We start from the raw sequence: 114,568 nt of genomic DNA, 5'->3' as shown, positions 1-114,568 counted from the left end.
TGCATAAAGATATAGATGATCCTTAGCTAAATCAAACAACTTCCCCAGGGTTGTCATTAAAACATTAAAAAGTATGGGGGATGGGGAGACCCCTGGGGAACTCCAACCGGAGAGGTCCAGGGGACAGATTCTTGATCTCCTATATTGACCTGATAAACCCTCCTTCAAAGAGAACGATCAAACCACTAAAGGAACGTACTCATTACCCCAAAGCTATCTAAAACTCCTATCAAAATAGAGTGGTCCACCAGGTCAAATGCTGCAGATAAATCAAATTGCAGCAAAATGACCTGGTGGCCACAAGGCAATGTTGATCTAATTTGACCACCTGAAATTTGCTTTTCCTTACTAGACTGCTACAGGACTCACTAAATCCATCCACAATAATAGAATACAATTTTTAAAAAACTGAACCCTCAACTATCACAAGGAAAGTCATAGACTTTTAAAGAAACCTCTAAGGGGTTCACTATCACAGGCTTCTGCCAGGCTGTAAAAACAGTAGTGGGAAACAACTCCATGAACAGAGAGAAAAAACCACTACTGAAAAAAACTGCCACTGGCGCTTGGGGAATAAAGTGTGTGCTGCACTCAAAAAATAAATGCCACTTATCCCGTAGTTCCCATGAACAGAGCTGAAGCGAAGATTTAAACTGCTACTTAGCTTGAAGATGAAATCTGTAACTTCAATCCCATCACGACGCAATGTATCCAGAAATTCTAATTGTTTCCAAGCTCTAGTCCAACAAACCCTGACAAAGGGCCCCCTTGTTTCACATAGCTGCTTCAGGAGGAGGAACTGTAGTAGACAATGCGAGTGGCTCAAGATGGCAATGAGCCTACTTAACAAACGTTGACTCCCAGCATCCAATCAGCTAAGCTTGCAAATTTAAAGGTCCAGTATCCCCTAGGGAGAAATCAGTAGGCCTCAATAAAATGCGTCCCATTCTATAGGTCCATGAAGTCCAGTTGGACTTACTTTATTGAGTCTATAGATCCACCGTTGTTCACTTTGCCGAAGGAGTTTGGAAATGTTACATCCTACATTTATTGCAACTTGATCTATGCCCATACATTTAAAAGATCCTTAAATTGATGCTGGTGCTCCACACAGTGTTTCACCATGGGAGCTGCCAGCTGCTGAGTAGTAATGCAATGCTTATGTTCTGCCAATATAATTTTCAAAGCCTGTTTGATTTGTCTTATGTACAACAAACCACATGCACCACAAATCATGTAGATGACTCCTTTGGACTAGCATATTGAAGAACATCCTTTAGTAAAATGTCACCCCAGTTACATGGAAATTGACCTGCCTCCAAATGGTCTATTGTAGTATAGAGTCAGATTTTAAAAGATGGGATGGCAGCACTTAACACCGTTCTTGAAGAAATATCTAACTTACAACAGGATTTCGACAATTTATCATGACAATGACAAGGAAAACTCCTTCATACTTGGCATCATAAAAGTTGACCAGACTCAATCTGCTGGTACAACTACTTCTGCAGCATCTATATTTACTAACTGCAAAGAGACTTTAGAAAATAATGTTAATTGATTCAGGAGAAGCTTAATTTTCTCCTGAAAAAGTTTTGTGAAATCATTTGCTGTTGGGTCAAACAAAGGATCCAGTCGCAAGGCCGATGACAATTCTGGCTTATCTGAGTTAACAATTTGAAACAATTGTCTAGTATTTGAAGTTGCAGAAACAATTACGAGTCTCAATACTCACATTTTGCCTTTAAAATACTGGCCTTATAATTTCTTACCACTTTTCTCCATTCTGCTCTAACACACACATCCTGGGTTTTAGACCAGCAATGTTCCAATTGATGACACTGCTGTCTCAAATCTGAAAGGTTAGAGTTAAACCAGGGAGCATGCACCCTAGGAAATCGTACCTTCTCTGTGAGGGGGGCTATTTGATCAAGTACATCTAAAGCATGTTTCTTCCACCTGACAAAGGGCTGTTTATCATCTCCTCCAGTCTCCAAACTATAAGTAAGCTGACTCCAAAATAAACTGGAGTCAATCTTTCCCCTAGACCTAAAACATCTCCTACCCCCAGAGACTAATTTAGTCTGACTGTCCTCCAGGGGCGGATTGACAGTGATCTGGGCCTCCAAGTAGAAAGGGCCGTTGAGGGGCCTGCTGCCCCCACCTTTGTTTCCAGCATCTCCCTGCACGCCACCCCCCCCCCCCCCCGGGCCTAGCTTGAAGAGCCCTCGTGTCTAGTGTTCTCTTTGTGAGGCAGGAAAGAACCCCACTCTTACTTGCCCATTGCTGCTGCTCTACCTGGAGACGCCACTGCTTCTTCTCCGGTGTGCTATTGGGGCTCAGCAAACATGTTATATTTGGTAAAATTTGTTAGTATTTTTGTGAGCTGTATTTGGTATGTTTATGTGCTTTTCTATTACCATATTATTACAATTGTTTTATATCGATTTTATATGTACACCGCTTTTATGGTATGTCCTTGGGTGGTTAATCAAATAAATGTACCTCTGAACCTTTATTGATGGCTGCCAAGACTTCCTGTGGCACTCGCAGGTCTCTGCAGTCTCTCAGCAGCCATTTTGAAGATGTGTTGGTGCCGGATATAGCAACGCAGCGGGCAGGAAAGAGTGAGGTTCTATCTTGCCCCCAAAGAGGCCACTAGACCACCAGGGCCCTTTAAAGTAGGCCCAGGGAGGGCCCACTGAGGCTCAGGGGGCTGTATTATGCAGGGAAGGGGGGGGGGGAGAAGAGAGGCAATGGTCCTCCCAGCCCCTCTGGGCCCTCGGGCACTGCCTGGTTGCCTGTATGGGTCAGTCCACCCCGCTATCTGCTTTCCAAACAAGAATTCCAAATAATGGTCTGACCACACAATTTGAGACCAAACTGAGTTTGCAACAATTATCTAAACTTCCCCCCCATAAAAGCCAAAAAATCAAGTTGATGAATGTAATTGAGAAGCATTATAGAAAGTCAAACCCCCACATTTCCCCCTATAAAATAGGGGAAAAATCCCTGAATAGCACTTGTGAAGGTTCATGATGCCAGAACCTATAAGCTGGGGAGAATCAGAAAAAGGGACGGGGGACTTGATATACTGCCTTTCTGAGGTTTTTTTTTGCAACTACATTCAAAGCGGTTTACATATATTCAGGTACTTATTTTGTACCAGGGGCAATGGAGGGTTAACTGACTTGCCCAGAGTCACAAGGAGCTGCAGTGGGAATTGAACTCAGCTCCCCAGGATCAAAGTCCACTGCACTAACCACTAGGCTACTCCTCCACTATCTGGGAGTCAGATTGGGATCCTGGAAAACAAAATGTAATTTTCCTGCTGAAGCTGAGCCCTCAGAAATGTATTTGTTTATTTAAATAATTTATATTGTACCAGGGGCGTAGCTACGGGTGGGCCTGGCTGGGCCCAGGCCCACCCAATTTCAGCCCAGGTCCGCCCAGCGCCAGCCCCAGCTCCCATTGCCGGCCACTGCTGCTTTTCCTGTTGAGCAGCAGGGCCGGCGCTACAAAAAGAAGAAGCGCTAACGGCGCTAAGGACGAAAAATGTTTAAAAAAAAAAGCGCGGCAACGGCAGGCATGGTTTTGGCAGCCTTGAGGCATTGGCTGCTGGCTCGCAGGCTCCTCCCGTCTCCTACGTCACTGCCCCAGGGGGAGTAACGTAAGAGATGGGAGGAGCCTGCGAGCCAGCAGCCAATGCCTCAAGGCTGCCTAGACAGTGCCTGCCGGTGCCACACTTTTTTTTTTTAACATTTTTCGTCCTTAGTGCCATTAGCGCTTCTTCTTTTTGTAGCGCCGGCCCTGCTGCTCAACAGGAAAAGCAGCAGTGGCCGGCAATGGGAGCTGGCGCTGGCATGCAGGGCGGGCCTCGTCGAGGAAAAGAGAAAAGAGGGAAAACATGGAAGGATGGGGAGAAAAAGAGGGAAAACAGATGGAAGGATGGGGAGAAAAAGAGGGAAAACAGATGGAAGGATGGCAGAGAAAGAGGGAAACGGAAGGATGGCAGAGAATGAGGGAAAACATGGAAGGATGGGGAGAAAGAGGGAAAACATGGAAGGATGGGGAGAAAAGAGGGAAAACAGATGGAAGGATGGCAGAGAAAGAGGGAAACAGATGGAAGGATGGAAGAGAATGAGGGAAAACATGGAAGGATGGGGAGAAAGAGGGAAAACAGATGGAAGGATGGGGAGAAAAGATAGAAAACAGATGGAAGGATGGCAGAGAAAGAGGGAAAACAGATGGAAGGATGGGGAGAGAAAGAGGGAAAACGGATGGGATGGGGAGAGAGACTCTGGATGGAAGGATGGGGAGAGAAAGGGGAGAGACTGGAAGGATGTGGAGAGAGAAGGGACACTGAACAGAAAAGGGTAGAGTGATACAGAGACACTGGTTAGAAAGAGGGAGAGAGAGACATTAGATGGAAGGATCAGGAGAGAGGGTAGATGGATGGAAGGATGGGGAGAGAAAGAGGGAAGACACTGGATGGAAGGGTAGGGAGAAAGAGGTGACACTGGATGGAAGGATGCAGAAAGAAAGAGGGGAGACTACTGGAAGGATGGGGAGAGAGAGGGGAGACTGGAAGGATGGGGAGAGAAAGAAGAGAGCTGCTGGATGGAAAAGGAGAGTAGTGAAAGACTGGAGAATAAGATGAAGGGGCATGGGGAGAACAAGGGTGAGAAAAAGATGAAAAGCCATAAGTAGATGAAGGAAATTAAAGAATGGATAGTAAGAATGAATTAAATCAGGACAGAGAGAGAGAGGCAGAAAAATAATGAAGAAAGCAAAGAAAAAGGAGAGAAAAATGAGAAATGGCCAGGAAACCGTGGCAGAAGAGTTAAGCGAAAACGAAGGAAAGCAGAATCTAGAGACTGGGAGCAACACAATGAGAAAAAGTAAATGGCCATACAACAAAGGTAAAGAAAATAATTTTATTTTTAATTTAGGATAAAGTAATATGGTACCTGTGTTAATGAAGTTTCAGAGACCAATACTTACTTCCTTAGGTCAGGCGAGGATACCGTAACAGCATTATACTGACCTGAGGCAGGAGGTTTTGGCCTCTGAAAGCTCACTGAAAAGGGTGTTAGGCTATTAAATAAATTTTCTGAAATCTGATGCACTGAAAAGCAGCACTTTACCCTGTGTGACAAATGCATCTGATTAGCGTGACTAAATTTTGCTGGGGGAAGGGGGTAGAGAGAAAATTTTGTGCCCACCCACTTTGGGTTCAGACCCATCCAAAATTGGCAGTCTGGCTACGCCACTGTATTGTACACAAAGATTCTAGGCAGATTACAGAATAAACAGAGAGAAATAAAACAAATGAAATAAGCAGAGACCTGAAAGAACATGTATTCATTTGTGCAGCATCAAGGCACTAGAACCAGATGAAATTAATCCACTGATTATGATGTGAGCAAATTGGTTAGTGTTATGCTTGTCCAGAAACAAATTAAGGATGGAGATTCCTGAAAACTAGTGTAATGCTCCAGATAACAGAAATAAACAGGATCCAAAATATAAGCTAGGCAATTATAGAACACTTAGCCTAATATTGGTATTAAAAGCTACGAGAATGGTAAGGGATTTGCGTTACAAGACGTATGAGGAGAGACTTGATGACCTGAACATGTATACTCTGGAAGAAAGGAGAAACAGGGGTGATATGATACAGACATTCAAATATTTGAAAAGTATTAATCCGCAAATGAACCTTTTCCGGAGGTGCGAAGGCGGTAGAACGAGAGGACATGAAATGAGATTGAAGGGGGGCGGACTCAAGAAAAATGTCAGGAAGTATTTTTTCACGGAGAGAGTAGTGGATGCTTGGAATGCCCTCCCGCGGGAGGTGGTGGAAATGAAAACGGTAACAGAATTCAAACACGCATGGGATAAACATAAAGGAATCCTGTTCAGAAGGAATGGATCCTAAGGATCTTAGCCAAGATTGGGTGGCAGAGCCGGTGGCGGGAGGCGGGGATAGTGCTGGACAGACTTATATGGTCTGTGCCAGGGCTGGTGGTTGGAAGGCGGGGATAGTGCTGGGCAGACTTATACGGTCTGTGCCCTGAAGAGGACAGGTACAAATCAAAGTAGGGTATACACAAAAAGTAGCACATATGAGTTTATCTTCTTGGGCAGACTGGATGGACCATGCAGGTCTTTTTCTGCCATCATTTCATTTACTATGTCATAAAAAGCAGCTGGTTGCACTCTTGGAATACAGTGGAATAACTTGCAAGGATCAGTCGGGGTTCCAAAGCAGGTTCTGCTCCAGCACCTTTACAGATTTGTTTACACAATATTTATGTAAAATATTGTGATTTTATAGGCCGCTATTTGATTGATCATCATAGTGGAATACAGAACCAGTAATTTAGTACAAGGAAAAAATACAAAAAAAAAAAAAACACCAAACCAAAAGGGATAGAGAAAAGTGCACAGCGCAGCATAATATATATCAATAATACAACACATAACTTTGGGACATTTAACAACAAATATGAAAAAAATTAAAAATTAACAACACGACCAGGTTGTGGCTGGGGTCCTAAAAAGGTTATCCTGCTTGTGAAAAGGCTTGATTAAGAAGCCAAGTTTTCACTCCAGCTCTCGATTTCGTATAAGAACTCTAAGGGGTCCTTTTATCAAGCTGTGCTAAAAAGTGGCTGGCGCTGCAGATAGCACATTTATTTTATTTATTTATTGCATTTGTATCCCACATTTTCCCACCTATTTGCAGGCTCAATGTGGCTTACATAGTTTTGTTAACATTGTCATTCCAAGATATCAGATACAGTTAGTGTTGTGCAGAGATTAAGTAAGGGAAGAGAGAAGAAGGAAGGGAGTGATTAGGGTAGTTGTGGAAGGTGGGTTTGCTGCACGCTACATCCAGTTTACATACTTTACTCCATGCTCTTAATTTCTCCTCTACACTTCTTCCCTTGGTTCATTAATCTCATCCCATGGCTTTTCCTACCATCTCTATGCTGATGACTCCCAAATCTACCTTTCTACCCCTGATATCTCACCTTGCATCCAAACCAAAGTTTCAGCATGCTTGTCTGACATTGCTGTCTGGATGTCTCAACGCCACCTGAAATTAAATATGACCAAAACCGAGCTTCTCATTTCCCCCCCCAAACCCACCTCCTCGCTCCCCCCGTTTTCTATTTCTGTTGATGGCTCTCTCATTCTCCCTGTCTCCTCAGCTCGATACCTTGGGGTCATCTTTGACTCTTCTCTCTCCTTCTCTGCTTATATCCAGCAGGTTGCCAAGACCTGTCGTTTCTTTCTTTACAACATCCGTAAAATCCGCCCCTTTCTTTCCGAGCACTCTACCAAAACCCTCATCCACACCCTTGTCACCTCTCGTTTAGACTACTGCAATCTGCTTCTTGCTGGCCTCCCACTTAGTCACCTCTCCCCTCTCCAGTCGGTTGAAAACTCTGCTGCCCGTCTCGTCTTCCGCCAGGGTCGCTTTACTCATACTACCCCTCTCCTCAAGACCCTTCACTGGCTCCCTATCCGTTTTCGCATCCTGTTCAAACTTCTTCTACTAACCTATAAATGTACTCACTCTGCTGCTCCCCAGTATCTCTCCACACTCGTCCTTCCCTACACCCCTTCCCGTGCACTCCGCTCCATGGATAAATCCTTCTTATCTGTTCCCTTCTCCACTACTGCCAACTCCAGACTTCGCGCCTTCTGTCTCGCTGCACCCTACGCCTGGAATAAACTTCCTGAGCCCCTACATCTTGCCCCATCCTTGGCCACCTTTAAATCTAGACTGAAAGCCCACCTCTTTAACATTGCTTTTGACTCGTAACCACTCGCCTCCACCTACCCTCCTCTCTTCCTTCCCGTTCACATTAATTGATTTGATTTGCTTACTTTATTTATTTTTTGTCTATTAGATTGCAAGCTCTTTGAGCAGGGACTGTCTTTCTTCTATGTTTGTGCAGCGCTGCGTACGCCTTGTAGCGCTATAGAAATGCTAAATAGTAGTAGTAGTAGTAACATATATGCTGGGTTACCTGCTTCTGCTCTGAAACAATACTGCAGCGCATTTATTAGGGAACACTCATAAATGTAAACATATATCATTATATATACAATTTCACTGGTACCCATTCCTTATCGTATTAAGTTTAACTGCTTCCACATTCCCTCTCTGAGACTAAAGATTTCCAGCAGATTCAATCAGAGTCCAGAGCATAAACAGTGAGGGGTTTCTGACCAACAGTAGTGCAGATTACTTCTCCTCTGCTTAGGTGGGAAGAAGAAACTGTCACTTCTGCAACAACTTTACAAATAACGGACAGACACCATCTGCTGGCCAAACAAGGGAAATGCATATCATTAAAAATAGTTATACAATTTACAAGCAGGAAAATTCCCTGTTTTGCCACAGCATTCTATTCTAATGTGCCTTCTTATTTGAGCTCTTTAACTATTTCCTATGTCCGAAGTAGAACTTTGAGGTCAATATCACAACATAGATTAGTTATTCCTTCTATGTCCCAGACACATTGGACATCCATTCGTGACAGTGCTTTTTGGTTGACACCCACAATCTTCCTGAAAGTACAGGAGTTAGGTGACAGAATCATAGCATCTGATTTTTATTGTATTTTATTTTTTTGTGGTATGCTGCACACTTGGTTGGTTAGGTCTTTCCAATCTACAATGGGGTTCTTTTCTATTTTACATTTTATATGTATTTGTTTTTTTTAATTGTACACTGCTGTGATAGTTGCCAAGTGGTACATAAAGTTTTAATAAATTGTAAACTTGCTGATACTAAGAGAAAAAAAATCACTGTTTCAGGTCTCTAGAACCTAATAGCAGCATATCATTTCCCACATGTGAGTGGTCATTTGATGAAACCCTTGTTAGAGAGATGTAAAAAGCTCCTAGAACTTTCTAGAACAACACACCATGCATTTTCAAGACATCCAGCATCTGCATAATTATGTGGGACCACCTTAGTTTCACATAAAGATGCCAACTCCTTGGGGAAATGGATGGAACTGGTATCTTCCTGTCCTTGGGGATGGGTAAGATTTCTGTCCCCGTGCAACTCTCTATTGGAGACTACCTGTTACAGGTAAGTAAATCTGCTATCTCAGAGGGAAAAAAGGACAGCATTTCTCAAACATAGGAATTCCTAGCTGGAGGTTAGTTGACCATAAACAAGGAAAAATGGAAAACCAGTGCCAAAGGGCAACTTTTTTGTTTGTTTGTTTGTTTTAAGTTGAAACAAAGGCAACCTGGAAATAATTTTAAAACTTGACCCTATAGTGATGGAGCTGGATTCTAAATCTCAAAGACATTCTGCAGGACAGACTTTTCAACCCTACCATAGCATCTGGAATCCCTTTTCAACCAGTAATGGCATGGGTATAGGTAAACAGCATTGCAGATCTATCCTATGCAGGCTCACTTCAGATGGGCCACTAACACCACCATGCTCTGAAATATGACCCTTAAAATATCTTTTCAGGGTGAAGCCTGCCAGGGCATAAGGGAAAGAGATACAATCTATTAACCTATTAGATGGAGTGCTTGACTATGGCAGTCCCAGGTTAGGGCTTAAAAGAAGCAAAAATCTGTGTGGACTTTAAGGGCTTCAGTTTGCTCCAACTATAAAGCTAAGACTTGTGCAAGCCACGCTGTAGAACGTACATTCACCTTCATTAACATGTGGACTGGGGGGGAAATGTTGGAAGGACAATGACTAGTTAATGTGGAACTCCAACAGCACCTTAAAAATCCTGCATAGTGCAGACATATCACTGTAGACTACAGCTCACCAATTCTGTATGCAACAGCTGGGTGTCAACAACGTCACCAAACCCATATGAAGTGAACTTAAGGTTGTAAAGAGATGGGTTTACCTTCTTCACGGTAGTGATATATGCCAATTGCACTGACACTCTAACAAAGTTGACTTTCAAACTTGATTCTGATAGATGTGGAAAGGAGCAGTTTTTGTGTAGGACAGTAAAAGGGGATCTAGGGCCTTTCCATCACACCAAACCTTTTCTATATAAAACCAGGAGGCTTCCTAGTGGAGTCTCTCCTGGATTCCAGAGAATTTGAGTGATATCACTAGGCAGATTCAGTGAACTCAATGTTACCCTCGCAATGTTGAGGATAGGGACATGATGTGTAACAGAGTTCCCTGATTCTATTTAAGTAGGGTTAGAGAAAACCCTGCACATCTCACCTGAGATCAAATACCTGCAGATATGAAAGGCTGCGGGCATCAAAATCCATCTCATACACTGGCAAGACCTTAAAGAAGTTCTCTAGCAATACTCAATGTTAAGAAGGACCATTGTTTCTCTATCATTAATGAACCCTGCAGTACCCAGGGCAGCTCCAGGGCCCTTGGGGGTCAATGCCTCCTGCACATGGGCTGGACTTAGTCAAACCAAAGAACTCTTCTTTCTAATCTTTGAAGACACCTAGGCATCATCTTTTGACAGGTACTGTAGTTAATGATCTTGTATTCAAGTCCAAGGTACATCAGGCTTAGTTCATGGATATCAGTAATCATCCTGCTTCATTGACCACAATTGTTGAGAGAGAAAGAGATTTTCTTGGGTGGAGAGGAGGAAAGCTGAGGAGGTCCCAAAGTGAAAAAGTCCCTTTAAAGTATACCTTTTCCTAAACACAAAGGAATCCTGATTAGAAGGCATGGAACCAAACAAGCTTATAGCAACACCAGTAACTGGGATGCAAAGTCAGTGCTGGGAAGACTTCTACGGTCTGTGACCTGATCGTGGCTGGACAGATTTGGATGGGCTGGAGAGGAGCTTCAATGACAGCTTCAGTAGTTGGAGAGCAAGGCCAGTGCTGGGCAGACTTGAAAATGGCAAGGACAAATCAAGTTCAAGTATGTTACGATATGCATGAAATCCTGATTATTGGGCTCTATGGACAGAAGAAAACTGAGATGGCACTGAATGAACAAGAACACATAAATGGGAAAACCTATACAGGAGGTATGCCCTGCTTTAGAAACAGAACTTTATTCTCATAGTTTTCTACTAGGGCTCCTTCAGGTGACATCCCCCTTTTTTGAGGGCTGCTATTCTGCTTGTGTTCAGAGAAACTGGAAATGAGTCATCCATTCCAAGCAACAAAATCCAAAGGGTATGTTGGCAGGGATTAAACAATGGTAGAAGTAACATGGACATCATTCTACCGCTGCATACAGCGTTTGTCAGAACATATTTCAGATACAGGAAGTTCACGCAGTTATAACAGCAGCTGTTTCCTGAAGACAATGTCTTACTTCAAAACAGATTGTCCCATATCAGCAATGTAGCAAATGGGAGTTTGGTTCCAGAAACAAACATCTTATTTATGCATTTTCAAATCAGTTATTACACAGTGACAAGAAATAAGACTTTCAGAAATGAAATAATATAACCAAAAGAAAATACACTCAAAAGCCCAAACAAAACAATATAAAATTGATTATAACCACATCATAAGTGATAATAAATGGGAGATCCAAAATAGACAACTGGAGCCCTAAAAAGAATATAACTATACAGCACAGAAAGAAAAAAAAAAAAGGGGGGGGGGGGAAGATCATGTAACCCATGGTTTAAGAACGTGATAGAGTGGGCACCCAGGTATCAGGTCATTAGGGGAGTGACTGGAGGACCAGGAGTAGCGCAGAGGATATATAAGGGAAACCTTGTGGGTCTCTGGTTCTGCCTCTAGATAATGTAACCAACTCGTGGTGTGGGAGTTTGGGGTTACTGTTACTTCCCTTGCCAGATGACCTATTGAAAGAGAAGGGGAAGTCCTGTAGCATTGTAACTAGTGGATAGATTACCTGAACAGTAAGCTGTTATATTGCATCAACCAATTGAGGAGTCCGAACTTGGTGGATTGGGGAGTCCAGCCATAACCAGGGCTCGGGTGAGACTGCAGTCTACCCCTGGCTGATAGTGAGACATTTGGTGTGGCAGCCCGAAGGGAGTATGCAGTCACTGGAAGGCCAGGCTGGTTGGTATTAAAGTACATCAGGAGAGTGAAATCCGCTCTGGATTTTGATTGAGCTGTAGAACAGGCATATGTATTAGCCCAGATATGTACTATTGCTTATGATCATCCAGAGAGCAATATGAATTATAGTTGACTGTAAGAAGACCAATGGAAACCATCAGTTAAGAGTTAATAAATGTTCCAGTTCTTTTAAATCCACTGAGTGTCATGTGGTTCCTGAGTGGATGAGCTGACGAGACCAGAGTAAATGACAATAACATGCAGTGCCTCTTCAGTCCCTTCTAATGCAGGATAGCAGGACTGGGTTACATCACATATAGGGTTTCCTATTAAAATGACTGATCATAAAATCAAATCACCCCCTCAACTAATTCCAGCTTTCTCCCCCTCAGATGTGCCAGCAGCCAAATTCAATCTAAGAAAATTATTTGCATGATTAGGGTCATGGAATACATAATTGTAATTATTAAACGTTAAGCAACGAGGTGCGGAAATTGATTGAAGGTGGATCCAAGATGGCGACTTTGTGATTAATTGCACCAGATGCACTCAGATTTTTGGATCCAAACACTGCTGAGGAAGGCTCTTTTTTCACCATGAGCATGGGGAAAAGGAGAGGCAAGGTTTGGGAGAATCCCTCTACCCCCACCGGGACTCACCTTCTCCAGCAGACGACTTTGGACTGATTCGGAGTGACGCCTGGTCCCAGGCAAGCTTCGACTCCTGCTACCGGGGAAGGCACGTTGGGACTCGGCGCTGACCAACAGTGTAGGCGGAGTTTCTTTGAGCCCCCTCCAACGTGCAGCTCCTCCCCAACCAGGAAGAGACAGCAGAGAACTGAGTCCTGCAGCCCAGGCTCCGAGTCGAGACCTGAACGAGCAGGGAGGGAACCTGCTCATGCTGGGGGAGACACTGAGCATTAACAGGCTGGAGGAACGTGCAGCGAAAGTACTGCCCTCACAGATAGTGAGTACATTGGAACAGTCTGCTAATGCTTCTCTACCTGTTTTTTTCTACGGGGACAACGGTAAAACCAGCCGTAGTGACAACTGAGTCACTCTGGGACTTGACATTTAATATGCAGTCTTCTTTGCAAGCATTGGTAGTAAAAAATTAAAGTGAAATCAAGGCATTATCTGAAGCTGCTCTTACCCAGGCACAGGTTACTGCCAAGTCTCTGAAGTGAAACAATTAGATGATAGAATTCAAAAGTTGGAACTTTTAGGGCAAACCTCAATTAAGGAAAAGAATTTTACCTTCAGACGTTTAGAATATTTAGAAAATCAATCTAGAAGGCTTAATTTGAGGTTGACTACTTTTCCTAGATCACCCTTAATTACACCAATACAAATGGTTAAAAAACATCTGGTGGAAATATTAGGAATGTCAGAGGATTCATTACCTCCTATAATTCGGGCGCAGTACTTACAAAGTAATGTTAAGAAGTTATCTGGAAGTTTACAACCCCAAGGAGGAGAAGTTATGAACCTCACATCTTTTTTGGAATCCTTGTTAGAGGTAGTTACCCAGAGAACAACTTTGGTGGTTTCATTTGCCCTGGAGATGGATCGAGATGCAGTAATAAAACTTTCCTTTCATCATTTGGACTCTTTATTTTTGGGATCTAAAATTAGAATATATCTGCACTTGTCTAGAGAAACACAGAAAAGGCAAAAAGCCTTCTTGGCTTTACGCCCGAGGACTTTGGCGTTAGGTGCAAATTTTGTTCTTAAAATTTCTTGTATATGTCGAGTATTATTTCAATCTAAACAATTTTAATTTTTTGATCCCAAACAATTAGAAGAATTCTTGTTGTCCAAAGAAGAGGCAAATGTAATGGTCTAGTCATAGAGGGTACACTGTAATGTTAGCATGGAGCAGGCAACCTGGAAAGCCTTGGGAAGCATTAATTTAGTTAATATTAGTTAATTTACTAGATACAATTTATATGTATATGTATTCTTCCTTTCTTGGATCCAATTACCTAAAAGTATAGTGGACGATAATGTTTGACTAATTTTAGTTAATTTGTTTTGATTATTTCTTCTACGCTTTTTTTCCAAATTTCTTGTATTATCACTCAAAGAGATGTATAATATAAATTTTAATAAAGAAACTTTAAACAACATCTACAAGGAATTAAAAAAAAAACTGCTCCAATAGAGCAAAACTTTTGCTGCAAGGCCAAAATGTCCTCTTCATATCTTGTGTGGTTCTAGACCAGGGTTGACCAACCTTTTCCTATCGGGGGCCACATTTTACACTTTGTAACTTTCAGAGAGCCAAAACACACATATGTGCACATACGCACGCTCTCCTTCTGAAAATCATGTGCCCCCTGCCTTCACTTCTGTCTCTCTCATACGCAACACCTCCCCCACCCCCATCTTCACACATCTTTGGTTCATTTTTATATCAGTCGAGCATAAAGTAGCAGAGGTAGAAAAAGCTGGAAAAAAGTGAAGAGTCCTCTTTTGTTTTGTTGGAATCATCGTGCCTCACCTGGCTTCAGCTGCAAAGTCCTCCAGCGAGATCCCCGTTTCCCTGCCACGACTCCTCTGTGAACTTGAGCTGTGCAGCGCTGGAAGTTTGGGTTGGTTTTATGGTACTAAGTCTCACGAGACTTAAAACTGCAGGACCAGCCCAAACGTCTGGTGCCATGTGTCTCAAAGCTCGCAGTTAGAGGAGATGCAGCAGTGAAGAAGGAATCTTGTTGGAGGAACCTGTGTTTCTACTGAGCTTCTGTGGGCCAGAAAAATTAAGTTGGCAAGCCATGGGTTGGACAAGAAATTCTACACAAGTCTGGAAAAAACAAATCCTAGACCCTAGGAAATTAATCTCCTTATCACACTCACTCTGTGTCCTGAAAATGGCAGATACAAATCAAGGTAAGGTATACACAAGAAGTAGCACATTTGAGTTTATCTTGTTGGGCAGACTAGATGGACCGTGCAGGTCTTTTTCTGCTGTCATCTACTATGTTACTATGTATACAGTGGGGGAAATAAGTATTTGATCCCTTGCTGATTTTGTAAGTTTGCCCACTGACAAAGACATGAGCAGCCCATAATTGAAGGGTAGGTTATTGGTAACAGTGAGAGATAGCACATCACAAATTAAATCCGGAAAATCACATTGTGGAAAGTATATGAATTTATTTGCATTCTGCAGAGGGAAATAAGTATTTAATCCCTCTGGCAAACAAGACCTAATACTTGGTGGCAAAACCCTTGTTGGCAAGCACAGCGGTCAGACGTCTTCTGTAGTTGATGATGAGGTTTGCACACATGTCAGGAGGAATTTTGGTCCACTCCTCTTTGCAGATCATCTCTAAATCATTAAGAGTTCTGGGCTGTCGCTTGGCAACTCGCAGCTTCAGCTCCCTCCATAAGTTTTCAATGGGATTAAGGTCTGGTGACTGGCTAGGCCACTCCATGACCCTAATGTGCTTCTTCCTGAGCCACTCCTTTGTTGCCTTGGCTGTATGTTTTGGGTCATTGTCGTGCTGGAAGACCCAGCCACGACCCATTTTTAAGGCCCTGGCGGAGGGAAGGAGGTTGTCACTCAGAATTGTACGGTACATGGCCCCATCCATTCTCCCATTGATGCGGTGAAGTAGTCCTGTGCCCTTAGCAGAGAAACACCCCCAAAACATAACATTTCCACCTCCATGCTTGACAGTGGGGACGGTGTTCTTTGGGTCATAGGCAGCATTTCTCTTCCTCCAAACACGGCGAGTTGAGTTCATGCCAAAGAGCTCAATTTTTGTCTCATCTGACCACAGCACCTTCTCCCAATCACTCTCGGCATCATCCAGGTGTTCACTGGCAAACTTCAGACGGGCCGTCACATGTGCCTTCCGGAGCAGGGGGACCTTGCGGGCACTGCAGGATTGCAATCCGTTATGTCGTAATGTGTTACCAATGGTTTTCGTGGTGACAGTGGTCCCAGCTGCCTTGAGATCATTGACAAGTTCCCCCCTTGTAGTTGTAGGCTGATTTCTAACCTTCCTCATGATCAAGGATACCCCACGAGGTGAGATTTTGCGTGGAGCCCCAGATCTTTGTCGATTGACAGTCATTTTGTACTTCTTCCATTTTCTTACTATGGCACCAACAGTTGTCTCCTTCTCGCCCAGCGTCTTACTGATGGTTTTGTAGCCCATTCCAGCCTTGTGCAGGTGTATGATCTTGTCCCTGACATCCTTAGACAGCTCCTTGCTCTTGGCCATTTTGTAGAGGTTAGAGTCTGACTGATTCACTGAGTCTGTGGACAGGTGTCTTTCATACAGGTGACCATTGCCGACAGCTGTCTGTCATGCAGGTAACGAGTTGATTTGGAGCATCTACCTGGTCTGTAGGGGCCAGATCTCTTACTGGTTGGTGGGGGATCAAATACTTATTTCCCTCTGCAGAATGCAAATAAATTCATATACTTTCCACAATGTGATTTTCCGGATTTAATTTGTGATGTGCTATCTCTCACTGTTACCAATAACCTACCCTTCAATTATGGGCTGCTCATGTCTTTGTCAGTGGGCAAACTTACAAAATCAGCAAGGGATCAAATACTTATTTCCCCCACTGTATGTTATCACACTCACTCTCTCCCAATTTTCTTCATCCTCATTCACAGAGCTCTGTGAGTTTTCCATTTGCTCTTTTCCTCAAGGGGAACCTATTTCTCTTCTAACGTGAGCTGGCAACTAGAAGGCTTTAGCTATAGATGGAATAGCTTTCAATGGAATCTTAAGTATGTTGAAAAAGTTCATTGAGGACAACGAAGGTCTCTTAGGAAAGTTGAGGATTCTTAAATTTCAATGTCTGGTTTGGTTTTCTTGTCTGTTTTATGCTGAATATCTCCACTTTCTCCAATCAAAGGCTGTGTCACCCTCTGCACTGCATCACAGCCTTCAATTCATATCTCTGGTATGAGTTTCTAAAGAGGTTTCATGCTGGTTACCTGCCTCCAAACAATTTCTACACTGGCTGGCTTCTAAGACACGTTCAACCAACGTTCCTTCCTGGACATCCAAAGCATCCCAAAGGGCTTCAAACATGAAGACTGCAGGTTTATAATTAAATCCCTGTATTGCATACTGTAATAGTGCAGTCCGCCCTTACAGGCTCACCCATGGTGTCTACGGTGCAACAAAGTATTCCACCCTATACTAGGATAATTGCCCTTCCACCTCCGAAGTCCCACTGTACTGCTCATCTGATTCTGCTGTTCCCATCTTGGTGGGGATTCAGACAATACTGCCACTGCTTCAGTGCTTAAACTTCCCAACAAGGTGATTGTGTTGGACAGAGAAGTGTCCAGTCATCAGGACTCAAATTATGTCATTTCTCTAAGTGTAGGGGGGGGGGGGGGGGGGAACTCCAATTCCATACCCTGTTGCAGAGAATGGCTCATGAGTTACTCTTGCCACTCCACAAAAAGTCCATCATTTGGACAAGGTGCAGACCAGCAGAAGAAGTGGTAAGTTCTGAAGTGGCCCTTACATCTCCCCATCTCTGAACCAAGGTGAACTTCAGCTCAGCAGGACTGTGCTCTCTCTTAGCAGTCATCTTGGATTCACACTATCATACCAAGGGCTAAAATTTAAATAAATTATGTTTGGGGTTCTCCCTCTTTGAAAAGCCCTATCCAGGGCCATGCAGAATATCAACCCCAAATCAGCTGTTGCACCGAACAGGGAGAGAAGACAGGAAAGAAGCCAGTAGTGGTGGGAACTACTCCAGACCACAGCAGAGGAAGAAGCATTTTATTTTATCTGTTCTCTCCACCATAATCAATTGTTTGGGGGAGGGTTGAGAAGTGCTAAAGAGAGAGACAACAAACATGAACAGAAGTCCCAAGGTATGCATGGGGCTGAACCGGACTCCGAGATTAAGGGAGGAAGAAACAAAGGTAGCTGTGCTATCACTGGTAGTGATACTGGATCTAGGTGGAACACATAGGTACACAGAAGAAAAAGTGATAATTTTCAAAGAGTTCCAGAGGTGATCCAGGAAATCATAGATCGGTGAGCCTGACATTGGTGCCGCCGGGCAAAATGGTTGAGACTAATAAAGTCACAGCGAAGGAGACAAAATGGATGATGCCAAAAAACTTCTACTGGACTCAAAAAAGTTCACAGCAAAAGTTTATTGATAAAATCTGGACTCGACATGTTTTGGCCGCTCTGACCTGCCTCAGGAGTCCCTAAAACAATACATAAAATGTACATGATAAAGTCTTAAAACTATACATGACATATATATAATAAAATAATCAAACTAATAGCGAAAAACCAAAAACAAACATGCAAATTAGTATCATAAATTAATGCATATAAACCATATTACACATCCTAGATACAAGCTTATTGTCTTGAAACTGATAAAATATAAAAACAAGTACATATATAATCCTACAAAAATGATACAGGAATGACATTAACAATCTTTGATAAATATACAAAAGATAAACAATGAAATATAAAAAATAAATAATAAAAAGACAATAAAAAGGCAATTAAAAAACCTTGGGAATGTCATTATGTACAACAAATCCAAGAGTGATAACAGTTTGTATACAATTTTATGATCACACTTTTGTTTGAAATATACTGCTGTGTGTAATACAGATGTGGTATACAAACTGTTATCACTCTTGGATTTGTTATACATAATGACTTTCCCAAGGTTTTTTAATTGCCTTTTTATTGTCATTTTATTATTTATTTTTCCATTGTTTGTTTATCTTTTGTATATTTATCAAAGATTATGTTAATGTCATTCCTGTATCATTTTTGTAGGATTATATATGTATTAATTTTTGTAGGATTATATTGGGCTCATTTTCGACATAAATCGGAAGATGGACGTCCTTCTCACAGGGGCATCCAAATTGGTATAATTGAAAGCTGATTTTGGACGTCCCTGCTTTCCATCGCAGGGACGGCCAAAGTTTAAGGGGGCGTGTCGGAGGCATAGCGAAGGTGGGACTTGGGCGTGCCTAACATTAGGACATCCTTGACTCATAATCAAAAGAAACAAGGACGTCCCTGACGAACACTTGGATGACTTTACCTGGTCATGTTTTTCTTACAACCAAGGCATAAAAAGGTGCCCGAACTGATCAGATGACCACCGGAGAGAATTGGGGATGACCTCCCCTTACTCCCCCAGTGGTTACTAACCCCCTCCCACCACCAAAAAACATATTTCAAAATATTGATTGCCAGCCTCAGATGTCATACTTAGGTCCATGACAGCAGTATGCAGGTCCCTGGAGCAGTTTTAGTGGGCACAGTGCACTTCAGGCAGGCGGACCCATCCCCATCCTCCCTAACCTGTTACGTTTGTGAAGGAAACAGCGAGACCTCAAAATCCCACCACAAACCCACTGTACCCACATCTAGGTGCCCCCCTTCACCCGTAAGGGCTATTGTAGTGGTGTACAGTTGTGGGTAGTGGGTTTTGGGGGGGGGGGTGGAGGGGCTCAGCACACACAGTAAGGGAGCTATGTACCTGGGAGCAATTTATGAAGTCTACTGCAGTGCCCCCTAGGGTGCCCGGTTGGTGTCCTGGTATGTCAGGGGGACCAGTGCACTAGAAATGCTGGCTCCTCCCACGACCAAATGGCTTGCATTTGGTCATTTCTGAGATGGACATCCTTGGTTTCAATTATTGCTGAAAATCAGAAACGACCAAGGCTAAGGACGACCAAATTTAAGGATTTGGACTTCTCTGACCGTATTATCAAATCAAAAGATGAACGTTCATCTTGTTTCAAAAATATGGGTTTCACCGCCCCTGGATTGGGACATTCTGCGAGGACATCCCTTTCGATTATGCCCCTCCACATGTACTTGTTTTTATATTTTATCAAGTCAAGACAACAAGCTTGTGTCTAGGATGTGTAATATGGTTTATTTGCATTAATTTATGATACTAACTTGCATGTTTATTTTTGTTTTTTTGCTATTAAATTATTATATATATGTCATGTATAGTTTTATGACTTTGTCATGTACATTTTATGTATTGTTTTAGGGACTCCTGAGGCAGGTCAGAGCTGCCGAAACATGACTTGTGTCAAGTCCAGATTTTATCAATAAACTTTTGCTGTGAACTTTTTTGGCATCATCCATTTTGTCTCCTTCGCTGTGACTTTGCTCTTTGGCTTTCCCAGTGCGGAGGTTTGTTTTCTTCTGTGTTTGTCACTCAGAGACTAATAAAGAAAAAAATTACAAAGCATAGACAAAAGCATGGATTAATGAGACAAAGCCAACATGGATTCAGTCGGGGAAATCTTGCCTCACCACTCTACTACATTTCTTTGAAGGGGTGAATAAACCTGTAGATAAAGGTGAGCCAATTAATATGTATCTGGATTTTCAAAAGGCATTTGACAAAGTACCTCAAGAAAGACTCCTGTGGAAATTAGAGAGTCAAGGGATAGGCGGTAATGTCTGATTAAAAAATAGAAAACAGAGAGTAGGGTTAAATGGTCAGTATTCTCAATGGAGAAAGGTAGACAGTGAGGCTCCTCCTCCTCCTCCTACTATTTAGCATTTCTATAGCACTACAAAGCGTATGCAGCGCTGCACAAACATAGAAGACAGTCCCTGCTCAAAGAGCTTACAATCTAATAGACAAAAAATAACGTAATCAAATCAATTAATGTGTACAGGAAGGAGGAGAGGAGGGTAGTTGGAGGCGAGTGGTTACAAGTCAGGAGGCGAGTGGTTACAAGTCAAAAGCAAAGTTAAAGAGGGGTCTGTGCTGAGACTGATGCTTTTAAACATACTTATAAATGAGTCACTACCAAGGAAAAGTATCTAGGTGTCATCATTGATGATACATTGAAACCCTCTGCTTGGTGTGCAGTGGTGGCTAAGAAAGCAAATAGAATTTTAGGAATTATTAGGAAAGGAATGGAAAACAAAAAATGAGAATGTAATAATGCCTTTGTATCACTCCATGGTGCAACCGCACCTCAAAGAATGTGTGCAATTCTGGTCACCGCATCTCAAAAAAAGATATAATGGCATTAGAAAAGGTACAGAGAAAGGCAATGAAAATGATAAAGGGGATGGAACAACTTCCCTCTGTGGAAAGGCTAAAATGGCTAGGGCTCTTTGCTTCGAGAACAGACAGCTCAAGGGAGATACAATATAAAATACTGAATGGAGTAAAATGAGATGTGAATCGCTTGTTTACTCTTTCCAAAAATACTAGGATTAGGGGACACGCAATGAAGCTACTAAGTAGTAAACTTAAAACAAATCTGAGAAAATATTTCTTCATTCAATGAGTAATTAAACTCGGGAATTCATTGTCGCAGAATGTGGTGACAGCAGTTAGCTTAGCAGGGTTTTAAAAAGGTTTGGATAATTTCCTAACAGTCCATAAACCATTATTAAGATGGACTTGGGAAAATCATTGCTTATTTCTAGGATGAGCAACTGTAAAGCTTGTGCGACTCTATTACTACGACTCATATACACACCTCTGTGGTAGATAGAATTAGCTGGAGTAAACAACTGTTATGTTTTGAGAGGAAAATCTCATATATAGTTACTGGGTGCTCTTGTGCCATTTCACTCACCAACCGGTGAGGCCCCTTCTGTGACAATTTGTAACCATCAACAAAACACCATTCCTTCCTTCATGTACAACTGCTTCTTAAATCTTTTTTTTTTTTTACCTTTTTTTATTTAAGGTTGTTAAGATTCGTGGCATTAAGATTCTAAAGCATGGGGTGTGAAGATAGGAAAACACACTGCAAGGGTTCAGATAAGTGACCACCACAAGCCTGTCATTACTAGCACTGTTATGTTAGTAGATATGTGTGGAAAAACAGCAGTAGACAACCTTAAAGGAAAAAAAAAAGGTTAAAAAAAATAAAAGAAGGAAGGGGGTTTTCTCAGTTACAAACTGTCACAGAAGGGGCCTCACCTGTTGGTGAGTGAAATGACACAAGAGCACCCAGTGACTATATATGAGACTTTCCCTTCAAAACACAACAGTTGTTTACTCCAGATAATTCTATCTACCACAGAGGTGTGTATTTCTAGGATGAGCAGCATAATATTTTAGAATCTTGCCAGGTACTTGTGACCCAATTGGCCACTGTTGGAAACAGGATACAGGGCTTGATGGACCTTCGATCTGTCACGTCCCAGTACGGCAACGCTTAAGTCCTTATGATCATGGCACATTCTCCTGTTTTCCCCTCCATTCCCTGCTCTCAGCATAACAACACATTGAAAAACTGAAATATACAAGGTGGGATGACAGGTGCTTACATAGAAATTTAAGTCTGGATTATTGGAATATGTTCCCTAGATTGCTAAAGCATTTTGAGATCTGTAGACTTGCTAAGAGACCTATGTGGGCTAGATAAAGAGGTAAAGGAGGTGTGTAAGTATGTGGTACTGGTATAAAAGTAGACCCAGACTACTAGAGCACCCTTTAAAAGTCCAAACCCAGAGGCACACCATCAATTCCAGCACCCACATAAGGGGTAGGTAACCAAAGCAGCATGTGGTCTCCTCTACCCACCCCTACACAAAACCCAGGCAAACTAGCAGGAACTGTCAGTCTATAACATACCAATACCACAGGCAATCCCCAGACCCTTTAATGCCCATTTTATTTCATGGCTATAATTACAACTCATACTTGGTACATATAATTTATTTACAAGTTAACACAAATAATTCTTAAGTTTGAAATCTATAAGCCAAAGGCATAAATATTAGAAACCTCAGCAGTAGGATATTTTACAGTATAACAAAATGGCTGTAATAAAATTGCATATATTACATTATGTGTAGTGCTCAGTGGCTATAATAAAATTAATCGGGCAGATGGACTGACGTCTCTCTGCCGTGTGTTGTACAATAATCATTTATATAGGAATAAAACAAAGTGCATGCAGTTGTTTTTTTTTTTTTTTAACTCTAGTTAGGCTACACGGAACCCCTTCATGTCTGTTATTCACACTTATGTACACAAAGGCGCAATGGTCCCCATGGAAGAATCTCAAGATGATGTCTTTAGAGCTTGCAAACCAAGGTTGGGTAATACATACACACACAGACAAAAAAAACCACCTCTGTCTTGAGATCATTGTCAAAGCTAAAGAAAACCAACAGAAGATAAGCAGTGGATGGAACACAGCAGGTACAAGGTATAAACAGTTTTGGTACAAAGGAAGAACAATCGGATTTACCAATCAATTTTTGCCATGGACCTTTGGTAAACTCATGGTGGATTTTCCATAGATCCATGATGGCTTTTGCCACCATTAGCCTCAGTTCTTCAAAAAAAAAAAAAAAAAAAAAAAGGCAGTTATCCAACTTCAGAAACCTGTGAATTTTTCTTTCAGGTGCTGCAAATTATTTCACATGCTTGCTCTTAAAGAGGCTCACATGAACCTTTGTGATAGTCTCTAGGGAAAGTGAAACATTTCTTTTACTAAGGTTTACACCAAATGGCACACAGTACGTGAATGACAGTATTGCTGTGCTGGTATGTTCTTGCCTCATTGTGACCATTCCCAGTTACTCAACAAGGATAAAGCTATGACCTGTCTCAGAGACTACCACCACTAGGGCTGCTTAACCCTATAAAAATAATCCAGAGACAAATCAAGAGAACCAAAGTATATTGGGACAACCTTCATGGAAGGAAAGGAGGGGAGGGGGATTCAAATATATACACATTTTCATGGCAGGAACAATATTAATGAGACTCTGGGAAAGAGACCAGGGAATGAACAGACATGCCAAAGAGAGGATGACCTACCTAGTGTGCCCCTGTGAAGAAAAAAACAAAACACAACCCTGCCCCTCCAATATATTAAAGTGGAGAGGCCTCAATTGTGGTATAAGGTGCTTGAAGCACTGGATGATAACAATGGCCTTTCTACAGAAACACTGTTTTTAGGTAATTGTGTCTGCTTTGCTACAATAATGCACATGTGAATTTTGAACAGGGATAATTCTTCTTTTACTCATTTAAAATCAGAGCAGAAAAAGTAACAAAGTTAACTGTTACTGCTGTGCTCTGCAACATGCAACAAAGTATCCCACTGTCAGACAACAGACAAGACAACTTCATTTCTCATAAGCATCTTAGAAGTGGAAGGCTTTGGGGTGCAGAAACATGGCACCAGCACAGTTGGCAAAGGTGCCTCTGAAGTTGCAAACAGTGCTGGATCTTCCAGTACCCATGCTCATGCATTTAAGGCCTGCTGCATTGTGCCCTCAGACCTTGGAGGGGGCAGGATGCAGCATGGATTTAAATGCATGAGTGTGAATATTGAAAGGCCTGCTGCTATGAGCTGGGTTGCCAACTTGGTTCCAGTGGAAGCAGTAGAAGAGGGAGCGGAATGGAAGTAGGTGGTGGACACTTTTTTTTTTTTTGGGGGGGGGGGGGAAGGAGGGAGAAAGGAAAGAGATAGAGATGGAAGAATAGGGAAAAGGAGATGCTGAAGACCTGAATGGGGAGGGGTTAGGGATGAGAAGATGCTGGACTATAGGTACAGAAGGGCTGAAGGTTTGTCTAGGATGGCAAATATCCTTAGGGCCAGGTCTGCTTGTGACCACTAACTGATGACAGCTATCAGCTGCATCCATTTTTTAGATTTACAGTTTAGCCACTGTTTGATATCACTAAGGTTTGCTGTGCTAGTAGCCATTAGCATCACAGTATCATTGGTTACTTTTTAAACTGATGTCCCCAACAACCATTTCTAGCTAGACTTCATTTAGCAATGCTGCTGCTTGCAGGAATGTGGGACTGTCATCAACATGGAGAAACAGACTGAAAGGGGAATCTTCTCAAGGATTAAGCTGATCTGTTCTTAGCAGTCCATGAGAATTTATATTGCAAAGTGCTGCATTTAGATGCTGTCAGAAGCTTGTGACTTCTGACATTTAAGAGATGAAGCCAGTAAATTAAGAGACAGGCAAAAGGCAAGACAAGTTACTGAACTCTACAGTAGGTTCAAATTTTCCAATGTGAGAAAATATTTGGGGGGGGGGGGGGGGGAGGGGGAAAGGGAAGGAGGAAAAAATGTGTGTAACTTTCTTTAGTCCCCTTATTTTCTAACTCCTCCTACTCGCTTACCTATATGTTCCACCTTTGTTTTTACCCTGCGCTGTCTATTGAAATGTTTTATTGTATATTGTGTTGACATTGTAATGTAGAATACTATGCCATAGAAAGAGGCTCATTTTCAAAGTACTTAGACTCATAAAGTTCAATAGGTAACTATGGAAATTTGTAAATCTGCTTTGAAAATATGCCTCCACGTATTATATGAATATTTTTACTGCTGTAATTGTCTATTGCTTATATCTGATTTATTTTTTTATTGTACACTGCCTTGAGTGAACTCCTTCAAAAAAGATGGCAAATAAATCCTAATAAATAAATATAGACATTCATGAACAGCCTTTATCCCCCAGTGGGACAGCTTCAAAGAAAATCACTAGGCCAGAAGTTTGAGGTATATACACGAGTATAGGTGTAGAACATTTATTATCTTTCTAGGGTTCAACCTTTCACTTTTGCACACTTGCCATTGTGATCCCGAAAAGCAGGCCACAAAGAGAAAAAGAATGGTGCTGAGAATGAAGATTTTCTGATGAAATCTTTAAATGTGATGGCTCTCTTACAAGAGTAGCTAAGAATGAGGAAGGTATCTGTAAATCAGTTTTACACACGGAAAGCCTTTTAAAATTACCTCCCAAATGTGTGATGTTCTGAGAGAGAAAACAGGACTTGAAGTTTACTGTTCCCCCACCAGTAGGGTCTTATTACCACTCCCCCTCCCCCCCAATTAGGTAACTGTAATTCACACACTTTTTTCTTCATGAAAAGTATCTAAATTTTGTTTTTAAAAGCAATGGGACTATATATATTGTCATTACTGCAAACGATAAACTGGGTCACAATGTAAATCACCAGCAGGCCTCACTAATCACAAAGGGATATACATAACTACCAAAATGGGAGGGAAATAGCAGTTGCACTTTAATGTCACAAGTGTGGAATAGTGCAGTTGGGAATCAATAGACAGGTACAGTACACTATGAATAAGCCAATGTTTGCTAATATTAAATTCAGGATAAATTTACCCTCATGACTTAAATTCATGGACCCATTTTCTTATGTAATAATATTCTTCCTGCACACACAAGATCCCTGAAACAGAATGAGGAACATATCAAAAGCTGCGTGCTTCTGACTGGTTCATCTACAAGGACAATCCAAACTAAGGGTACCACTAGACCATCATCCTGTCTTCAACAGTGTCAAGCAATAGGTTCTTATGACTCTTCTCCAATTCCATGACAAACAGCCTTCGGTGACAAACCCTACTAAAGCTTAAAAAAATATATTATATAGAATATATAAGGTACATAAATGACTAAGTTTTGATTTTACAAAGCTTAAATATACACACCTAAAACTAGAATGTGAATGGCCTGGGCTTCTTTTGGGCAGGACTAAAAAATGAATAGTTATTTCCCATGTCAGAATAGGAAGAAACATGTATGTCCCAACAGATCGACGTTGGGATTAACTTGCTGCCTAGGAGGTCTAGGTTTCAGAAAAGTGCTCCAACTGAGCAGCATTCCCTACAGGGAATAAAGAAGGTCACCCTCTTAATACCCCAGTGCTTGATAGCCCCCCCCCCCCCCCCCCACAAGCCAAACCAGTAAGGGATACCAGGCTGTGAAAGCTTCAGGAAAAATAAATGCTTGTTTCTAAAATGGCTAGATGAAAGTGTCCAGGCACAAACATTTTGGGCTAGATTCTATATAGTGTGCCTCCATTTCCGTGCTGAAATCAAAGCGTATTCTATAAAGTATGCTTTAACTTAGATGTATGTTATAGAATACGCCGAGTGCTACTCCATACAATTAAATTGTCATGGTCAATTCTGCCAACTAAAATCTGGTGTAACTCTCGATGCCTAAATTAGGCGCAGAGCGGGTATATTCTATAACAACGTGCATAGATTTTAGAAACGCCCATGACCTGCCCATTCCACTCCCATAACCACACCCATTTTTCAACTATGCGACTTAAAATTTACGTGCACTATGTTACAGAATACACTTGGCGAGTTCTGTGCGTAAACCTTAATGCTGATAATTGCTTGTTAACATCCAACAAAGCTGATTAGCTATTTAACTAATTAAGTTACATGCACTGTTATAGAATACGCTTCAATTTCCACAAGCAAATTAAGGCACGATATATAGAATCCTGGGGTTTATGTTGCTATTTCACAACAAAAAAAAGACAAACATTTACGGTCTGTTGATATTTTAGACATTTAGATGTTCAAGCCACATGTAAATCAGCGTATACATGCCACTTTCTCCATATATTCTACAATAGGCTCTATGTTGACAGAATTCATTTTAAAATATTGGCAGAACTCGAGACATCCTAACCTGAACATCTCGATTCCGATTTGAACGTGCTAAAGTGCTGCTCCACACTATTATTTTCTCTTGGCCAGGTGCTTGAAATGTTCAAAGAACTCCAACAATTAACGAGACTAGATTGCCCTTTATAGAAACCATGCCGACCTCTTCCAGCATATTAAATTTACCTATATGACTAATGCCGGTCTTTCAATTCTCCAGGAAAAGGTAGATCCATTGGTCTATGGATCCTTGCGTCACTTCTGGAACCTTTTTTTACAGAGGTATTACATTGCCAACTCTTTAGTCCTATGGTAAGTACTTATTTGTAGCTTTGCAATTTCACAAAAAAGTTCCTTTCAAACTCTTGGGTGATGTCACTGGGACCTATGATTTGCTACTGGTTAATTTATCAACTTGTTTTAAAGCTGCATCTAATATTGTCTCAGTTTGAGCCTTGAAAAAAAATCCTGGTTAAAAAACAATCTGCCAGTTTGTCAGTCACACATGATAGTCAACACCAAAATAGTCAAGGCTGATGGCTGGCCTGCAACCACAGTTTGCCAAAGTCCATTTTCTCTTCTGTTGGTGTAAATTGCAGTGTTAAGCATGTGACTCAGCTATTATGAGATTCATAAGCAGCTGGTTTGTCAGATGTTATTACTATGTTATCTAAGCATTTCTTTTTCAGTAGCACTTTATGATCATAAAAAGAAGATTTAGGACATATGCCCTAGAAAATATTACAAAAAGAAAGCATTGGAATGTGTCCAAGGTGACTCCACCCAGATCCTTACCTGGATGATACCAACCTGTGATTTTACTGTTTTATCACAACAACCAGACAGCAATGATATTCAGGAAACCTGAATATCATTTATTCTCAGAATACCACTATTTAGACAACAGAATAAATAAGTCACCATATTACAGAAATTGAGAAATTAGATCTTACCTGCTAATATTTTTCCCCTTTAGTCCCACCAGATCAGTCCAGAACTTGTGGGTATTGCACACATTGGCCAGCAGGTGGAGACAGTAAAAATACAGAAGTGTGCTCTGCTTTATAAGGACACTGTGCAACTCCAGCACTTCAGTATTTAGATTAAAAAAAAAAAGGAAACCTTCTAAAACTCTAAATAATAAGGAACCTTCATGTCTTTGAACGCCACTAGAAGCATAACTGATACCAGAGGAAATCATGATGGAACTCATCAAGAAGAAGAATAATTTGAAGTCCGAGTACAGAAGATGAATTAAAGAAAAAAAAAAAAAATAGTAAATAGCCTTGTCTCTAAATAAGAGTGGGAACCTGGACTGAGCTGGTGAGACTAAAGGAAAGCAAATAGCCCTCTAATTTGTTTCACAGCAAAATATGGCTTGCATGGAGACAAAGTTTTTTGGTACGTAAGAAGAAAAGTTATTGCTCTGTGCCATGAGACCACTACAACAATGAGATACATTTACATATTCAGGATACTGCACATGTCCCAAGTTAAGACTGACTCTGAAGTGCTAGCAAGAAGATGAATCGATCAACAGCAGTAACCTCACTCATTTTCTGCTTTCAAGACAATTCTCCATGGTGTTTATTTTCAACAGATATAAAAATTATGGCAGGCCAAGAAAACACCACTTTTATCCAACTTCAAGCCAGGGCAGATGGTAGATGAAAATGATAGCTAAGCAGTTTGTGATAGTTTGCTACACTTCCAACTACAGCTATATTGCACCAAATGTAAGGAAAAAATGTTTCAGGCCCTGGCTGGATATGCAATATTCAGAAAGCCTGGATCATACATTGCACATGCCCCTAAAACAGTGGTTTCTCAACTTTTTTCTATTGTGACACACCTGATGGACAATATTCATACGTGTGATACACTGAACATTAAAATTCACAGCTGAACAAAAAAAAAAAAAATCCTAAATATTTCATTGTTGGCAGTAAATTTTGTATGAATTTGCATACCATTCAATCAGATATTAAAAAACTGTATGTAATACATCAGTCCCGGGTTTCTCGCCTGTCATGCAAAACACACACACACACATATATATATATATATATATATATATATATATATATATATATATATATATATATATATATTCAAATTCTGGTGTCACCTCAGTAATAAAAACATCAAATCCTTCCACTGCTAAATACTGAGTAGCAATATAAAACCCTGCAAATATGCAACTCAGAAACTATGTAACAAACATAACCTATGGACCGCAGACCTGCAACATTTCCATTTGGAGCTGGTGGCAGCAGTTACTATAGGGGAGGCACTAAGCTGCGTTCCTAGTGTGAAAAGTCGCCTCTGAGGCTTCTGTCCTTGTGATTCTACCACATATATGATTATACATATTAAGCATAATAATTGAAGCTTAGCACTGGGTTGGTTATGTTTATTGTCTAATTTCTATAGGTCATCTAAGTAGGAAAAGGGATGTTCAAGCCAGGACATTCACAATTTGCATACAAAAGGCTCGATATGTATTGTAGTGGGCACATTAAAAAAAAAGGATGTTCCTGTTGTTTTTTAAAGTCACTTAAAAAAAAAAAAAGGAGACTGGCATGACTTGGGACTTTGTATGCATAAAGTGCCTGCAATTATATGTATAAGTAGCAGATTTTGCTACCTTAATTTTACCCTTTATTTTAGTTTTACTTTGCTATTTTGTGTGTGTCAATGTTTGTCTACTTGTATGATTACTTCAAATGTTATCCATTAAGAAGTTTTCAACTGGTGGGGCTATAATTCTTATGCATAAATAAATACATGTGTACGTGCAAACATTTACAAGTGTTAACTGCTGAGTTATAGAAAACTGTACATTCAAGGGCAGGGGAAAAGGAAGAGGGGATTTGGATTTAGGTACCTCAAGGCGAGTTACATTCAGGTATAAGTAAGGTACTTTCCCATCCCCAGAGGGCTTACAATCTAAGGGTAAATATTCAGCATGGTTTCAGCGGGCAGTGCAGCTGAATATTGGCTCCGACTGTTATGGCACTGTCCAGCCATCCCAGAAGTTATACGGGCACTGTGATATTCTGTACTGGTGCTTGCATAGCTAACTGGGCAAGTAGGACGCGTCCTTATCTCTGCCCAGTTAGCTATGTGGGTACAGCACTGAATATCGGCCGCTGTACAACTGCTGGGTATCAGGAACAGCAGACAGGAAGCACCTGTACACAAAAGAAGCCAACAAAGAGTAGAGGGGTGGCCAATGCAGGAAACAGTACTTAAATGCCTGTACCCTGCAACAAAACAAAACCAAAGCTCGTAATGGACATATAATAACTCTTCCTCGCTACGATGCTCTTCCTCTCTACAATTCCCTAATGTGTCTGTACACACGAACCTTATTCTACCACAACATTACTGTATTTGTTCATACCGGAATTGGCGAACGCCTTTACGGTACTATGTAAGCCACATTGAGCCTGCAAATAGGTGGGAAAATGTGGGATACAAATGTAACAAATAAAATAAAAATAAAATATGCTTTATTAACCCTTTGAACAAAAGGATCCGGCATGGACTGTGTCGGGTCGTTTTGTCCAAAGGGTGAATAAAGCATCTTTTAAGTACTATTTCCTGCATTTGAGTATCTGTTGGCCATCCTCTACTCTTGTTTGTCAACTGCTGGGTATCGCCACTCAATGGGATATTCAAGGCTGGTGCCTGGACATAACTAGGCATTGAACATCCGATTCTAGTTAAGCTGGCTGTGGTCAGCGTTTAGAAAAACACTTGCAGGTTTATATTCAGCAGGTGGAGGTAAATTTATATCTGAGGCAATGGAGGGTTAAGTGACTTGCCCAAGATCACAGGGAGCCACAGTGGTATTTGAACTGAGATTCTCTGGTTCTCAGCTTGCTGCTCTAACCATTAGGATATTCTTTTACATCCAAGGGGAGCCAATTAAAGCCAAGCTTTAAGATTGTGAGGGGGGGGGGGGGGGGGGGTGTCAAGATGGCGGATTGACTGGAGGACGCCTTTCTAGCTCATGAACCTTTCCTTGGTGTAAATCTGCTTTTTGACTTTGAATTAAAATTCCGTATATCATAATGCCGCACATCAAACGGAAAGGAGCGGTTAAGAGCCTACCGGCAGTGGCTTTGGAAACCGCTCTGTTTCAGACGACACTCAATAGGTATGCCACCAGCACACCACGGTTAGCTGGCTCAAGTGTTCCCGCGGTGGGAGACGTAGGTGGAACGCCACTCTCACAGGGAAGTGTAACAACGCTATCATCGCCGGAAATTAATCCCCCGCCTTGCCCAGCAGGTCTCAGGAGTGAGCTAGACTCCCTGGTAGCGTCTGACGATGGCGCAAAAGGAGATCTTTCTGCCGGAGCTCTAACTGAAACGTTGGGAGAAAATATCAACATCGAGCTACAAGTGTAACCTTAGATACTATCTGGGCTGCGATACAAACACTTACATCTACAGTTGCTCCGATTGTGAGTAAATTAGATTCATTAACTACTGCTTTTGAGACTTTTAAGAACTCGGAAAAAATGAATACTGATGCCCAAACGGATATCTCTGATCTAAAAGTTAAAACTGATATGCATATGAAGGATAAATAGATGACACACCGAAAGATTGAACAATTCGAAAATTATAATAGGCGTTTGAATTTACGCCTTTTGAACTTTCCAAGATCTGTAGAACTAAATGTGATTGCAATGTTTAAAAAATACCTAGTTGATGTCCTTCAATATTCCTCAGACTTAATTCCCCCAGTTAGTAAAGCTTACTATTTGCCTGATCGAAAACATGGAGAAAGACTGAAGGAAGTTAAGGATTTACAAAATTTAACTGATTTCCTTGAACAATCTAACACTACAGTTATGGAAAGAAAAACTTTACTTGTCTTGATGGTGTTTGAACAAGATTTAAATTCGCTATTGAAAATATTCTTTAGAAATTCAACAAAATTGTTTCTTGGTGATAGAATTTGGATCTTTCCGGATGTGGTGAAAACCACTCAGGACAGACGTAAAGCTTTCTTGATGCTTAGAGACACGAAATTTGGGTGCTAGATTTCTTCTTTCATATCCCTGTAAATGTTTAGTAAATTACCTAGATAAAAAATATGTTTTCTTTGAACCTGAGCAGCTGAAAGAATTTTTGCAAATGAAAAAAGTTACTAGATAGTTTTCTGAGTATTAAGAAAATCAGGATTAATGGTTTAAAACGTGGAGTTCTCCAGGCCTTCTATGTTATTATTTTTCATTTTCCTTATATAATACCACCAATGCTACTTAACGCCCCTACTCTCTTTTTGACTAGGTGGTCTAAGAAAGAGAGTTAGATATTTTCCTACAAAATTTTGTGTATTTCTTATAAAAATACTTACTCTCTTCTTGAACAAGATGTAAATTGCTTGTACTTTAATTGTGAAATTTAAATAAAAAAATTAAAAAAAAAGCCAAGCTTCAAAACTCAATTTTTTTCTTTTACATTTTTGAGGTGGTTTTAAAGACTAGAGCAATAAGCATAATTGCCCTTCAATCACTTCTCCAAAGCCCAGGTCCAAACAACCAACCAGCTAAAGCTCATACATGACTTGGAGCAGGTGTAAATGCCACTGGGGAAAGCGGCAGTATATGTGTATTAGCCTTACAAAATAGGAAATAGACATGCACTTTTAGGATCTGATTTTATAAAAGGATGCCTGTGAAAAGTCTCAGAGGGTGTCTATTTTGTAAGGGCAATATAAAGAAGGTTCTCAGAACCAGCCCCAATACTGTGCAAATGCCAATGCACTAATTTACAGCAGAAACAAAACAGAGGACAACCCGTTTAGTATCCAAGCAGCAGTGCGTTTTTTCTAGTGTAAAAGGTGCCGGTACTCAAATGCCAGGCCACCCTTCAAGGGTGGGGAGATCACTGAGGAGAAATTCCCTATGGAACAAAACAGCAAAAGTAAAAAAAAAAAAAGTAGGGAAGGGACACAGGTCAACCAACCAATATAGTCCTAAAGTTGATTGCAGCAAAATATTGAAGTAGTATCAAAATACATGCAGACTCGACATGGCACCATGATTCGGCAACAAAATGCCTGCCTCAGACATCAATGTATCTGATGTATAATGACTGTATACTGTACGATCAGCAAAATAGCACTTTTGTGCGAGGCAGAAAATGCCACAGTATGCGCTTTGCATATGTGAAAGTACTATTTGAACTTTTAGCGTTTTGCTGATCGTACAATATATAGACATTATACATCAGATACATTGAATCCTGAGGCAGGCATTTTGTTGGCAAAACACAGTTCTATGTCCAGTCTGAATGTGTTTTTATATCTGTTCGATAAATCTGCAGCAATCAACTTTTAGACTACATTGTTTATTTGGTTGGCCTGTGTCCCTTCCCTACTTTTTTTTTTTTTTTTTTTTTTTAACTTTTGCTGCTTTGTTCCATAGGGAATTTTCCTTTTTTTTTTGTGTGTGTGTGTGTGTTGTTGCAAATTTCTCTCATACATATTAATTGTGGATACTCAGAGAGCTTAACTTGCTGTTAGGTTGCCTGACAGGTTTCGGAAGCCCTGAACTAGCCTAGGTGCTAACAGAGCTGAAACCCTTTCAAGTGCTGTTTCTCTTCTCTCTCTATGAGCGAAGTATTTCCTTAGGGACGTTTGCACTTTCAACCAGCCCAAGATTGCTTTCAAATCTGGACCTCCTGCGTAAAAGCACATCATGCTAATCGCTGGACCAACAGGCTGGTTCCCTAATGGACACCCTATTCCTGATCCTGTCAGTCTGAAATACTGCTTAAAGGGGTGCAAAAAATTGTTACAGACAAAAAATTGCAGGAAATGGTTTTTGTTCCTGATTAATACTTCCAAGTACCAGGCAGTTTTGAGTAGACACCCTTGAATTTGCTTAGGTAGGACGACTTTGGTCTTTAATGCTGTATGACCTTTTTCAGGTTAGTCCAAAATAGAGGAAAAATCCAACAGGGGAAACACAGGAAACCATTGATACCATACACGAACCACAGCAGTACAGTAAATATTACTTTATTGAAGGAAGACCCAATGCAGCCACATTTTGGATTCACTTTCTAAAGACTATTGAGTTTCTAGCTCTTAATTCTCGCTGGCAATTATCCAAAGGTTTTTTAATTACCTCACAAATGATTTGGTTTGTAAAAACAAGAATTCTGGATACAAATCCATGTCCTTGATGTAGGCATATGCCAAAACGTGGTCACATCAGCTGTTTCCTCAGTAAAGCAATTTTTACCATACTGCTGTGGTTTGTGTTTGCATCCAACTCTTTGTTTCCAAGTATTTTCAGAATAACGGACTGTCTCTGGTGTTAGTTCCTGCAACAACCTGCCACCACGGGGATAATTTACAGATGCCCTTCACGTGGCTCACTTATGCTACCACTTGAGCACAGAAATGTACAGAGTACTAGGACTTTTGCGGGTAAGTCGGCAGCAGACCGACTAAACATTGCTCTGTAAGTGGCACAGTGCGTAAAACACAAGGGAGGCGTACAGATGGGAGAGGCATAGGCGGGGGTGTCAGTTACGCATGCTCCTGCAGCATGTACTTGACCACAGTTACAAGCTGATGCTGGATTATGATAGTGTTTTATAACGGAATCTGGGCGCCCAGAGGCAGTATAGAAAAGTGCAGAGGTTTTCAACCCAGTCCTCAGGGAACACACAGCCAGTCAGGGTTTTCAGGATATCCCCTTTGAATTCAATGAGGACAGCCTGAAGACCCCGACTGGCTGGGTGTGCCCCGAGAACTGGGTTGAAAACTGCTAGAATAGGCTTTCAATGTACAGCATCAGGGTGCCTAAATTGAGACGCTCACCTATAGAACTGCCCTGTAAGTTTTGTCCTTCCTGGAAGTCTACTGGCGTCTGCTGGGCTTTATTTTTTTCACTGCTCTTTTGAACTCTATTCCTTATCGCTCCACTGCCTGGCTAGACCCTCTCACAACTGCAGTCTTGGGAACAAAGGTGGTAGTGAGGGGGTAGATGTAACAGGTAGAGCAGGGAACTTTGCAGTACTCATTAACTAAGCACCATTTCTATTTTTGCAGAGAGCGATAGACAGCAGGAGTCAAATCAAGTCAGCCATCATTAGCCTATGCAAAAAAAAGGGTTCCAGTGAAGCTCACAGATTTTAGGAACCTCATAATTGTATAACCATTAGCAAAACTTTCCTTGTAGTCACAATGTTTGACAATTTAAAGTGAAGCATGCTGTGGTGTAACACTGATTTTGGCTTCTACCAGTCTTTCTGTATTGCATCAGGACTCCGTACCCACACTGCCATTAACAGCCTATTTCCAACAGTCCGAAACCTCATCAGAAGCCACATACCAAGGATGCAAAAAGCTAACCTGTTTAAATTTGCACATTATCTACACTAGTCATGGGCAGGGGGAATTTCTGCACATAAAACAGTCTTGAAAACTACAGGGTAAACTCTGGAAAGTGTTCTAGCCACATTGCCAGGTAACATTCTAGGGTACATTTAGGCCAACTAAGAAAAACAACATATGTAGAGTCCATTTTTAAATCTACATGTGTTGCTGTCCTTTCATTTTATACCTACACAAAAAGCAGTGCGAACTGCGACAACGTAAAACTAGGTGCATAATTTTGCTTTGATTGTTGGTGCAAACCCGGCAGGTAAAGTGCCCAAAGCCAGTGCAGGGCAGTTTTTATTATTGGTGCAAAGTGGGATCTGCATTGCTCCAAGGAGCCAAGGTGCCATCACTGGCATTTTGTGTGAGATTGTGAAGCACAGCTTGAGTCATTGCACCATGTTTCCCTGGCCTGCACTGTACAAAAGGAGTATTAAATAATTTTTATACGGAGGGAATGAAAGAACACACACACAAGAAAGGTGGTAGGAATCTCTACCCTTTCCCACCAATTATGGGACATCTGAACTGAAATATATTCCAGTAGGGAACAACTCTTGGAATCATGCCAACACTGCAAAGAAACCAAAGCTACAACATCCAAATGTGTCCTTGTTCATTGAGGCTTTAGCTGAACCTCCTGATTCAGGAAAAGTAGAAGGCAGAGGGACACCCTATATGTGAATCAGTCACTGGACCCATGTACCCAATCCTAGAAGAACATTCAGCAAGATTCAAAGAGCTGAGCACACAACAGGGCCCGGGATACAACCTGGAATTAAGATGCATCTAAAGGAATGCCAATCAAAAAGGCAGCTTTATCCCCACCCCAAACATTGAAAAGTGCTGTAGTTATTATAGAACGGGCACTGAAGCTCGGTTCCCTTAATGCTGTCATGGTTCTCTCCCATCTCTTCCCACAGCAGGTCCATTGCTATGAGTGATGTTACCTTCTATTGTGATCAGATTAAATGTCACAGAATGAAAGGTGCCTAGAACCTGCGCCCCTCATCCTCGGCTTATTCTGCAGAAATGAGTCCCAAGCTAGCAGTTCATACTATGCTCTCGTCCGCAGTTTTCTTCATTAGCTTTGCTGAGAGCAAGGAATGCTGGGTGATGTGAGTGTTCTTTGAGTCCGGAATCAGTAATAGTACTTTCTGATTGGTCCTTCTCCACTCCGAGTACAACTGGCAATGATAACGGAATGAAACCTGAAAAAGGGGAGAATCAGTTACATGCCGATTTGTTGTTACCCAGTACAACATACCCTCTTCCTGCAGTACTTTAAGGCCTGGGGACTGCCATCCACTACCTTCAGCCAAACATCAGAACCGATCATAATCTTTAGGTATCAGTACCGGGATCCCAACATTAGCCTAACCTTGGCACTGGTGGGTTAAAACATGCTTGTGGGCATCCCTATGCAGGGCTGACCAAACTGAACATCAGCTGGACTGCAGAAAAGCTCGGTCATATTTACTTACCAATGTCCAAAGAACGTAGATAGTAAAAAGTGCTATAGTAAGTGCTATAAGTCCGACAGCCTCCAGCCGGCTGTTAAACTGTAAGTGATCCTGGGCTCCACGAAGACACAGCCAGCCCGAAATAGCTGCCAGTGGTGTAATGAACAAAAAACACACCATGTCACAGAACAGTGTTCTTTTCTCATTCCGAGGTCCTGGATCCTTCAGCCACTAAAGAAGAGAATACAGAGGAGAGAGAGAGAGAGATCTAGTAAAGCTACAGCACAGGCTGGTTCTAAGAAACTACTCAAAACGTAGTGGTAGGGGTGGGGGTCTTTTGTTATTCTTTTCCCATCATCCTCCTCCTGTCTTTTATGACCCTGGATGGTGTGCCTAAACAGCTGTAGAACACCTGCAGGGGCAAGGGCTACAGGGACACCTCCTCAACACTATTCATTGGTCAGGAGGTGCCAACTCTTCTTCACCCTCCCCAGACCCAAGCTTGAGTATTGCCTATAACTGAACACAGACAGAACATTCTAATAAAGTATTTACAATCAAGGTATGGCACAGAATTAAAATAGAAGGTAGCTCTTTCAGAAAAGTTCATTTTTTTGTTCTTATTAGTAAATTCGGCACTGTGGAAAGGAGCCAAACCTACAGCACTAGAACCTGAAGTTGCTCATTTCATTTTCACATTTATAGACCCTCTTTTGTCAGTATAGACAACCCCAAACCCTTATTCTCAGATGACGTGGAACATAACTATGTAGCATACTGAAACATTTCAAGAAGTAGTAAATTAAATTAACATAACATGTTCATAACCAACCAAAAACTAATCTGGACAGACAAGGAATAGGATATTACAGGCAGACCAGACAGAGTGCGAGCAGTAGCAGTGTAAACTTCCCATTCACAGACCTTGTCGCTGACTTTTCACTAGTTTGAATGCCTTATTCACCGCCCAAGTAGTTTGTCTGAACCTCCCATGATGTGTGCCAGGTTCTCAGCTGGTTTGTCCTAGTGGCACAGTATGAAATGGTTAAGAGAGCTTTCTCCATTTTATTCCCTTCACATACCCTAACATACTAGTACCTGTACAGGGGAACCTCTTTCCCACATATACACCTCATGCTTGCCAACCGGTACAGAACTGATAAGCACCCACAAGCTCCAACAGCGAACTGCACTGTGGCAATCTTCTCCAGCTGCTGGGCTCAAAATACTTGAACACAACAAATAAAATGGAGCAACAGCTTCCTTTCCGTTTTTTAAAGTCTTGCCACACTTCTGCTTAAGTCACTTGCAGAGCGTTTCACTAAGAAAATCACCACAGAAAATGATAAACACATTATTGCTAGTAATTAATCCCTGTGGCATAGGCATTAATGAAAGAACAGTTTTAGCACAAGGACCGAGAATGACAATTCTCAATGACAAGACTAGAAAATTTCCTGGTGCCAGGCCCAAGGAACCAGGGATGGCACAGAGGAGCTACACCAGGGTGCTGGCACTCTGGCAGGTTTTAGGGCAGTGGAATCAATACCAAGGCAAGGAATCTGCCACAAGTACATAGTACATAAGTATTGCCATACTGGGAAAGACCAAAGGTCCATCAAGCCCAGCATCCTGTTTCCAACAGTGGCCTATCCAGATCACAAATACCTGGCAAGATCCCCAAAAAGTACAAAACATTTTATACTGCTTATCCCAGAAATAGTGGATTTTCCCCAAGTCCATTTAATAACGGTCTATGGACTTTTCCTTTAGGAAGCCGGCCAAACCTTTTTTTTAAACTCTGCTAAGCTAACAGCCTTTACCACATTCTCTGGCAATGAATTCCAGAGTTTAATTACACGTTGAGTGAAGAAAAAGTTTCTCTGATTTGTTTTAAATTTACTACATTGTAGCTTCATCGCATGCCCCCTAGTCCTAGTATTTTTGGAAAGCGTGAACACATGCTTCACATCTACCCGTTAAACTCCACTCATTATTTTATAGATCTCTATCATATCTCACCTCAGCCGCCTTTTCTCCAAGCTGAAGAGCCCTAGCCGCTTTAGCCTTTCCTCATAGGGAAGTTGTCCCATCCCCTTTATCATTTTCGTCACCCTTCTCTGCACCTTTTCTAATTCCACTATATCTTTTTTGAGATACGGCGACCAGAATTGAACACAATATTCGAGGTGCGGTCGCACCATGGAGCGATACAAAGGCATTATAACATCCTCATTTTTGTTTTCCATTCCTTTCCTAATAATATCTAACATTCTATTTGCTTGAGCAGGCTGAAGAGTTACTGCTGTGTTGCCATTGTAGAGCAGACACCAAAGGAATACAAGACTGATCAATTTGCCCTGTTGCTTTGAAAATTGCTCTCAGAGGTTACTATGTTCAGCTGCAGTGTTGGCAGGTATCGAAATTTGTCAGCCGACTTTATGTGCCCTTGAAAAATTAACCCACAACAAATAAATCATTAACATTTTCTTGACATTACAATGTGCTCTAGCCTTACAAACCTTTCAGCTAAGATAATAAACAAGTAAGGAAATAAACAAATTGAATTTGCTATAAACATAATTGGAAATGAAAAATACAAGTGTCAAATTTCTGGGTCAAGTCTTCCATTTCCCAGGCTGGGGCAGCATTCGCAGGTCCCTGGGGGAGGGAGTCCTAATCATGACACAACAGCATCACCTAGTGGCCAGACTTAGGGTGTCTGTGTATAAAGTTCTGGAGAAAGCATTGTCAATAATGATCACTGCAGTGACTGGGTTGAAGAATGCTGCTGCTGTCACTGTGGCAGCCTCTGCCAGCCAATGATGTGCCCTACCAATCCCTGGGCCAATGAGAGTAACCAAAGTCTGAGAATGGTGCCTATGGGAGGGAGAGCAGCAGCAACCAAATGGGGAAAAAATGACACTCTCCAAAACTACCACACCATGACAATAAACAAAGTCACACCTAGTGATATCACTCAGCATTCTCCTGAACTCTTTTATACTCTTCAGCAGTGACCCTAGCAAATATATTCCACTCCTCCCACTATGAAGGTTATACCAATTGACCTACTAAGTTGTCTTCTTCATTATTGCAACTAAGCAAATGGGGGAGATGGTGTGGGGACCTTCACCAGAACCCCATGCAATCACAGCACTACTAAGGCACATAAAGCACAACAGTAGCCTATCACTGGGATAAATTAACACCAATACACTAAAAGATGCTCCCATGTTCTCCCTTCCAGTCAACTGCCAGTTAATATACAAATCCTTTGTACTGGGCTTGTGAGGCATCTTGGGCAAGGTGGCATGTAAAAACTGAAAAGAAATCAATAAGTGGTCAACCAAGAGGAATTCCGATTTTTGACAGCTGAAAATCTCCCTTTGTAGCTGCATCCTCTCACTACCTTCCAATTCCCTGCCTCTCTGTTTTGGTTCAACTTCTCGTTGAGCAAGTAAATACCTCATGCTGATATGACAGCTGCTCCCAGGTTTGTTACTATATTGAACTTAATCCTACTCTGGCCCCTCAAAACACCTGCTTATTATTTGCTAGGACAAGGTCCAGAAGGAATCATCTATGGCTCATGGATGCTTAAACCTTTGCAGCATCCCACATACTCATTCCAAGCACCTTCAGTGTCTCCTGTAAGGACATACCCAATTTGTCACTTCCTCTCCCTCTCTAAACAGTACCACCATTCATTTCAGTTATATTTGATGGCTTATAACAATTTCCTAGATTGGAAAGAAGAAGAAATAAAAAAAAATTCAGCTTCTTCCACTTCTTCCCAGCTGCCTTTCCTGAGAATAAGCTTTATAGCATTGGTGAAATATAAAGCAACATCCCTCCCCCAATATCTAGAGAAAGCAAAAGAAAATTTGCAAAGTTAATAGTAGGAGTCTGCACAGTGTAAAAAAAAATCTAGTGTTCCTGATTTGTGGACATTTTTCATATTAGTTTGACATATTGTGCATCCACTGTAAAAGCACTAGAATTTTTTAAACATGCAACATTGATAATCTGTAGGGTACAAGCAATTTGTGTGCACTTTAAACTTCTAGACACCCAAACAACACAAATGCATGAGTATGAATGCACAACACCTCTAGCTGTGGTTACATCCTACTCGCACACTCCACTGCGACCAGCTAGATAATACCCTGTACTTATTAACTCTAGTTCCTCAACACTGTTATATTTCTATAAGTTTAGCCCCCACTGGTTGTTGGCTTACTCTGACTTGTTCTGGTTTTTATTCTCTTCTTGCAATCTTCCATCTACTATTAGATGTTTTGACACATTTAATTCATTTATTGATATACCTCTATTTGAAATCCAGAAAAACATTGTAGACAAGGAACTTAATGAGACAGTGGACCTTGAGCTTTTCTGATGGAACATTTCAGAGAGCGAGAGAGCGAGCGAGAGAGAGAGCGAGAGCGAGAGCGAGAGCGAGAGCGAGAGAGAGAGAGAGAGAGAGAGAGAGAGAGAGAATGTGTTTAAGTCTCTCAGTACGTAGCCTCTAGCTCAGGGGGATAAGTCATGGGTCATTTTGCCCCCCCTCCCCCCCCAAAAAAGCCAGCCCATGATCTTCCTTGAGACCTTGATAACATTTTTGTTTTTATTATTTTATTGTGTACGTCAACTCGTTATCCATGTAGGCAGAATAGAAATCTTTTAAATAACTAACTAAATAAAAAGATACTCCCCTTCAAGTTTGGTTGTATTTAGGGGGAAAGGGAAATGGGACTTGATATACCGCCTTTCTATGGTATTTTGCAACTACATTCAAAGCGGTTTACATATATACAGGTACTTATTTTGTACCTGGGGCAATGGAGGGTTTGTGACTTGCCCATAGTCACAAGGAACTGCAGTGGGAATCAAACCCAGTTCCCCAGGATCAAAGTCCGCTGCACTAACCACTAGGCTACTCCTCCAATCCAAATGAATCCAGGAAATGCAGATGAGGGGGCTCACAGAATATGGATATCATTTTAGAAGCCTTGTAGTGCAATTCTACACGTAAACAGTATTTGAATGTGAAGACTACATACACATGTAAATACCAATTTTAGGAGGAGGGTATTTACATGTAGAACTGGTGTGGGACACAGTTTAAAAGGAAAACACTTTAAGTGGACCAAAAATACAAGTATACTTCCCATTTAATGATGGAAATTACATGTATATTTTCAAAACTCCCCCATCATTTTACACCTACTCTAAGACTGGGCAGGAAATTCTACGGCATTTAACAGTATCTCAAAAAAGTTATTTTGATTTGGCTTAGGTATTTACCAGTTGCTGCTATGGCTATGGGGTGAGCTGGGCTGTCCATCTTCACATTGCAATATTTTATTTTATGATTTTATAATTGCGTAATTCATATATCTGTTGATTGTTGGTAAGTTTATACTGTGATCTTAATTTCATTTTATGTATTCTATTTATGAGTACACTAGTAAAAAAGGCCCGTTTCTGACACAAATGAAACGGGCGTAGCAAGGTTTTCCTCGGAGTGTGTATGGTTGAGAGAGTGTATGTGAGAGTGACTGTGCGAGTGTGAGTGTGTGTGTGAAAGAGAGAGAGAGTGAATCTGGGTGCGAGTGTCAGTGAGAGTGAGTGTGTGTGTGTGAGAATGAGTGTGTGCAAGTGCATATGTGAGACAGTGTGAGAGAGTGTGTTTCACACAGATACAGTGTGTGCAAGAGAGAGAGTGTGTGTGAGACACACACTCTCTGCGAGACTGAGTGTATGAGACCAAGAGAGTGTGTGAGTGACTGTGTGACACATAGAGAGTGAATGTGATAGTGTGAGACAGAGTGTGTGAGAGACTGTGTGAAAGACATTGACTGTGAGAGAGAGTGTGTGAGAGAGAGAGTGTGTGTGTGTGACAGATACCTCCCCCCCTCTCTGGTGTCAGACCCCCCCCCCTCTCTCTCTGTTGTCTGAGCCCCCCCCCCCTCTCTCTGTTGTCTGAGCATTACTGTGTAGGACGCTGAGCTCTGGCTGTGCTTCAAGGAACTGACCAATCCTATTTAATAGAATGCACCTCCAACATTCTGAAGCCGAGAAACCTCGTGTGGTTGGTCACTTCTGCTTGTGATGAACCCGGAAGTACGTGATGTCAATTCAGGAGATGGATACAGACGGCAGGAATGCCTCAGCCATGCAGTCAGCTTCAGAATGTTGGAGGTGCGTTTTATTATATAGGATTAAATGTGTTTTATGTAATTTTGAATGTACACCGCCTTACTGGTTTAATGAAAAAGTTAATCAAATTAAATAAACAAACATATTTCATTCAGCTCCTTAATTGGCTTCTCCTGCATCTGTTTTGTGAAATCTGGCATTTGAACATGCAAATCCTCAAGTGATGCTATTTTTATTTTATTTTTTTTAGAATGTATAAGTTTACGAAATAAATGCTCCTACTATTTGCCAGCATCCTTATATAACACTAAACAAAAAATAAAAACTATCCTTATATCCCTTAAAAATCGAAATTCCCCTCTCCTACTCTTTTTCTCCCTTCACCCTTTCTAGTTTAATCCATCTTTCCACAAATACATTCAGGATCTGCCAGGCTGCAGCAGTAGCCCAGTGGTACTTCTCGTTTAGTAAGTGATAAGCCTGCATTGGGCTTACTGCCGCTTTGTAAAAGGGGTCCTGAATTTCTATTACCACTCCCCAGGATTCTACAGTAAACAGCTACCCGAAACAGGCATGGGTGGGGGGGGGGGGGGGGGGTGGTGGTGACGGGAGCGTCTCCCCCAAACTATTTCTTAGCCACTGCCACATGCTACTGCTGCTATTCCCCTCCACCCAGGGGCAGACTGACTATTTAGGCAATCAATGAGGACCCAAGACAGTAAGAGATCCATTGCCTCCCCCACGTGATCCAGTATCTTTTCCCAGTACCTCTCCCTCTATCCCTCCCCCCACCCTCACCTGTGGCATGATCCAACATATCTCTCTCTACTTCCCTCCCCCACCCATGGTTCATTGTGTGTGTGTGGGGGGGGGGGGGGGGATCAGCTGATTTTTAAACAAAATGCAACTAATTGGGTAACAAAAGCATATATATATATATATATATATATATATATATATACACACACACACACACACACACACACACATCACAGCAATCCATTAAAGGTTTTTATCTCATGGCCTGATCACAAGTGAAATATTTCTGAAACTAACCCCACCTCCCCAAAATTGTCATCTTCATAATTGGTAAAGCGAAGTCTGAAGTTAGTCACTGTAGCAGGTATTTTTTGGAGACAGCAGGATACATATTCTTACTTATGCTAAATATTCTTACTTATAGGTGATGTCATCTGATTGAGCCAAGAAAAGAAAGCGCTCTCCAGCGCTCTTCCAGCTGCCTTTGGAAGCAGCCTACCATGCATATGCGTGTCTTCCCATCTGCCACTGTTGTGTGGGACCAGCTCAGTCTCATACAGTAGCTGGTACAATTCAGCAACAAGGGGTGGGCAGGCCAATAATAATATTCATCTTTCTGTTCTCGCAGAACACCTGCTACAGGTGAGTAACTTCGCCTTCTCCGAGGACAAGGAGGATGTAAATATTCTTACTGATGGGAATCCCTAGCTGCCAGGCAGTCTCAAATAAAAATAAGGGGCTAAAACTGAGGCCTACAAAACAAACGAACAGCAGTGAACATCAAAATGTGTGTGTATGTGTATTTTTTTTTAAAGACAGCCTGGAACAGAAACAAATGGTTCTAGGTAGATGGAAGTTCTAGGTAGACCCCAAATAGATTCTGAAGAACTGTCTGATCAAACTGGCTGTTGCGCCAGGAATCTTGCTCTAGACTAGGGATGTCCAACCTCGGTCCTCGAGGGCTGCAATCCAGTCGGGTTTTCCAGATTTCCCCAATGAATGTGCATGAGATCTATTTACATACACTGTGTCTCCATTGTATGCAACTAAATCTCAGGCATATTCATTGAGGAAATCCGGAAAACCTGACCTGATGAGGACCAAGGTTGGACATTACTGCTCTAGACAGTAGTGAGATGTGAATGTATGGACTGAAATCCAGGATGCAGCTCTGCAAATTTCCTCTATTGAGGCTGACATCAGGCAAGCTACCGATGCAGCCATGGCTCCAACACTGAACCATGACTTGACCCTCCAGCATCAGCTTAGCTTGGGCATAAAGAAAATACAGTTTGTGAGTCAATTCAATAGTAACATAGTAACATACATATACATAGTAACATAGTAGATGAAGGCAGAAAAAGACCTGCACGGTCCATCTAGTCTGCCCACGATAAACTCATGTGTATACCTTACCTTGATTTGTACCTGTCTTTTTCAGGGCACAGACCGTATAAGTCTGTGCAGCAGTATTTCCCGCCTCCCAACCACCAGTCCCGCCTCCCATCACCGGCTCCGGCACAGACCCCGTATAAGTCTGCCCTCCCCCATCCTAGCCTCTCAACCACCAACCCCTCTTCCCCCCGCCACCCAATTTCAGCTAAGCTTCTGTGGATCCATTCCTTCTGCACAGGATTCCTTTATGCCTGTCCCACGCATGCTTGAATTCCGTTACCGTTTTCATCTCCACCACCTCCCGCGGGAGGGCATTCCAAGCGTTCACCACCCTCTCCATGAAGAAATACTTCCTGACATCTTTCCTGAGTCTGCCCCCTTCAATCTCATTTCATGTCCTCTCGTTCTACCGCCTTCCCCTCTCCGGAAAAGATTCGTTTGCGGATTAATACCTTTCAAATATTTGAACGTCTGTATCATATCACCCCTGTTCCTCCTTTCCTCCAGAGTATACATGTTCAGGTCAGCAAGTCTCTCTTCATACGTCTTGGAACGCAACTCCCATACCATCCTCGTAGCTTTTCTTTGCACCGCTTCCATTTTTTTAACATCCTTCGCAAGGTACGGCCTCCAAAACTGAACACAATACTCCAGGTGGGGCCTCACCAACGTCTTATACAGGGGCATTAAAACCTCCTTTTTTCTGCTGGTCACACCTCTCTCTATACAGCCTAGCAACCTTCTCGCTACGGCCACCGCCTTGTCGCACTGTTTCATCGCCTTTAGGTCCTCAGATACTATCACCCCAAGATCCCTCTCCCCGTCCGTGTCTATCAGGCTCTCCCCACCTAACACATACGCCTCCCTTGGATTTCTACTCCCTAAGTGCATCACTTTGCATTTCTTCGCATTGAATTTTAATTGCCAAACGTTAGACCATTTTTCCAGCTTCTTCAGATCTTTTTTCATGTTTTCCACTCCCTCCGGGGTGTCCACTCTGTTGCAAATCTTGGTGTCATCCGCAAAAAGGCAAACTTTACCTTGTAACCCTTCGGCAATGTCACTCACAAATATATTGAACAGAATGGGCCCCAGCACTGATCCCTGAGGCACTCCACTACTCACCTTTCCCTCCTCCGAGCGAACTCCATTCACTACCACCCTCTGGCGTCTGCCCGTCAACCAGTTCCTAATCCAGTTCACCACTTCGGGTCCTATCTTCAGCCCTTCTAGTTTATTCAAGAGCCTCCTGTGGGGAACCGTGTCAAAAGCCTTGCTGAAATCTAAGTAGATGACGTCCATAGCACGTCCTTGATTTAATTCTCCCGTCACCCAGTCAAAGAATTCAATGAGATTCGTTTGGCACGACTTCCCTTTGGTGAAACCATGTTGTCTCGGATCTTGCAACTTATTGGCTTCCAGGAAATTCACTATCCTTTCCTTCAGCATGGCTTCCATTACTTTTCCAATAACCGAAGTGAGGCTTACCGGCCTGTAGTTTCCAGCTTCTTCCCTATCCCCACTTTTGTGAAGAGGGACCACCTCCGCCATTCTCCAATCCCTCGGAACCTCTCCTGTCTCCAAGGATTTATTAAACAAATCTTTAAGAGGACCCGCCAGAACCTCTCTGAGCTCCCTCAGTATTCTGGGGTGGATCCCGTCCGGCCCCATGGCTTTGTCCACCTTTAGCTTTCCAAGTTGTTCATATACACTCTCTTCCGTGAACGGTGCTCTATCCACTTCGTTTTCAGGTGTACTTTTGCCAGTCCCTCTCGGTCCTTCCCCAGGATTTTCTTCAGTAAAAACAGAACAAAAGTATCTATTTAGCAAATTGGCTTTTTCTTCATCATTTTCTACATAGCGTTTTGCTGTATCTTTTAGTCTCACAATCCCCTTTTTAGTCTTTCTCCTTTCACTAATATACCTGAAGAAGTTTTTGTCTCCCCTCCGTACATTTCTAGCCATTTGTTCTTCCGCTTGCGCCTTCGCCAGACGTACCTCTCTCTTGGCTTCTTTCAGTTTCATCCGGTATTCCTCCCCGTGTTCCTCTACTTGAGATTTTTTGTATTTCTGGAACGCTAACTCTTTAGCCTTTATTTTCTCAGCCACTTGCTTTGAAAACCATATCGGTTTCCTTTTTCTCTTGCTTTTATTTACCCTCCTTACATAAAGGTCTGTGGCCCTGTTTATTACTTCTTTTAGCCTGGACCACTGTCCTTCCATTTCTCGTATGTCCTCCCAGCCCATCAGCTCCTTCCTCAGGTATTCTTCCATTTTGTTAAAGTCAGCTCGCTTGAAATCCAGGACTTTGAGTTTGGAGTGGCTGCCATCCACATGAGCCGTTACATCAAAACAAACCGTTTGATGGTCATTGTTTCCCAGGTGTGCAGCCACTCGGACATTTGACACACTATCCCCATTCGTGAGCACCAGATCCAACGTGGCTCCCTCCCTCGTGGGTTCGTTCACCATTTGTCTGAGCAGAGCACTTTGGAAAGCATCCACAATCTCTCTACTTCTTTCCGATTTTGCAGACGGAACCTTCCAATCTACATCCGGCAGATTAAAATCTCCCAACAGCAGCACCTCTCTTTTCTTCCCCAACTTTTGAATATCAGCGATCAGATCTTTATCTAGTTCTTCCAATTGTGTCGGGGGTCTATAGACAACACCCACGTGGACCAAGGTTCTATCCTCTCTTTTTAAGGTGATCCATATTGCTTCTTCCTTTCCCCACTTCCCTGTCATTTCAGTTGCTGCGATATCATCTCTCACATACAGAGCTACTCCTCCACCTTTACGTCCCTCTCTATCCTTCCTAAAAAGATTATAGCCTGGTATGTTTACATCCCATTCATGGAGCCATGTCTCTGTGACTGCAACTATGTCCAAGTCAGACTCCAACATCAGGGCTTGAAGGTCATGAATTTTATTGCTTAGACTGTGAGCATTTGTGGTCATTGCTTTCCAACTACATTTCCTAGTATGTGTTTTGGGTTTAGTGATTTGTGAGTGTCTTTTGTCTTTGGGTACCTTCTCTTTTTGTTCCCTCTTCCTTGCTTTTTCTTTTTTTTCTGCTTCAATTTTAGTTTCAGGAACATCACAGTGCTGTAGTGGAGCAAAAGAATTTTGTAGTGGCAACACTTGTGCGGGTGGATGCTTGTGTGTCACATGACGAATTCTGCCAGAAAAAAAACCTGCACGGTCCATCCAGTCTGCCCAAGAAATGTGCCACTTTTTTGTGTATACCTTACCTTGATTTGTACCTGTCTTTTTCAGGGCACAGACCGTACAAGTCTGCCCAGCACTATCCCCGCCTCCCACCATCGGCTCTGGCACAGACCGTATAAGTCTGCCCAGCACTATCCCCGCCTCCCAACCACCAGCCCACCTCCCACTGTGCCATTTTTTTGTATATACCTTACCTTGATTTGTACCTGTCTTTTTCAGGGCACAGACCATACAAGTCTGCCCAGCACTATCCCCGCCTCCCACCATCGGCTCTGGCACAGACCGTATAAGTCTGCCCAGCACTATCCCCGCCTCCCAACCACCAGCCCCGCCTCCCACTACCGGCTCTGTTATCCAATCTCGGCTAAGCTCCTGAGGGTCCATTTCTTCTGAACAGGATTCCTTTATGTTTATCCCACGCATGTTTGAATTCCGTTACCGTTTTCATCTCCACCACCTCCCGCGGGAGGGCATTCCAAGCATCCACCACTCTCTCCGTGAAAAAATATTTCCTGAATGTTCTATTACGCATTGTGTTGACATTGTAAGTAGTATACTATACCTTACTTTGTATTGTTATTTGAATATTTTTACTGCTGTAATTGTCTATTGTTCATGTTTGATTTATTCTTACTGTACACCGCCTTGAGTGAATTCCTTCAAAAAGGTAGTAAATAAATCTTAAATAAATACATACATAAATACTTGTCAACAATTTGAAGGTTGTTGATATTGCTTCATCATTTGATTCTTCAATTGCCTCTACTGTAGTGGTGACTTGATTCAAGTTTAACTTGGGACATCTTTTCAGAAGTTACAATTACCCAGGTTTCAGAAGTTATTAAATTGTTAAATAATTCCTCTTGTATTTTGAATATTTGTTCTACTTCAGTTATGAAAGCACATCACACTTACTGTCACTTGTATTGTAAACAAATCACTCCAAGAGGGAGTAGTACCACCTTTACTGATACAAGCAATTGTGAGACTGCTTTTAAAAAGTGGCAAGCTTGACCAGCTTAACCCCTATATCCTCATTACCATTTTTGGTGAAATTCGCCCTTTCCTATCTGAGCACACCACACGAACTCTTGTCCATGCTCTCATTACCTCTCGCCTTGACTACTGCAACTTACTCCTCACCGGCCTGCCACTTAGCCATCTATCCCCCCTTCAATCCGTTCAGAACGCTGCCGCACGTCTTATATTCCGCCAGAACCGATATACTCATATCACCCCTCTCCTCAAGTCACTTCACTGGCTTCCGATCAGATACCGCATACAATTCAAGATTTTCCTCCTTACCTACAAACGCACCCGGTCTGCGGCTCCTCACTACCTTCATCTCCCCCTATGTTCCCGCCCGTAACCTTCGCTCACAGGACAAATCCCTCCTTTCAGTTCCCTTCTCCACCACTGCCAACTCCAGGCTCCACTCATTCTGCCTTGCCTCACCCTAGGCTTGGAACAATCTTCCTCAACCCCTACGCCAAGCCCCCTCCCTATCCATCTTCAAATCTCTGCTTAAAACTCACCTCTTCAATGCTGCTTTCGGCACCTAACCTTTCGTGAAATATAGTATGCCCTATCAGACGGACTCTACACTTGTCTTTAGATTGTTTAGATTGTACACCTGTCTTTTAGATTGTAAGCTCGAGCAGGGACTGTCCTTCCATGTTAAATTGTACAGCGCTACGTAACCCTAGTAGCGCTTTAGAAATGTTAAGAAGTAGTAGTAGTAGTAGTGAAAGTTGAGAAAATAGTGTTATCTCAAATACAGTCTTTCACTGATGAGAAAGGAATTTTGGATCCCTACCAGTTTGGGTTTCACTTTAAGGATAAAACTGAAACCCTACTATTATTATTACCTACGGATGTATGTGATTCTATAAGTTCAGGGTTTGATAGAGTTGTGGATTATCTGATGGTCACCCTTGACATCGCTGTTGTATTTGATACTTTGACCTGTTATAACGTTGTTTCTCTGGGAATTTCTGGTACTGTTTGGTGTTGGTTCAAATCTTTCTTGTCTGAGCAACAGTTTCAGGGCTGTATTGGTACTGACAAATCTAGTTGGAAGGATATTCATTCAGGTGTGCCACAAGGCTCGTCGTTAACTGCCTTACTTTTTAATATTTACATGGCACCTATTTGTGGAGTCAGGTTGATTAGGAGTAAATTATTGTCTTTATGCTAACATATGAAAAAAAAATTAATATATCACTTTTTTTTTATTATGTTTGAGAGCTTTAAATTCATGGTTATCTGCAAAAACGTTTGGTTTAAATCTCATCAAGACTTGGGTATTATTTCTTTCTAGCTCTGTGGATGATGATGCTCTGACTTCTTTTTCATTCAATGGGATTGATATTCTGATTTTGAGGGAGTTGCACTATCTGGATGTAATTTAGATTCTACTTTAACAGTTGTTCGAAAAGTGCTTTTCAAACTTAAGTTGTTACATCATCTATGTGAATTTGTGTGTTTGAATAATTTTAGAATTGTTGATCAAGCTTTTATTTTCCCATTATTTGAATACTGAAATTGATTTTTTCTTGGGTTTGCCTCAGAAATCTCTGCATTTTATTTAAGTAGTACAGAATGCTACCGTACACTTGATATGCAATGCTCCTCATTTTGTACATATCACCCCTATTTTATTTCAACTTCTTTGGTTACCTATTCAGTTTAAGATTCTTACTTTGATATTTAAAGCTTTGAATGACAATGCTCTATCTTGTATTTCTTCTCCTCTGAAAATTTACAACCCATTGCGTCTATTATGATCTACTACTAAAGGATCGCTAGAAGTACCTTCACTCATTTATTACGCTTAACATCTATCAAGACGAAGACTCTCTCTTTAGAGCTGCTGGACCAACTTTATGGAATGCTCTACTGGATACAATTCACAATACGTCATCTTATTTGGCTTTCAGAAAACTACTCAAAGGACATGTAACCCACCCAGTTTTGGAGATGGTGCAGGATATACCTATTTTTTAAATAAACAAATAAAACCACTCTGTTATGAAAAAACAGTGTAAGATGATCACCTGAAGCTCACTGACCCTGCATGCACGAGTGACTGCCACCAAAAATAAGACTTTCCATGTCAGGTACTTCAGATGATAGGTATCCAGTGGCTCAAAAGGAACTTTCATCAGCTTGGTAAGGACAATGCTGAGATCCAATGACACTGTAAGGGGGCTTGATGGGAGGTTTTATTAAAAGCAAGCAACTCATGAAGTGAACTAAAGGCTGAGTAGAGATGGGCTTCCCCTCTATATGATGAGGATAAGTTCCAATGGCATTGAGGCAAATCCTTACTGAGTTGGTCTTGAGACCTGATTGACAGGTATAGAAGCTATTCAGATACTTTTTGTATGGGGCATGAAGGGATCTAGGGACTAATCCTCACACCAGACAGTAAACCTCTTCCACTTGAAGCATTATGAGCTTCTAGTGGAATCTCTCCTGGAAGCAAGCAGAAACAAAGAGTCACCCTCCGGTAAGTTCAAATAGTCTTGAGTTGTTCCTTGAATTTTGAACATGGAGATGCCATTCTTAGGTCAAAGGCAGTGTGTTCCATAGTAATGGGCCTCCATAGCAGAAAGCAGTGTCACAAGATAAGTCAAGAAGTTGGCCTGAAGCTGCTCCTCGGGGGCTGCCATTGATGAAGACTGGGGCTCAGCCAAGTTGGTCACATCCTTCAAAGGTATTGAGGCAGTATCAGTGACCTAGTCTCAGCTCAATGGAGGCTGGTGTGCCCCGTTTGGCTCCCAGGAGGGACAGTAGCCCTCATTCTGGTGGTGCTTCAAGCACATCAGTGACCTTGATGCCTCGGTGCTTTCAATGTTGTGCCTCGAGGGAGATCGATGCTGATACCTCTTAGTCTCTGCCCAGCATATGGCACTGGAACCCCTCGGCATTGATGAGAACAATGACAAATCCTTCCTTGCCCTTGGGAGGAGACTGGAGGATGCTCCATCCTGGTGGCCACTATCAACACTATATCGAAGAAGATGGAGGCCCTCTCACTGTCAATGCATCCCCTGTTTCAAATGCAGTTCCTGGAGCCACAGAAACTGATACCTCTGACACTGAAGTTGACAGACCGGACTTCTTGGTGCTGAAAATCTTTTCTTGCTGCTTCTCTCAACCCTTAATATCCTTTCTTGACATCTCCAAACAGAGTTTACAAGAAGAGGGATTATGATTGGGCCTCAAGCACTGCAGGCACCAATTATGGGTGTCCTTAAGGGACACAGTCCTGTTGTACCTGGAGCACTTCTTAAAACCACTGGGAGTTTTCTGGGACATGGCAGGAAAAATAACCAAACGGCTTAAGTTCCCAGAATGGGTGCCCAAGGTATAAGGGGGCCTAGGGGGCCACAGAAAAGTAAAGAAAAATTTTAAGTGCCAAAATACCTAACAGCAAATGCTACATACCTTAGAAGGTATTCTCCGAGGACAGCAGGCTGATTGTTCTCACTGATGGGTGACGTCCACGGCAGCCCCTCCAATCAGAAACTTCACTAGCAAAGGCCTTTGCTAGCTCTCACGCGCCCATGCGCGGCCGTCTTCCCGCCCGAACCGGCTTGTGTTCATCAGTCCCGTAAGTAGCAAGACAAAGACAAGGGAAGACACAACTCCAAAGGGGAGGCGGGCGGGTTTGTGAGAACAATCAGCCTGCTGTCCTCGGAGAATACCTTCAACAGGTATGTAGCATTCGCTTTCTCCGAGGACAAGCAGGCTGCTTGTTCTCACTGATGGGGTATCCCTAGCCCCCAGGCTCACTCAAAACAACAAACATGGTCAATTGGGCCTCGCAACGGTGAGGACATAACTGAGATTGACCTAAAAACTTATCCAACTAACAGAGAGTGTAGCCTGGAACAGAATAAAACATGGGCCTAGGGGGGTGGAGTTGGATTCTAAACCCCGAACGGATTCTGAAGCACTGACTGCCCGAACCGACTGTCGCGTCGGGTATCCTGCTGCAGGCAGTAATGAGATGTGAATGTGTGGACAGATGACCATGTCGCAGCTTTGCAGATCTCTTCAATAGTGGCTGACTTCAAGTGGCCCCTGACGCAGCCATGGCTCTGACATTGTGAGCCGTGACATGACCCTCAATGGCCAGCCCAGCCTGGGCGTAAGTGAAGGAAATGCAATCTACTAGCCAATTGGATATGGTGCGTTTTCCCACAGCCACTCCCCTCCTGTTGGGATCAAAAGAAACAAACAATTGGGCGGACTGTCTGTTGGGCTGTGTCCGCTCCAGATAGAAGGCCAATGCTCTTTTGCAGTCCAATGTGTGCAGCTGACGTTCAGCAGGGCAGGAATGAGGACGGGGAAAAAATGTTGGCAAGACAATTGACTGGTTCAGATGGAACTCCGACACTACCTTCGGCAAGAACTTAGGGTGAGTGCGGAGGACTACTCTATTATGATGAAATCTGGTGTAAGGGGCCTGGGCTACCAGGGCCTGAAGCTCACTGACTCTACGAGCTGAAGTAACTGCCACCAAGAAAATGACCTTCCAGGTCAAGTACTTCAGATGGCAGGAGTTCAGTGGCTCAAAAGGAGGTTTCATCAGCTGGGTGAGAACGACATTGAGATCCCATGACACTGTAGGAGGTTTGACGGGAGGCTTTGACAAAAGCAAACTTTTCATGAAGCGAACAACTAAAGGCTGTCCTGAGATCGGCTTACCTTCCACACGGTAATGGTATGCACTGATTGCGCTAAGGTGGACCCTTACAGAGTTGGTTTTGAGACCAGACTCAGACAAGTGCAGAAGGTATTCAAGCAGGGTCTGTGTAGGACAGGAGCGAGGATCTAAGGCCTTGCTGTCACACCAGACTGCAAACCTCCTCCATAAAAAGAAGTAACTCCTCTTAGTGGAATCTTTCCTGGAAGCAAGCAAGATGCGGGAGACACCCTCCGACAGACCCAAAGAGGCAAAGTCTACGCTCTCAACATCCAGGCCGTGAGAGCCAGAGACTGGAAATTGGGATGCAGAAGCGCCCCTTCGTCCTGTGTGATGAGGGTCGGAAAACACTCCAATCTCCACGGTTCTTTGGAGGACAACTCCAGAAGAAGAGGGAACCAGATCTGACGCGGCCAAAAGGGAGCAATCAGAATCATGGTGCCCCGGTCTTGTTTGAGTTTGGGAGGTATGGGAGGATAAGCATACAGCAGACCTTCCCCCCAATCCAGGAGGAAGGCATCCGATGCCAGTCGACCGTGGGCCTGAAGTCTGGAACAGAACTGAGGGACCTTGTGGTTGGCTCGAGATGCGAAGAGATCTACCAAGGGGGTGCCCCACACTTGGAAGATCTGGCGCACTACTCCGGAACTGAGCGACCACTCGTGAGGTTGCATAATCCTGCTCAACCTGTCGGCCAGACTGTTGTTTACGCCTGCCAGATATGTGGCTTGGAGCCACATGCCGTAACGGCGAGCCCAGAGCCACATGCTGACGGCTTCCTGACACAGGGGGCGAGATCCGGTGCCCCCCTGCTTGTTGATGTAATACATGGCAACCTGGTTGTCTGTCTGAATTTGGATAATTTGATGGGACAGCCGATCTCTGAAAGCCTTCAGAGCGTTCCAGACCGCTCGTAATTCCAGGAGATTGATCTGCAGATCGCGTTCCTGGAGGGACCAGCTTCCTTGGGTGTGAAGTCTATCGACATGAGCTCCCACCCCAGGAGAGACGCATCCGTAGTCATCACCTTTTGTGGCTGAGGAATTTGGAAGGGGCGTCCCAGAGTCAAATTGGCCCAAATCGTCCACCAGCAAAGGGATTTGAGAAAGCTCGTGGACAGGTGGATCACGTCCTCTAGATCCCCAGCAGCCTGAAACCACTGGGAAGCTAGGGTCCATTGAGCAGATCGCATGTGAAGACGAGCCATGGAAGTCACATGGACTGTGGAGGCCATGTGGCCAAGCAATCTCAACATCTGCCGAACTGTGATCTGCTGGGACGCTCGTACCCGGGAGACGAGGGACAGCAGATTGTTGGCCCTCGTCTCCGGGAGATAGGCACGAGCCGTCCGAGAATCCAGCAGAGCTCCTATGAATTTGAGTCTCTGTACTGGGAGAAGATGGGACTTTGGGTAATTTATCACAAACCCTAGTAGCTCTGCATGGACTGTAGAGCTCCTGCCTCGGAAGTGTTCTTCACCAGCCAATCGTCGAGATAAGGGAACACGTGCACTCCGAGCCTGCGAAGCGCTGCTGCTACCACAGCTAGGCACTTCGTGAACACTCTGGGCGCAGAGTCGAGCCCAAAGGGTAGCACACAGTACTGGAAGTGACGTGATCCCAGACGAAATCGAAGATACTGTCTGTGAGCTGGCAGAATCGGGATGTGTGTATAAGCGTCCTTTAAGTCCAGAGAGCATAGCCAATCGTTTTGCTGAATCATGGGAAGAAGGGTGCCCAGGGAAAGCATCCTGAACTTTTCCTTGACCAGATATTTGTTCAGGGCCCTTAGGTCTAGGATGGGACGCATCCCCCCTGTTTTCTTTTCCACAAGGAAGTACCTGGAATAGAATCCCAGCCCTTCTTGCCCCGGTGGCACGGGCTCGACCGCATTGGCGCTGAGAAGGGCGGAGAGTTCCTCTGCAAGTACCTGCTTGTGCTGGAAGCTGAAGGATTGAGCTCCCGGTGGACAATGGAGGCATGGCGGTCAAATTGAGGTTGTATCCTTGCCGGACTATTTGGAGAACCCACTGGTCGGAGGTTATGAGAGCCCACCTTTGGTGAAAAACTTTCAACCTCCCCCGGACCGGCAGATCGTCCGGCACGGACACTTTGACATCGGCTATGCTCTGCTGGAGCCAGTCAAAAGCTCGCCCCCTGCTTTTGCTGGGGAGCTGTGGGGCCTTGCTGAGGCGCACGCTGCTGACCAGAGCGCGCGCGCTGGGGCTTAGCCTGGGCCGCAGGCTGTCAAGAGGGAGGATTGTACCTACGCTTACCAGAAGAGTAGGGAACAGCCCTCCTTCCCCCATAAAAACGTCTACCTGAAGAGGTAGATGCTGAAGGCTGCCGGCGGGAGAATTTGTCGAAAGCGTTATCCCGCTGGTGGAGCTGTTCTACCACCTGTTCGACTTTTTCTCCAAAAATGTTGTCCGCTCGGCAAGGGGAGTCCGCAATCCGCTGCTGGATTCTATTCTCCAGGTCGGAGGCACGCAGCCATGAGAGTCTGCGCATCACCACACCTTGAGCAGCGGCCCCGGACGCAACATCAAAGGTATCATATACCCCTCTGGCCAGGAATTTTCTGCACGCCTTCAGCTGCCTGACCACCTCCTGAAACGGCTTGGCTTGCTCAGAAGGGAGCTTGTCCACCAAGCCCACCAACTGCCGCACATTGTTCCGCATGTGGATGCTCGTGTAGAGCTGGTAGGACTGAATCTTGGCCACGAGCATAGAAGAATGGTAGGCCTTCCTCCCAAAGGAGTCTAAGGTTCTAGAGTCCTTGCTCAGGGGCGCCGAAGCATGCTCCCTAGAACTCTTAGCCTTCTTTAGGGCCAGATCCACCACACCAGAGTCGTGAGGCAACTGAGTGCGCATCAGCTCTGGGTCCCCCTGGATCCGGTACTGGGATTCGATCTTCTTGGGAATGTGGGGATTAGTTAGAGGCTTGGTCCAGTTCGCCAGCAATGTCTTTTTTAGGACATGATGCATGGGTACTGTGGACGCTTCCTTAGGTGGAGAAGAATAGTCCAAGAGCTCAAACATTTCAGCCCTGGGCTCATCCTCCACAACCACCAGGAAGGGAATGGCTGTAGACATCTCCCGGACAAAGGCCGCGAAAGACAGACTCTCGGGAGGAGAAAGCTGCCTTTCAGGGGAGGGAGTGGGATCAGAAGGAAGGCCATCAGACTCCTCGTCAGAGAAATATCTGATGTCCTCCTCCTCCTCCCACAAGGTCTCACCATCAGTATCAGACACAAGTTCATGAACCTGTGTCTGAAGCCGTGCCCGACTCGACTCCGTGGAAACACGGCCACGGTGGGAGCGCCGAGAGGTAGACTCCCTCGCCAGCACCGGCGAAGCTCCCTCCACCGACGTCGTCGGGGAGTCTTCCTGGGAGGCGGCCGCAAGCGGTACCAATGTCAGAGACCTCACCCCGGGCAAAGGGCCAGCCGTCGCCTCGCTCGACGGTACCGGAGGCGCAAGCACCCCCGGTACCGGAGGAGAAGGGCGCAACAGCTCTCCCAGAATATCTGGAAGAACGGCCCGGAGACTCTCGTGCAGAGCGGCTGTAGAGAAAGACTGGGAAGCCAATGCAGGCGTCGAGGTCAGAGTCTGTTCCGGGCGTGGAGGTGGTTCCAGGCTGTCCAAGGTGAAGCGCATCGACACCTCCTGAACAGAGGGTGAGCGATCCTCCCAGTGCCGATGCCTACTGGGTGCCGACTCCCTCGGCGACCCAGAGCTCTCGGTACCGAGGCGGGAAGGAGACCGGTGTCGATGCTTCTTTGATTTCTTCAAACGAAGCATGTCACCGGAGCTTCCCGGTACCGACGAGGAGGACGTAGAATCCAACCGTCTCTTCCTCGGGGCCGAGGCTGAAGAAGGTCAGTCTTGGGGGGGGGGGGGGGGGGGGCGCTGTACCGCAGGAGCCCTCAGGGCAGGAGGAGACCCACCCGAAGGCTCACCGCCACCAGCAGGGGAATGGACAGCCCTCACCTGCACTCCAGTCAAAGCACCACCGTCCGACGACATCAGCAACAGCGGAGGTCCCGGTACCACCGATGTCGACGCAGCCTTCCGATGTCTCGGTACCGACGATGCAGAGGGTCGAAGCCTCGATGCCGTCGATGCCGAGGTCGAAGACTTCGATGCTGTCGACGTCGATGCACTCGATACGTCCTGTGCTGTTGTCGACGAAGTGCCCGAGAACAAAACGTTCCACTGGGCCAATCTCGCTACCTGAGTCCTCTTTTGTAAAAGAGCACAAAGACTGCACGCCTGCGGGCGGTGCCCAGCCCCCAGACACTGAAGACACGAAGCGTGCCTATCAGTGAGCGAGATTACCCGGGCAGCACTGGGTGCACTTCTTGAAGCCGCTTGGAGACTTCGATGACATGGGCGGAAAAATCACGCCGGCGAAATCAAAATTTGCGATGACGACGAAAGGCACCAAAAATAAGGGAGAGAAAACCCGTACAGAGGCCAAAAAGGCCGATCCCAAAAGTGAAAGGAAACTTACGCTGGGGGAAAAGCTGGACACATGGGAAGGGACAAGACCGAAAGGTGTCTCCTTTTTTTTTTTTCCTTTCTTAGCGAAATCGCGCGAGGGTCAACTTGAGGGGCACGAAACGGCGGCAAAACACGACCGTCCCGAGCGCGGACAAAAGAAGACTGACGAACACGAGCCAGTTCGGGCGGGAAGACGGCCGCGCATGCGCGGTGCGCATGGGCGCGCGAGAGCTAGCAAAGGCCTTTGCTAGTGAAGTTTCCGATTGGAGGGGCTGCCATGGACGTCACCCATCAGTGAGAACAAGCAGCCTGCTTGTCCTCGGAGAATAAGAGATTTAAAGAGAGGGAAGTGTAAACACTTGGCCCATGCAAGCAACTTACACAATCTGACAAGTTAAAAGAATATGTGATGGAAACCTGTTTTGCCAGCTGTGGGAATGAATAAAAAACATGACCACACTGCTCCACAGAAAAACAGGACTGAGATGGTCCTGTATAACAATGCCGAGCAGGAAGAAGCACTCATGCATGGTAGACAGCTTACAAAGACTTCCGGAAGAATGCTGGGAAGTGCTCGTCATGTTGGGCTCCATCGGATAACATCACCTATTGGTAACAATATTAAGATCCTACTTGTCCTCAGACAAAGAACTATTCTCACTGATAGTGAATGATATATACCTGTAGCAGGTGTTCTCCGAGGACAGCAGGCTGATTGTTCTCACGACTGGGTGACGTCCGCGGCAGCCCCCACCAACCGGAAGAAGCTTCGCGGGCGGTCCGCACGCAGAGCACGCCCACCGCGCATGCGCGGCCGTCTTCCCGCCCGTGCACGACCGTTCCCGCCAGTTGAATGACAAGCAAAAAAGATGAAAACGCAACTCCAAAGGGGAGGAGGGAGGGTAGGTGAGAACAATCAGCCTGCTGTCCTCGGAGAACACCTGCTACAGGTATGTATCATTCACTTTCTCCGAGGACAAGCAGGCTGCTTGTTCTCACGACTGGGGTATCCCTAGCTCTCAGGCTCACTCAAAACAAGAACCCAGGTCAATGGAACCTCGCAACGGCGAGGGTATAACAGAAATTGACCTACGAAGAACAACTAACTGAGAGTGCAGCCTGACCAGAATAAATTCGGGTCCTGGAGGATGGAGTTGGATTTACACCCCAAACAGATTCTGCAGCACCGACTGCCCGAACCGACTGTCGCGTCGGGTATCCTGCTGGAGGCAGTAATGTGATGTGAATGTGTGGACAGATGACCACGTCGCAGCCTTGCAAATCTCTTCAATAGTGGCTGACTTCAAGTGAGCCACCGACGCTGCCATGGCTCTGACACTATGAGCCGTGACATGACCCTCAAGAGTCAGCCCAGCCTGGGCATAAGTGAAGGAAATGCAATCTGCTAGCCAATTGGAGATGGTGCGTTTCCCGACAGCGACCCCTAGCCTGTTAGGGTCGAAAGAAACAAACAATTGGGCGGACTGTCTGTGGGGCTGTGTCCGCTCCAAGTAGAAGGCCAATGCTCTCTTGCAGTCCAATGTGTGCAACTGACGTTCAGCAGGGCAGGTATGAGGCCTGGGGAAGAATGTTGGCAAGACAATTGACTGGTTAAGATGGAACTCCGACACCACCTTCGGAAGGAACTTTGGGTGGGTGCGGAGCACTACTCTGTTGTGATGAAATTTGGTATATGGAGCATGAGCTACCAGGGCTTGAAGCTCACTGACCCTACGAGCTGAAGTAACTGCCACCAAGAAAATGACCTTCCAGGTCAAGTACTTCAGATGGCAGGTATTCAGTGGCTCAAAAGGAGGTTTCATCAGCTGGGTGAGGACGACGTTGAGATCCCATGACACTGCAGGAGGCTTGATAGGGGGCTTTGACAAAAGCAAGCCTCTCATGAATCGAACGACTAAAGGCTCTCCAAAGATGGCTTTACCTTCCACACGATAATGGTAAGCACTAATCTCACTAAGGTGATTCCTTACTGAGTTGGTCTTGAGGCCAGACTCTGATAAGTGCAGAAGGTATTCAAGCAGGTTCTGTGCAGGGCAAGAACGAGGTTCTAGGGCCCTGCTCTCACACCAAACGACAAACCTCTTCCACTTGAAAAAGTAACTCTTTTTAGTGGAATCCTTCCTAGAGGCAAGCAAGACACGGGAGACACCCTCAGACAGACCCAACGCAGCGAAGTCTACGCCCTCAACATCCAGGCCGTGAGAGCCAGAGACTGAAGTTTGGGGTGCAGCAACGCTCCGTCGTTCTGCGAAATGAGAGTCGGAAAACACTCCAATCTCCACGGTTCTTCTGAGGACAACTCCAGAAGAAGAGGGAACCAGATCTGACGGGGCCAAAAGGGCGCTATCAGAATCATGGTGCCGTGGTCTTGCTTGAGCTTCAGTAAGGTCTTCCCCACCAAAGGTATGGGAGGATAAGCGTACAGGAGGCCGGTCCCCCAATGGAGGAGAAAGGCATCCGACGCTAGCCTGCCGTGTGCCTGAAGTCTGGAACAGAACAGAGGCAGCTTGTGGTTGGTCTGAGAGGCGAAAAGGTCCACCGAGGGGGTGCCCCACTCTCGGAAGATCTTGCGTACCACTCTGGAATGAAGCGACCACTCGTGCGGTTGCATGACTCTGCTCAGTCTGTCGGCCAGACTGTTGTTTACACCTGCCAGGTATGTGGCTTGGAGGAGCATGCCGAACTGGCAAGCCTAACGCCACATCCCGACGGCTTCCTGACACAAGGGGCGAGATCCGGTGCCCCCCTGCTTGTTGGTGTAATACATTGCAACCTGATTGTCTGTCCGAATTTGAACAATTTGGTAGGACAGCCGATCTCTGAAAGCCTTCAGTGCGTTCCAGATCGCTTGGAGCTCCAGGAGGTTGATCTGCAAATCCTTTTCCTGGAGGGACCACAGACCCTGGGTGTGAAGCCCATCGACATGAGCTCCCCACCCCAGGCGAGATGCATCCGTCGTCAGCACCTTCGTGGGCTGAGGAATTTGGAATGGACGTCCCAGGGTCAAATTGGTCCGAATGGTCCACCAGAGCAGTGAAGTGCGGCAACTGGTGGAGAGGCGGATGACATCTTCTAGATTCCCGGTGGCTTGAAACCACTGGGAAGCTAGGGTCCATTGAGCAGATCTCATGTGAAGACGAGCCATGGGAGTCACATGGACTGTGGAGGCCATATGACCCAGAAGTCTCAACATCTGCCGAGCTGTGACCTGCTGAGGCGCTCTGGTCTGCGAAGCCAGGGACAGGAGGTTGTTGGCCCTCGCTTCGGGAAGGAAGGCCCGAGCCGTCTGGGTATTCAGCAGAGCTCCTATGAATTCCACAGACTGTGTTGGCTGGAGATGGGACTTTGGGTAATTTATGACAAACCCCAGCAGCTCCAGGAGTTGAATAGTGCACTGCATAGACCGGAGGGCTCCCGCCTCCGAGGTGTTCTTGACCAGCCAATCGTCGAGATATGGGAACACGTGCACTCCCAGGTTGCGTAGATACGCCGCTACCACCACGAGGCACTTTGTAAACACTCGTGGGGCAGAGGCGAGCCCAAAGGGCAGCACACAATACTGAAAGTGCCGTGCGCCCAGGCGGAATCTGAGATACTGTCTGTGAGCTGGCAGTATCGGGATGTGAATGTGTGCGTCCTTCAAATCCAGGGAACATAGCCAATCGTTTTTCTGAATCATTGGCAGAAGGGTGCCCAAGGAAAGCATCCTGAACTTTTCTTTGACCAGGAATTTGTTCAGGCCTCTCAGGTCTAGGATGGGACGCATCCCCCCTGTTTTCTTTTCCACAAGGAAGTACCTGGAATAGAATCCCTGCCCTTCCTGCCCGGGTGGTACGGGCTCGACCGCATTGGCGCTGAGAAGGGCGGAGAGTTCCTCTGCAAGTACCTGCTTGTGATGGGAGCTGAAGGATCGAGCTCCCGGAGGACAATTTGGTGGCATGGAGGCCAAATTCAGGGCGTATCCGCACCGCACTATTTGGAGAACCCACTGGTCGGAGGTTATGAGAGGCCACATTTGGTGAAAAAATTTTAACCTCCCTCCGACCGGCAGATCGTCCGGTACGGACACTTTGAGGGCGGCTATGTTCCCGTGGATCCAGTCAAAAGCCCGTCCCCGGCTTTTGCTGTGGAGGCGCAGGGGGCTGCTTAGGTGCACGCTGTTGACGAGAACGAGCGCGCTGGGGCTGTCCCTGTGCCTGACGAGGCCTTCGGGCCGGCTGGGTGTACCTACGCTTGGCAAAAGAATAGGGCGCAGCCTGCCGGGCCCGGGAAAAACGTCCACCTGCTGAGGTGGGTGCTGAAGGCGCCCGGTGGGAGAGTTTGTCGACGGCGGTTTCCCGCTGATGCAGTTGGTCCACCAGCTGCTCGACCTTCTCACCAAAAATATCATCCCCCCGGCAAGGGACGTCGGCCAGTCTCTGCTGGGTGCGGTGTCCAGGTCAGAGGCACGCAGCCATGAGAGCCTGCGCATCACTATACCTTGGGCCGCAGCACGAGATGCCACGTCACAGGTGTCATAGATACCCCTGGACAGGAACTTTCTGCACGCCTTCAGCTGCCTGACCACCTCCTGATAAGGCCTGGACTTCTCCGGCGGGAGCTTGTCGACCAGGTCCGCCAGTTGCTTCACATTGTTCCGCATGTGGATGCTCGTGTAGAGCTGGTAAGACTGGATGCGGGTCATGAGCATGGAAGATTGGTAGGCCTTCCTCCCAAACGAGTCCAGAGTGCGAGACTCCCGCCCCGGGGGCGCCGAGGCGGTATCCCTCGAACTCCGTGCCCTCTTGAGAGCAGAATCCACGACCGCCGAGTCATGAGGCAATTGGGGCCGCATTAACTCTGGGTCCGAGTGGATTCTATACTGGGACTCTGCTTTCTTGGGGATGGTGGGATTAGATAATGGTCGCATCCAGTTCCGAAGCAGTGTCTCCTTAAGGACATTGTGCAACGGTACCGTGGAGGACTCTCTAGGTGGTGATGGATAGTCGAGGATCTCGAGCATCTCAGCCCTCGGCTCATCCACAGAGACCACGGGGAAGGGAATGCATATAGACATGTCCCTAACAAAGGAGGCAAAGGAGAGGCTCTCAGGAGGCGAGAGCTTTCTCTCTGGTGAAGGCGTGGGGTCAGAGGGAAGGCCCACAGACTCCTCTGAGGAGAAATATCTGGGGTCCTCCTCTTCCCCCCACGAGGCCTCTTCCTCGGTATCGGACATAAGCTCATGCAGCTGAGTCCTCAACCGGGCCCGGCTCGACGTCGAGGCACCGAGGCCTCGGTGTCGTCGAGCGGTGGACTCCCGCGCCGGCGGGGACGAAGCTCCCTCTATCGACGTCGACGGGGACTCCACCTGCGTGGCGGTCGAGACCGGCGCCGCAAGCGGTGGCGGTGTCGAAGGCCTCGGCACCGGGCTAGAGCTCGCCGGCGCCACAGTCAACGGCGCCGGGGGCCGGCACAGCCTGGCGCATCAGCCCTTCCAGGATCCCCGGAAGGATGGCTCGGAGGCACTCGTCCAGGCCCGCTGTCGGAAAAGACGGGGGGGCCGGTAGAGGTGTCGGTGCCGGAAGCTGTTCGGGTCCAGGAGACTGCACCGCAGTGCTGGGACCCTGACGTGTCGGTACCTCCACCACCGAGGGGGACCTTTCCTCTCGACGCGGACGCTTCGGCGTCGACTCCTCTCCGGCACCGAGGGCCGGGCGCACCGATGGGGACCGATGATGGTGCTTCTTCTGTTTTTTGCGGTGCCCGTCATCGGCACCAGGTGGAACGGAGGAGGAGGAGGTCGATCCCCCTCGGTCTCGAGGGGCCGGGTCGGACAGGGTTCGGTCCCGAGGGCCATGAGCAGAGGGAGTGACCGGGGCTGATTGCCCACGCGGCCTCTCACCCCTACCGTCACCGGAGGACCGGCGGGCCGACGGGACCTGTACTCCTGGGGTCGATGCCATTGGTGCCGATTTCGCGGGCACCTATACCGGTACCGAAGAACCGGCCGTCGATACCGATGCCGTTGAGGTCGACGTTGAGGGGCCGGCGCAAGTTCCAAAAAGACGGTCCCGAAGAACTTGCCTCGCAACCTGAGTCCGTTTCCGGAGACCAAGACACAAAGAACACGACTTGATATTGTGCTCCGGCCCGAGGCACCAAGCGTGGGTGTCGGTCTGCGAGATAGGCCGGCCGCACCGACCACACTTCTTAAATCCACTCGGGACCTTCGAGGACATCGACGGAAAAATCGCGTCGGCGAAGTCAAAGTCGTCGATGGTGGCGGTAAATCACACCTCGAAAAATAAAGCGACCGCGCGGCTACAAGGCCGCAACGCGACGCCCTCGCTAGAAAACGAGGGAAAAATCAGCGCGTTCTCTTCCTTTTTTTTTTTCTTTTGAGAAAAGGAAAAAAGGTTTGAAGCGCGCGGCAACAAAAAACAGAAAATTAGCGAATTCGCGGACAACGCGACGGTTTTCCGGGGCTAAGAGAGAGCGGCGACGCACGACTCTCTCCAGCGCGGAAAAGAAAAGACTGGCGGGAACGGTCGTGCACGGGCGGGAAGACGGCCGCGCATGCGCGGTGGGCGTGCCCTGCGTGCGGACCGCCGGCGGAGCTTCTTCCGGTTGGTGGGGGCTGCCGCGGACATCACCCAGTCGTGAGAACAAGCAGCCTGCTTGTCTTCGGAGAAAAGAGGTGAAGAGAAGAATCTCTATCTAATGGACTATTCTGTGTAAGCAAAAGACTTCCAGGTTAATATCCCTATACACCAATAACTGTATCCACACCTCCCAGAATGCCACCATCAGCCTCCTCACCTACCATTATGTCCTCTACTTCTACTCTACTGCTATGGCACTTCCATGTTCTTCAGCCTATCACCATCTTCAGCCTATTACCATCATCACACCTTCTCCTTTCAACCTCTATCAATGTACTCCCTCTTCTACGTGGCTAGCCCAGCTCTTATACTATACTGCAATCCCACTCCATCCCCTACACTGCTATTCCCACTATCATGCCTTCTGCTTCTATCCTCTTATGTGGCCATTCCCTCCACCTTAGTGTTATACTGCCAGCCCATACGATGGATACCATCAAGTCTCCTATTAAGATTCAGTTCCTTTGATGAAACGCAGGCTGGATCTTAGGCAAGCCAGCAGAGCATAAAAAGGGAGGGAAAAGCTTTCTGCAAGCAAAGTCTCAGAGCATATTCAGAACTAGAAACAGAAGCTACCTCTGTCAAAGGCCTTGGCTTCCGCTCCACAATGAACTCCGTATGGCAGAGCTCACAGTAGCTTGTGTTGGAGGATGACAGCCACTTCTCAAGGCAACTTTTGTGCACGGTCCCCAGTGTCCCAGTACAGTCACATGGAGATAGCAGTCCTTCACCGCCACCACCCTCATGGCAGATCCGACAGATGGGACCATCACTAGACAAGCAGAAAATAATGCACCTTATTTAAGGGAGAGGTGAACATGCACTCTGTTTCAAGCATACTTCCATAAAGCTAGAACCAAGATATCACAAGGGCCTCTAATCTCACAGAAAGACATTCATAGTCTCTAAGACAAGATAATTTGAAGTTCAAGTTTGGTTTTGGTCTTGCATAATTTCTCTTTCAAAATTCACTTCTACAAATTTCAAGAGACCTTTTGTACCTGTAGACTTTGCACCTCTATCAAGCACAGGCAGGCTCTATATAAGAAAATATTCATGAGCATGTGAAAGTCAAATCCTAGTGGGTACATCCCCCCCAAAAAACTTCCCCTGGGAATGTCCACTTCTCCCAAGTCTAAAACTAGGCTTATGAAACTTGGCAGCAATACTTAGTTGTTGAGCAGAGGGCAGTTTTCAGCCCCAGGGTACTGCTGTCATCTCCCTGATGTCTCCTTTCAGCTCTTCATGCTGTATTCCTGCTTTGGATGTCTCAGGGTATGACTTTTCCTCTTCTAAGTTCCCCCTTCAGTTGTTCATGCTGTATGCATACTTTGTGTTTTGGAGTGCTAGTCAACTCTAGAAACCATACTACAGCAAGTGGCAAATTCCTGAGAACTTATTGGTTGTTTGGCTAGCCAAGTGATGTAACATTGAGGGGATCCCACTAGGCCTATAGCAGCTCACAATTTTGAATGAATCACCTGTGGCTGGATAGGGCAGTTAGAAGATTAGAGTTTAGGAAATATAGATCACTAGGCACTGGATTAGGACATACAGATACAGCAAGTAGTTCCCTGCTTAACAGGTTTTTCAATCTAAGTTTTGTACCTGGGGTAACAGGGTGGGGGTAAGTGACTTGCTGAAGGTCACAAAGAGTATCAGTGGAAGAAAAGGAATATGATTATTGGCTCCCCTGGCTCTCAGCTCACTACACTACTTTTCCATTCCAGTTTTACTCTCTGTCTCAAATAACCCCTTGGCTCTTATGAACAACTTGCTTCCTTAGAGTCTGGAGTGGTCTCGGAGGACTGGAGAAGAGTGAATATGGTCCCTCTGCACAAGAGCAGAAGTAAGGAGGAGGTTGGGAATTACAGATCTGTTAGTCTGACCTCGGTGGTGAGTAAACTAATGGAAACATTTTTAAAGCGGAGGATTGTGAGGCTTCTAGAATCAAATGGACTGCAGGACCCGAGGCAGCATGGCTTCACTAGAGGCAGGTCTTGCCAGACAAATTTGACTGATTTCTTTGACTGGGTGACCAAATAGTTGGCTATAGGAGGAGCGCTATATGTGGTGTACTTGGATTTTAGCAAAGCCTTTGACACGGTTCCACCCAGGCAACTGATAAATAAACTGAGTGCCCTCGGTTTGGGTCCCAAAGTCACTGACTGCGTTAAAAACTGGTTAAGTGGAAGGAGACAGAGGGTAGTGGTAAATGGAGTTTGCGCTGAGGAAAAGGATGTTATCAGTGGTGTACCACACAGATCGGTCCTTGGGCTGGCTCTTTTTAACATCTTTGTGAGTGATATTGTGGAAGGACTGTCTGGTAAGTTTTGTCTTTTTGCACATGATACCAAACTCTGTAATAGTGTGGAAATCCTGGAGGCGAAGAAATGGTCCAGCAATTGGCAACTCAGATTCAATGCTAAAAAATGCGGGTCATACACTCACAGGGGGATGATCAAAAGTCAACGCGTGCGCGCAAGTCCATTAGCGCCGTTTTTGTGCACACTTTTAACAATGTGGGATGATCAACGTGGTTACTGCCATAAACTGCAAGCATGCCAGGCACTTGTGCACATGACATTTAAATGTAGTCAATCTCATGTAAATAAGGTCATTTTGCGTTCCTCCTAGATGATCGAAAGCTAGCGCCTCATGAACAGAGGTGTTGAACACCGCTATGCTGGAAAACAGCGCCGCAGAATAACACCAGGTCCTAGCTGGCGTTCTTGTAGTGCAGGTCCCACCCCCCCCCCCCAAAAAAAAAAAAAAACTTCAGTCTTTTTTTTTTTTTTTTTAAAGAGTATATTCTTCGCTATGCCTCCATCCCTGCGACGGCAGTTGAGGACGTCCAAAATATGGATGTCCCTTTGAGAAGGACATCCATGCCTTTGCTATGCTTCCTACACTCGTTTTATTTATTTGGATTTTGGATCACAAGTAGCAGCAGTGGGATTTGAACCGGCCACCTCTGGATTGCAAGACCAGTGCTCTAACCACTAGGTCACTCTGCCACTCCTCCACTCCCTTGAAATTTGGCCATCCCTGTGGTGGTGGGGGGGGGGCAGTTTGCAGGCCCCTGGGGGGGGGGGGAGGTATGTGTGTGTCAGCAGAGGCATAATGAAGGCATGGATGTCCTTCTTTCAAACATTTTGGACGTCCTCAACTGCCCCCCACAGGGATGGCCAAATTTCAAGGGAGTGGAGTAGAGTGTAGGAGTGGCAGAGTGGTCTAGTGGTTAGAGCACTGGTCTTGCAATCCACAGGTGGCCGGTTCAAATCCCACTGCTGCTACTTGTGATCCAAAATCCAAATAAATAAATAAAGCAGGTGTTGGAGGCATGGCAGGCATGGATGTCCTTCTCACAAACATCCACATTTTGGACGTCCTCAACTGTAGCCTGGCGCGTCTGATTAGTGTGCATGCGTCCTGGCTACTTAGCTTCAATTAACTATGCTGAAGCACTGCTACACTGCTGCATATATCTGCATACATTAACTTCTGATCATGCCATAGTGCAACACCGTGCTACTACAGCGTTGGAAGAGCGGTATTTCCAGAGCGCTATCTAAAATAGCGCCAGGGTTTGATCATCTGCCTGTTAGGTTGCAAAAAACTCCAAGGGAAATGTATAGTATAGGAGGTGAAGTACTTTTGTGTACAAAAGAAGAGAAACTTGGGGTAATTGTGTCTGATGATCTCAAGGTGGCCAAACAGGTAGAAAAGGAGACTATCAAAGCCAGAAGAATGTTTGGGTGCATAGGGAGAGGAATGGCCAGCAGAAAAAAAAGAGGTTATAGTGTCCCTGCATAACTCTCCGGTGAGGACCCATTTAGAATACTGTGTGCAAATCTAGAGAACACACCTACAAAAAGATATAAACTGAATGGAGTGGGTCCAGAGGGTGGCTACAAAACTGATCAGTGGTCTCTGTCACAAACCGTATGGGGACAGACTTAAGACTCTCAATATATACACTGGAAGAAAGGACGGAGAAAGAGGATATGATAGAGATGTTTAAATACCTCTGTCGCATTAATGTACAGGAGGTGAACCTCTTTCAAATGAAGGAAAATGTTAAGAGATTATAGGCTCAAGGAGTAATCTAAGGAAATACTTTTTGACAGAAAAGGTGGTGGATGCATGGAATTGCCTCCCGGTGGGCGTGGTGGAGACGAGGACTGTGTCTGAATTTAAAAAAGTGTGGGACAGGCACGTGGGATCTTTTAGGGAGAGGAGAAAATAGTGATTGCTGTGGATGGGTTGACTGGATGGGCCATTTGGCTCTTATTTGCCATCATGTTTCTGTGTTTCTAACTCTCTCACAGAGAAAAGACACAGTTGGAAACAGGATGCTAGGCTCGATGGACCTTTTTTCTGTCCCAGTGTGGCAATGTAACGGTATCAGTTTATTACTGAAATATGTAGCATATTTGCTGGATATATATACAGCAATATATTTGTGTATCTTTTAAAAATATATATTTGACACTGCAGCAGAGAAAATAGGCTCATTCCAAAAGCCCTCTTTCCTCCCCCTTTGGGGCCTCACCTTGCCTTTTCTCATTCCTCAAACAAAAGACTTAAGACTGCTTTAAAGTTTTAAATTGACTCTATTCCTCTGTCCTCCCACCTAACAAAAGATGGACTAAGGTGGGCACCTGAATAAAACAAAGGAAGCATAAACAGGACATTTGCTTGTCAAAGGTATACCTGCCCCTCCCATCAGCTTCCAGACATGTGCAGAAAGGAATGTGTATCTGCCCCAGAGACTGAACAGGACATCAAAAGACATTTGCCAGCAAAATCCAGACCGTGATGTCATAAGACATGGACCAACTCAGGGGTCGTGTGCAGACATGAGACTACATTAACCATAATGCCTTGCAAAATATCCAAGACATGCACACACCATGCTTCTCTGCTAACATTATAAAAGGCCTGGAAACAGCCCAGCTCTCTCTCTTGGAACCTGCTCCTCTTGGGACCTGCCGCTCTTGGAACCTGCCTCTCTTGGGACCTGCTCCTCTGGAAACCTGCCTCTCTTGGAAACTGCTGCTCTCTTTGGGGTCCGCTCCGCTGAAGCCTTGCGCCTAAAACATGTGCTTACCTAATGCTGTTCATACTGTGTAACAAGGACTTGTGAGTAACAACTTTTGATCTACCTGCTACTTTGTTCTATTTTAAGCACAGATTACCTGTAAAGATCCCTTTTAAAACCTACCTCTTGTGTGCAATTGTAAATTAAATCAATCTTTTTGAAGCTAAAAATATGGTCTCTTTGTGTTCTGAATATATATATACTTAATTTATTTAATTTATTGCAATTATCACCTTTGGTGATTGGTGGAGAAATCAATATAAATACAGCACCTGCTCTTAAATTCTAAGCAGTGGCGAGTTGCTCTAGAGCTATTTTCCCCAAAATAACTCATTTCTTCCAACATATTAATTGCTGGAGAACTGGGTAGAATTTCTTGTAACATATTAATTCGTGGCGAATGTGGGCAGAAAGTCTAACAGCAATACTTATGTACTTCTGAGATTTAAACTATTAGAGGTCACAAAGGTAACTACATTAGTAAGAGGTTTCCTTCCTAACTGAACAGGATCCAGTGGTAAATTTAATGCTCTAGCTGCCCTATCCAGCCAGAACGAGGTAGGAAGAGAATTCTCATTCAAAATTGTGAGCTGCTATAGGCCCAGTGGGATCCCCTCAATGTTACATCATTCGGTCAGTCAAACAACCAATGAGTCCTCAGGAATTTGCCACTTGGTGAGGTATACAGCTGTAGTATGGTTTCTAGAGTTGACTGTAGCACTCCAAGACACAAAGTATGGATGCAGCATGAACAACTGAAGGGGAACTCAGAAGAGGAAAAAGTCATATCATGAGACATCCAAAGCAGGAATACAGCATGAAGAGCTGAAAGGAGACCTCAGGGAGATGACTCCCTGATACACTCAAAGGAGGAATACAGCACAAACACCTGAAGAAAGACTTCAGGGGAGAATATATTTCAAAATAATGCAATCAATAAAAAGTTCCACTTTTTTTTTTTTTTTTTTACAATGAATTAAAATTTTTTTAGCAGTACTGGTAGTTTGTGGGGGGGAAAATACAAAATCAACTAGCCAGAAGATTAAAACAGAGACAGAGAACAAAAACTGAAAAGAACACATCAAGGGCTCTTTGTGATGTTTGCTAAAAACAAGGATAACACAGAAAAATGGACATGACCAAGTTAATGACTGGCAAACTTTCATGGTATGGAGGCCAAAGCACACTTTAGCTTCAATGATTAACTAACAACATAGACGCCTAACAGGGGACAGGAGACCAGCCACCCTAACAAATGCTTCAACAAGCCAAGTCTTTCTTTTTTTTTTTTATTTATATATAGGAAACTCCCCTCCACCTATTTTCCTTCCATCACCATCTCTGTCATTTTTCTCTCTCTCATGGGTAAAGTGGTAGGGTAGTCGTGTTAGTCCACTTTTAAAGGTAAAAAGAAAAGAAAACAACATGAAACCTTTTTTTATTGGACTAACAATGCATTTTTTGATGGGATTTTGAAGACAACCCTTTTTCAGATAAGAAATTCTGAAATTTCTGATCTGAAGAAGGGTAACCTTCGAAAGCTCATTAAAAAAAAACTGTATTAAAAAGTTAGACCAATAAAAAAAGGCTTCATATTATCTTCTTTGTTTTGTTACTATTTATTCTCTCTCTCAGAAACTGGTGAAAACTGTTAAGCAGTTGATTTCCTCTTCACTGTGAATACAGCAGTAGTTTAGCCAGAGGTGAACTTCTGGGTGGGCCCAGGGGCAGATTGGGTGAGCCCATGCATTCCCCCCCCCCCCATCCCAAGAGTTAAATACACCTTGGCTGGCAGGGATCCCCAAGCCCTGCTAGCTGAAGATGTCTTCCATTGGAATCCCCCGGGCCATGTGAATACTGGTGAGCTATCTGCCAACGCCTGCACCCCCAAATGTATGCTCAGTTCATACACATAAATTGATCATGTGTGGGGGGTGCAGGTGTCAAAAGATGGAATCATGCCACCAACTTCCCTGGTGCTGACAAGACCTGGGGGATTCTAGCAGGGGACATCTTCAGCTGGTAGAGCTTGGGGATCCCTGTCAGCTACACTGAGGATGTGTGCTGCCACTGGGTGGGCCTGAACCCAAAGTGGATGGGTCCTTGCCCACCCAGGCACACCTGAGATTACACTACTGGAATAAAGAACTCTTAACATGAAGAGTAATGAGGAAATCTAAGCACTGCCAAACAAGCACACCATGATGATATGGCTACTTTGGCGTCAGCATGCTGAGGGGCGCCTTGGTAGTGCCCAAATGGGGCAGTAATGAGGCAAGGAAATCTACTCTCTTTCTAGTGAGTACTCGCATCAAAATCTGTGGCTCCACACTGATGGTTTTCAACAGAACTCAACATAAAACTACCTACAGTCCTGCAGTCACAGACTCTGTTCTGGATATGAAGATATGTGGGTAACAGGAAAAACGTATTCACCATCACCCCCTTTCTAAGTGATTTTCTTTATACTTTCTTTTAAAAGACCAAGAGGTCCACAGCAGAAGGCCAATAATCATTTTAGAGGATTCCTCAAAGTACTGAAAAATTTCTCCATCTGCACTAGTTTTGTACAAAACCATTTATCAACTGGGTGTCTGGAAAACTTGCATTAACTCATTAAATTGATAGGAAGAAGAATCAGCAAGCGATTGGCAGAAAGTTACATGATCTAAAACATTCACAGGGGTTAATCTTTAGGGATCATGCCAAAAACAATGGACATAAAATGCTACAACTCCCCTCCTCCCCAAACACACATTGGCCTGCAAAGGTTAGTCTGAAAGAAAACATTTTCCCAATCTGAAAACCTCAAGCTGACATAGCAATGCACTCGAACAGGTATACCCATGGGCAGGTAGGCAAATGCAATGAAAACATTCAGGCCTTGCAAAAAGGCAAGCACTTTATGGTGACGCAAACAAGAGTGAATGATAGAAGATTTGAATAGATTACACTGAGCAGCAATTTGAGAGGTGCCAAGACATGAAATAGCCTCCCAGTGTATTGGGGATGGAAGCAAGTAGGACTACCAGAGGGACTTTAGCTTTGGCAAAAACAAAGCTGAAGTCTCATATCAAGTATACTCTGCTGTAGTGCAACAGAAAAATGCACAAACAAGATGGGGCCATATGGCTTTTATGGATTGTCATAAATCTTTACTATGTGGCTTCAGAAAAATCCTCGGTCTGAAAAGAGAAAAAGAATTACTATTAAATAACCATAAGGCTCCAGAAGCTTATCCTCCCAATTCAGCTGGTACCGTGCCATCACTCTGTACCTCTGTGTCCCCAGGGCTTTGATTACTGTGGATAGGAGCCGGCCGTCTTTGGCGGTGACTTGTGTGACATACTGTGGCCGCCCGATGTCTGACTCCTCCAATGACTTAAAGAGAGTAGCGTTCCCGGTACAGTCGCATAGAGAACCAGGAAGGTGGCAGCAGTCGCCTGTTGTCATGGCGACCAGGAATGCCTTTCCCTTCATGCACCAGCTCCCGGAGTCATGATGATGGGTCTGTAATTTAAAAGAAAAAACAGAAAAAGGAGAAAACTGTGAGGAAGAACCATTGCAAGACATCTCTTACTAACAGGACAGCCTGACAATGTCAATGGCAACCAGTAGAAGCAGCAGCTTCATCTAATAGGTCCCAGTTAGAACAGCCTGTTAAGACAGTGTACTGCTGTGATAAAGAATGCAGTTGTACACTGTATCATATTACAGGAACAAAATGAAGAGCAAACATCAATGTTATAGGACTTTTTTCGGTGGCAGTGTTTCCAAATGGGTTATTTTTACACATATCATGACAGTAATGAACCTTACTCCTATACCAGGCTATGTGGAGTATGATCTAGATTGCACGGAAGGGCACTTGTCAACAAAGCTTTGGGGAAAAACGTTAATCTGATTTTGGGGAGGGGAATTCATAAAAGCTAAAAGGAGCCTTACATGGCAGCACTTCTCATGGAGTCATACCGGACTTACAGTTTGTAGCTTAGTTTTATAGTTTATTACATTTTATACACCACCCTACATAAAATATCAAAACGATTTACAATAAAATCATTATAATAAAAAGTTAAAAGAAAGGAAATACAATGGTACAGGAAAGGCTACAACACTCAGAACAAGCATTCAAAAAGCACCCTAAAAGACAAGAATCATAAGGTCCTTAACTAATATTAGGGAAAGCCGGTGAGAACAAATACAATTTGAACATCCATTTAAAAAAAGCTGCAAGCAACATTCTATCCGCAACATTATAGGTATTTTATTCCAAAGATCTGGGGCTACCACATAAAAAGCCAGTTTATGTACGACACTCAGCCATGCCTCCTTAGTTCCTGGTATGATCAAATGATGGAACTCTGAAGAGCATAAATCCCTATTGGCCATATACATTTTTAGCAATGACACAAGAGGAAGCAGTAACTGCTCATGATATGCCTTGTGCGTCAAAACCAAAATTTTAAATTGACGTCTAGCTTGCACTGGCAACCAGCGGTACTAAACATAAAGTGGAGTCACATGTGCCTGATTACTAGATCTACTCAAAATATGAATCGCTACATTTTGCAAGGTTTTAAGTTTTCTCAAGCTATACTGAAGCAATCCAATCAAAATTGCATTTGAATAGTTTAACTGGCTCATAAACAAAACATACCGCAGACACTGAAAAGCCTTCTCATCCACATACCCTTGTACTGCGCGCAATTTACGCAAAATCACAAATCCCTGAGCCACAAGTCTATTTATAAGACCTGTAAAATCCAACCGATAATCTACCCAGACCCCTAAATAATTAAATTCATCAATCACTGGAACTGCAACACCACACAACTGGATGGATTTACCAGGCTTTTCTAATTTATCTGTACTCCAGCAAGCCATGGTCTTTTTCATATTCAACACCATTCGGTTTCTCTCTAACCAACGGCAAATTTCCTGCAAACAACATTGGATAGGAGCCAGATTAACAGTTTTGGACGAAACCCACACAACCAGTAAAATATCATCCGCATAAACGCAAGGACTAATTCTAAACTGATCAACCAAATCTAACAAAGGTCTGAGAAAGATATTAAAAAGAATTGGGAATAAAGATGACCCCCTAGGGTACTCCACAGTCAAAACCACGTGGGGAGGAGGTGTCTAAGTCCCGTATTACTGAAAAAAGATCAATCTTGCAAAAAGCTCCAAAACCAGTTCCATACTATCCCTGTCAACCCTATAGCCCTTAATCGGGACAACATCAAAGACAGGTCAATAACATCAAATACTGAAGCAAGGTCTAAGGATATAACCAAGACAGTATCTCCAGCATCCAGACTTCTCAGTTTACTGAGCAAAGCAACTACAGTTGTCTCAGTACTATAACCCTTACGAAATGAGGCTCGTCTAGGATGGAACAACCCGTGATCCTCGACAAAATCTACCAACTGCTGAACAACCACCTTTTAGTTTCATCAGTACAAGCAAGGTAGTAATCAGTTTAAAGAGCTCAACTTGTAAAGGGTCTAAAAATTTATTCTTTAAACACAGGGTATACAACAGCATGTTTCCAGTCACGTGGCGCCACACTCTCAGTTAAACTTTGGTTAAACATAGATTACAAGAGTGGAAGTAATCCTAAAAGCATACAAGCTAACCAACTTGGTCGAACCAAATCCAGTACCAGGTTAACCTTACAAGTCTGCCCAATCAATTTCTTTAAACTATCCACTGACACCATGGAAAATGTACTCCAGCTAACTGCCTCTGCTGATCCAGCTCACAATCAACCAAATTTTCCAGTCAGGTTTTCCTCGAGTTAACATCACTCACTGTAGGTTGCAACTTCCCCACCTTAGTCACAAAATATGAAGCTAAGACCTCTACCGATGGTCTACGCTCCCAAGCCAAAGCAACACCCTTCATTTAACAAATGGAGGGAGTGTTTCTGATGTTATAGTGGGTGATCATCTGGCACCCAGTGATAATCAGATGCATCAGATGGTGTGATTTAATATTAAGACCGGTGTGGAGAGGGTTCATTCAAAAGTGAAGGTTCTAGACTTTAAAAAAAAACAACTTAACTTTGAGATGGGGGATTACCTCAAGGAATTGTTAGCTGGAAGGGAACATCTGGAAAGAGTAGGAAAGCTTTGTGCAAAACTGAAAGGAGTTATTGCAAGGGCAACAAACCTTTTTGTAAGGAAAGTAAATAAAGGTAAGAGAAAAAGAAGGTCATTTTGCTTCTCAAAAGTAGCAGCTGAAAAGGTAAGGAAAAAGAGGTTAGCCTTCATAAACTACAAGAGATCTACAGCGCTACTTGATGCACACAGCGCTGTACAATTTATATGCAGGTACTTTCTCTGTCCCTAGAGGGCTCACAAATCTCTGTTTTTGTACCTGATGCAATGGAGAGTTAAGGTCACAAGGAGCTGCAGTGGGAACTGAACCCAGGTCACTGGCCTCAAAGCCCACTGAACTAACCATTAGGCTACTCCTTCACTCAAAAATATCTGGAAAAGCTAAGAAAAGCTGGTAAAGTAGTCAGGAAAGCAAATGGAAGAAAAAAAAAAAGAGTTAATACAGTAAAATGGGGGCGAAGGGGCACTATAATAAAATTAGGAAAATGGTTAAACAGAAACTAAAAGGATCGGTTGAAAAGGGTAGGACGACACTAAATCAGGCATGGATATTATTCAAAAATACCATCTTGGAAGCCCAGTCCAGATGCATTCCACGTATTTGCAAAGGTGGAAAGATGAGAAAATGTCAGCCTGCATGGTTAAAAGGTGAAGTAAAAGAGGTCATTATAGACAAAAGATTGCCCTTCAAACAATGGAAAAAGGACCCAAATGAAGAAAATAAGAAGCAACATAAGCACTGGCAAGTCAGATGCGAAGCATTAATAAAGAAGGATAAAAGAGAATATGAAGAGAAACTTGCCACTGAAGCTAAAACTCACAGTAACAACATTTTCAGGTACATCAGAAGCAGAAAGCCTGTGAGGCAATCCGTGGGAGCAAAAGGGGTGCACAGGGAGGACAGCACCGTAGCAGAGAAACTGAATGAATTCTTTGCTTCTATCTTTACGGAAGAAGATGTAAGAGATCTGCCTGTACCGGAAATGGTTTTCAAGGGTGATGATGCGGAGGAATTGAAAGAAATCTCAGTGAATCTGGAAGATGTACTGAGCCAAATGGACAACTTAAAGAGTAGTAAATCACCTGAACCGAAGCTGTTAGTAATATGTAACTTGTTGTTAAAATTGTCCATAGTTCCTGAAGATTGGAGGGTGGCCAATGTGACGCCGATTTTTAAAAAAGGGTTCTAGGGGTGATCCGGGAAATTACAGACTGGTAAGCCTGACGTCGGTGCCAGGCAAAATAGTGGAAACCATTATAAAGAATAAAATTATAGAACATGTAGACAAACATGGTTTAATGGGACAGAGTCAGCATGGGTGCAGCCAAGGGAAGTCTTGCCTCAACAATTTGCTTTATTTCTTTGAACTCATGAATAAACATGAGGATAAAGGTGAGCTGGTTGATGTAGTGTATCTAGATTTTCAGAAAGCTTTTGATAAAGTTCCTCATGAGAGACTCCTGAGAAAATTGAAGAGTCATGGGACTGATGTGGATTAGGAATTGGTTACTGGACAAAAAACTGAGGGTAGTGTTAAATGGTCATTTCTCTCAATGGAGGACAGTGGAGTGCCACAAGGATCTGTACTGGGACCGGTACTATTTAACATATTTATAAATGATATGGAAATCGGAATGATGAATGCGTTGATCAAATTTGCAGATGTTACAAAACTATTCAAGGTTGTTAAAACACATGTGGACTCTGAAATATTGAAAAACCTTAGCAAATTGGAAGACTGGGCGTCCAAATGGCACATGAAATTTAATGTGGACAAATGAAAGGTGATGCACATTGGAAAGAATAATCTCTATCACAGTTACCTGATGCTAGGGTCCACCTTGGGGGTCAGCGCTCAAGAAAAAGATCTGGCTATCGCTGTAGATAATACACTGAAACCTTCTGCTCAGTGTGTTTTAGCTTCGGTGGCAAGTTTCTCTTCATATTCTCTTTTATCCTTCTTTATTAAAGCAAATAGGATGCTAGGAATTATTAGGAAAGGGATGGTGAATAAGACCGAAAATACTATAATGCCTTTGTATTGCTCCATGGTACATCCGCACCTTGAGTACTGCATTCAGTTCTGGTCGCCGTACCTCAAAAAAGATATAGCGGAATTAGAAAAGGTTCAAAGAAGAGCGATTAAAATGATAAATGGGACTGAACTCCTCTCGTATGAGGAAAGGCTAAAGAGACTAGGGCTCTTCAGCTTCGAAAAGAGGCGGCTGAGGGGGAGATATGATTGAGGTCTACAAAATCCTGAGTGGTGTACAACAAGTAGTAAATCGATTTTTCACTCGTTCCAAAAGTACAAAGCCTAGGGGACACTCGAGGAAGTTACATGGAAATACTTTTAAAACAAAGAGGAGGAAATATTTTTTCACTCAACGAATAGTTAAGCTCTGGAACTCTTTGCCAGAGGATGTGGTAACAGCGGTTAGCGTATCTGGGATTAAAAAAGGTTTGGACACATTCCTGGAGGAAAAGTCCATAGTCTGCTATTGAGGCAGACATGGGAAGCAATTGCTTGCCCTGGGATTTGTAGTATGAAGTGTTGCCACGATTTGGGTTTCTGCCAGGTACTTGTGAACTGGTTTGGCCACTGTTTGGAAAACAGAATACAGGGCTAGATGGACCATTGGTCTGACCCAGTATGGTTACTCTTGGTTCTGAAACTCAAAGGTGAAGAGGAGAAATATGTAAAAGCTGATAAAGATAAGGCAGAATTGCTTAACAAATATTTCTGTTCTGTGCTCACAGTAGAAAGGGCTGGGCAGGACCGCAGAAGACAAACAAAAACAGGAATGGAAGTGTGGTAGACCCTGAACAATTTTCAGAAGACTGTGTTTGTGAGGAGCTGGCTAAGTAAAGGAGGACAAAGTGATGAGGCCAGATGGCATAAATCTGAGGGTACTGATAGAACTTAGGGAAGTTCTGGTAGATCTGCTGGATCTTTTCAATGCTCTCGAGTCAGGAGTGGTCTCGGAGGACTGGAGAAGGACAGATGTATTCCCTCTCCACAAAAGCAGAAGTAAGGAAGAGGTTGAGAACTACAGGCCAGTAAGTCTGACTTCTGTGGTAAGTAAATTCATGAAAACACTTTTGAAACAGAACAGTGACCAGAGAGCTGGATCGAAAGATAGCACTAGATGTGGTGTACTTAGATTTTAGGAAAAACAGCAAAAGTAGGGTAGTGCAATAGGCCTTCCAAATAAAATCACAAAGAAAGGAATCCACAGAGGGCCATCTTTATTAAGCATCAATTCAGTTAAGGGCTCATAAAAATAAATTGCAATAAGCATCTAAAGACAGACTTGCTAATAATTGTTTTTAGAATTATTCTACTTGTCTTTGGTTAATCACTTTTTATTTTTGTATTTTTATGTATTAAAGACAAGTAAATAATATCAATAAGACAAGCAAACCAGTAGTAAAAATAAAATAGCAATAAGATATAGACAATATGTAGTAAATAAAATATGCAGCCTGCACTGACTTATTCAGACGCCAATGTTTCGAATAGAGAGAGAGATTGAGGTAATTAGTTTTCATTTTGAAATGTAAGAAGTGTTTTCTATTATTCTATTCCTCAGCTTTTGTTCTTCGTGCAGCCAAACCTTCGTTGCTGTTTCTCTATACTGTGGGATAAGATTTGCAATATTCTCTGCACTCTTACTTTCGCACTTTGTGCTGCTGAGCCCGTTACTGTTTCTTTATAGTGTGGGTTAAGATCCATGTTCAGACACTTGTGCTGTCACTCTTTCTGCTGATGAGCTTTACTACAGTTTCCTTATAGTCTACCTGAGTTTTACGCTATCATTTTGTGCATTACGTAATTTGCTCAGTGTATATAGCAGATGTTAGCATCTTTGTGTTCACTTACTGGTGTTTCTACTCCAATGTGTTTCTGGATTGCAGTGCAAATCATTTTTGGTACTTTTACTAGTTTCACATTCCTTTGACAATCCTCCCTGTGGACATTTTTGCTTAAATATACTTTCAGTTGTACTCCTGCAACCGGAAGCAGGCAAAAACACATAGTAAATTTTATTTTAGGTATATTAAAAGCAAGAAGCCAGCAAAAGAATCAGTTGGACCGCTAGATGACCGAGGGGTAAAAGGGGCACTCAGGGAAGACAAAGCCATAGCAGAGAGATTAAATCAATTCTTTGCATCGGTCTTCACTGAGGAAGATTTGGTAGAGATACTGATGCCATAAAAGATAATCAAAGTTGATGAGTCAGAGAAACAGAATGAAATCTCTATAAACCTGGAAGATGTAATGGCGCAATTTGACAAACTGAAGAGTAGCAAATTGCCTGGACCAGATGGTATTCATCCCAGGGTACTGATAGAACTGAATTTATCTTTAAAATCAAGCATGTTACTGGAAGATTGGAGGGTGGCCAATGTAACGCCGATTTTTAAAAAAGGTTCCAGAGGTGATCTGTGAAATTATAGACCAGTGAGCCTGACGTCAGTGCCAGGCAAAATGGTAGACACTATTATAAAGAACAATATTATAGAGCATATTCAAAAGCATGGATTAATAAGACAAAGCCAACATGGATTTAGTGAAGGGAAATTTTGCCTCACCAATCTATTAAATTTCTTTGAAGGAGTGAACAAACGTGGATAAAGGTGAGCCGGTCGATATTGTGTATCTGGATTTTCAAAAGGTATTTGACAAAGTAACTCATGAAAGACTCTAGATGAAATTGGAGAGTCATGGGATAGGAGGTAATGTCCTATTGTGGATTAAAAACTGGTTAAAAGATAGAAAACAGAGAGTCAGTACTCTCAAAGGAGAAGGGTAGACAGTGGGGTTCCCCAGGGGTCAGTGCTGGGACCGTTGCCTTTTAAGATATTTATAAATGATCTAGAGATGGGAGTAACTAATGAGGTAATTAATTTGCTGGCGACACAAAGTTATTCAAAGTTGTTAAATCGTAAGAGGATTGTGAAAAATTAGAAGAGGACTTTAGAAGACTGGGCATCGAAATGGCAGATAACGTTTAATGTAAGCAAGTGCAAAGTGATGCATGTGGGAAAGAGAAACCCAAACTATAGCTATGTAATACAAGGTTCCACATTAGGAGTCACCAACCAGTAAAGGGATCTAGGTGTCATTGTTGATGATACGTTGAAAATCTCTGCTCAGTGTGCGGTGGCTAAGAAAGCAAATAGAATGGTAGGTAATATTAGGAAAGGAATGGAAAACAAAAATGAGGACTTTATAATACCTTTGTATCGCTCCATGGTGCGACCACACCTCGAATATTGTGTGCAATTCTGGTCACTGCATCTCAAAATAGATATAGTAGAATTAGAAAAGGTACAGAGAAGGGCAACGAAAATGATAAAGGGGATGGGATGACCTCCCTATGAGGAGAGGCTAGAAGCTAGGGCTCTTCAGCTTGGAGAAGAGATGGCTGAGGGGAGATATGATAGAGGTCTATAAAATAATCAGTGGAATGGAACGGGTAGACGAGAATCACTTGTTTACTCTATCCAAAAATACTAGGACTAGGGGGCACGCAATGAAGCTACAAAGTAGTAATTTTAAAAAAGGTTTGGAAAGCTTCCTAAAAGAAAAGTCCATAAGCCATTATTAAAATGACTTTGGGAAAATCCACTGCTTATTTCTAGGATACACAACAAACTGTGGATGGAGTAACAGTAGCCCAGTAGAGCAAAATCATTTTTTTGATAAGGGGACGTCTCATAAAGTCACATGGGCACTTCGTGGCATACTCTTAGCCCCCCTCTCATTTGTGACAGTTTATAATCATTGACAGCCCCCGGGGGCTAAGAGTATGCCATGAAGTGCCCATGTGACTATGAGACGTCCCCTTATCAAAAAAGTGATTTGCTCTACTGGGCTACTGTTACTCCATCCACAGTTTGTTGTGTATTTTTCAAAACATAAGAGTGGAGTGTTGCCATTGTTTGTGAAGTTTTGATTGTCATATTTCTAGGATAAGCAGCATAAAATGTATTGTATTGTTTTGGGATCTTGCCAGGTACTTGTGACCTGGATTGGCCACTGTTGGAAACAGGATGCTGGGCTTGATGGACCTTCGGCTCTCCCAGTATGGCAATACTTATATACATTTCTTTTTAAAAATGATTTGGAATGCTTTTTGCTTTTTTTTTTTCATAACCTTTTCACATATATACATATTGTTTATATCTTGTTATTTTATATTTACAACTGGTTTGCTTGTCTTATTGATATTATTTGCTTGTCTTTTGCTAATTGTTTTTAGAATTATTCTGCATGTTTTTTGTTAATAACTATTTTTAGAATTTTTGTATTTTTATGTATGTCTGTCTTTGACTGACCTTGACTGAACTGATGCTTAATAAAGATGGCTCTCTACTCATTCCTTTCTTTGTAATTTTATCTGGAATGCCTATTGCACTACCCTACGTTTGCTGTTTTTCCTGTTGGACTATTGTAGGGTTGGTTGTCTTCTTTTGTTTTTGTGCTTGTACTTAGATTTAAAGCAAAGCCTTTGACACAGTTTCACATAGATGATTAATAAATAAACTGAGTACCCTCGATATGGGCCCTAAACTAACTGACAGGGTTTAGAACTGGTTGCGTAGAAGTCAACGGAGAGTAGGGGTGTTACCAGTGGTGTGCTGCAAGGCTCAGCTCTTGGGTTGGTTCTTTTTAACATTTTTGTACGTGATGTTCCTGATGGGTTCTTTGGTAAGGTTGCTGCTTTTGACTCCTAACCACTACTCACTTGCCCTGTACCCTTTTATCCCCACCTCTCTAAATCCCTTACCTCTTAGTTGTTCTGTTTGCCTGTCCTATTTAAATTGTGAGCTCTTTGAGCAGGGACTGTCTTTTCATGTATGGTGTACAGCACTGTGTATGCCTTGTAGCGCTACAGAAGTGATAAGCAGTAGTAGTTTGCCTCTTTGCAGATGTCACCGAAAGTCTGCAATAGGATATACATCCCTGACAGTATGGATAATATGAGGAACGATCTATCAAAGCTTGAATAATGGTCCAGAATCTGGCAGCTAAGATTTAATACTAAATAAAAATGCAAGGTCATGTATCTGGGCTGCAAAAACATAAGAACATAAGAATTGCCATACTGGGACAGACCACAGGTCCATCAAGCCCAGTATCCTGTTTCCAACAGTGGCCAAACCAGGTCATAAGTACCTGGTAAGATCCCAGAACAGTAAACTAGATTTTATGTTGCTTATCCTAGAAATATTCAGTGGATTTTCCCAAGTCCATCTTATTAATGGCTTATAGACTTTAAGGAAATTATCTAAACTTTTTTAAATCCCTGATAAGCTAACTGCTTTTACCACATTCTCTGGCAACAAATTCCAGAGATTAATTACACGTTGAGTGAAGAAATATTTTCTCCAGTTTGTTTTATATTTACTACTTAGTAGCTTTATTGAGTGCCCCCAAGGGAAATGGTACAGTTTAGGGGGTGAAAAACTTGTGCACAAAAGAGGAGTGACGATCTTAAGGCGAAACCTTCCATGCATCAGCTGATTGCGTCGATGTTTGTGGCTAGCACGTTGGTGCTGGCTGGTGCCGGAAACAACCAACTATACCAGGTTTTCGGCAGGGTTTGCAGAAAATGGACTACATTCACTTAATGTCAAAGCTAACGGCGATGCACACTGGGCACATAGTACCATACCATCGTGTATGGGACCCGTATGTACAGTGGTCCTCTGGTCCCGATCTGTGTAAGTTGATGCAATAGAAGAGACACTTAAGCTTTTCCTGTGTATAGGGGGTAATGGGGGGGGGGGGGGGGGGGGAGAAGGGCGGTGATATATATTTTTGTAGCCGTATTGTGCAATTTCCAATAGCGTTGGAAAAGCCACCTAAGTGGATATTTTGTCATATGGTTTCCTTTTTTTTTTGGTAATGAAAAATTCAAAAATTAAATATTAAAAAAAAAAAAGAAAAGAAAAGAAAAGGCAACGGTGAAAGCTAGAAGTATGCCTGGGTGCATAGAGGTAGGAATGGCCAGCAGGAAAAAGAAGGTGATGAAGCCTCTGTATAAGACTCTGGTAAGCCCTCATTTAGAATACTGTGTACAAATCTGGAGACTGCACCTTCAAATAGATATAAACAGCATTGAATCAGTCCCGAAAGCAGCTACTAAAATGGTCAGTGGTCTTTGTGAAAAGTATTGGGACAGACTTAGGGGGTCTTTTACTAAGCAGCGGTAAGCCCAACATGGGGTTACCACTCACTAATCCGGAACTACCACCGGGCTACCGCAGAAGCCCAGTGGTAGCTCCTACCCCTAGCGGGCGCCATTTCTCACACTACATAAGTATTTTTATTTTTGTAGGGCCAGTGTTTACCCGGCAGTAATCGGGCAGTGCCATAAGCTGCCCCGTTATTGCTGGGTTAGCGCAGGAACCCTTAAGGCCACCTCAATGGGTGGCGGTAAGTGTTTCACTTATCAAACAGCCATTTCTTAGAAAAAAAAAGGCAGATTTTTACTCACTGCGGTACAAGCTACAACTTATAAAAAGAGATTTCTACCTTATTGATGTGCAGCTGCATGAATAGTTAATTGTCTAATATAAAGCAGAGGTAAGATACTTCTGGGCACAACCCAACAATATCATGCTAGTGATGTAAAGTCGGTAGGTAAATTACCCTTATTCCTACACACTATCATTGCTTCTGTCTTTGTAGAATTTATGGAGAAGACTCCATTAGCAGTGGAGTTACCAACAGCCATGTTCTCACATATGCAGTCTGAATTGGGATGTCTAAGGACCTTGGCTTTCTGCAGAACAGCACCATGTATATACTAGGAAGGGCAGAAGCCTGTGGAACAATTCACTCAATGGAGTACCATTCAGACACATCACCTGTTTGAGCTTGCTACTGCCTATCTGTCTGATATGAGTCAACTGCACATAAACATTACCACGTCTTCTAATTTGCTCCAATCTCTTCAGCTTCAAGACTGAGGAGACTATGCTGAATGGAAAACAAAAATGAGGATGTTATAATGCCTTTGTATTGCTCCATGGTGCGACCGCACCTCGAATATTGTGTTCAATTCTCGTCGCCGCATCTCAAAAAAGATATAGTGGAATTAGAAAAGGTGCAGAGAGGGGCGACGAAAATGATAAAGGGGATGGGACGACTTCCCTTATAGGAAAGGCTAAAGAGGCTAGGGCTCTTCAGCTTGGAGAAAAGGCGGCTGAGGGGAGATATGATAGAGGTCTATAAAATAATGAGTGGAGTTGAACGGGTAGATGTGAAGCGTCTGTTTACGCTTTCCAAAAATACTAGGACTAGGGGGCATGCGATGAAGCTACAATGTAGTAAATTTAAAACGAATCGGAGAAACTTTTTCTTCACTCAACATGTAATTAAACTCTGGAATTTGTTGCCAGAGAATGTGGTAAAGGTGGTTAGCTTAGCGGAGTTTTAAAAAGGTTTGGGCGGCTTCCTAAAGAAAAAGTCCATAGACCATTATTAAATGGATGGGGAAAATCCACTATTTCTGGGAAACCAGTATAAAATATTTTGTACTTTTTTGGGATCTTGCCAAGTATTTGTGACCTGGACTGGCCACTGTTGGAAACAGGATGCTGGGCTTGATGGACCTTTGGTCTTTCCCAGTATGGCAATACTTATGTACTTATGTACTGATACGTCATTGAATACTAACAGGTGTGCAGCACGTAGTGAATCCCTGTTAATGATTTCTCATTTCTCTAAAATGGTTTAGGATTATCTAATTTGTTTTTGAATTTTGAAGTTGAGTTTTGGTTATAGTAATTTTATTAGAGGCCCTTTTCCTAAACCACATTAAAAATTGTAGTCACCACAGTTTAATGTGACTATACCACACAGTAGCTGCAAATTTTACGTGGCAACCAATGGGGGGGGGGGGGGGGTCGAACCAGTGTTTTCTTAATTCTGGTTCTGCATTGGTCCCAGTTAGCATGCAATACCTGGCCACAGTTAGTGTGTTAGCACTTACCTCTTCCTTGTTAGGAGGTGGTAAGGGCTCTCGCATTCCAGGTAGCATGCGGTAAGCGTAACACGTTAACTGGCTAATGCTTCCACACCCACTCTCTGCCCATGCCACACTCCCAACACAAAAAGCATTTAACGCATGGTTTATGTCTTGGTAACTGCTAAATTACTACAAAGCTCCTTAACATGTCTCTGCGTTAGTTACCGCACAGTTTACTTCGTGTTAATAGAAACATGACTGCAGATAAGAGCCAAATGGCTCATCCAGTCTGCCCATCCACAGCAACCACTAACTCCTCCTTTCCCTAAGAGATCCTACATGCCTGTCGCACGCTTTCTTAAATTCAGACACAGTCCTGGTCTCCATCACCTCCAACTGAAGGTAATTCCATGCGTCCACCACTCTTTCCATGAAAAAGTATTTCCTTAGATTACTTCTGGGCAGATGCATTTCGCTTGAAACTAAATGCAGAAAAAACTCAATGCCTGATACTCACTTCCCAGTACAACACGAATGAATTCACCGCTATAAACACACCAAAACTAAACCTTCCAATCTCAGAAACGTTAAAAATCCTTGGAGTCACTATCGACCGCCACCTAACACTCGAAACTCATGCAAACAACACAACCAAAAAGATGTTCTACTGCATGTGGAAATTGAAAAGAATAAGACCATTCTTCCCAAGATCCGTCTTTCGCAGCCTAGTGCAATCCCTCGTACTCAGCCATCTGGATTACTGCAACTCACTATACGCAGGTTGCAAAGAGCAAATACTGAGGAAACTCCAAACAGACCAGAACACAGCAGCCAGACTCATCTTCGGAAAACCAAAATATGAAAGTGCAAAACCCTTACGAGAGAAGCTACATTGGCTCCCACTTAAGGAACGCATTACTTTTAAAGCATGCACATTAGTCCACAAAATCATTCACGGTGAAGCCCCAGCCTACATGTCTGATCTAATAGATCTACCACCCAGAAATGCTAAAAGATCATCCCGAACGTTCCTCAACATCCACTTCCCTAATTGCAAAGGCTTGAAATACAAGGCGCTGCACGCGTCAACCTTTTCTTACATGAGCATGCAATTCTGGAATTCACTGCCGCGCAACCTGAAAACGACCTACGAGCAAGCCACCTTCCGCAAACTATTGAAGACCCATATTTTTGAGAATACTTACGGAAAGAACCAAAACACAAAGCCCACACCCAGGGTTCAATAATGCTCAATACAGCCACCCTGAATTCTCACCACACTCATACTTCTACTCATAGAAAATGTATACCATATGCTTTCTTGTTGTTATGTACTGCCCCTTTTAGTTTCCCGTTGTTCCCCCAATGTTTCAATGCTCTTTTCCATTGTTATATCCCTTACTGATACTCTGAGTTTGTCTCGCTTAACTCCTCACAATGTAATCCATAACCGAGTAGTAACAAATTGTATTTCTATCACTCACAACTTATTGTAAGCCACACTGAGCCCGCAAAAAGGTGGGAAAATGTGGGATACAAATGCAATAAAATAAATAAATAAAAATATCCTCTTCATCCTATACCTTCTCGTTCCAGAGTTTTCCTTTATTTGAAAGAGGCTCACTTCCTATACATTAATACCATATTAAAAACCAAAGTAAAAATAGTAAGGTCTTCTGATAAATGGTTTGATTCTGAGTTACGTGATTTGAAATTAAAATGTAGAATATTAGAAAGATGTTGGCAAAAATAACTAAGGAGAAATTAAAGAAAGAGGACTATTTTTCCAAACTAGTTAGTATTAAGACCATGGATACTAAGATGCTTTTTAAAATATTTTCTAGTCTTACAAATATTGAATCTTGCACAGCTTCGGCTGTTGTCAATAAACCATCAGCTATGCAGTTGGCGAATTACTTTAGTGATAAAATCATTACTGTTAGCAAGAGTAAGAGTTTAGACCAGGATTTGCTAGGTACTACTTTCATTTCAACACCAGTAGATAAAATATGGAAAGAGTTCTGTAAATATGCTGTTTCAAAAAAATGCTTCCTCATATTGTTTTCTAAATTTATGTCCTCCTTATGTTATGAAAACAGCACTTAGTAAAAGGGCCCCTTACTTTGTCAGTTGTTTTGGTTTTCTTGATCTTTTTAACTGCCCTATGTGGGTTTGTTTTATTTTCTTCTTAAATCAGAAGGACAGTCTTGAGGCCCCAATTCCTTCTTTATAAAAGGCAGTTGGTCATGTTCATAAAATTAAACAATGCTAACGGTAACGATCATCTATCTCTGAAGTGGCTGTAGAGAGCCTGGCAGGAAGCGGTGTGGTGGACAGGGAGACCATGTTGCACTAACAAAGGTATAGTGCAGGGGTAGGCAACTCCGGTCCTCGAGAGCCGCAGGCAGGTCAGGTTTTCAGGATATTCACAATCAATATGCAGGAGATAGATTTGCATACCATGGAGGCAGAGCTTGCAAATCTATCTCCTGCATATTCATTGTGAATACCCTGAAAACCTGACCTGCCTGCGGCTCTCGAGGACCGGAGTTGCCTACCCCTGGTATAGTGGAACCGAAACCTATACTAGAGCTGTGGGGGAGCCCAGCATGAAGCAGTGCTGTCAGGGCTGAACCGAACGGACAGAAGTTTTCTGTTACTCAGTGACAGGCCTTTTGCTAGTACATTTTCAGGTTTAGGCAGTCTTTTTTTAATCCAAATTTATCAGACATCTGCGCAAGGGTGCTCCAGGTGACTTATAACCATACATATCTACATCACATTACAATACGATATGCTATAGTACATGATAATGCAACATAAAATGGCCCTAAGTACTTGAACAGGATGACCTTCTACACATCTCCAAGGACACAAAGGTCCTCCCAAGGGGTATCCCTAATCACATCGTCTCCAAAATACATTACACGATGTGATACCCGCAAGCGAGCCTTCTCCGGAGTGAATAAGCACTGCCATACTGGGAAAGACCAGTGGTCCATCAAGCCCAGCATCCTGTCTCCGACAGCGGCCATTCCAGGCTTCAAAAACCTGGCAACCCCCCCCCCCCCCCCAAAGTGTAAAGAATCGCTTCACATCTGTCCGCTCTACTCCGCTCAATATCTTGTAGACTTCTATCATATCACCCCTCAGCCGCCTTTTCTCCAAGCTGAAGAGCCCTAACCTTCTCAGCCTTTCCTCATAGGGATCGTTCCATTCCCTTTATCATTTTCGTCACCCTTCTCTGCACCTTTTCTAATTCCTTTATACCTTTTTTGAGACGCGGCGACCAGAATTGGACACAATACTCGAGGTGCGGTTGCACCATGGAGCGATACAACGGCATTATAACGTCCTCGTGTTTGTTTTCCATCCCTTTCCTAATAGCACCCACACTCTGGAATGAACTCCCTGAAAGGATCCGCTTAACACAAGACTATCTCTACTTCAGCAAGCAGGTGAAAGCTTGGTCTTCAACTAGGCCTTTAATGGAAGTAACTAACTTCTTAGTCTCACAAACACACACAGAGTGAGTGACAGGCTGCACATACTGCAGCAGGACATTTTTTTATCCACTCCTACCCTAGCTGAGATTATCATCTCTCTGACATCACGTGCAACTTTCTTTAAATTAGTCACCTTATTGTCTAACGCCTCTTACTCTCTTATCTATATGTTCCATCTTTGCTTATACTCTATGCTGTCTATTAAAATGTTCTATTACGTAATGTGTTGACATTATAAGTAGTATACTATGCCATACTTTGTACTGTTAACTGAAAATTTTTACTGCTGTAATTGTCTATTGCTTATGTTTGATTTATTCTTACTGTACACTGCCTTGAGTGAACAAATAAAATAATCCTGTGCTATCCAGTTAGCGTGCAGTAAAAGTAACATAATACTATTTATATACTGCTATAACAAAAAAAGTTCTAAGCAGTTTACAAATCAAAGAAAGACCGGGATATACTTCCGGGAATCACAAAAATCAAAATGATTACAGAATCAAAATAAAATCCCTATAAAATTCTACCAATAACATATTTCTGAAAAAGCCAAGTATTAAGATTCCTTCTAAACAAAGGATAAGAACGGAGATTGATTAAATACTGAAATTTCTTGCCATAAATTTAGCAGCTCGATAAACTAGCAACATAGCACAGGAATACTCACTCTCTGCCCCCTCCAACAAAATTTTTAAAATATTTTTTTAACACATGCTGTTTGGAACTTATAGCTGGACGCCTGAGGGTGTCCCTCAGTATGCGTGCTAGTGTTTACCGCAGCTTAGTAAAAAGGTTCCTATATTATAAAAGGTATAACATAATTTGTTGGATGGCCTTGAATGCTACCTCCTCTATCATAACTATATTTTCACATATAGTTAATGCACAATTGTCAGTCTAAGACTTTTGACCTTTAATATCTGAAGTTAACAAAATTTTAATTCAAGGAATGTACTATAAAATATGCTTGATTAAAAAAAAAAAATAGTGCTGCATTTCAATTAAAATTTGAAATCATGATTAAAAAAGGTAGGTTATTTATTCCCCCCCCCCCCCCTCCTTGTGATTCTAGGCAATGGAGGGTTAACTGACTTGCCCAGAGTCACAAGGAGCTACAGTGGGAAAATAAATAACATACTTTTAATTGCATGATTAACTGCGATTGCACATTTTAGTTGAAATGCAGCCCTATAAAAATTAAAGAATAAAACGTAATGAAAGATAAATACAAATTGAAAAATTACAAATTAAGGGGGTCTTTTACTAAAGATGAACTCGAGTTATCTGCATCAGGGTCCATATTATTCCTATGGGCCCTCCTGCAGATAACTCAAGCTAACCTTTAGTAAAAGACCCAAAAAAAAAAAAAACTTAAACAGTATGCAGAATAGCTATAAACAGCCTTACGGTTTCCACAGCTTACTTCTGAAAACAAGCCTTAAAAAAGGGTGAAAAAACACAAAATGCACGATGGAAATAAGTCCCAAAACAAACACTCCGATCAAATGTGTAAAATACAGCAGACATCAACATGAAATGTAGGGCTGTTTAATGATTACAGCTGGAATTCTTCACATACAGCCTCTCCCATAACATGCCTTCCACATGAGAGAAAAACCACAAAAGGAAACCCAAAAGACATCTCCCTGCCAGCACTGGAAGCTATGGAATCTTTATAAATTTTCCTTTCCCTTGCTTCTTCCCAGCCAGCACTCAACAAGCAGTCATTATGCAAGATGCCTTCTCAAACTCTTAACTTTTCTTTTTTCTTGCTGGTTTAATCAGAGCTTTCTCCCTTTTCCCCCCAATTTGGGCAAATTCACTTTTCTGAATAGACAAGTGTCTCCAAATTGTATTATTTGTGCACTGGGGTTAAGAAAACCAAATTAATGTATTAAAGCTTCCACTCATTCCTTATGTTTGGTATTTTTTCTTATACCAGGTTTTTACAAGAAATCAAGTCAATGGTTGTTAGAAACTTCATCCAAACAGTTCAAACTCACCCCTCCAAATCCTTCTTCTAAATCAGGCTTGTCCAACCCGCAGCCCAAGGGCCAGAACTCGGCCTGCCAACCTCATTTTCTTGGCCCGCAGAATGTTCTCCGATTAAGTACTTCCACAGGATCTACTTCTCTGCCGCAACAGGTTTCGGTGCACCATGAGGTTCGGAGCCACGTGGCATCGGAAGTTGCCGTGTGGCTGTCAACCTCATGGCGCACCGAAACCAGTTGCAGCAGAGAAGCAGATCCTGTGGGAGTACTTAATCGGAGGACATTCTGCGGGCCAAGAAATGAGGTTGGCAGGCTGAGTTCTGGCTCGTGGGCTCGACAAACCTGATGTAGAAGGATTGATAGGGTGAGTTTGAACTGTTTGGATGAAGTTTCTAACAACCAGTAACTTCATTTCTTGTAAAAACCGGTATAAGAAAAAGTCTTCTCTCCATCGAAAGGTGAGCAGTACAAGACAGTGTATCTTGCAGCTGACGGTGCACTAATTCTTTGCTCACTTTTTAAACATAAATAAAGGGGAACTAGGTATTCCAGATTTAGCCCTATTTGAGTCTTTAAGTGGGGAATTTTTAATGCTGGTATCAGGTGTTTGACAATGGAAGATTATGATCAGTTGATCTTTAAGTGGGGAATTTTTAATGCTGTACCCTGTACTGGAAACAATGTGGTGCTTTGGGTACCTCATTGCATTTGTGGTGGGATTATTCATTTTCTAAGGATTTCTGGTTATTCATTCAAGATGCAGTGCATACAATTCTGGGTATCCATATTTTATTGACTGTAGATATGTGTTTACTGAATTGTTACCCAGAGAGTTTGGATTAAAATTCCAGAATGGTATGATTATCAGAAAAAACATTAGTGCATGCTCGCACGTGTGTTTTGGCCCTCCAAATGTTACAAAATATAAAAGGTGGCCCCTGATAGGAAGACTGGACAAGTCTGTTTTAAATCATCATAAGGAGAATTCTGAAACCGCTTGCGGTGCGTATAGGCCTGCAAAGACTCGGCACAAGTGGGCTGACGAGCAGACTTTCAAAGAAAACACCCCACAGGAAAATGAGAAGACTTTTTGTTCCCACTTTGCATCTTCTATAATCCAGATGCGAAGTATGCTTAACATAGTAAATGACAGCAGATAAAGATCAGTTTGATACATCAAAATCTACTCAGTAAGGTGGCTAGAGTTGTACCTGTCGCTTCATGCCAGTTACATCCCTCTATGCTGTTATAATCCAGTCTTTTTACCACCACCCCAAAACAATTACGTACCAGCCACAAAATTTTGAAGTGATAAAAGACTAGAAAGGCTACGTATGAGAAAAGCAATTTTTGTATTTACTTACCAAAGTACAGATATATAAATGTACAGATATAATCAATAGTTTCTCATGGGAGAACAGCCACCGCTACACATAAGTGTTCTCTGCCACTGTCTCTCCAAAATAATGTACAGCTTCAACTGTTTATATATCCTTTATTTTCATATAGGTTTAACAAATTATCTTCCTCAAAGATCATTCTGTTTTCTTTCAATACCATCTGCTTTTTCTCTGTCGTTAAACCACATTTTTCTGTCTATTCATAATTGCCCTTTCCCACGCTTGCTTGCACGCAAGAATGTCTTATCAGATCATGAGTCTCCAGCGCCCTTGCTTGGGATATAAAGGATTTCAAAATGAAATCTTCATGACTATTTTTTCCCCTTCAATTTAACTTTGCTTATATGACACAGCATGTAAAGGGGAGCAAAATCCAATCCCTGCTTTTTATCAGTGCTTTTTTTGTGCTGGTATGCGCCGGTACGGCATACCGGCACTTTTTTTTTCCTAAGGCCAGCTCACCTGTTCGCCCTTAGCTCACAGACAGCAAGCCCTGCTTCTGCTCCTGCCGCCCTATGACGCGCTTAAATCTTTTTTTTTAACCCTGAAGTCGCAGTGTCGGTGTTAGTGAAAGAACCAGGTCGCCTCCTCCTGCCTTTCCTTCATTCTCTCAGTGTCCCGCCCTCGCGGAAATGGGAAGCTACGTCAGAGGAAGGCAGGACACAGAGGGAACGAAGGGAAGGCTGGAGGAGGCAAGCCTGGTCCTTTCACTAACGCCGGTGCTGCAAGTTCAGGTAAAAAAATAAAATAAAAGACTTAAACACGTTGCAGGCGGCAAGAACAGAAAGCAGGGCTGTCAGGGAGCTAAGGGCAGGCAGGTGGGGCTGGACATGGATGGAGGGGAGGGAAGACAGGCTTTTAAGGTGTCTGTCTCTGTCCCCTGGGTCACCATATCTGCTCTGACCCAGGGGACAGAGACAGACACCTTAAAAGCCTGACTGCTTCCTTCAAACAGAAAGGCTACAACCCCAAAATAATCTCCAAGAATATTGCCTCCTCCCTCAAAACACCCAGGGAGAATCTGCTACAGTACAAGGAGAAAAAAGCCACAGACAGAATCCCCCTTGTACTGACATACAATCCAGAGCTGGAAAAACTGAGGAAAATCATAAGAGATCTACAACCTATACTCCAGGAGAATGAATTACTAAAAGAGATTTTCCCATCCCCACCAGTACTGGCCTTCCGACAGCCACCCAACTCAAAACACAAGCTAATCAGAAGTAAACTTCCATCACAGACTGAAAAGGAACAGAAGGGCACACTTCCCTGTAATTTATCCAGTTGCAAACTATGCCAAAATATTTCACAGGACCCCACAGTCATCCACAAAGGAAAGATATTCAACATAAAGGAATCTTTCACTTGCTCATCTTCCAATGTGGTATATATCATTCAGTGTAAAAATGTAATGAAGGATGCTATATTGGAGAAACAGGCCAGATGCTTAAGACAAGATTCAATTTACATAGACATCACATGAACAATACTGGTGCCAGTAGGGCTCCCACCCCTGTTGGTCAGCATTTTACAGGACCCAGGACACTGTACCAGTGACTTCACAGTGAGAATCCTGAAAGGTAAGTTTAAAACCATACAAGAACGTAAGACCTTTGAAGTCAGAATGATTGAATATTTTAACACCCAACAGAAAGGACAAGGATCTGGGGTTCCTAGCCCATTATAAACTATAAAGCTGTATTTCTCTATTGATCACCCCACCCGTCACCTATCCACACCCATCCTGTTAGAATATCAATGATATGCTTTGATGTCCCCATGCATACCTCCTACCCACCCCCATCCTCCCACTCTGTCAGACTGTCATAGTAATGCTTGAATGTTTTCACTTATATACACTGTCAGCTAGCACATTTGCTTATTTCCGATCTGACGAAGAAGGGCAACCTTCGAAAGCTAATCAAGAAATGTATTAAGTTATGTCCAATAAAAAAGGTATCATCTTATTTTCTTTTCCATGTTTTATTTTGTTTGATTTCTATTGATAAGAAGGGGGGAGAGGAGAAATTCTGGACATGGAGGGAAGAAGAGAGAGTTGAAATGCTGGACATGGATGGAGGGGAGGGAACAGAGAGAAAGTGAGATGAACATGGATACAGGGGAGAAGAGAGGAGAAATGCTGGACATGGATGGAGGGAAGAGCAAAAATGCTGGACGTGGATAGAAAGAGGAAGGAGATGCATACTGACAAGATGAGGGAAAGGGAAAAGAGGAGAAAAACTGCACATGGATGAATAAAATAGGCAAAAGCTGGAACCACTCTATACCTCCTCCAGTCAAGTCTGCAGAGGACCCAGCTTTTACCTATGGATGTAGGGCAAAAAATGAAGAAGAAAGGAGGAAAGTAAAGAAATAAATGGAAAGGAAGCCCTGGAAATGGAGTTAAGGGAACAGACAGAGAGCAGCAGAATCAGAAAAACAAAGTCACCAGACAACAAAAGTAGAAAAAGATCATTTTATTTTCATTTTAATGTTTGGAAGATGTCCAATTTGAGAATTTATATCTGCTGTCTTATTTTGCACTGGGTATATTAGAGCTGTAACAGCTTATAGATATTATTTAAAATGAAAAAAAAGATCACAAGTTATTTTTTACTCCTATACTCGTATAGTATTTTCAATGATAGTTTATATGCGCCACGGCTGGTATAAGGGGTGTGGCTACCATTGTAAATTTAATGTCAAAATTGTATACTGCCTTAGGTGAATCTTTATGATGTGGTTAATTAATCAATCAATCAATCAATCAATAAATAAATAAATAAATAAGAATGAGACTATTGAAGGCCGGTTCTTATGGACACCAGGGGGATCATTTTCAAAGCCAGAGAATGTGGTAAAGGCGATTAGCTTAGCTGGATTTAAAAAAAGGTCTGGATGACTTCCTAAAGGAAAAGTCCATAGACCATTATTAAATTGACATGGGGAAAATCCACTGCTTTTTTTCTGGGATAAGCAGCATAAAATGTATTGAGCTTTTTTGGGATCTTGCCAGGTATTTGTGACCTGGATTGGCCACTGTTGGAAGCAGGATGGTGGGCTTGATGGACCTTTGGTCTCTCCCAGTGTGGCAATACTTATGTACTTATGAACTTAGAAAGTTCCATTGGTTACTATAAGGGGCATTTTCGATATGATGTCTAAGTCCAACTTTGGACATTTTGCTAAAATGTCCAAATTAAAGTGGGAAATATAGCAATTTTCAAAACAGAAAAACAGCCACTTTGAAAAAAAAAAAAAAGAAAAGAAAAGACATTTGCTCGATGTTTTGTGCTCTGTGTGTTTAATTTTTGGTCCATTTAAAAAAAAAAAAAATGTCCAATTCAGTCTTTGGTGCAAGAGACTACCCGTATCTTAATTTTCCTATCCGCATCTTCATTTTCCTACCTATAAGAAAGTAGTTTATAAATCTATATATACAGCTACTTTTTCATACCAAGATACTAAATGGCAGAATTCCTTGCCGAAAAATACAGATCCCAACATGATTATTTGGTTTTCGTAAGTTTTTGAAATCCTTCCTTTTCAAAAATGTCTGTCAATTGATCCTGGTACCTAATCTCCCCCCTTCCATTCTCCCTATTATGCTTTATTGTAGAATTCTTTATATATTTACGATTCTTTCCTTATTGATATGTGTGGGATTATATATTTTTGTTTCATATTTTGTATTGACTTCTTTTTAGCTTGTTAGCCACAATGAACTTGAAATTGTACAGGAAAATGTGGATGCAAAATTACAGTTTATCTACAGTCTAATCTTAAGTTGTAAACAAATTTATGGTGCAATAAACAGCCCAGAGATGGGGACCAAGGACATAGCATGGAGGAAAAAAGCAGTGATTACCTTGAACTTGGACAGAACGGGGCATGGACAGCTGAAAACTTGGATAAGTGGCTCAACTGTGGAACTTTGCTTTAATGGCAGTCTCAAAAAGAGGGTATCAGAGACTCCTAATGTTTGTGCTAGGGCTGCACCAAATATTGTATCCGATTCGGCCCAGAATATATTCATATTCAGCCAAATAGCGATTTAAATTCTAATACAATAATTCAGGGCTCTACTGTGCTAAATCCTACTGAAATAAACACTTGATTTCTGATTTCACGTTGCTTCTTTTATTATTTGCTATGTGGAGGAGTGGGCCTAGTGGTTAGGGTGGTGGACTTTGTCCTGGGGAACTGAGGAACCGAGTTCGATTCCCACTTCAGGCACAGGCAGCTCCTTGTGACTCTGGGCAAGTCACTTAACCCCCATTGCCCCATGTAAGCCCGCATTGAGCCTGCCTGAGTGGGAAAGTGCGGTGGTACAAATGTAACAATAAAAATAAATGTTAAAGCTCAATGCTCATTATTCGTATTCAGCAGAATAGTAAAATATGCTATCAGTACAGCTCTAGTTCTGTACTACTACCACTACTTATTTCTCAAGCGCTACTAGACGTACGCAGCGCTGTACACTTGAACATGAAGAGACAGTCCCTGCTGAACAGAGCTTACAATCTAATTAGGACAAACAAGAGATAAGGGAATATTAAAGTGAGGATGATAAAATAAGGGTTCTGAGCAAGTGAATAAGGGTTAGGAGTTAAAAGCAGCATCAAAAAGGTGGGCTTTTAGCTTAGATTCTGGAAAAAATCCAAAAGTCAGAAGCTTTCAGGTATTGTAACTGTAAGACCAAGGCCTACCCTATAATTAGCTAGAAGGGGCATTTTCAAAAGAACATCCTGCTTATAATGTCCAAAAAAGCCCCTATCCACCTCACAGTCATTTTCAAACAGGAAAAACATCAGGATTTCTTGCTCAAAAATAAGTGAGAACGTCTTGCAGTGAACTATCCAAAATGAACAGCCAATTTCCAAAATATGAATGCCAAAAAAGCAGGCATAAGATGTCTGTCCAGCATCATTTGTACAAAAATGACCATGCAGAGGAGCAGCCTAGTGGTCAGTGCAGTGGACTAAGGGACCCAGGTACTAATCCCACCTTAATCTCCTTTATATGTTATTGTGTGCCCTCCAGAAAACAGCTAAAGCCTACTGTACCTAAAGGTCCACCACCTACAACAGCCATCACGATATAGTGGAATTAGAAAAGGAGCACATGAAAGGGAGACAAAAATGATAAAGGGGATGGGATTTCCCTATGAGAAAGGCTGAAGCGGCTAGGGCTCTTCAGCTTGGAGAAAAGATGGCTGAGGGGAGATATGATAGAGGTCTATAAAATGAATGGAGTGGAATGGGCAGACGTGAATTGCTTGTTACTCTTTCCAAAAAAGCTAGGACACTAGGGGCACACAATGAAGTAGAAAGTAGTAAATTTAAAACGAATCGGACAAAATATTTCTTCACTCACGTGTAATAACTCGGACTTTGTTGTCAAAGCTAGCTTAGCGGGGTTTTAAAAAGGTTTGGATGGCTTTCTAAAGGAAAAGTCCATAGACCCATTATTAAAATGGATTGGGGGAAAATCCACTGCTTATTTCTAGAATAAGCAACATATAAAACGTATTGCACTATTTTGGGACTTGCCAGGTACTTGTGACCTGGATTGGCCACTGTTGGAAACAGGATCCTGGGCTTGATGGCCCTTCAGTCTGTCCCAGTATGGAAATAATTTAGTACTTATGTAGGTGTCATATAAATTCAGGTACAGTAGGTATTTCTAGTTCCAGGAAGGCTCACATATTTGTACAGAGAGTTAAATTGGGAGTTACACCTGGGTCCTGTTGAACTAAGTCCACTGCACTGACACTAGGCTATACCTTACACTTGCTTTGCTTTGTTAGGAATGGCCATAATACCTGAAGCTGTCAAAGAGCCTGGTATTCACTTGTCACTTTTACTTCTTAGGGGAGTGGGAGGGGGTCATAACACTGGGAGATTAAAGAGCTGTCCTGCCTTCATCTCCAGTAGTCAGCTGCTCAATCAGGGTACCCTTTTGTACCTGAATTGTATTGAAATAGGTCTAGATAAAAACATCCTTCTTTGTTGCCTTGGACCTTTCTTCCCATTCCATTATTGCTGAAAGCCGTCCTAATTTTGGGCCCACCCTAGTCCCACCCAAACATGCCTCCAACACGCCTCCCTTGCTATTGGACAAACTGCAGTGTAAAACCTCCAAATTCTGCCTTTCAAAACTGCGAGTTTGGACATTTTCAGCAGACGGACCTTCTTTGGGGCATTTTTGAGACATCCATCTGCTTTGAAAATTAGCGTCATATTTATAGGGATGGATATAATGGCATCATTGTTTGTATGCTGACTTCGCATAAACAATGATTAAGCCATGTTGTGGCCAAATTACTGGGCAAAGCAGGACGGATAGATCAGATAGGTCTTCAACTGCTGTCATCTACTATATTTCATATGTGTTACTATATCATTACACAACCGTCAACAGAGGCAGAGAAAATCCCGATTCTGATTTTCTGGTAAATGATACAAAAATTGTTTCTAAACTTAGTAGGTATAAGCCTCAACCTACGAAACATCCAAACATATGGTGGGCATGTTAAATTGAAAAAAAAGGACTCTCCTTAAAATCCCATCAATATTAATATCACAACAAAAATAAGTATCCTGATTCAATCTAGTGACATCAAGTAATATTACACTCCTAGTAACCACTAGCCACCTCTTAAAATCTATTCAAAATGCCTCTATTAAACAACTAGTAAAAGTGGCCCGTTTCAAAGCAAATGAAACGGGCGCTAGCAAGGTTTTCATCGCCAAACACCCTCCCTGGCCAACCCCTTTGTGTTCTGCCATTGCTCCGCCCCAACGTCATGACGTTTGACGTGAGGGCGGGCCCGGAGCGATTTCCCCCCCCCCCCCCACCTCCCTGCCAACCCCTTCGTTGTTCTGCCATTGCTCTGCCCTCGAGGGCAGGGCCCGGAGGCGAGTTTGGTGGCTTCACCACCACGAATCTTCGAACCTTTTTGAAGGAAGTCAGGGCTTGGCTCACTGATGTCAGTGGTCTCAGAACGTTGAGGGTGAGTTTTTATTATAGTAGATTCTTTTACTGCACAGAAAATATACATATCTTTATAAAACACTGTAGTATCTTCACTGCACACAGCCTTCATTCATACCACTCACTCACAAACTCAAACTAAACACTCAAGCATCTCTTCAGAGCTCCAAATCAGGATATTTCTATTCAAACTTTTATAATTCAGTATCTGTCCCAATTTACACTTTGTTAATATAAGGGTTAAACTTTTAAGCTGAAGAAAAAAGTCCAGTATCACAATAACAGTCCCATCTTCATCTCATCGGGCAATATAATTCCCTTTGTTCTCATGGGACAGTATTGTTGTCTTCATAAGTTATTACACAGAATCACCAAAATAAATTGTTCATTCATGCTCCCGAATTGTGTTCAGAAATTCAATTCATTATCCACTGCGTCACAATCAAACTTCTTGCAACTCGTAACTCTGCGGGTTGCTAATCCAAAATGTGCTGTCACATAACGTATACAGAACAGCCCTCTTCCTCATTTTCGCTATTATTTGAGTTCAACATCCACATACAAAATATCAGCACTGTGTGCAGTGAGGAGACTACAGTGTTTTATAAAGATATGTATATTCCTATGCGGTAAAAGAATTGTTTAATAAAGCATTTTGAATAGATTTTAAGAGTGGCTAGTGGTTACTAGGAGTGTAATATCAATACTAATATGAGACTTTGTAAAGAAAAATGAATTCTACACCATCCATCTCCAAACCAAATTACAGACAATGATGAGCGACAGCGCTCTGCCCCATTCCTCTCCATACTATACCATACAGCACGAGTCAGCACTCTGCTCCATCTCTCATAACACTACAGAAAAGTCATTCAGCTATGCCCAACTGTCCATAATGTACAGGAGAGAGTCTCAGAGCGCACTGCTCCCTTCTTCCTACATGGTATAGAAGGCTAAATAAATAAGCACTCTGCCCTACAAAAGAATAGCCTTATCCCTGAGATTCATACTACTGTAAAGCAAGGAACCCTAGGGTCCTGAATCCAGTGGAATTTTCAGATTTCTACAACAAACATGTATGAGGTACATTTACATACAGGGGACACAGAGCAAGCAAATTGGTGTTATTACTTTACAGAGGGCAGAGTTTGTTGGAGTAAGGCTCAGATTGCTGTGATGGTCGAAAGGCGGTATATCAAATAATGAATATATCTATTTCTATCTGACTGTGTATGTGTTGCATTAGTGGTTTAATCTTAGCTTTCTTATTTTATGGTATATGCGATTTGTGACTATTGTTTTTGTTGATGTTATAACCTACAATATTTTAAGATGATTTATAGAATGATTTTGTTTTAAATGTATAATTGTTTATATTATTTTAACTGTTTTACTGACTTTGTATATGTGCTTTTGTATTCCGCCTACATGGCCGATAGAAAATGTTTAAATACATAAAATAAAAAATAAAGATCCCATTCGCATTCATTTTAGAGACCCGAAAACCCAAATGGGTTGCAATCCTCAAGGACCGAATTGGGGTTTCTCAGGGAAAGGAGGTCATAAGGAGCATCTGAAGCTGAAAAATGTTGTTTATTAACAAACATTCAAAGTTTCTAGCAGTGGTCTTTCTAAACATAGGCTACACAAGAGTATCTGACAGGGCAGGCCTATAATCAGACATATTAACCTAAACCCAGTGTCTATAAGTTGATGCCATAGCTACAGCTTATACCTAGAATGAGTCGGATATCTCTAACAATTGTATATCCAAATAAGGAGAAAGGCCTTAAACACAGAACCCAGTACTCTGCCATCACATCTGATGAAACATTGCACCCGTATAAGAGAGGGAAAACTGAAGAATGTAACACACACTGCCATAGTTGCTGCAGCCTGCAAACTGGAGAAAAAAAAATACCATGCAGTGACAAGAGGGGAAGCCAAGTTTCAGGTCTGGATCAACTTTACTGCCATCAAGTTTTCTTCATTCCTATTGCTGTGTTTTCCACAGCAGCATTTCTCCTCTCCCACAAAGATCAAACCAGCCAAAAATCCTGAATGTAGCTTTCCCTGAAATAATCTGGCACATGCTACAGCCACAAGAGGCAGAAATTTCCACCACCCCTCCCTCTCGGTCTGTCAAGTTAGTACTTTCAGCTCTGAACAGCATTAAATCGCCTTCCTCAAAATCTGCAGTGAACTCTCCGTCATAGCCAAAGGACTGAAGCCCAACCCTGTCAGCTCTGCTACAGAAAACCAAGCACATTACTAAATGATATACCTGAAAAAGTATTACAATGAGTTTTTGCCTCTGAGGCAAGTTTCTCTTCGTATTCTCTTTTGGCTTTCTTTAATCAATGCTGTGCATCTAACTTGCCAGTGCTTATGTGCTTCTTGTTTTCTTCATTGGATCTTATTTTCATATTCTGAAAGATGTTCTTTTGCTCTAATTGCCTCTTACACTTTTTCTCCTTAACCATGCTGGCTGTCATTTGCTCTTCTTTCAACCTTTATAATACGTGGAATACATCTGGTCTGGCTTCCAAAATGATATTTTTAAACACGTCCATGCCTGATTTAAAGTCCTAACCTCTGCTGCTGAGCCTTTTGAGTTTTTAAAAATTTCTCCTCACTTTATCATACTAACCCTTTCAAAAATTAAATGCCACAAAAGTAGATTTCCTTAGTGACTGCACTCCAGTTAAGTTGCATTGATCATGTATGATCACCTGTTTCCAAGCAGACCCAACACAGTTACTTCTTGTACTAAGTCCTGCATTCACTAAGAACTAGATCTAAAAGAGCTCCCCCTCTTGCCAGTTCCTAGACCAGTTGCTCCATGAATCAGACATTTATTATATCTAGGAATTTTTACCTCCCTAGCACTCCCTGATGTGGCATTTAACCAGTCAATACTGAGGAATTGAAATCACCCACTGCTGCCAAATTTGCTAGCTTCTCTAATTTCTGTTAACATATCTTCATCTGTCTGCTTATTCTGGCCTGGCGGATGGTAGTATAGCTCTACATGTATATTCTTTCACTTCACACAAGGAATTTCTATCCATAAGGATTCCATGTTGCTGTCATTGCAAACTAATTTATACTGTAGTAACACTGTGTCACATTGATTGCCCTCTTTCCACCAGGTCTGAGATACCTAATATCTCTAACTCTTCATTTAGTGCTATATACGCTACACTCTCGTATCTTATTTTTAGGCTTCTAGTATTGTATACAGACTCAGGTGTTTTTTTTCCCTTGCATGTACAAGCTACTTAGAAGTTGACAGGAATAATTTGCAACCTTTGCTCTGTTCTATTGGGATTTCCTAAAGGAAAGGGAATGGGGACTTAATATACCGCCTTTCTGTGGTTTTTGCAACTACATTCAAAAGCGGTTTTATATAGTATATACAGGTACTTATTTGTACCTGGGGCAGTGGAGGGTTTAAGTGACTTGCCCAGAGTCACAAGGAGCTGCAGTGGTAATTGAACCCAGCTCCCCAGGATCAAAGTCAAGTCCACTGCACTAACCACTAGGCTATTCCTCCACTCCTAAATGTCCTATTACAATAGTAACCTTCATAGGGGGATCAAAGATGGCGGATGGTATATGACCTAAGGCTGATTGCTCCTTGCTTGTGTCCTGTGTTTTTCTGCATAACTTTTGCACGACGCCGAAAAGGAGAGGGAAAATAAGGGCAACCTTACCTACTACTCCCCCACCAGGTCAAAGGTTGATTTTACACCTACAGAGTTACTTTTTGGGAACAAAATGGAAGCATCTTTGCTGCTTTCCAAGGACAGAGAGCGTCTGCGGTTCTAGAGGACAGCATTTCACTCAGCCCGCCTGCCAAAACGTCTCCACACCTTTGGCGTTTAGTTCTATTCCCTTTGGGTGTGGCTGAAGCAAAATAAAGTAAGCAAATCAATTAATGTGAACGGGAAGGAAGAGAGGAGGGTAGGTGGAGGCGAGTGGTTACAAGTGGTTACGAGTCAAAAGCAATGTTAAGAGGTGGGCTTTCAGTCTAGCTTAAAGGTGGCCAAGGATGGGACAAGACGTAGGGCTCAGGAAGTTTATTCCAGGCGTATGGTGCAGCGAGACAGAAGGCGCAAAGTCTGAGTTGGCAGTAGTGGAGAAGGGAATAGATAAGGATTTATCCATGGAGCGGAGTGCACGGGAAGGGGTGTAGGGAAGGACGAGTGTGGAGAGATACTGGGGAGCAGCAGAGTGAGTACATTTATAGGTTAGTAGAAGAAGTTTGAACAGGATGCGAAAACGGATAGGGAGCCAGTGAAGGGTCTTGAGGAGAGACTCATTGAGACTCCGGAGCTCTGCCTGCCTCTTGGGTCCTGAGCCTCAAATGGGAAGCACTTGTGAACATGCTACCCTGGAGGTTCTGGATCTTAGCTGTCTACTTAAGAACCTAAATTTGGCTTCCAGAACCTCCCTCCTACATTTTCCTACGTCGTCAGTACTCGCATGTTACCAAGACAGCTAGTTCCTCTCCAGCACTTTAGATTGTAAGCTCCTTTGAGCAGGGACTGTCCTCTATGTTAAATTGTACAGCTCTGCGAACCCTAGTAGCGCTTTAGAATGTCAAGTAGTAGTAGCACTGTCTAAAATCTATCTAGGTGACACATAAGGTTCGCCACCTTCGCACCAGGCAGCCAAGTAACCAAGCGATCCTCATATGCACCAGCCACTGAGTTATCTACACACCTAATGAATGAATCTCCAATACGGCCATCCCAATCCTTCCCTCCTAGGCAAAGCCCCTGGAGACATATCCTCAGTGTGAGAGGATGTTACAGCCCTTGGGGGGGGGGGGGGGGGCAGGTCCTGGCTACAAGATCACTTCCTCCTCTCCAAGGCGATGCTTTCCCTTCAGGTGACCTTTTTCCTCCATGGCAGAACAGAGGCTGCCAGACTAATGGTGGGATTTCTCTAATATGTCCTTGTAGGCCTCCTCTAAATATCTCTCTGCCTCAGCTCCTCCAAGTCTCCAGGAATCGAACCTATTCTCTGACTGCTACGAGCTCTTTGCACATAGTACACACATATGACCTCTCAACAACTGGGAGATAATCAACATGTGACAGTGCAAAAGTCTGGATAGCCCCCATCTTGCTGCTGGACTGCTGTCTGCATCTTATTATTGATTATTTTTTTAATTAAGTTGCTAATGGAGTACAAATTTGTAGATTAAAGTTCCCTATAATTGTTAATTACATTATAGGCTATGCTAATATTTAGGGTTTTAAAATTTCTTTTTATTTGTATTATTTGTAGGTTCCTCTTTCTAAACCTAAGTAGATTATTTCTAACAGCTAATTACTGGCTGATACAAATGCCCTAATTAATTGGTTCAAGGGCCTATAAACCAAGGATTGGGTGAGAGGGAATTAAACTCTGAACAGGTTTCCTGTGACTATCAAATCTGCTCTACACTGATGCTACGGTAAACTCTAGAATAGTTCCTTAACTGCTAGTATATGAAACTGTAATGGAGACTTTAAATGCTAAACAAAAAAAAAACCTATTCCTTAAACTACCTTTGCTAAATAAGCAGAGTAACTTAAAAATAAAGACACTGAGATTACCTATTTACTACTACTACTTATACTTCTACTAGCCGTTGAGCCCGTAAAAACGGGCTGGTATTGAGGTTTTCCTACCCCCGCGGTCACCACCGCTCCCCTCCCCCCCTCGAAGTCGCCACCGCGCTCCCCCCCTCGAAGTCGCCGCCGCCGCCACCCCCCACCTGGCCCGGGCCCTCTCTTTACTTTTGAACTTACACATCCATTCGCCGAACGCAGCAACGCACATCAGCTGAGCTGCCCCTTCCTTCTCTGCCTGTGTGTGTCCCGCCCTCGCTGACGTTACGTCACAGGAGGGCGGGGCCACAGGCAAAGAAGGAAGGGCTCAGTGCAGCTCAGCTGATGTGCATTGCTGCGTTCGGCGAATGGATGTGTAAGTTCAGAAGGGAAGATAGGGCCCGGGCCGGGTGGAGGGGTGGCGGCAGCAACCTCGGCGGCGCAGTTTCCCCCTCTGCCCCGCCCCCCCCCCCCCGTCATCACGTATTGACGCGGGGGCGGGACAGAGAGGGAAGTCTCTACTGCGCATTTGCGAGTGAGTCGGTCACTCGCCATTTATATGTTTGATAGCGCTACAAGGCATACCAGCGCTGTACACCATACATGAAAAGACAGTCCCTGCTCAAAGAGCTCACAATCTAAATAGGATGCAGCGCTGTACACTTTAAGTCTACCTTTCCCCAAATTTAAAAGCAATTTCCCAGCAAATAACTTACTAGGGAAGTTCTGTCCTGCTCTGGAAGTCCTCTTGCAGCACCTCTTCTGGACAGACAGCAATTGAAAGTTTGGCTTACTTATGTGCCTGTGCTGCTGTCACACTACAATCAGTGTGACAACAGGGCCCTTTTCAACTATGGGTCACTAGTGCCTTGCCCAAGATCACAAGGAACGGCAGTGGAATTTGAACCAGGCTGCCCTAGTTCTTAGCCTGCTGCTCCAACGATTAAACTAATAAGACGTGAGGAGCAGCGGTGGGTTCAGAGACAGGAGAAGAGGTGATATTGATAAAGGAGAAATGGAGAATTTGGGAGAGGGCAGATGGTAGAATTGGGTTTAGAAGCTGAAAAGAGGTTTAAAGATAGGTGAACAGTGAGAAAGATGAAACGGATGGCTCAGGAATGGAAAAGGGGTGAAAACGGAGAGTGGGTTCAGCAACAGAGTAAGGAAAGTGGATTTTGGGGTGGGGAGACTTGGCAAGCACAGGTTCAGGTGCACTGGGGACCAATAAATAAAAAGACCAAATCATACCTATTAGGCTTGTGACACACGCATTTGGCTGTCCCTTCTTCACAAGCATTCAAGGAACCAGTGCTCCCTTCACTTGGTCGGCATCTCTTTTTAAACCTCGCCGCCGCATTTCTTTCTCTCAACCAACCAGCATCCCCCCTCCCTTGTCCAGCATCTCTCTCACACAAGACACCCCCTACCCCGGTCCATCATCCATCTGTCTCCCTACAAGACAGCCCCTCCTCCCCGGTCCGGCATCTTTCCTTCGCTCTCACCCCACCCCTCCCCTCCGTCAGGCATCGCTCCCTCATTCTCAAACCCCACCCCATCCGCCATCACTCCCTCTTTCTCAACCCCCCCTACTGCCTTACTTTCAAACTGTTGGCAGCTGCGATTCATACAGGTTGCCTGCGATGGCCTGGACTGCTTTCCCTCTGCTGCATCCCGCCCCACCGGAAACAGGAAATTGCATCACTGGGGCGGGGAGGAACAGAGAGGGAAGCTCGGACTCGCTGCTGGCGAGTCGCGCGACCTCAAATATATGTTTGAAGGTAGGTCCGGGGGGGGGACATGGGGTGGTGGCGGTGATGATGATGAGAATGAGACATAGATATCCGGCTGCAGGCTAGACGAAGGGAAGAGAGCTTGAGAGTGATAAAGAGATGCTGAACGGGTCGGGGTGTGTTGTGTGATTTGCAAGAGTACAGAGGTTCCGAACCGCGGGAGGGTGGTGAAATCAGAGAAACCGGACCGGAGGAAATGCGCGGGTTGACGATAGGCCCTTTGATTTAAGCATTTCCTGACTCAGGTTTTTCCAGTTATCTATCTTTCCGCACGCGTGTGTGCTTGTGCTCCACGTGTTTTACACTTACTACCTCTGAATCTGTAAATGCAAGACTTTCCTACTTATTGTTTGGCTTTATTTGCCGCCTTTTGAACTCAGTGCAGTGTACAATAAGAATAGATCAAACATGAGCAATAACAGCAGCAAAAATATTCAAATACAACGTATGGCATAGTCTACTATTCAATGTCAACACAGTTATCAATAGAAATCAAACAAAATAAAACATGGGACATGTTTTATTTGTTTGATTTCTATTGATAACCTTTAAGAGTGGACTAACACGGCTACCACACCTCGCTACTTAGAATGTCAACACAATATGTAATAGAACATTTTAATTGATAGTGACAGGTAAAGCAAAGATGAAACTTATAGATTAAGAAGAGTTAGAAGGTCATGTGACTAATTTAAAGAAGTTGCACATGAGGTGAGAGAGATGGTTAAATATTATTTCGGGTAGGAGTGGATAACATGTCCTACTGCAGTACGTGTAGCCCTTGTCACTCCTTGTTTATCACCTTTTGAAGGAATTCACTCAAGGCGGTGTACAGTAAGAATAGATTCAAACATGAGCAATAGGCAATTACAGGCAGTAAAAAAATATTTAAATAATAATATAGCTACACTTACAATGTCAACACAATACATCATAGAACATTTTAATTGATAGTGAAGGGTAACATCCTTACCAAACATTCCATGATCTCAGCAAATATATAGTGGAATTAGAAAAGGTCCAGAGAAGAGCGACAAAGTTGATAAAGGGGATGGGATGATTTCCCTATGAGGAAAGGCTAAAGTGACTGGGGCTCTTCAGCTTGGAGAAAACGACGGCTGAGGGGAGATATGATAGAGGTCTATAAACTAATGAGTGGAGTGGAACGGGTAGATGTGAAGCATCTGTTTACGCTTTCCAAAAATACTAGGACTAAGCGGCATGCGATGAAGCTACAATGTAGTAATTTAAAACGAATCAGAGAAAATTTTTCTTCACTCAACGTGTAAACTCTAGAATTTGTTGCCGGAGAATGTGTAAAGGCGGTTAGCTTAGTGGAGTTTTAAAAAAAGGTTTGGACGGCTTCCTAAAGGAAAAGTGCATAGACCCATTATTAAATGGACTTGGGGAAAATCCACTGTTTCTGGGATAAGCAGCATAAAATATTTTGTACTTTTTGGGATCTTGCCAGGTATTTGTGATCTGGATTGGCCACTGTTGGAAACAGGATGCTGGGCTTGATGGACCTTTGGTCTTTCCCAGTATGGCAATACTTATGTAATGTTTATACAAGGGCATTTGCACGTTCTTAATCTGTCTTATCCAAATTCCTATTCTTTAATCACCAATAACTGTAATTTACCGCCATCTGTCTTGAAGTCCTTTATGAACCTTTAAAACATGACATAGATGTTTTCAAACCAATCCAACAATATAATGCCATTGACTGGTACATAGATTAACAAAACAGCATTAGTTACAACATCCTTAACTATAACTCCATTAAATTTTCAGAATTTTTGTAAGGTTTTGGCTTAGAAAAGTAAACCCTTCCCGCTCCTCCTTGTTCAGCCCCCCCCCCTCCATACCTCCCACCCCAGGGTAAAACACAATCAAACAGATCCAGATTCAAGGGACCACATTGCTCACTGTGCCCTGAAAGGTGCCCCACACAACTGCCAGGTACGCAACCTCTGTTTACGTTCTGCTAGTAACCTTTCCATTTCCATGCCCCAGTTTAGAGAGCCACTTTTTAATGGAAGGTACACCCTCATGTTTCCACTGAGCAGCTACTGTCACTCTGGCCACTCCAGCCACTATTCTCACAAATCTCTGCTGTGGGGGTGTTAACCCTACTGCCTGAACGGAAAACAAGAAGACTTCTGGGGCCTACCTGAAGGTACATCCCTCCCATCTCTGCAGCCTACTATGGACCGCCTTCCAGAATGCTTTGGCTTTAACACACGTCCACCATATGTGGCCCATGTGCCCCGTTGGCCACATCCCTCCAACAAAGGCCGAGGCAGTTGGGTATATTCTTTGTAAACGGTCCGTTGTGAGATACCAGTGGAACAGAATTTTCACCGCATTTTCTTTTAATGGTACGTGAATAAACCCACCCCCACCCTTTTTTCGATTCTTCCCCATTCTGCCTCCCCCAGGGCCACTCCCAGCTCCTTGTTCCAGCTCTTCCTATGAATGCTATAACATGAGAGTTGCTCACCGAAGTATTTGTATAATTGGCTAATTAATCCACTAGTGGAGGTGACCTTCTCACAGATATCCTCAAGTTTGAGTTTTTCCCTCTTTATGCCCACTCGCACTGCTTCCATTTTGAGGAAGTGAGCCAGTTGGAAGTAGGCAAATGTCTCCCCCCCTCTCCACAGGGTAAAGTGTCTGCAAGTTCTGAAAAGACACAACTGGTCTGCCTCAAACATTTGACCCCAATTCTCAAACCCTTAGCATACCATCCTGTAAATGCCTCTGTCTCGAGTCCTGGCAAGAAGAGGTGGTTGTATGCTATAGGCGACAGCCTGGAAAGTGTACATTGGCCCTTCGGAAAAAGACTATCCCAGTAATGGAGAGTTAGGCTTATGGTCGGCATTCTCCCACCCCCAGGGTCCTAAAAGACTTTGGGAGCCACATAATTGCTCCCAGCGGTGTGGTGGCCTAGTGACCATTGTTCCAAGTGCACCCATTGCCTATCTTGGATAATCCTGATACCATTCAACTGCCACCTTTCCTTGAGCCGCTCTATAGTACCACATGAGGTTCGGGACTTCCTTCTATCTTGGTATAGTAGGGTACGCGATAGACGTGGACGTTTACCTGCTCAGACGAAACACGTTATTTTATCCTGCAGCGCTGCCAGGAATCGCCTGGGCATCATCAAAAGGCAGCACTTGGAAAAGGTACAGTAACCGTGGTAAGACATTCATTTAATTATAGCTATTCGCCCAAACCAAGAAAACGCCATATCCCCCCATCTTTCCAAATCTGCCGCAATGGCCCGTCCCAATCCCTTGTAGTTAGCATTAAAAAGCTCCAAGTGATCAGAGGTCAGATTGACCCCCCAGGTACCGTATGCACTTGGAAGCCCACCGAAAAGGTAAGGATGTCCTCAGTTGGTCCACCTCCCAATCAGGTAGCGTGACATTCAAAGCCTCTGATTTTGTCATATTTACTCTGAACCCTCACACTGCTGAATATTCCTCAATTGTGCGATACCAGGGGTCGAATAGTGAACAGCAGGACATCATCCGCAAAAAGGGGCCAGTTTGTGTGCCCTGCCACTATGTTTAATCCTGAGATACCGGGTGTGTCCTTATCCTGGAGGCGAAAGGCTCCATCACCATGGCAAAGGGCAAAGGAGATAGTGGGCAGCCCTGCCGAGTTCCTCTAGCAATGTAAAAAGCTCCGAGTTGCCCCCATTGACCCTCACACAAGCCCTGAGTGATTCGTAAAATGCCTGTATCCATCCCCGGAACCGAGACCAAACCCCAAAACTTTCAAAGTCTTATACATGAATGGCCAGTGGACCCTATCAAAGGCCTTTTCTGCGTCCAAACTTAAAAGACATATTGGCCTTTGTCCTCTCTTAGCTATGTACATTAAATCAAGTACCCTCCTTATGTTATCCATGGCCTTACGATGTGCTACAAAGCCCACTTGTTCCGGATGTATTAGTACTGGAAGTACCGGTGCTAACCTACCTGCCAGCACCTTTGCCAAGATTTTAACATCTGCATTCAGTACTGAGATGGGCCTATAGGAACCACACTCCTTGTGATCTTTATCCGGTTTGGGCAACACTGCTATCCAGGCCTCTCTCATGGAGGGAGGTAGTACTACCGCTCTCCCCACATGATTAAATAAGTCTGCAAGAAGAGGCGCCAACACGGAAGCAAACTTCTTATAAAATTCATTAGGCAGCCCATCCAACCCCGGGGATTTACAGGATGGTAAGCTACCAATAGCCTCCTGTATCTCCAATGGAGTGACAGGTTTATCCAGTTGGGCCTGCTGTTGAAGGGTCAACGGAGACAGGTCGCTTTCTGCTAAATACTCAGCAATAGTTTCCTCGGCAGGGCTGATCTCCTGCTCATATAAACCCTGATAAAAATCCCTGAAACACCTCCGATTTGTTCTGAATTCGCTCCAGGTTTCCATAACCATCTCATACCTCTGTGGTAGTACGGTCAACCTTCTGCCACCTCAGCTTTAAAGCCAGGAGACGTCCCGCCTTATTTGCAAATTCATAAGAACCCACCCTTTGGCGGTTCTGTAAATGACTGAGCTGCTCAGAATATATAGAATCAAGCAGCAGCCTCTGCTCTCTCAGTTCTTGTAGGATCTGCGGGGGTCTACTAGCCTTATGTTGAGCCTCCAGCTTTTGTATGCTGTCTAAGCACCGTTTTATCTGTGCTTTACACATACGAGAGCGTTTGCTAGCTACTTTCAAAAAGTAACCCCTGGTTACCGCTTTCATTGCGTCCCATACCACATTGAGGTCGGGGCCAGAGTCCTTATTGAACTCTAATATTCCTTAGTACTTTTCTATACCTCTTCTGCTACCACCGCATCCTGCAGCACACTAGTATTAAGCATCCACCTCTTGTCTTTGAACTCTGTCTTTAGTTTTGGTAACACCACCCAGACTGGAGCATGGTCGGATAGTGTCGTACTGCCAATTTCAGCTTCAGGCCCCAACTCACCAGTGCAGTGTCTAGGAAAATATAGTCAATTCTCGAGTACAAGTCGTGTGCTGACGAATAGTATGTATAATCTCTATCCCTCGTTTGTGTCAGTCTCCACAAGTCCAGGGTTCCCAGCGAATAAGCTAGGGATTCCAACGCCCGTGACAGCGAATGCTACATACCTGTAGAAGGTATTCTCCGAGGACAGCAGGCTGATTGTTCTCACTGATGGGTGACGTCCACAGCAGCCCCTCCAATCGGAAACTTCACTAGCAAAGGCCTTTGCTAGTCCTCGCGCGGCCTTCTTCCCACCCGAACCGGCTCGTGTTCGTCAGTCCCGTATGTAGCAAAACAAAGACAAGGGAAGACACAACTCCAAAGGGGAGAAGGGCGGGTTTTGTGAGAACAATCAGCCTGCTGTCCTCGGAGATACCTTCTACAGGTATGTAGCATTCGCTTTCTCCGAGGACAAGCAGGCTACTTGTTCTCACTGCTGGGGTATCCCTAGCCCCCAGGCTCACTCAAAACAACAAACATGGTCAATTGGGCCTTGCAACGGCAAGGACATAACTGAGATTGACCTAAAAACTTATCCAACTAACAGAGAGTGTAGCCTGGAACAGAATAAAACATGGGCCTGGGGGGGTGGAGTTGGATTCTAAACCCCGAACAGATTCTGAAGCACTGACTGCCTGAACCGACTGTCGCGTCGGGTATCCTGTTGCAGGCAGTAATGAGATGTGAATGTGTGGACAGATGACCACGTCGCAGCTTTGCAGATCTCTTCAATAGTGGCTGACTTCAAGTGGGCCACTGACGCAGCCATGGCTCTGACATTGTGAGCCGTGACATGACCCTCAAGAGCCAGCCCAGCCTGGGCGTAAGTGAAGGAAATGCAATCTGCTAGCCAATTGGATATGGTGCGTTTCCCCACAGCCACTCCCCTCCTGTTGGGATCAAAAGAACAAACAATTGGGCGGACTGTCTGTTGGTCTGTGGTCCGCTCCAGATAGAAGGCCAATGCTCTTTTGCAGTCCAATGTGTGCAGCTGACGTTCAGCAGGGCAGGAATGAGGACGGGGAAAAAATGTTGGCAAGACAATTGACTGGTTCAGATGGAACTCCGACACTACCTTCGGCAAGAACTTAGGGGAGTGCGGAGGACTACTCTATTATGATAAAATCTGGTGTAAGGGGCCTGAAGCTCACTGACTCTACGAGCTGAAGTAACTGCCACCAAGAAAATGACCTTCCAGGTCAAGTACTTCAGATGGCAGGAGTTCAGTGG

The 114,568-nt window shown here is 43.5% G+C and overlaps 1 protein-coding gene across 1 annotated transcript; it reads right to left on the bottom strand.

Moving 5' to 3' along the window:
• Positions 1-33,961: 33,961 nt before the first annotated feature.
• On the bottom strand, positions 33,962-108,177 carry MARCHF2 (membrane associated ring-CH-type finger 2). Its single transcript, XM_030219823.1, has 5 exons — positions 108,114-108,177; positions 74,179-74,411; positions 66,374-66,569; positions 37,386-37,595; positions 33,962-37,112 (listed from the first exon to the last, which is right to left on the bottom strand). Exons 2-5 carry the CDS (start codon positions 74,379-74,381, stop codon positions 36,954-36,956), a joined length of 768 nt encoding a protein of 255 aa, XP_030075683.1. The 5' UTR covers positions 74,382-74,411; positions 108,114-108,177; the 3' UTR covers positions 33,962-36,953.
• Between the last annotated feature and the right edge of the window lie 6,391 nt (positions 108,178-114,568).

Source organism: Microcaecilia unicolor, chromosome 11 (genome assembly GCF_901765095.1).
Source record: "Microcaecilia unicolor chromosome 11, aMicUni1.1, whole genome shotgun sequence".
Classification (NCBI taxonomy): Eukaryota; Metazoa; Chordata; class Amphibia; order Gymnophiona; family Siphonopidae; genus Microcaecilia; species Microcaecilia unicolor.
The sequence above is the reverse complement of the archived record's forward strand: the minus strand, read 5'-3'. Positions and strand labels throughout refer to the sequence as shown.

Coding starts and splice junctions, on each gene's coding strand:
- MARCHF2 (XM_030219823.1), bottom strand. CDS start 74,381: ATGAAGGGAAAGGCATTCCTGGTCGCCATGACAACAGGCGACTGCTGC. Junction 66,570..74,178: donor AAAGCCCTGGGGACACAGAG/GTACAGAGTGAT, acceptor CTGCTTGTCTAG/TGATGGTCCCATCTGTCGGA. Junction 37,596..66,373: donor AGCCAAGGCCTTTGACAGAG/GTAGCTTCTGTT, acceptor TCTCTTCTTTAG/TGGCTGAAGGATCCAGGACC.